Source organism: Oncorhynchus mykiss, chromosome 9 (genome assembly GCF_057628025.1).
Source record: "Oncorhynchus mykiss isolate SJ-2025 chromosome 9, ASM5762802v1, whole genome shotgun sequence".
NCBI classification, from domain to species: domain Eukaryota; kingdom Metazoa; phylum Chordata; class Actinopteri; order Salmoniformes; family Salmonidae; genus Oncorhynchus; species Oncorhynchus mykiss.
In genome coordinates, this window is record NC_143030.1 from 83,180,324 (window position 1) to 83,324,502 (window position 144,179).

The window sequence follows — 144,179 nt, forward strand, 5'->3', positions numbered from 1 at the left end:
GGAGAGACACTGGTATATTACAGAGGACAGAGGACAGGAGAGACACTGGTATATTACAGAGGACAGAGGACAGGAGAGACACTGGTATATTACAGAGACAGAGGACAGGAGAGACACTGGTATATTACAGAGACAGAGGACAGAAGAGACACTGGTATATTACAGAGACAGAGGACAGGAGAGACACTGGTATATTACAGAGACAGAGGACAGGAGAGACACTGGTATATTACAGAGACAGAGAGACAGAGGACGGGAGAGACACTGGTATATTACAGAGACAGAGGACAGAGGACGGGAGAGACACTGGTATATTACAGAGACAGAGGACAGGAGAGACACTGGTATATTACAGAGACAGAGGACGGGAGAGACACTGGTATATTACAGAGACAGAGGACGAGAGAGACACTGGTATATTACAGAGACAGAGGACGGGAGAGACACTGGTATATTACAGAGGACAGAGGACAGGAGAGACACTGGTATATTACAGAGACAGAGGACAGGAGAGACACTGGTATATTACAGAGACAGAGGACAGGAGAGACACTGGTATATTACAGAGACAGAGGACAGGAGAGACACTGGTATATTACAGAGACAGAGGACAGGAGAGACACTGGTATATTACAGAGACAGAGGACAGGAGAGACACTGGTATATTACAGAGACAGAGGACAGGAGAGACACTGGTATATTACAGAGACAGAGGACGGGAGAGACAGTGGTATATTACAGAGACAGAGGACAGGAGAGACACTGGTATATTACAGAGACAGAGAGACAGAGGACAGGAGATACACTTGTATATTACAGGGACAGAGGACAGGAGAGACACTGGTATATTACAGAGACAGAGAACAGGAGAGACACTGGTATATTACAGAGACAGAGGACAGGAGAGACACTGGTATATTACAGAGACAGAGGACAGGAGAGACACTGGTATATTACAGAGACAGAGGACGGGAGAGACACTGGTATATTACAGAGACAGAGGACAGAGGACAGGAGAGACACTGGTATATTACAGAGACAGAGGATAGAGGACAGGAGAGACACTGGTATATTACAGAGACAGAGGACAGAGGACGGGAGAGACACTGGTATATTACAGAGACAGAGGACAGAGGACGGGAGAGACACTGGTATATTACAGAGACAGAGGACAGGAGAGACACTGGTATATTACAGAGACAGAGGACGGGAGAGACACTGGTATATTACAGAGACAGAGGACGAGAGAGACACTGGTATATTACAGAGACAGAGGACGGGAGAGACACTGGTATATTACAGAGGACAGAGGACAGGAGAGACACTGGTATATTACAGAGGACAGAGGACAGGAGAGACACTGGTATATTACAGAGACAGAGGACAGGAGAGACACTGGTATATTACAGAGACAGAGGACAGAAGAGACACTGGTATATTACAGAGACAGAGGACAGGAGAGACACTGGTATATTACAGAGACAGAGGACAGGAGAGACACTGGTATATTACAGAGACAGAGGACAGGAGAGACACTGGTATATTACAGAGACAGAGGACGGGAGAGACACTGGTATATTACAGAGACAGAGGACAGGAGAGACACTGGTATATTACAGAGACAGAGGACAGGAGAGACACTGGTATATTACAGAGACAGAGGACGGGAGAGACAGTAGTATATTACAGAGACAGAGGACGGGAGAGACAGTGGTATATTACAGAGACAGAGGACAGGAGAGACACTGGTATATTACAGAGACAGAGAGACAGAGGACAGGAGAGACACTTGTATATTACAGGGACAGAGGACAGGAGAGACACTGGTATATTACAGAGACAGAGAGACAGAGGACAGGAAAGACACTGGTATATTACAGGGACAGAGGACAGGAGAGACACTGGTATATTACAGAGACAGAGGACGGGAGAGACACTGGTATATTACAGAGACAGAGGACAGGAGAGACACTGGTATATTACAGAGACAGAGAACAGGAGAGACACTGGTATATTACAGAGACAGAGAGACAGAGGACGGGAGAGACACTGGTATATTACAGAGACAGAGGACAGAGGACGGGAGAGACACTGGTATATTACAGAGACAGAGGACAGAGGACGGGAGAGACACTGGTATATTACAGAGACAGAGGACAGGAGAGACACTGGTATATTACAGAGACAGAGGACAGGAGAGACACTGGTATATTACAGAGACAGAGGACAGGAGAGACACTGGTATATTACAGAGACAGAGGACAGGAGAGACACTGGTATATTACAGAGACAGAGGACAGGAGAGACACTGGTATATTACAGAGACAGAGGACAGGAGAGACACTGGTATATTACAGAGACAGAGGACGGGAGAGACAGTAGTATATTACAGAGACAGAGGACAGGAGAGACACTGGTATATTACAGAGACAGAGGACAGGAGAGACACTGGTATATTACAGAGACAGAGGACGGGAGAGACAGTGGTATATTACAGAGACAGAGGACAGGAGAGACACTGGTATATTACAGAGACAGAGAGACAGAGGACAGGAGAGACACTTGTATATTACAGGGACAGAGGACAGGAGAGACACTGGTATATTACAGAGACAGAGAACGGGAGAGACACTGGTATATTACAGAGACAGAGGACAGGAGAGACACTGGTATATTACAGAGACAGAGGACAGGAGAGACACTGGTATATTACAGAGACAGAGGACGGGAGAGACACTGGTATATTACAGAGACAGAGGACAGAGGACAGGAGAGACACTGGTATATTACAGAGACAGAGGATAGAGGACAGGAGAGACACTGGTATATTACAGAGACAGAGGACAGAGGACGGGAGAGACACTGGTATATTACAGAGACAGAGGACAGAGGACGGGAGAGACACTGGTATATTACAGAGACAGAGGACAGGAGAGACACTGGTATATTACAGAGACAGAGGACGGGAGAGACACTGGTATATTACAGAGACAGAGGACGAGAGAGACACTGGTATATTACAGAGACAGAGGACGGGAGAGACACTGGTATATTACAGAGGACAGAGGACAGGAGAGACACTGGTATATTACAGAGGACAGAGGACAGGAGAGACACTGGTATATTACAGAGACAGAGGACAGGAGAGACACTGGTATATTACAGAGACAGAGGACAGAAGAGACACTGGTATATTACAGAGACAGAGGACAGGAGAGACACTGGTATATTACAGAGACAGAGGACAGGAGAGACACTGGTATATTACAGAGACAGAGGACAGGAGAGACACTGGTATATTACAGAGACAGAGGACGGGAGAGACACTGGTATATTACAGAGACAGAGGACAGGAGAGACACTGGTATATTACAGAGACAGAGGACAGGAGAGACACTGGTATATTACAGAGACAGAGGACGGGAGAGACACTGGTATATTACAGAGACAGAGGACAGGAGAGACACTGGTATATTACAGAGACAGAGAACGGGAAAGACACTGGTATATTACAGAGACAGAGGACAGGAGAGACACTGGTATATTACAGAGACAGAGGACAGGAGAGACACTGGTATATTACAGAGACAGAGGACGGGAGAGACACTGGTATATTACAGAGACAGAGGACAGAGGACAGGAGAGACACTGGTATATTACAGAGACAGAGGATAGAGGACAGGAGAGACACTGGTATATTACAGAGACAGAGGACAGAGGACGGGAGAGACACTGGTATATTACAGAGACAGAGGACAGAGGACGGGAGAGACACTGGTATATTACAGAGACAGAGGACAGGAGAGACACTGGTATATTACAGAGACAGAGGACGGGAGAGACACTGGTATATTACAGAGACAGAGGACGAGAGAGACACTGGTATATTACAGAGACAGAGGACGGGAGAGACACTGGTATATTACAGAGGACAGAGGACAGGAGAGACACTGGTATATTACAGAGGACAGAGGACAGGAGAGACACTGGTATATTACAGAGACAGAGGACAGGAGAGACACTGGTATATTACAGAGACAGAGGACAGAAGAGACACTGGTATATTACAGAGACAGAGGACAGGAGAGACACTGGTATATTACAGAGACAGAGGACAGGAGAGACACTGGTATATTACAGAGACAGAGGACAGGAGAGACACTGGTATATTACAGAGACAGAGGACGGGAGAGACACTGGTATATTACAGAGACAGAGGACAGGAGAGACACTGGTATATTACAGAGACAGAGGACAGGAGAGACACTGGTATATTACAGAGGACAGAGGACAGGAGAGACACTGGTATATTACAGAGACAGAGAACAGAGGACAGGAGAGACACTGGTATATTACAGAGACAGAGGACAGGAGAGACACTGGTATATTACAGAGACAGAGGACAGGAGAGACACTGGTATATTACAGAGACAGAGGACAGAGTACAGGAGAGACACTGGTATTTTACAGGGACAGAGGACAGAGGACAGAGGACAGGAGGAAGCGTAACCAAAGAGATTAGATATAGAAAGTTATGTTTCTAACAGCCATCCCAACAGACAGCTCCTATCTTGCTAGCCAACAGTGTCAAGGTCGCTAAGCTAGCTACATAGAAACACATGCCTGCTTAAAGTGCAGTCCAGAACTCTTTCTCATACTGAATGGATTAACAACCTAGGACAGAATACTTAAAGGGGAACTACATCCGCTGATTTGGCCTCATGTTTTGGTTGCTCCTCAAGAAATGTTGGCCGCCATGACAGAAACCAAACGTTAGTCGGCTTGGGGGGCGTGGTTTGATGTGGGTGTGTCCTTGCCACCACCAAGACACACCCCTTGCCTGTAGCTGTCCCCCCCCCCCCCCCCCCCCCGCTTAATAACAACAAATACTGCAGGTGGAGTTCAGTCATTAATTTTATTTGTATTTATTTACCTTTATTTAACCTTTATTTAACTAAGGCAAGTTACATTACAGGTTTTTAAACAGACCGATATTATTGATATAAATTGTGAACAGAACAGGGCCCAACATCGACCCCTGCTGCACACCTTCATTAAGGAAACTAGATTTGATACCATCAGGAAGCACACCTTGCGTCCTGGTATTTTAGATGCCTGTTCTAGGCCTATTTCAGAACAAGTAAGAAATGGTCAACTGTATCAAATGCCTTGGACAGGTCAATAAATAAGGCAGCACAATGATGTTTATGGTCTTAACAATAGAGCATATCAACTAAGAGAAGAGTAAAGCCCTTGAAACAGTACTATTTCCACGTCTAAAACCAGATTGGTGTTCATTAAGGATAGAATGAGAAGATTAAAACCAGGGACTCTAAAACCAGGGACTCTCTTTGTGTCAGGGTTTTCCCTGATCTGAGTCAGTCCCAGTGGATTGTCTTTCATCGATCTACAATAAAGTACTTACATCATAGACATCAAATGGTTGAAATGAAAATGAGGAATGTGTATCTGGGGAAAGAAATGGTTCCCTGAAACCTGGCTCGAGGTAAAGGACTCCCTCTACTGGAGTCGGAGTTTTCAGAAGCTATTTTTAATAGGTGTCCCTTTGAGGCAAAGTGGTTATTAAAAACACCACGAATGTCCATCTTATCTGTTCTTGGACCAGAGACTGTCATAACCTGCCGGGGTAATGAGGTTGGTGGAATTTTCATCTCAGAGATTTGAGAACCTTCCAGAAGGCAGCTGGTTTCCCACCAATCTCAGATGCACAGTATGTCGATTTTGCTTTTCTAACAAGGGATGGGCATCTATTTGTCATCTGAAGGAATGCCAGTGGAATCAGCATCTGAAGGAATGCCAGTGGAATCAGCATCTGAAGGAATGCCAGTGGAATCAGCATCTGAAGGAATGCCAGTGGAATCAGCATCTGAAGGAATGCCAGTGGAATCAGCATCTGAAGGAATGCCAGTGGAATCAGCATCTGAAGGAATGCCAGTGGAATCAGCATCTGAAGGAATGCCAGTGGAATCAGTCAGCTTTAGCCCAAGCTAAATTCTCATGTGTGAACCAGGGATTAGCTTTATCCCTTACCCTTAGTTTATTGAACTGAGAATCCTTATCTGCAATAGAGTTGAGAAAAGAAGTAAAACAGTTTAGGGCTTAAGCCGAGTCAGAGATATCTGATGCAACCCCCCCATCCACACAATCCCAGATCAGAGAAGAAATGTTGCTCATTGAAATTCCTATAATTTCTCTTTGTAATAATGTGAGGGCATGATGTAGGTAGTTTTAGTATCTCTTATGCAGGAAATGGGACAAGAATCACTGAATAAAATTAGCAAAGATTCCATTGGTTGTATACTTATGAGGGGCATTTGTCAAGATATTTCAGGGTGTTGAAAGTTTGGGGCGGGTTGGTTCGTTTATCTGCCGAGTTAGAGTTAACTCAATGCAGCTATCTTTCAGCCTATCAGAAGCTGACATCAACCAATCCAGATTAAGATCACCCTTAATTAATCATTCAGATTTAGCATAGTTAGACAGCAAGTCAGGCTATTGGCTAAGAGCACATGTTGAGGCAGAGGGAGGGCGATAAATCCCCATTAGCGTACGTAGGCATTATTACCAAGGCCCACATTTAGAGTCACTAGACAGTCAAATTGTTTAATGTTTGTTTAAGGTAATGAGAGATACAGAAACATTTCAATTGTCCTTTGTAAATATAGTGACACCTACAACTCTGGCAACTCTGTCAGATCTAAAACATTATAGACAGTCCAGAGACACACATCATTACTCGGCACGGTCTTATGTAGCCAAGTTTCAGATATTACCAGAAAGTCCACGTTGGTCTGAGAGGCCAGAGAAATAATCAAATCCATTTGAGATCAAACGTCTGGCATTTAAATAAATCAGTCCAAAGAATCAGTCCAATGAATCAGCCCGATGAATCAGTCCGATGAATCAGTCCGATGAATCAGCCCGATGAACCAGCCCGATGAATCAGTCCAATGAATCAGTCCAATTCAGCAGCTGTGGGATTTCAGATCAGACAAAGTCTCTAATACAATCATACTATGAAAATACCATAGCTTAAATTGGTATACACACACGATTGTCTAGAACTGTACCAATTGGCAGATGCTTTGAGTGCGAATGTGGATTAAAACAGGAGTCAATGAGGTTACCTGTTGCGGGCATGCAGTATGATAATGCTGATCCTTTATGGTCGGGATGTTGATAAATCAATGTCTCAACGCAGCCTTGAAATGCAAGGGACAGGGTTTTGTCACCAAGATGATTTGGATGGACCCCATCCTCTCTGTAGAGCATCTTCCAGAACTGGGCCTGAAATAATTGGACGCTTGTCAGAGTTCCAATTAGGTCTTTAAAATCCTGTTTCAGCGATTCCTTGCTAGCCATCTTAATGTCAAATAGATCCCACAAAGACTACGACAACGACAACCCCTGTGTTCTGGCATAAAACAGTAGGAAGCAATAATGTCTTGTACCCGAGCCACAGGATAGCAGGGTTTCTTTGCCCCGAGAACCGAGATATTTCTCACCATAGATAATAAGAGATGGTGAGATGACAGAGGAGGTCCGGCAGATGTTTTGTGCATCAGAGACCTTCAAAGTCCAGTGAAAGGAGGAGTGGATCCGAGTCCTGGACAAAGTCCCATCGGGAAGTTAGAGGATACAAATCCGGAGTAGAATCCAAGACAAAATCCCCCTGGGAAGGAGTCTGGATAGGGGACGATGGCGCGGGAATCTCCTAAGCCAGGAGGACAAAACTTTTTGACAAGTGGATTTGGATTAGGCTCCTTAACGCCCACTCGCCAACGGGCTTCTTCCCTTCATGTGGCCTATAGTGAGTGACGTGCTTCCATGGTTTGGAAGCAGGAATGGTGACAGTAACAACTGCCAAATCCATTAGAAGCAACCGTCCTGCTCCATTGCCCAGGGAAGTGGGAGACTTCTTTGAGGAGTGTCCCTGGAAGGCATTGGCGATTCAGTGTTGACATGGCGGTGATACTCTCAACATATCGGATTGGCATCCATCCTGCTGTGTAGAGAAGGAGAAGGTAGCTGTTTACTCTGAATATACCACTAAACTACATCCAGCTGACACAATTTCACATAGCGACAACCCAGCAAACACAAACACTCGGCCCCTCAATTGTCTGAACAAACAAAACACACACACTGCCCCTCAATTGTCTGAACTCACACACACACACACACACACACACACACACACACACACACACACACACACACACACACACACACACACACACACACACACACACACACACACTCGCACACACACACACACATGCACACATACACGCAGACACACACGCAGACACACACACGCAGACACACACACACACACACATACACACACACACACACACACACGCTGTCCAATAGTTATCATTCCTCTACTCACCTGTTAAACATAACCCTTATTGGAGGCCAGATGGTAAATATAAATATCATATAAGGAGTCTGATGTTCTTCAACTCTGTCTGTTTTCCATTTAGAAACGCTTGAACTACTTTAAATTCCACACACACACACACACACACACACACACACACACACACACACACACACACACACACACACACACACACAGACACACACGAACTCGCACACACACACACACACACATGCACACATACACGCAGACACACACGCAGACACACACGCAGACACACACACACACACACACACATACGCAGATACACACTCACACTGGGATTTAGAGAGATGATAGCTTCCTGTTCTTTCCTCTGTAGGATCTGGGGAAGGACTCAGTTTCACATTCCATATTGATAACATCAATACAGCCCTACAGCCCAATACAACACACACAACCTACAGCCCTATACAACACACACAACCTACAGCCCTATACAACACACACACAACCTACAGCCCTATACAACACACACAACCTACAGCCCTATACAACACACACAACCTACAGCCCTATACAAAACACACAACCTACAGCCCTATACAACACACACACAACCTACAGCCCTATACAACACACACAACCTACAGCCCTATACAACACACACAACCTACAGCCCTATACAACACACACAACCTACAGCCCTATACAACACACACAACCTACAGCCATATACAACACACACAACCTACAGCCCTGTACAACACACACAACCTACAGCATCATACAAGACCAAGGTGTCTTTCTCTAGACAGGGAGTCAATGCTGAGACCAAGGTGTCTTTATTCAGACAGGGAGTCAATGCTGAGACCAAGGTGTCTTTATTTAGACAGGGAGTCAATGCTGAGACCAAGGTCTATTTATTTAGACAGGGAGTCAATGCTGAGACCAAGGTGTCTTTATTCAGACAGGGAGTCAATGCTGAGAACAAGGTCTATTTATTTAGACAGGGAGTCAATGCTGAGACCAAGGTGTCTTTATTTAGACAGGGAGTCAATGCTGAGACCAAGGTGTCTTTCTCTAGATAGGGAGTCAATGCTGAGACCAAGGTCTATTTATTTAGACAGGGAGTCAATGCTGAGACCAAGGTGTCTTTATTCAGACAGTGAGTCAATGCTGAGACCAAGGTGTCTTTCTCTAGACAGGGAGTCAATGCTGAGACCAAGGTGTCTTTCTCTAGACAGGGAGTCAATGCTGAGACCAAGGTGTCTTTATTCATACAGTGAGTCAATGCTGAGACCAAGGTGTCTTTCTCTAGACAGGGAGTCAATGCTGAGACCACAGTGTCTTTCTCTAGATAGGGAGTCAATGCTGAGACCACAGTGTCTTTCTCTAGACAGGGAGTCAATGCTGAGACCAAGGTGTCTTTCTCTAGACAGGGAGTCAATGCTGAGACCAAGGTGTCTTTATTTAGACAGGGAGTCAATGCTGAGAACAAGGTGTCTTTCTCTAGATAGAGAGTCAATGCTGAGACCAAGGTGTCTTTATTTAGACAGGGAGTCAATGCTGAGACCAAGGTGTCTTTCTCTAGACAGGGAGTCAATGCTGAGACCAAGGTGTCTTTATTTAGACAGGGAGTCAATGCTGAGACCAAGGTGTCTTTATTCAGACAGGGAGTCAATGCTGAGACCACGGTGTCTTTCTCTAGACAGGGAGTCAATGCTGAGACCAAGGTGTCTTTATTTAGACAAGGAGTCAATGCTGAGACCAAGGTGTCTTTCTCTAGACTGTGAGTCAATGCTGAGACCAAGGTGTCTTTATTCAGACAGGGAGTCAATGCTGAGACCAAGGTGTCTTTATTTAGACAGGGAGTCAATGCTGAGACCAAGGTGTCTTTATTCAGACAGGGAGTCAATGAATGCTGAGTCCAAGGTGTCTTTATTCAGACAAGGAGTCAATGCTGAGACCAAGGTGTCTTTCTCTAGACAGGGAGTCAATGCTGAGACCAAGGTGTCTTTATTTAGACAGGGAGTCAATGCTGAGACCAAGGTGTATTTATTTAGACAGGGAGTCAATGCTGAGACCAAGGTGTATTTATTTAGACAGGGAGTCAATGCTGAGACCAAGGTGTCTTTATTCAGACAGGGAGTCAATGCTGAGACCAAGGTGTCTTTCTCTAGACTGTGAGTCAATGCTGAGACCAAGGTGTCTTTATTCAGACAGGGAGTCAATGCTGAGACCAAGGTGTCTTTATTCAGACAGGGAGTCAATGCTGAGACCAAGGTGTCTTTATTTAGACAGGGAGTCAATGCTGAGACCAAGGTGTCTTTATTCAGACAGGGAGTCAATGAATGCTGAGTCCAAGGTGTCTTTATTCAGACAAGGAGTCAATGCTGAGACCAAGGTGTCTTTCTCTAGACAGGGAGTCAATGCTGAGACCAAGGTGTCTTTATTTAGAGACAGGAAGTCAATGCTGAGACCAAGGTGTCTTTATTCAGACAGGGAGTCAATGCTGAGACCAAGGTGTATTTATTTAGACAGGGAGTCAATGCTGAGACCAAGGTGTCTTTATTCAGACAGGGAGTCAATGCTGAGACCAAGGTGTCTTTCTCTAGACTGTGAGTCAATGCTGAGACCAAGGTGTCTTTATTCAGACAGGGAGTCAATGCTGAGACCAAGGTGTCTTTATTTAGACAGGGAGTCAATGCTGAGACCAAGGTGTCTTTCTCTAGACAGGGAGTCAATGCTGAGACCAAGGTGTCTTTATTTAGAGACAGGGAGTCAATGCTGAGACCAAGGTGTCTTTATTCAGACAGGGAGTCAATGCTGAGACCAAGGTGTCTTTATTCAGACAGGGAGTCAATGCTGAGACCAAGGTGTATTTATTTAGACAGGGAGTCAATGCTGAGACATATGTCTCTTTAGTTTGACATGGGTTCCATGCTGAGAAGAAGGTATCTTTATTTAGACAGGGAGTCAACGCTGAGACTTTCCAGCCATAAACTTAGTCCCGGCATTAACGTGTATAAGCACACATCAGAAACACCTGATCTGGTGCTGTGATTGTGTGCATCCCTAACACGAGGAAAGTAATCAGTTAGATATCTGGGCGCAGGACCATAAATATTCCTGTAAACCAAACCTAGTCTAATCTGGGACACCCTAGCCTCGACAGGCAGCCAGTTTAGTTCCTGAAAGCAGCTCCTGCCTGTGTCAGTACGTGGACTCACCTTCAATACTACCCTGATCAGTTTATTCTGGGCAATCTGGAGCTTCTCCTTCATTAGTTTAGATAAGCCCCCAAATCAGGAAGCACTTAAGCTGTCATTGTAAATGAGAATTTGTTCTTAATTAACTGACTTGCCTAGTTCAATAAAGGTTCAGTAAAAAAAAAATGGATGGCTGTGACCAGGAAGTACTAGCGTAGTTAAAATGGCATTGGATGAGGGCAGTAGCTAGCACTTTCATGGAGTCCTTATCCAGCAGCATGGACATTCTAGCCAAAAACTTTGTTGTGGCATAAAACCTTCCCTAGCACCTTATTTGCCCTGCTCACACCTCCCAAGCTTCCATCAAGGATACATCCCAAGTAGCTAACAGAGGTATTAGTAGTCAGGTCTGGATCCAGACCTAAAATGAGTAGGTCCTCTGAAATCAAAGTGGAGTTAGGGGGTGAGGTGCTGACTTAATTTTTCCCTAAGTGCAGAGATAGCTTATCATCTCCAAGCGATTTGCTAATGTTAGTCAGCTCTGTGCTAAGTATGCTCTCCAACATAGTATTACTGTTGTGAGACACCAGAAGTGTAGAGTCATCCGCATAAAGAAAAAGACGGCAAGAACAAGCTTCTTTCATATCGTTAATATACAGTAGAAACAGCAGAGGCCCAAACACGCTCCCCTGCGGAACGCCAAAACTCATTGGTTTTGCCTGAGACAGTGAACCATTAACCTCTACTACTTGCTCTCTTCCTGATAAATAGGACTTTACCCAGCCTAGAGGGATACTGCTTAACCCCAACCCCAGTTTGGAGAGTAGGAGACAGTGGTTAACTGTATCAAAGGCCTTCTGTAGGTCAAGCAGTACCATTCCACACAGATTTCCCTCGTCAATCTCTTTCCTGATGAAGTCAGTCAAGTAAAGTAGACATGAATCAATGGAGTATGTTTTTCTAAAACCAGACTGAAAATCATACATTAGACCCTGTTTGTTAACATATTCATACATTTGCTCATGTACAACTCTCTCCAGGATCTTTGATGTTACAGAGAGGATATATACAGGCCTATAACTCCCAGGGTCAGACTTTATCCCCTTCTTCTACAGAGGATAGATACAGGCCTATAATTCCCAGTGTCAGACTTTATCCTCTTCTTCTACAGAGGATAGATACAGGCCTATAACTCCCAGGGTCAGACTTTATCCCCTTCTTCTACAGAGGATAGATACAGGCCTGCAACTCCCAGGGTCAGACTTTATCCCCTTCTTATACAGAGGATAGATACAGGCCTGTAACTCCCAGGGTCAGACTTTATCCCCTTCTTATACAGGGGATAGATACAGGCCTATAACTCCCAGGGTCAGACTTTATCCCCTTCTTATACAGAGGTATAACTTTAGCTTGTTTCATGTCTCTGTGGAAGATGCCTTGTTCAAGATTGAGATGAACAATATGCATAATACAAGTGCCAATTTTCTCAGCAGAATGTATTAGAAACCTTGCAGGAATATTATCCAGGACTGTGGCTTTGGAGCATTTAAGCTCTGCCAGCATACTGACTATTTTGGCTGTAGCTGCCTTCGCAAAAGAAAAAGAGCTTGGCTGAACCCCCTAACTCTACATAATACTTCTTGACTTGGTTACTTCCATACAACCAGAACTGGTGGGCAGCTTGCTAACCAGCTTGCTAACCAGCTTGCTAACCAGCTTGCTAACCAGCTTGCTAACCAGCTTGCTAAACCAGCTTGCTAAACCAGCTTGCTACCAGCTTGCTAACCAGCTTGCTAAACCAGCTTGCTACCAGCTTGCTAACCAGCTTGCTAACCAGCTTTCTAACCAGCTTGCTAACCAGCCTGCTACGAGCTTGCTAACCAGCTTGCTAACCAGCTTGCTAACCAGCTTGCTAACCAGCTTGCTGGCAACAGAAGTTTAAAAAAGTTTGAATTCATTGGCAACCTCTGCTTTTTCATATACCATCTCCCCTTTGATGTTCAGTCCAGTACTGTTTAGTTTGTTGTTGGTAGTACTACTACAGCCTAGTTCCTTAAATTATTTCCAAACCATTTTAGGGTCATTTTTTGGTTCTCAATGATTTTCTCAGCAAAGTAACCCCTCTTAGCTTCATCCATCCTGCTCTTAGCTTCATCCATCCTGCGCTGTGCTTCATTTCGGTGATGTTTACGTAGGACAAAATCAGGCTGTTCTTTAGAGTTCTTACATTTCTTAAAGGCCTTATTCCTTGCTTGGATAGATTCTAGAATCTCATGATTAAATCAAGGGCTAGATCTCTGCTTTACCCTGACCCGTCCAATGGGAGCCATCACATTCACCACATCAGGGAATCTACATTTAAAGACTTCCCAGGCACTGTCTACCCCTACACTATCTAGCACAGGTGACCAATCAATTCTACCCACTTGTTCCCTAAACATTTCAACACAGTATTTTTTGAGTCCTATGATTCTAACAGTTTTGTGACACTTAAATATATATTTTTTTAATTATCCTTCTGCAAAATGTAATAAAATGATCACTGATTCCATATACTATTGCTCCACTCTGCCATATTTTAGATTTATCAGACACCAATATTAAGTCAATCGTACATTGCACTGTTTCACATATCCTGGTAGGATCTTTTATCATTTGAGTCAGAGCAAGTGATCTACAAAAGTGCATAAATACATTGTGGGTTGGGCTATCCTTTTTGCAGACATCAGTATTGAAATCCCCTAACAAAATGATTTCCTTCAACAGGGAATCATTACAGTTTGACAACACAATTTCAAGACCATCATAGAATGCATTCTGATTGGGCGGCCTTTAACACACCCCCCCCCCCAACAAAATCGGCTTGGTTTTGGGAAGGCAGATATCCAGCCAGACAATCTCCAGATCAGCGCTTAAATCCGATCTGACGTTAAAAGTAATGTCTGATCTTACAAACACACATATCCCCCCACCACATATCCCCCCACCGTTACGATTCCGATCCTTCCTGACAACAGAGTAATTACCTATCTCAATTTCTGAGTCACATACAGATGAATCCAACCATGTCTCAGTAAAACATAAGACACCCACCTCTGATTTGCAAACCAACAGGCGTGTCTCATCGATCTGCGGTAGTAGGCTTCGGACCTTTAAGTGCACAGAATGTAGACCCTTCGTCCCAAAGGCCGAATTCCCAGTCAATTTGTTACTCTCCTCCCACTGCACTACCATCTTCCCACTGCACTGCCTCCGGTGGCCCCTCTGCCACAATGGAGCACCCCTCCCCAGGAGCACCCCTTCCCAGGAGCACCCCTCCCCAGGAGCACCCCTCCCCAGACTCAATCGTCCTCACCACCGTGTCCTCCGTCACTCACCTCTGGTTGCCTCCGCTCCGCTGTCGACCCCACCTCCTCCGGTGCACTCTCCACCCTCGGTAAGTCCTCTGGTCCCACTCCACCTTCAGTGCTCACACACCCCGTGGGTACAGCACACAGACAGCAACGGTAAGCTTCATTGACCCCATGCCCAAAGCTAGGATCGCTGCATTTTAGATGAATCCACTGCGCTCATTCCAAACATACCAAAGCTTTGCTGTTACTGTTTATCCACCGTTCGCAGGAGGAGCCTGGGTGCATAGGCCGTTTGATGGGGTTGGTGATAAAGTGAGGTCCAGGGTATCGATGGATATCACCTGTTAAGAGAAGGTATAGAGTTATTATAAGATCTCCATCATTATTTTGAGATTTTCAGACTGGTTTTCGATTATCGCTTTGGTTTGTGTCAAGGTGCTATGAAAGTTTGGCACATAACGTTCCTTCCAAATAAGAAGTGCTGGATGCCATCAAAAGTGTTTGCATGACTGAGAAGTTGCTGAGTATTGATCTGTCTTTCATCTAGATTGATGCAATTATTTCCAGTGACATTTAAAACGAAAACATTAAATAAAAGTGCTAAACACCGTGACTCCGAGGGAGTCAATGCTGAGACCACGGTGTCTTTATTTAGACAGGGAGTCAATGCTGAGACCACGGTCTCTTTATTTAGACAGGGAGTCAATGCTGAGACCACGGTCTCTTTATTTAGACAGGGAGTCAATGCTGAGACCACGGTGTCTTTATTTAGACAGGGAGTCAATGCTGAGACCAAGGTGTCTTTATTTAGACAGGGAGTCAATGCTGAGACCACGGTCTCTTTATTTAGACAGGGAGTCAATGCTGAGACCACGGTGTCTTTATTTAGACAGGGAGTCAATGCTGAGACCAAGGTGTCTTTATTTAGACAGGGAGTCAATGCTGAGACCAAGGTGTCTTTATTTAGACAGGGAGTCAATGCTGAGACCACGGTGTCTTTATTTAGACAGGGAGTCAACGCTGAGACCAAGGTGTCTTTATTTAGACAGGGAGTCAATGCTGAGACCAAGGTGTCTTTATTTAGACAGGGAGTCAACGCTGAGACCAAGGTGTCTTTATTTAGACAGGGAGTCAATGCTGAGACCAAGGTGTCTTTATTTAGACAGGGAGTCAATGCTGAGACCACGTTGTCTTTATTTAGACAGGGAGTCAATGCTGAGACCACGGTGTCTTTATTTAGACAGGGAGTCAATGCTGAGACCAAGGTGTCTTTATTTAGACAGGGAGTCAATGCTGAGACCACGGTGTCTTTATTTAGACAGGGAGTCAATGCTGAGACCAAGGTGTCTTTATTTAGACAGGGAGTCAACGCTGAGACCAAGGTGTCTTTATTTAGACAGGGAGTCAATGCTGAGACCAAGGTGTCTTTATTTAGACAGGGAGTCAACGCTGAGACCAAGGTGTCTTTATTTAGACAGGGAGTCAATGCTGAGACCAAGGTGTCTTTATTTAGACAGGGAGTCAATGCTGAGACCAAGGTGTCTTTATTTAGACAGGGAGTCAACGCTGAGACCAAGGTGTCTTTATTTAGACAGGGAGTCAATGCTGAGACCAAGGTGTCTTTATTTAGACAGGGAGTCAACGCTGAGACCAAGGTGTCTTTATTTAGACAGGGAGTCAATGCTGAGACCAAGGTGTCTTTATTCAGACAGGGAGTCAATGCTGAGACCAAGGTGTCTTTATTTAGACAGGGAGTCAACGCTGAGACCAAGGTGTCTTTATTTAGACAGGGAGTCAATGCTGAGACCACGGTGTGTTTATTTAGACAGGGAGTCAATGCTGAGACCACGGTGTCTTTATTTAGACAGGGAGTCAATGCTGAGACCATGGTGTCTTTATTCAGACAGGGAGTCAATGCTGAGACCAAGGTGTCTTTATTTAGACAGGGAGTCAATGCTGAGACCAAGGTGTCTTTATTCAGACAGGGAGTCAATGCTGAGACCAAGGTGTCTTTATTTAGACAGGGAGTCAACGCTGAGACCAAGGTCTCTTTATTTAGACAGGGAGTCAACGCTGAGACCAAGGTGTCTTTATTTAGACAGGGAGTCAATGCTGAGACCACGGTGTCTTTATTTAGACAGGGAGTCAATGCTGAGACCAAGGTGTCTTTATTCAGACAGGGAGTCAATACTGAGACCACGGTGTCTTTATTTAGACAGGGAGTCAATGCTGAGACCACGGTGTCTTTATTTAGACAGGGAGTCAATGCTGAGACCACGGTGTCTTTCTCTAGACAGGGAGTCAATGCTGAGACCACGGTGTCTTTATTTAGACAGGGAGTCAACGCTGAGACCACGGTGTCTTTATTTAGACAGGGAGTCAATGCTGAGACCACGGTGTCTTTATTTAGACAGGGAGTCAATGCTGAGACCAAGGTCTCTTTATTTAGACAGGGAGTCAATGCTGAGACCAAGGTGTCTTTATTCAGACAGGGAGTCAACGCTGAGACCAAGGTCTCTTTATTTAGATAGGGAGTCAACGCTGAGACCAAGGTGTCTTTATTTAGACAGGGAGTCAATGCTGAGACCAAGGTGTCTTTATTTAGACAGGGAGTCAATGCTGAGACCAAGGTGTCTTTATTTAGACATGGAGTCAATGCTGAGACCACGGTGTCTTTATTTAGACAGGGAGTCAATGCTGAGACCACGGTGTCTTTATTTAGACAGGGAGTCAATGCTGAGACCAAGGTGTCTTTCTCTAGACAGGGAGTCAACGCTGAGACCAAGGTGTCTTTCTCTAGACAGGGAGTCAACGCTGAGACCAAGGTGTAATTATTCAGACAGGGAGTCAATGCTGAGACCAAGGTGTCTTTCTCTAGACAGGGAGTCAACGCTGAGACCAAGGTGTCTTTCTCTAGACAGGGAGTCAACGCTGAGACCAAGGTGTCTTTCTCTAGACAGGGAGTCAATGCTGAGACCACGGTGTCTTTATTTAGACAGGGAGTCAATGCCGAGACCACGGTGTCTTTATTTAGACAGGGAGTCAATGCTGAGACCACGGTGTCTTTATTTAGACAGGGAGTCAATGCCGAGACCACGGTGTCTTTATTTAGACAGGGAGTCAATGCCGAGACCACGGTGTCTTTATTTAGACAGGGAGTCAATGCTGAGACCACGGTGTCTTTATTTAGACAGGGAGTCAATGCCGAGACCACGGTGTCTTTATTTAGACAGGGAGTCAATGCTGAGACCAAGGTGTCTTTATTCAGACAGGGAGTCAATGCTGAGACCAAGGTGTCTTTATTTAGACAGGGAGTCAATGCTGAGACCAAGGTGTCTTTCTCTAGACAGGGAGTCAATGCTGAGACCAAGGTCTCTTTATTTAGACAGGGAGTCAATGCTGAGACCAAGGTGTCTTTATTTAGACAGGGAGTCAATGCTGAGACCAAGGTGTCTTTATTCAGACAGGGAGTCAATGCTGAGACCAAGGTGCCTTTATTTAGACAGGGAGTCAATGCTGAGACCAAGGTGCCTTTCTCTAGACAGGGAGTCAATGCTGAGACCAAGGTGTCTTTATTTAGACAGGGAGTCAATGCTGAGACCAAGGTGTCTTTATTTAGACAGGGAGTCAATGCTGAGACCAAGGTGTCTTTATTTAGACAGGGAGTCAATGCTGAGACCACGGTGTCTTTATTTAGACAGGGAGTCAATGCTGAGACCAAGGTGTCTTTATTTAGACAGGGAGTCAATGCTGAGACCAAGGTGTATTTATTCAGACAGGGAGTCAACGCTGAGACCAAGGTGTCTTTATTTAGACAGGGAGTCAATGCTGAGACCAATGTGTCTTTATTTAGACAGGGAGTCAATGCTGAGACCAAGGTGTCTTTATTCAGACAGGGAGTCAATGCTGAGACCAAGGTCTGTTTTCCAGATGAGCCCAGTTTAAATACAGGGCTCATCTCATTCAGTTTAGCACCAAAATATACATCAATACAACGAACACATTATTATATGCAACAATACACGAAAAGCAAAACACAATAATATATTTTTTTTAAATGTCAGTAGGAAGTTCCCCTAACAACTATCTAAAAATGCTCTCGAGGCGCCGATTCCTCAAATTTTTTAAGTTAAATTGTAGATCATTCCACACGTAGGGTGCAAGGAAAATTAAACGGTGACAAGTCTTCAGATTTAACCAACCCTTTGGCCTGTCTGATTTGCCATACACAATGATACCTCAGTTGCTTAAAAGCTTGCCAGTCCGGGCCTTTGTTCCTGGCCTTGACCCAAGCATCGTCTCTTTTAAGAATGACTTCTGATAATTCTCAAGTTTACAAGGCATTCAATCTATGTACCTTTAACCCTTAGTTTTTGGAATTGAGCATGATTATTTTATATAGTATTGAAGACATCTGCAAAGAGGCTGAATGCTAAAGCATGATTCGATCTATGTTGGATCCATCTTGTCTCAAGAGGACCACAATGGAAATAAGTCCCAGACTTTATTGTGTGTTATCCTCCATGATTTTATTATTGTGCATGTATGGCTTTAAAATTGTCGAATTAATAAAAACTAAACTAAATAGCTGAACTACAATCAAGGTCACTAAAATAAAGATCATGCGAAAGCCTGTTCACTGATGTTCCTCTTTGTGATGACACGAGGATTACATTTTTTTTGTATTCTCACATCTCTAACACAAACAACTGGGCAATGGCCACTGATATCTTGGCCGAAGTATAAACATATTTATCTGGTGTATTTGTTCAAATAACATCATTCCGAGTTTACTTTGAAGGATCTTTAGAGTTGGGTCATGTAGGCTTAGCCACCGGCTGGGATAGGTTTAGATCATTACACATGTCGTTTAGATTATCTGAAGCCTGCATGTGTTTATCCTCATTTTGTTCTGTTTAAGAAACGTTTCTCAATGGAATCGACGGAATGAATACACCCCTGATCAGGCGTAAATACAGTTCACTCTCATAACAGCCACGTTGTATTCCTTCTCTTTCCTTCACTTGTGGACTTCAATCCACAACACATCAGCTGTACAATGGTGCTAACCTACAGAGTGAAGTTGTGGCCAATAGTGTGTTTTAATAAGTTATTTGGTGATGTGATTACATTTAGTGTAGTTTTATCTCAAAAGCATAACTTCTTTAATGTTTAACAATACCAAAAAATATGATATGATATTCACTGAGGACGATGGTCCTCCCCTTCCTCCTCTGAGGAACCTCCACTGTTCAGCAAACACTCTTATACAGAGTTACAATTGGTGCATTCATCTTAAAATATATGTGGGACAACCACATATCACAGGCATAGTAAGATGGGTAGGGACGCCATTGTCCTAACTTCAGGGGGAATCTGGTTCCACCATTGGGTGCCAGGACAGAGAAGAGCTTGGACTAGGCTGAGCGGGAGCTGCCCTCCTTTAGGGGTGGGAGGGCCAAGAGGCCAGAGGTGGCAGGATGGCATGCTCGAGTTGGGGTGTAGGGTTTGAGCAGAGCCTGAAGGAAGGGGCAGTTCCTCTTGCTGCTCCGTAGGCAAGAATCATGGTCTTGTAGTGGAGCTTGGACTGAAAGCCAGTGGAGTGTGAGGTAGAGGAGGGTGACATGGGACAACTTGGGAAGTTTGGAAACCAGGTGGCCTGCAGCGTTCTGGATACATCACAGGGGTTTGATGACACAAGCAGGGAGCCCAGCCAACAGAGAGTCCAGACGGGAGATGACAAGTGCCTGGATTAGGACCTGTGCCACTTCCTGTGTGAGGTAGGGTCGTACTCTACAGATGTTGTAGAGATGAACCTGCAGGAGTGAGTCACTGCTTTGATGTTCGCAAAGAATGACAGGATGTTGTCCAGGGTCACACCAAGGTTCTTTGCACTCTGGGAGGGAAACACCATGGAGTTGTGAACCGTGACAGAGAGGTCTTTGAGTGGCAGGCCTTCCCCAGGAGGAAGAGCAGCTCTGTCTTGTTGAGGTTGAGGTGGTGGGCATCCAAACTCAGATATCTTCCAGGCAGGGTTGGGGTAACGTTACATTTTTATTGATATTTTATTTAACTAGCCAAGTCAGTTAAGAACAAATTCTTATTTACGAAGGCCTACCCCGGCCAAACCCTAACCCAGACGACGCTGGGCCAATTGTGTGCCGCCCTATGGGACTCCTGATCACAGCCGGTTGTGACACAGACCAGGATCAAACGAGGGTGTGTAGTGACACCTCTAGTGTCAGGTGCGTGAATGAGGACCCAAAAGCGAATTAACAAAACAGAGTTTCTTTAATGATGAAACACACGTAGGCTCAGATGGACAGGCAGATTCCGACAGGACAGGACAAGGTTGCAGCAAACACGACGATAGTCAGGTTCAGGCATGAGAAACACAAACAAGAATCCGACAAAGACAGAAACAAAAACAGAGAGAGATATAGAGGACTAATCAGAGGGAAAAAGGGAACAGGTGGGAAAAGGGGTGACGAGGTAGTTAGGAGGAGACAAGGAACAGCTGGGGGAAAGAGGGGGAGAAAAGGTAACCTAATAACGACCAGCAGAGGGAGACAGGGTGAAGGGAAAGGACAGAAACAAGACACAACATGACAATACATGACAGTACCCCCCCACTCACCGAGCGCCTCCTGGCGCACTCGAGGAGGAAACCTGGCGGCAACGGAGGAAATCATCGATCAGCGCACGGTCCAGCACGTCCCGAGAGGGAACCCAACTCCTCTCCTCAGGACCGTACCCCTCCCAATCTACTAGGTACTGATGACCACGGCCCCGAGGACGCATGTCCAAAATCCTACGGACCCTGTAGATGGGTGCGCCCTCGACAAGGATGGGGGGGGGGGGGGGAAGACGAGCGGGGGCGCGAAGAACGGGCTTGACACAGGAGACATGGAAGACCGGGTGGACGCGACGAAGATATCGCGGAAGATGAAGTCGAACTGCGACAGGATTAATGATCTGAGAAATACAGAACGGACCAATGAACCGCGGGGTCAACTTGCGAGAAGCGGTCTTAAGGGGAAGGTTCTGAGTGGAGAGCCAAACTCTCTGACCGCGACAATATCTAGGACTCTTAGTTCTACGCTTATTAGCAGCCCTCACAGTCTGCGCCCTATAACGGCAAAGTGCAGACCTGACCCTCTTCCAGGTGCGCTCGCAACGTTGGACAAAAGCCTGAGCGGAGGGGACGCTGGACTCGGGGAACTGAGATGAGAACAGCGGAGGCTGGTACCCGAGGCTACTCTGAAAAGGAGATAGCCCGGTCGCAGACGAAGGAAGCGAGTTGTGGGCGTATTCTGCCCAGGGGAGCTGTTCTGACCAAGACGCAGGGTTGCGAAAAGAAAGACTGCGTAAGATGCGACCAATAGTCTGATTGGCCCGTTCTGCTTGACCGTTAGACTGGGGGTGAAAGCCGGAAGAGAGACTGACGGAAGCCCCAATCAAACGGCAAAACTCCCTCCAAAATTGAGACGTGAATTGCGGACCTCTGTCCGAAACGACGTCTGACGGAAGGCCATGAATTCTGAAAACATTCTCGATGATGATTTGTGCCGTCTCTTTAGCAGAAGGAAGCTTAGCAAGGGGAATAAAATGAGCCGCCTTAGAGAACCTGTCGACAACCGTAAGAATAACAGTCTTCCCCGCTGACGAAGGCAGTCCGGTGACAAAATCTAAGGCGATGTGAGACCACGGTCGAGAGGGAATGGGAAGCGGCCTGAGACGGCCGGCAGGAGGGGAGTTACCGGACTTAGTCTGCGCGCAGACCGAACAAGCAGCCACGAAGCGACGCGTGTCATGCTCCCGGGTGGGCCACCAAAAGCGCTGGCGAATGGAAGCAAGCGTACCCCGAACGCCAGGGTGGCCGGCTAACTTGGCAGAGTGAGCCCACTGAAGAACGGCCAGACGAGTAGGAACGGGAACGAAAAGAAGGTTCCTGGGACAAGCGCGCGGCGACGGAGTTTGAGTGAGTGCTTGCTTTACCTGCCTCTCAATTCCCCAGACAGTCAACCCGACAACACGCCCCTCAGGGAGAATCCCCTCGGGGTCAGTGGAGGCTACTGAAGAACTGAAGAGACGAGATAAAGCATCAGGCTTGGTGTTCTTAGAGCCCGGACGATAAGAAATCACGAACTCGAAACGAGCGAAAAACAGCGCCCAGCGCGCCTGACGCGCATTAAGTCGTTTGGCAGAACGGATGTACTCAAGGTTCCTATGGTCAGTCCAAACGACAAAAGGAACGGTCGCCCCCTCCAACCACTGTCGCCATTCGCCTAGGGCTAAGCGGATGGCGAGCAGTTCGCGGTTTCCCACATCATAGTTACGTTCCGACGGCGACAGGCGATGAGAAAAATACGCGCAAGGGTGGACCTTGTCGTCAGAGAAGGAGCGCTGAGAAAGAATGGCTCCCACGCCCACCTCTGACGCGTCAACCTCGACAATGAACTGTCTAGAGACGTCAGGTGTAACAAGGATAGGTGCGGATGTAAAACGATTCTTGAGGAGATCAAAAGCTCCCTGGGCGGAAACGGACCACTTAAAGCACGTCTTGACAGAAGTAAGGGCTGTGAGAGGAGCTGCCACCTGACCGAAATTACAGATGAAACGACGATAGAAATTCGCGAAGCCGAGAAAGCGCTGCAACTCGACGCGTGACTTAGGGACGGGCCAATCAATGACAGCTTGGACCTTAGCGGGATCCATCTTAATGCCTTCAGCGGAAATAACAGAACCGAGAAATGTGACGGAGGAGGCATGAAAAGAGCACTTCTCAGCCTTCACAAAAAGACAATTCTCTAAAAGGCGCTGGAGGACACGTCGAACGTGCTGAACATGAATCTGGAGTGACGGTGAAAAAATCAGGATATCGTCAAGGTAAACGAAAACAAAGATGTTCAGCATGTCTCTCAGGACATCATTGACTAATGCCTGAAAGACAGCTGGAGCGTTAGCGAGGCCGAAAGGAAGAACCCGGTATTCAAAGTGCCCTAACGGAGTGTTAAACGCCGTCTTCCACTCGTCCCCCTCCCTGATGCGCACGAGATGGTAAGCGTTACGAAGGTCCAACTTAGTGAAAAACCTGGCTCCCTGCAGGATCTCGAAGGCTGAAGACATAAGAGGAAGCGGATAACGATTCTTCACTGTTATGTCATTCAGCCCTCGATAATCTATGCAGGGGCGCAGGGACCCGTCCTTCTTCTTAACAAAAAAAAACCCCGCTCCGGCGGGAGAGGAGGAGGGGACTATGGTACCGGCGGCAAGAGCTACAGACAAATAATCTTCGAGAGCCTTACGTTCGGGAGCCGACAGAGAGTATAGTCTACCCCGGGGGGGAGTGGTTCCCGGAAGGAGATCAATACTACAATCATACGACCGGTGTGGAGGAAGAGAGGTGGCCCTGGACCGACTGAACACCGTGCGCAGATCGTGATATTCCTCCGGCACCCCTGTCAAATCACCAGGCTCCTCCTGTGAAGAAGAGACAGAGGAAACAGGAGGGATAGCAGACATTAAACATTTCACATGACAAGAGACGTTCCAGGAGAGGATAGAATTACTAGACCAATTAATGGAAGGATTATGACAAACTAGCCAGGGATGGCCCAAAACAACAGGTGTAAAAGGTGAACGAAAAATTAAAAAAGAAATGGTTTCGCTATGATTACCAGAAACAGTGAGGGTTAAAGGTAGCGTCTCACGCTGAATCCTGGGGAGAGGACTACCATCCAGGGCGAACAAGGCCGTGGACTCCCTTAACTGTCTGAGAGGAATGTCATGTTCCCGAGCCCAGGTCTCGTCCATAAAACAGCCCTCCGCCCCAGAGTCTATTAAGGCACTGCAGGAAGCTGACGAACCGGTCCAGCGTAGATGGACCGACAAGGTAGTGCAGGATCTTGAAGGAGAGACAGGAGTAGTAGCGCTCACCAGTAGCCCTCCGCTTACTGATGAGCTCTGGCTTTTACTGGACATGAAGTGACAAAATGACCAGCAGAACCGCAATAGAGACAGAGGCGGTTGGTGATTCTTCGTTCCCTCTCCTTAGTCGAGATGCGGATACCTCCCAGCTGCATAGGCTCAGCACCCGAGCCGGCAGAGGAAGATGGTAGTGATGCGGAGAGGGGGGCAACGGAGAACGCGAGCTCCTTTCCACGAGCTCGGTGACGAAGATCAACCCGTCGCTCAATGCGAATAGCGAGTTCAATCAAGGAATCCACGCTGGAAGGAACCTCCCGGGAGAGAATCTCATCCTTTACCTCTGCGCGGAGACCCTCCAGAAAACGAGCGAGCAAAGCCGGCTCGTTCCAGCCACTGGAGGCAGCAAGAGTGCGAAACTCAATAGAGTAGTCTGTTATGGATCGATTACCTTGACATAGGGAAGACAGGGCCCTGGAAACCTCCTCCCCAAAAACAGATCGATCAAAAACCCGTATCATCTCCTCCTTAAAGTCCTGATACTGGTTAGTACACTCAGCCCTTGCCTCCCAGATTGCCGTGCCCCACTCACGAGCCCGTCCAGTAAGGAGAGATATGACGTAGGCGACACGAGCAGTGCTCCTGGAGTAAGTGTTGGGCTGGAGAGAAAACACAATATCACACTGGGTGAGGAACGAGCGGCATTCAGTGGGCTCCCCAGAGTAACACGGCGGGTTATTGATTCTGGGCTCCGGAGATTCGAAAGCCCTGGAAGTGGCCGGTGGATCGAGGCGGAGATGGTGAACCTGTTCTGTGAGGTTGGAGACTTGGGTGGCCAGGGTCTCAACGGCATGTCGAGCAGCAGACAATTCCTGCTTGTGTCTGCCTAGCATCGCTCCCTGGATCTCGACGGCTGAGTGGAGAGGATCCGAAGTCGCTGGGTCCATTCTTGGTCGGATTCTTCTGTCAGGTGCGTGAATGAGGACCCAAAAGCGAATTAACAAAACAGAGTTTCTTTAATGATGAAACACACGTAGGCTCAGATGGACAGGCAGATTCCGACAGGACAGGACAAGGTTGCAGCAAACACGACGATAGTCAGGTTCAGGCATGAGAAACACAAACAAGAATCCGACAAAGACAGAAACAAAAACAGAGAGAGATATAGAGGACTAATCAGAGGGAAAAAGGGAACAGGTGGGAAAAGGGGTGACGAGGTAGTTAGGAGGAGACAAGGAACAGCTGGGGGAAAGAGGGGGAGAAAAGGTAACCTAATAACGACCAGCAGAGGGAGACAGGGTGAAGGGAAAGGACAGAAACAAGACACAACATGACAATACATGACATCTAGCACTGAGATGCTGTGCCTTAGACTGATACAGCACTCGGGAGTCCATACTTTACCAGCTAAAATATTGTAATCAGATTACAGATACTTTTGGAAAACTAGATAATTACCTCGAGGAATACTTTTAAATTCAGATGTCACCTCTCTGGGCCTCTAGGTCACTGGGCTGCTCGTTATGGCGCACACCTGTCACCATCGTTACGCGGACCTGCGTCAGACTCACCTGGACTCCATCACCTCCCTGATTACCTGCCCTGTATATGTCTCCCCCTTTGGTTCCTTCCCCAGGCATCATTGTTTCTGTGCGTTGTTAATGTTTCTTGTTTTGTATGATGTTGTGTTTATTTCTTAAAACATTCCCTGAACTTGCTTCCCGACTCACATCGTTACAGCAGAAAAGATGTTTGCTGAAAAAAATATTTGACAAATTCTCTGTTTTCTCAACGACATTCAAATCAGCATTGAAAAACGACCCACGTTTAAGTTTGTTCCACTTGAGCGAGTCTGACCACAAGTCAGAGACCACTATGATGACACACCAAATGTGTTTGATGGATCGTGAGAAAAGAGCAGGAACAGGCTTTTGTAGGCTACAGTCCAAGCCATGTCTTCCAATGGTGCAACTGCTGTCGACATCCAAAGATTATCCAACTTTAATAAACACTTGGAGGTGAGGATGACGTTAGTGGTGAAGTCCACGGTGATACGTATATCACTTATTATTGATATCTACATAGCACATTGATGTGAATAACACTGCTGCTCTCTCTTTTAGCTATTTGCACCTGTATTTATTGTGGTTGTTGTGGATGGCTGTTCACACATCTAAATGTGTATTTGAACCCAATAATGGTTGAATTCAAGAAGCTTATCAATCATTGTTTTTGAAACTAGTGGACAGACAGTGAAAAATGAGCTCTTGCAACAGCTGCACAAACACGTAGATCCCCTGAACGTAGCTCACTTTCCAGATCCCAATTACCTGAATTCTGATCACCTGTTCACACACCTGCAGGTCATTATCACACACTATTTAGTTCAGTTCTTTACACCCCATCATTGTGAGGTATTGTTTTGTGACACTTCTATTCAGAGCTCTGTTTTTCTTGTTAATTAGTCCTCCCGTGTATGACAGTCTTTGCCTGACTCACTAATTACACCTTTTGCCTATTCCCTGCCTGTAACTTAGCCTATCAGATTTCCTGTTATCAACCTATCGCCTGATCTCCCAGACGACGTTACTACCTTTTCCCTGTCTGTACTGTTGCCTTGAACTGTGTATGACCTTCTGCCTGCCTCCTCCTGTGTATGCCCTTCTGCCCTGCCCCTGGACCCAACTACCTGCCTCCTCCTGTGTATGACGACCTGCCTGCCTCCTCCTGTGTATGACTTTCTGCCTGCCCCTGTACCCAGCTACCTGCCTCCTCCTGTGTATGACCTTCTGCCTGCCCCTGGACCCAGCTACCTGCCTCCTTCTGTGTATGACCTACTGCCTGCCCCTGGACCCAGCTACCTGCCTCCTCCTGTGTGTGACCTACTGCCTGCCCCTGGACCCAGCTACCTGCCTCCTGTGTGTGACCTACTGCCTGCCCCTGGACCCAGCTACCTGCCTCCTCCTGTGTATGACCTTCTGCCTGCCCCTGGACCCAGCTACCTGCCTCCTCCTGTGTATGACCTTCTGCCTGACCCAGCTATATGCCTCCTCCTGTGTATGACCTTCTGCCTGCCCCTGGACCCAGCTACCTGCCTCCTCCTGTGTATGACCTTCTGCCTGACCCAGCTATATGCCTCCTCCTGTGTATGACCTTCTGCCTGCCCCTGGACCCAGCTACCTGCCTCCTCCTGTGTATGACCTTCTGCCTGCCCCTGGACCCAGCTACCTGCCTCCTCCTGTGTGTGACCTACTGCCTGCCCCTGGACCCAGCTACCTGCCTCCTCCTGTGTATGACCTTCTGCCTGCCCCTGGACCCAGCTACCTGCCTCCTCCTGTGTATGACCTTCTGCCTGCCCCTGGACCCAGCTACCTGCCTCCTCCTGTGTATGACCTTCTGCCTGCCCCTGGACCCAGCTACCTGCCTCCTCCTGTGTGTGACCTACTGCCTGCCCCTGGACCCAGCTACCTGCCTCCTCCTGTGTATGACCTTCTGCCTGCCCCTGGACCCAGCTACCTGCCTCCTCCTGTGTGTGACCTACTGCCTGCCCCTGGACCCAGCTACCTGCCTCCTCCTGTGTATGACCTTCTGCCTGCCCCTGGACCCAGCTACCTGCCTCCTCCTGTGTATGACCTTCTGCCTGCCCCTGGACCCAGCTACCTGCCTCCTCCTGTGTATGACCTTCTGCCTGCCCCTGGACCCAGCTACCTGCCTCCTCCTGTGTGTGACCTACTGCCTGCCCCTGGACCCAGCTACCTGCCTCCTCCTGTGTATGACCTTCTGCCTGCCCCTGGACCCAGCTACCTGCCTCCTCCTGTGTGTGACCTACTGCCTGCCCCTGGACCCAGCTACCTGCCTCCTCCTGTGTATGACCTTCTGCCTGCCCCTGGACCCAGCTACCTACCCCCTCCTGTGTGTGACCTTCTGCCTGCCCCTGGACCCAGCTACCTGCCTCCTCCTGTGGTCCTTTACAATAAACACCTGCTGCGCCCTGCGCTTGAAACCAGCTCTCTGTCTCCCCTCGTGTTCATTACAATTGGTAGTAGTTAACAGTGGGTGGGTGGGGGGGGGGGGGGGGGGGGGGGGGAGTACCCAGCTGTCATAGCTGAGTAAAAGTAAAGATACTGTAGCAAGATCAAGGATGTGGGGTTTCCACGTCACCAAGTTCAATAACAACACACCTGTAGCACAAACTAGTAGTAGTCTGACAGTCCAGGTCACAACGGGCAGTCACACAGATTTTGTTCTCGATTCTCTCACTCTTCATACCTCTCTTGTCTCTGCCCCTTTTGTACAGGCTGCTTCCTCCTTTATCCCCAAGCACTCCCTGTCTTAACGAACGACAACCTTTCCACGTTGGGGCAGGAAGTCCATATAAGGCTTGGTAGGTTTGTCTTTGTTGAGAATTGGTTATGATGACATAATCATGTGGTCAAACAAATGACTAGATGACTTTTTGCAAATCCAACATATTCACAAGTAGATTCCATGTCACAATACGTTGACAAATGATGTTGAAACAACGTTGAATCAACCAGTTCGTGCCCACTGGGAGGGCATCATTATTTTTAAAAGATGGATGGAAATAAAGTTAAACAGAGATACAGTGTGATTACATCAGTCACAACTGCAACACCCCGACCCAGTGACTCAGTCATTTAGATCCAGTGAACGTTCCTCAGATCATGACTGTCTGACCCAGTCATTTAGATCCAGTGAATGGTCCTCAGATCCTGACTGTCTGACCCAGTCATTTAGATCCAGTAAATGGTCCTCAGAACCTTACTCTCTGACTCAGTCATTTAAATCCAGTGAATGTTCCTCAGATCCTGACTCTCTGACCCAGTGACTCAGTGTTCACTCTCTCATGAGGCAGGCTACCAGGCAGGAGGAGAGGAGCGTGTCTGAACCTTCGCTCTCTCTCTCTCTCTTCATATGACAGTGACTTAGTGAATACGTTTTAATCCTGTCTCTCTCTCTCTCTCTCTTCATATGACAGTGACTTAGTGAATATGTTTTAATCCTGTCTCTCTCTCTCTCTTCATATGACAGTGATTTAGTGAATAGGTTTTAATCCTGTCTCTCTCTCTCTCTTCATATGACAGTGACTTAGTGAATACGTTTTAATCCTGTCTCTCTCTCTCTCTCTCTTCATATGACAGTGACTTAGTGAATACGTTTTAATCCTGTCTCTCTCTCTCTCTTCATATGACAGTGATTTAGTGAATACGTTTTAATCCTGTCTCTCTCTCTCTCTCTCTCTTCATATGACAGTGACTTAGTGAATACGTTTTAATCCTGTCTCCCTCTCAATTACATTCAATTAAATTAAAAGGGCTTTATTTTATGTTTACATTGCCAAAGCAAGTGAAATAGATAATTTTAAAAAAGGGAAATAATAAATAAAAAAATTTACAGTAAACATTACACTCACAAGTTTCAAAAGATCAGAGACATTTTAAAATGCCATATTATGACTATGTACAGTGTTGTAAAGATGTGAAAATAGTTCAAGTACAAAAGGGAAAATAAATAAACATAATTATGGGTTGTATATATATATATATATATATGTATATATATATATATTTACAATGGTGTTTGTTTGTCAGTGGTTGTCTCTCTCTTTCTTTAACCCTCTAAGGTCGATTGACGCACCGATGTCTGTCAGACCATGAGACATCCCGAAAACCGGTCTTCTCACGAAAAACCTCTGTAGCATCTGAACGGTTCGGCCAACAAACTAATGTGACCCCACTGTGGAAAGGGACGATTCTCACGAACCCCGACCCAGTGACTCAGTGTTCACTCTCTCATGAGGCAGGCTACCAGGCAGGAGGAGAGGAGCGTGTCTGAACCTTCGCTCTCTCTCTTCATATGACAGTGACTTAGTGAATAGGTTTTAATCCTGTCTCTCTCTCTCTTCATATGACAGTGACTTAGTGAATAGGTTTTAATCCTGTCTCTCTCTCTCTCTCTCTCTTCATATGACAGTGACTTAGTGAATAGGTTTTAATCCTGTCTCTCTCTCTCTTCATATGACAGTGACTTAGTTAATAGGTTTTAATCCTGTCTCTCTCTCTCTTCATATGACAGTGACTTAGTGAATAGGTTTTAATCCAGTCTCTCTCTCTCTCTCTTCATATGACAGTGACTCAGTGTTCACTCTGTCATGAGGCAGGCTAGCAGGCAGGAGGGGAGGAGCGCGTCACGGGATGTGTCTGCAGGTAACCAAACAAATTAATGGTAGTATGGAGGTAGTATTTCTGCCCACAAAAAAATAATGACTTAAATATGTGTAAAAAAAAATATATATATATACATATATATATATATATACACATATATATTTCCTGAGCTGTCTTATAACTCCTAGATATCTTGTTTCTTATGATACATATTTTGACTGTCCTTTTTTGCCATTCATGAATGTCTTATTCAAAGTGTTTCTATGGGCTATACCAGTAAAGTCCAAAAACTATGTTTTTTTGGGACACAGAATGCATGTGTCCCAAATTGCACACTTTTCAATTTCCTTATGTAGTACACTATTTTTGACTGGAGCCATATATACACTGCTCCAAAAAAATAAAGGGAACACTAAAATAACACATCCTAGATCTGAATGAATGAAATATTCTTATTAAATACTTTTTTCTTTACATAGTTGAATGTGCTGACAACAAAATCACACAAAAATGATCAATGGAAATCAAATTTATCAACCCATGGAGGTCTGGATTTGGAGTCACACTCAAAATTAAAGTGGAAAACCACACTACAGGCTGATCCAACTTTGATGTAATGACTGACAGACACAGCAAACCTTATTGCCACAGCTCGCATTGATGTGCCATCCTGGATGAGCTGCACTACCTGAGCCACTTGTGTGGGTTGTAGACTCCGTCTCATGCTACCACTAGAGTGAAAGCACCACCAGCATTCAAAAGTGACCAAAACATCAGCCAGGAAGCATAGGAACTGAGAAGTGGTCTGTGGTCACCACCTGCAGAACCACTCCTTTATTGGGGGTGTCTTGCTAATTGCCTATAATTTCCACCTGTTGTCTATTCCACTTGCACTACAGCATGTGAAATTTATTGTCAATCAGTGTTGCTTCCTAAGTGGACAGTTTGATTTCACAGAAGTGTGATTGACTTGGAGTTACATTGTGTTGTTTAAGTGTTCCCTTTATTTTTTTTAGCAGTGTATATATAAAAATATACATATTTATACTTAAATGGGCCTAAAATTGTTAATCAAATAGCTAAATGATCCTTGGTATGACAACCTTAAAACAATTAACAATTTCAGTTTGGATTTAGCATTTTAGGACCCCCCCCCTTCTGTCTTTTCTTGTTTCTGACTAAAACAGTGTCTAGATGAGTTATGACCTGTTTAAGTCATGAGTCCTACATCTTCCTCTGCGACATCACGTTTACTCTAATATCCTCTGGTCTGGCGAGTGTTCTCCTCATGTAGGTCACACACACATTCACGGTTCTGTTAGGTGTGGTACCAAGTCTGGTTTATATCCAGAGAGACAAGGAGAGAGGGGCTGATTGGTGAAGAGAGAGGGCTGAGAAAGAGGGGCTGATTGGTTAAGACAGGGGGCTGAGAGAGGAGCTGACTGGAGAAGAGAGGGGGCTGAGAAAGAGGGGCTGATTGGTTAAGACAGGGGGCTGAGAGATGGAAAAATAAGAGGAGAAAAGGGGTAAATAGAGAGCAGGTGAGAGAAAGAGAAAGGGACCGAGAGAGAATGAGAGAAATCAAAAAAGACAGATGATATCTTGTTTTAGAAACAGAGAGAGAGAGAGAAAGAGAGCGAGAGAGAGTGAGAGGGAGAGAGAGAGAGGGAAAGAGAGGGGAGAGAGTGAGAGGGGAGAGAGAGAGAGGGAAAGAGAGGGGAGAGAGTGAGAGAGAGAAAGAGGGGAGAGAGCGAGAGAGAGAAAGAGAGTGAGAGAGAGAGAGGAGAGAGAGCGGGAGAGAGGAGAGAGAGCGGGAGAGAGGAGAGAGGAGAGAGGAGAGAGGGGAGAGAGAGAGAGGGGAGAGAGAGAGAGGGGGGAGAGCCCAGTAGGAAAGAATAAGATGGCAGCCATTCAAGGAAACCATTTAAAATAGCAGACAATCAGTCTGATGTCATCATAACCACAACAATCTCTGTGGCCAGTCTCCCTGTCTTGCTCTGTAACACACACACACACTGTCAGAATTCTGTGTCCCAAATGGAACACTTTTAAATTTCTTATGTAGTGCACTATTTTTGACTGGAGCCATATGGGGAACATGGTGCCGTTTGGGAATCTGATGTCTGGGATTAGTTTGGTCTGATAAATAGACTCGTTGTGTATCTCTATATGCTGAAAGTCAGTATTGAACCAGTTCTTTAAAAACTACTATTGCATTTGGTCAAACACAATTATCTCTTACTAAAACCAGGCAACAAACGGATTGGGCTGTTGATAGAGCCAGCAAACGGATTGGGCGGCTGTTGATAGAGCCAGCAAACGGATTGGGCGGCTGTTGATAGAGCCAGCAAACGGATTGGGCTGTTGTTAGAGCCAGCAAACAGATTGGGCTGTTGTTAGAGCCAGCAAACAGATTGGGCTGTTGTTAGAGCCAGCAAACGGATTGGGCTGTTGTTAGAGCCAGCAAACGGATTGGGCTGTTGTTAGAGCCAGCAAACGGATTGGGCTCTTGTTAGAGCCAGCAAACGGATTGGGCTGTTGTTAGAGCCAGCAAACGGATTGGGCTGTTGCTCATTCCTTCAGGCTTTGGTTAAAGATATAGCCATTAGGACACACTCCTTCAGGCCTTGGTTAAAGATATAGCCAATAGGACACACTCCTTCAGGCTTTGGTTAAAGGTATAGCCAATAGGACACACTCCTTCAGGCTTTGGTTAAAGATATAGCCAATAGGAATGGTAATACAGTCTGCTACCATTCTCAATAGTTTACCATCTAGGTTGTTGTTACGCACACCTCTATGAAGAGGGAACGCAACACCCTGCTACAACTCAACTCTCCATGAAGCGAAAGAGGTATGGGACTATAGGTGGAGGTAAAGAGGTTTGGGACTGTAGGTGGAGGTAAAGAGGTATGGGACTGTAGGTGGAGGTAAAGAGGTATGGGACTATAGGTGGAGGTATAGAGGTATGGGACTGTAGGTGGAGGTAAAGAGGTATGGGACTGTAGGTGGAGGTAAAGAGGTATGGGACTGTAGGTGGAGGTAAAGAGGTATGGGACTGTAGGTGGAGGTAAAGAGGTATGTGACTGTAGGTGGAGGTAAAGAGGTATGTGACTGTAGGTGGAGGTATAGAGGTATGGGACTGTAGGTGGAGGTAGAGAGGTATGTGACTGTAGGTGGAGGTAAAGAGGTATGGGACTGTAGGTGGAGGTAAAGAGGTATGGGACTGTAGGTGGAGGTAAAGAGGTATGGGACTGTAGGTGGAGGTAAAGAGGTATGGGACTGTAGGTGGAGGTAAAGAGGTATGGGACTGTAGGTGGAGGTAAAGAGGTTTGGGACTGTAGGTGCGAGTAAGGAGGACAAGACAGAGAGAGTGGTACCGTTTACAAGGACTTTATTCCTTCACACGGTAATATGGGGAAAAGGGGCTGGACGGAACCAAAGCAAAGAAAGTAAATCTCAAAGCCCCCCCTCTCCTATCTTACCTGCCTAACCACTTGTACCTAACTTAGCACCACCTGGTGCCCTAACCAAAATACAGGGGGTGGTCCGCCCAGGTCTTACCTAGTGTGTCTAGACAGTGAATATACTACGGGTATATGTATGCCCGCGGGCCTCTTGCCTAACACTCAAGGTGCCTCCCCCTCTGGGAACAAATTAAACAGAATAACAAACAATTTCAATAATCAAAACAGTGCGTCCTATTGGCACAAACCAGACAACCAATCAGCTCTCTCACTCAACCAATACAGGGCACACTGATCATCTCCCTCTGAGAACAACCAACACAGTATATCACCCTCAGCCCCCTGAAAAACGACCAACACAGTATATCACCCTCAGCCCCCTGAGAAACGACCAACACAGTATATCACCCTCAGCCCCCTGAGAAACGACCAACACAGTATATCACCCTCAGCCCCCTGAAAAACGACCAACACAGTATATCACCCTCAGCCCCCTGAGAAACCACCAACACAGTATATCACCCTCATCCCCCTGAGAAACCACCAACACAGTATATCACCCTCATCCCCCTGAGAAACCACCAACACAGTATATCACCCTCAGCCCCCTGAAAAACGACCAACACAGTATATCACCCTCATCCCCCTGAGAAACCACCAACACAGTATATCACCCTCAGCCCCCTGAAAAACGACCAACACAGTATATCACCCTCATCCCCCTGAAAAACGACCAACACAGTATATCACCCTCAGCCCCCTGAAAAACGACCAACACAGTATATCACCCTCAGCCCCCTGAGAAACGGCCAACACAGTATATCACCCTCAGCCCCCTGAAAAACGACCAACACAGTATATCACCCTCAGCCCCCTGAGAAACGGCCAACACAGTATATCACCCTCAGCCCCCTGAAAAACGACCAACACAGTATTTACCCTCAGCCCCCTGAAAAACGACCAACACAGTATATCACCCTCAGCCCCCTGAGAAACGACCAACACAGTATATCACCCTCAGCCCCCTGAAAAACGGCCAACACAGTATATCACCCTCAGCCCCCTGAAAAACGACCAACACAGTATATCACCCTCAGCCCCCTGAGAAACCGCCAACACAGTATATCACCCTCAGCCCCCTGAAAAACGACCAACACAGTATATCACCCTCAGCCCCCTGAGAAACGGCCAACACAGTATATCACCCTCAGCCCCCTGAAAAACGACCAACACAGTATATCACCCTCAGCCCCCTGAAAAACGGCCAACACAGTATATCACCCTCAGCCCCCTGAAAAACGACCAACACAGTATATCACCCTCAGCCCCCTGAGAAACGGCCAACACAGTATATCACCCTCAGCCCCCTGAAAAACGACCAACACAGTATTTACCCTCAGCCCCCTGAAAAACGACCAACACAGTATTTACCCTCAGCCCCCTGAAAAACGACCAACACAGCTCTCAGCAATTGAATCCTCTATATCACAATCACCCTCCCCTGAGCAACAGAACACTGGTTTATATACAGCTGTAAAAAGTGTTGGTAATTGACAACAGCTGCGTTCGGACGAGAGGGCGGGGTCAGCTCTCCTATCAATGGGGCTGATCAATCAGCTGTAGGGGATTTCAGGACACTATCCTGAAACTCACACATAAACCACAACACAGAAACTGGGGAACGTAACAGTTGTCTGTACCTATTGGTAATACAGTCTGCTACCATTCTCAATAGGTTCCCATCTAGGTTGTCTATACAGTCTGCTACCATTATCTTATTATATTAACTACCCCTTTCCCAACTGTATTTAATTTATTTATTTATTTTGCTCCTTTGCACCCCATTATTTTTATTTCTACTTTGCACATTCTTCCATTGCAAAACTACCATTCCAGTGTTTTACTTGCTATATTGTATTTACCTTGCCACCAAGGCCTTTTTTGCCTTTACCTCCCTTATCTCACCTAATTTGCTCACATTGTATATAGACTTGTTTATACTTTATTATTGACTGTATGTTTGTTTTACTCCATGTGTAACTCTGTGTTGTTGTATCTGTCGAACTGCTTTGCTTTATCTTGGCCAGGTCGCAATTGTAAATGAGAACTTGTTCTCAACTTGCCTACCTGGTTAAATAAAGGTAAAATAAATAAATAAATAAAATCTATAGTTTACCATCTAGGTTGTCTATACCTGGTGGTTATACAGTCTGCTACCATTCTCTATAGTTGACCATCTAGGTTGTCTATACAGTCTGCTACCATTCTCAATAGGCTCCCATCTAGGTTGTCTATACAGTCTGCTACCATTATCTATAGTTTACCATCTAGGTTGTCTATACCTGGTGGTAATACAGTCTGCTACCATTATCGATAGTTTACCATCTAGGTTGTCTATATCAGGTGGTAATACAGTCTGCTACCATTCTCTATAGTTTACCATCTAGGATGTCTATAGTTTACCATCTAGGATGTCTATAGTTTACCATCTAGGTTGTCTATACCTGGTGGCTCATCATTATTGATGGATAACAACAGTTTACCATCTAGGATGTCTATACCTGGTGGCTCATCATTATTGATAGATACCAATAGTTTACCATATAGGTTGTCTATACCTGGTGGCTCATCATTATTGATAGATAACAATAGTTTACCATCTAGGATGTCTATAGTTTACCATCTAGGATGTCTATAGTTTACCATCTAGGTTGTCTATACCTGGTGGCTCATCATTATTGATAGATAACAATAGTTTACCATCTAGGTTGTCTATACCTGGTGGCTCATCATTATTGATAGATAACAATAGTTTACCATCTAGGATGTCTATGCCTGGTGGCTCATCATTATTGATAGATAACAATAGTTTACCATCTAGGTTGTCCACACCTGGTGGCTCATCATTATTGATAGATAACAATAGTTGACCATCTAGGTTGTCTATACCTGGTGGCTCATCATTATTGATAGATAACAATAGTTTACCATCTAGGTTGTCTATACCTGGTGGCTCATCATTATTGATAGATAACAATAGTTTACCATCTAGGTGGTATATACCTGGTGGCTCATCATTATTGATAGATAACAATAGTTTACCATCTAGGTTGTCTATACCTGGTGGCTCATCATTATTGATAGATAACAATAGTTTACCATCTAGGTTGTCTATACCTGGTGGCTCATCATTATTGATAGATAACAATAGTTTACCATCTAGGTTGTCTATACCTGGTGGCTCATCATTATTGATAGATAACAATAGTTTACCATCTAGGTTGTCTATACCTGGTGGCTCATCATTATTGATAGATAACAATAGTTTACCATCTAGGTTGTCTATACCTGGTGGCTCATCATTATTGATAGATAACAATAGTTTACCATCTAGGTTGTCTATACCTGGTGGCTCATCATTATTGATAGATAACTATAGTGTACCATCTAGGTTGTCTATACCTGGTGGCTCATCATTATTGATGGATAACAATAGTTTACCATCTAGGTTGTCTATACCTGGTGGCTCATCATTATTGATAGATAACAATAGTTTACCATCTAGGTTGTCTATACCTGGTGGCTCATCATTATTGATAGATAACAATAGTTTACCATCTAGGATGTCTATGCCTGGTGGCTCATCATTATTGATAGATAACAATAGTTTACCATCTAGGTTGTCTATACCTGGTGGCTCATCATTATTGATAGATAACAATAGTTTACCATCTAGGATGTCTATGCCTGGTGGCTCATCATTATTGATAGATAACAATAGTTTACCATCTAGGTTGTCTATACCTGGTGGCTCATCATTATTGATAGATAACAATAGTTTACCATCTAGGATGTCTATGCCTGGTGGCTCATCATTATTGATAGATAACAATAGTTTACCATCTAGGTTGTCTATACCTGGTGGCTCATCATTATTGATAGATAACAATAGTTTACCATCTAGGATGTCTATGCCTGGTGGCTCATCATTATTGATAGATAACAATAGTTTACCATCTAGGTTGTCTATACCTGGTGGTAATACAGTCTGCTACCATTATCGATAGTTTACCATCTAGGTTGTCTATATCAGGTGGTAATACAGTCTGCTACCATTCTCTATAGTTTACCATCTAGGATGTCTATAGTTTACCATCTAGGATGTCTATAGTTTACCATCTAGGTTGTCTATACCTGGTGCCTCATCATTATTGATGGATAACAACAGTTTACCATCTAGGATGTCTATACCTGGTGGCTCATCATTATTGATAGATACCAATAGTTTACCATATAGGTTGTCTATACCTGGTGGCTCATCATTATTGATAGATAACAATAGTTTACCATCTAGGATGTCTATAGTTTACCATCTAGGATGTCTATAGTTTACCATCTAGGTTGTCTATACCTGGTGGCTCATCATTATTGATAGATAACAATATTTTACCATCTAGGTTGTCTATACCTGGTGGCTCATCATTATTGATAGATAACAATAGTTTACCATCTAGGATGTCTATGCCTGGTGGCTCATCATTATTGATAGATAACAATAGTTTACCATCTAGGTTGTCTATACCTGGTGGCTCATCATTATTGATAGATAACAATAGTTTACCATCTAGGTGGTATATACCTGGTGGCTCATCATTATTGATAGATAACAATAGTTTACCATCTAGGTTGTCTATACCTGGTGGCTCATCATTATTGATAGATAACAATAGTTTACCATCTAGGTTGTCTATACCTGGTGGCTCATCATTATTGATAGATAACAATAGTTTACCATCTAGGATGTCTATGCCTGGTGGCTCATCATTATTGATAGATAACAATAGTTTACCATCTAGGTTGTCTATACCTGGTGGCTCATCATTATTGATAGATAACAATAGTTTACCATCTAGGATGTCTATGCCTGGTGGCTCATCATTATTGATAGATAACAATAGTTTACCATCTAGGTTGTCTATACCTGGTGGCTCATCATTATTGATAGATAACAATAGTTTACCATCTAGGATGTCTATGCCTGGTGGCTCATCATTATTGATAGATAACAATAGTTTACCATCTAGGTTGTCTATACCTGGTGGCTCATCATTATTGATAGATAACAATAGTTTACCATCTAGGATGTCTATGCCTGGTGGCTCATCATTATTGATAGATAACAATAGTTTACCATCTAGGTTGTCTATACCTGGTGGTAATACAGTCTGCTACCATTATCGATAGTTTACCATCTAGGTTGTCTATATCAGGTGGTAATACAGTCTGCTACCATTCTCTATAGTTTACCATCTAGGATGTCTATAGTTTACCATCTAGGATGTCTATAGTTTACCATCTAGGTTGTCTATACCTGGTGCCTCATCATTATTGATGGATAACAACAGTTTACCATCTAGGATGTCTATACCTGGTGGCTCATCATTATTGATAGATACCAATAGTTTACCATATAGGTTGTCTATACCTGGTGGCTCATCATTATTGATAGATAACAATAGTTTACCATCTAGGATGTCTATAGTTTACCATCTAGGATGTCTATAGTTTACCATCTAGGTTGTCTATACCTGGTGGCTCATCATTATTGATAGATAACAATAGTTTACCATCTAGGTTGTCTATACCTGGTGGCTCATCATTATTGATAGATAACAATAGTTTACCATCTAGGATGTCTATGCCTGGTGGCTCATCATTATTGATAGATAACAATAGTTTACCATCTAGGTTGTCTATACCTGGTGGCTCATCATTATTGATAGATAACAATAGTTTACCATCTAGGTGGTATATACCTGGTGGCTCATCATTATTGATAGATAACAATAGTTTACCATCTAGGTTGTCTATACCTGGTGGCTCATCATTATTGATAGATAACAATAGTTTACCATCTAGGTTGTCTATACCTGGTGGCTCATCATTATTGATAGATAACAATAGTTTACCATCTAGGTTGTCTATACCTGGTGGCTCATCATTATTGATAGATAACAATAGTTTACCATCTAGGTTGTCTATACCTGGTGGCTCATCATTATTGATAGATAACAATAGTTTACCATCTAGGTTGTCTATACCTGGTGGCTCATCATTATTGATAGATAACAATAGTTTACCATCTAGGTTGTCTATACCTGGTGGCTCATCATTATTGATAGATAACAATAGTGTACCATCTAGGTTGTCTATACCTGGTGGCTCATCATTATTGATGGATAACAATAGTTTACCATCTAGGTTGTCTATACCTGGTGGCTCATCATTATTGATAGATAACAATAGTTTACCATCTAGGTTGTCTATACCTGGTGGCTCATCATTATTGATAGATAACAATAGTTTACCATCTAGGATGTCTATGCCTGGTGGCTCATCATTATTGATAGATAACAATAGCTTACCATCTAGGTTGTCTATACCTGGTGGCTCATCATTATTGATAGATAACAATAGTTTACCATCTAGGATGTCTATGCCTGGTGGCTCATCATTATTGATAGATAACAATAGTTTACCATCTAGGTTGTCTATACCTGGTGGCTCATCATTATTGATAGATAACAATAGTTTACCATCTAGGATGTCTATGCCTGGTGGCTCATCATTATTGATAGATAACAATAGTTTACCATCTAGGTTGTCTATACCTGGTGGCTCATCATTATTGATAGATAACAATAGTTTACCATCTAGGATGTCTATGCCTGGTGGCTCATCATTATTGATAGATAACAATAGTTTACCATCTAGGTTGTCTATACCTGGTGGCTCATCATTATTGATAGATAACAATAGTTTACCATCTAGGATGTCTATACCTGGTGGCTCGTCATTATTGATAGATAACAATAGTTTACCATCTAGGTTGTCTATACCTGGTGGCTCATCATTATTGATAGATAACAATAGTTTACCATCTAGGATGTCTATACCTGGTGGCTCATCATTATTGATAGATAACAATAGTTTACCATCTAGGTTGTCTATACCTGGTGGCTCATCATTATTGATGGATAACAATAGTTTACCATCTAGGTTGTCTATACCTGGTGGCTCATCATTATTGATAGATAACAATAGTTTACCATCTAGGTTGTCTATACCTGGTGGCTCATCATTATTGATAGATAACAATAGTTTACCATCTAGGTTGTCTATACCTGGTGGCTCATCATTATTGATAGATAACAATAGTTTACCATCTAGGTTGTCTATACCTGGTGGCTCATCATTATTGATAGATAACAATAGTTTACCATCTAGGTTGTCTATACCTGGTGGCTCATCATTATTGATAGATAACAATAGTTTACCATCTAGGATGTCTATACCTGGTGGCTCATCATTATTGATAGATAACAATAGTTTACCATCTAGGTTGTCTATACCTGGTGGCTCATCATTATTGATGGATAACAATAGTTTACCATCTAGGTTGTCTATACCTGGTGGCTCATCATTATTGATAGATAACAATAGTTTACCATCTAGGATGTCTATGCCTGGTGGCTCATCATTATTGATAGATAACAATAGTTTACCATCTAGGTTGTCTATACCTGGTGGCTCATCATTATTGATAGATAACAATAGTTTACCATCTAGGATGTCTATACCTGGTGGCTCGTCATTATTGATAGATAACAATAGTTTACCATCTAGGTTGTCTATACCTGGTGGCTCATCATTATTGATAGATAACAATAGTTTACCATCTAGGATGTCTATACCTGGTGGCTCATCATTATTGATAGATAACAATAGTTTACCATCTAGGTTGTCTATACCTGGTGGCTCATCATTATTGATGGATAACAATAGTTTACCATCTAGGTTGTCTATACCTGGTGGCTCATCATTATTGATAGATAACAATAGTTTACCATCTAGGTTGTCTATACCTGGTGGCTCATCATTATTGATAGATAACAATAGTTTACCATCTAGGTTGTCTATACCTGGTGGCTCATCATTATTGATAGATAACAATAGTTTACCATCTAGGTTGTCTATACCTGGTGGCTCATCATTATTGATAGATAACAATAGTTTACCATCTAGGTTGTCTATACCTGGTGGCTCATCATTATTGATAGATAACAATAGTTTACCATCTAGGATGTCTATACCTGGTGGCTCATCATTATTGATAGATAACAATAGTTTACCATCTAGGTTGTCTATACCTGGTGGCTCATCATTATTGATGGATAACAATAGTTTACCATCTAGGTTGTCTATACCTGGTGGCTCATCATTATTGATAGATAACAATAGTTTACCATCTAGGTTGTCTATACCTGGTGGCTCATCATTATTGATAGATAACAATAGTTTACCATCTAGGTTGTCTATACCTGGTGGCTCATCATTATTGATAGATAACAATAGTTTACCATCTAGGTTGTCTATACCTGGTGGCTCATCATTATTGATAGATAACAATAGTTTACCATCTAGGTTGTCTATACCTGGTGGCTCATCATTATTGATAGATAACAATAGTGTACCATCTAGGTTGTCTATACCTGGTGGCTCGTCATTATTGATAGATAACAATAGTTTCCCATCTACGATGTCTATGCCTGGTGGCTCATCATTATTGATAGATAACAATAGCTTACCATCTAGGTTGTCTATACCTGGTGGCTCATCATTATTGATAGATAACAATAGTTTACCATCTAGGTTGTCTATACCTGGTGGCTCATCATTATTGATAGATAACAATAGTTTACCATCTAGGTTGTCTATACCTGGTGGCTCATCATTATTGATAGATAACAATAGTTTACCATCTAGGTTGTCTATACCTGGTGGCTCATCATTATTGATAGATAACAATAGTTTACCATCTAGGTTGTCTATACCTGGTGGCTCATCATTATTGATGGATAACAATAGTTTACCATCTAGGTTGTCTATACCTGGTGGCTCATCATTACTGATAGATAACAATAGTTTACCATCTAGGTTGTCTATACCTGGTGGCTCATCATTATTGATAGATAACAATAGTTTACCATCTAGGTTGTCTATACCTGGTGGCTCATCATTATTGATGGATAACAATAGTTTACCATCTAGGTTGTCTACACCTGGTGGCTCATCATTATTGATAGATAACAATAGTTTACCATCTAGGATGTCTATACCTGGTGGCTCATCATTATTGATAGATAACAATAGTTTACCATCTAGGTTGTCTATACCTGGTGGCTCATCATTATTGATAGATAACAATAGTTTACCATCTAGGTTGTCTATACCTGGTGGCTCATCATTATTGATAGATAACAATAGTTTACCATCTAGGTTGTCTATACCTGGTGGCTCACCATTATTGATAGATAACAATAGTTTACCATCTAGGTTGTCTATACCTGGTGGCTCACCATTATTGATGGATAACAATAGTTGACCATCTAGGTTGTCTATACCTGGTGGCTCGTCATTATTGATAGATAACAATAGTTTACCATCTAGGTTGTCTATACCTGGTGGCTCATCATTACTGATAGATAACAATAGTTTACCATCTAGGTTGTCTATACCTGGTGGCTCATCATTATTGATAGATAACAATAGTTTACCATCTAGGTTGTCTATACCTGGTGGCTCATCATTATTGATGGATAACAATAGTTTACCATCTAGGTTGTCTACACCTGGTGGCTCATCATTATTGATAGATAACAATAGTTTACCATCTAGGATGTCTATACCTGGTGGCTCATCATTATTGATAGATAACAATAGTTTACCATCTAGGTTGTCTATACCTGGTGGCTCATCATTATTGATAGATAACAATAGTTTACCATCTAGGTTGTCTATACCTGGTGGCTCATCAGTATTGATAGATAACAATAGTTGACCATCTAGGTTGTCTATACCTGGTGGCTCATCAGTATTGATGGATAACAATAGTTTACCATCTAGGTTGTCTATACCTGGTGGCTCATCATTATTGATAGATAACAATAGTGTACCATCTAGGTTGTCTATACCTGGTGGCTCATCATTATTGATAGATAACAATAGTTTACCATCTAGGTTGTCTATACCTGGTGGCTCATCAGTATTGATAGATAACAATAGTTGACCATCTAGGTTGTCTATACCTGGTGGCTCATCATTATTGATGGATAACAATAGTTTACCATCTAGGTTGTCTATACCTGGTGGCTCATCATTATTGATAGATAACAATAGTTTACCATCTAGGTTGTCTATACCTGGTGGCTCATCATTATTGATAGATAACAATAGTTTACCATCTAGGTTGTCTATACCTGGTGGCTCACCATTATTGATGGATAACAATAGTTGACCATCTAGGTTGTCTATACCTGGTGGCTCGTCATTATTGATAGATAACAATAGTTTACCATCTAGGTTGTCTATACCTGGTGGCTCATCATTACTGATAGATAACAATAGTTTACCATCTAGGTTGTCTATACCTGGTGGCTCATCATTATTGATAGATAACAATAGTTTACCATCTAGGTTGTCTATACCTGGTGGCTCATCATTATTGATGGATAACAATAGTTTACCATCTAGGTTGTCTACACCTGGTGGCTCATCATTATTGATAGATAACAATAGTTTACCATCTAGGATGTCTATACCTGGTGGCTCATCATTATTGATAGATAACAATAGTTTACCATCTAGGTTGTCTATACCTGGTGGCTCATCATTATTGATAGATAACAATAGTTTACCATCTAGGTTGTCTATACCTGGTGGCTCATCAGTATTGATAGATAACAATAGTTGACCATCTAGGTTGTCTATACCTGGTGGCTCATCAGTATTGATGGATAACAATAGTTTACCATCTAGGTTGTCTATACCTGGTGGCTCATCATTATTGATAGATAACAATAGTGTACCATCTAGGTTGTCTATACCTGGTGGCTCATCATTATTGATAGATAACAATAGTTTACCATCTAGGTTGTCTATACCTGGTGGCTCATCAGTATTGATAGATAACAATAGTTGACCATCTAGGTTGTCTATACCTGGTGGCTCATCATTATTGATGGATAACAATAGTTTACCATCTAGGTTGTCTATACCTGGTGGCTCATCATTATTGATAGATAACAATAGTTTACCATCTAGGTTGTCTATACCTGGTGGCTCATCATTATTGATAGATAACAATAGTGTACCATCTAGGTTGTCTATACCTGGTGGCTCATCATTATTGATAGATAACAATAGTTTACCATCTAGGTTGTCTATACCTGGTGGCTCATCATTACTGATAGATAACAATAGTTTACCATCTAGGTTGTCTATACCTGGTGGCTCATCATTATTGATAGATAACAATAGTTGACCATCTAGGATGTCTATACCTGGTGGCTCATCATTATTGATAGATAACAATAGTGTACCATCTAGGTTGTCTATACCTGGTGGCTCATCATTATTGATAGATAACAATAGTTTACCATCTAGGTTGTCTATACCTGGTGGCTCATCATTATTGATAGGTAACAATAGTTTACCATCTAGGTTGTCTATACCTGGTGGCTCATCATTATTGATAGATAACAATAGTTTACCATCTAGGTTGTCTATACCTGGTGGCTCATCATTATTGATAGATAACAATAGTTTACCATCTAGGTTGTCTATACCTGGTGGCTCATCATTATTGATGGATAACAATAGTTTACCATCTAGGTTGTCTATACCTGGTGGCTCATCATTATTGATAGATAACAATAGTTTACCATCTAGGTTGTCTATACCTGGTGGCTCATCATTATTGATAGGTAACAATAGTTTACCATCTAGGTTGTCTATACCTGGTGGCTCATCATTATTGATAGATAACAATAGTTTACCATCTAGGTTGTCTATACCTGGTGGCTCATCATTATTGATAGATAACAATAGTTTACCATCTAGGTTGTCTATACCTGGTGGCTCATCATTATTGATAGATAACAATAGTTTACCATCTAGGTTGTCTATACCTGGTGGCTCATCATTATTGATAGATAACAATAGTTTACCATCTAGGTTGTCTATACCTGGTGGCTCATCATTATTGATAGATAACAATAGTTTACCATCTAGGTTGTCTATACCTGGTGGCTCATCAGTATTGATAGATAACAATAGTTGACCATCTAGGTTGTCTATACCTGGTGGCTCATCATTATTGATGGATAACAATAGTTTACCATCTAGGTTGTCTATACCTGGTGGCTCATCATTATTGATAGATAACAATAGTTTACCATCTAGGTTGTCTATACCTGGTGGCTCATCATTATTGATAGATAACAATAGTGTACCATCTAGGTTGTCTATACCTGGTGGCTCATCATTATTGATAGATAACAATAGTTTACCATCTAGGTTGTCTATACCTGGTGGCTCATCATTACTGATAGATAACAATAGTTTACCATCTAGGTTGTCTATACCTGGTGGCTCATCATTATTGATAGATAACAATAGTTGACCATCTAGGATGTCTATACCTGGTGGCTCATCATTATTGATAGATAACAATAGTGTACCATCTAGGTTGTCTATACCTGGTGGCTCATCATTATTGATAGATAACAATAGTTTACCATCTAGGTTGTCTATACCTGGTGGCTCATCATTATTGATAGGTAACAATAGTTTACCATCTAGGTTGTCTATACCTGGTGGCTCATCATTATTGATAGATAACAATAGTTTACCATCTAGGTTGTCTATACCTGGTGGCTCATCATTATTGATAGATAACAATAGTTTACCATCTAGGTTGTCTATACCTGGTGGCTCATCATTATTGATGGATAACAATAGTTTACCATCTAGGTTGTCTATACCTGGTGGCTCATCATTATTGATAGATAACAATAGTTTACCATCTAGGTTGTCTATACCTGGTGGCTCATCATTATTGATAGGTAACAATAGTTTACCATCTAGGTTGTCTATACCTGGTGGCTCATCATTATTGATAGATAACAATAGTTTACCATCTAGGTTGTCTATACCTGGTGGCTCATCATTATTGATAGATAACAATAGTTTACCATCTAGGTTGTCTATACCTGGTGGCTCATCATTATTGATAGATAACAATAGTTTACCATCTAGGTTGTCTATACCTGGTGGCTCATCATTATTGATAGATAACAATAGTTTACCATCTAGGTTGTCTATACCTGGTGGCTCATCATTATTGATAGATAACAATAGTTTACCATCTAGGTTGTCTATACCTGGTGGCTCATCATTATTGATAGATAACAATAGTCTCCCACACTATTTTGATCAAATTTAAAAACAGTATCCTTCTCTTTCATTTGTTGTCATTCCACTTCTGAGTTTTTCAACTCTAATAGTGAAATAGTTATATTGAAATGATTGGCAATATTTAAAAGCGTTGTTATAAATGAGGATGCAGTAGCCGTACCAGGCAGTGATTCAATCAATGCTCTCGATGGTGCAGCTGTAGAACCTTTTGAGGATCTCAGGACCCATGTCAAATATTTTTAGTTTCCTGAGGGGGGAATAGGTTTTGTCATTCCCTCTTCACGACTGTCTTAGTGTGTTTGGACCATGATAGTTTATTGGTGATGTGGAAACCAAAGAACTTGAATCTCACGATCTGCTCCACTACAGCCCTGTTGATGAGAATGGGGATGTGCTTGGTCCTCCTTTTCCTATAGTCCACAATCAACTCCTTTGTCTTGCTCACATTGAGGGAGAGGTTGTTATCCTGGCACCACACTGCCAGGTCTCTGACCTCCTCCCTATAGGCTGTCTCATCATTGAGGGAGAGGTTGTTGTCCTGGCACCACACTGCCAGGTCTCTGACCTCCTCCCTATAGGCAGTCTCGTCATTGTCAGTGATCAGACCTACCAATGTTGTGTCCTCAGCAAACGTAATGATGGTGTTGGAGTCGTGCTTGGCCACGCAGTCATGGGTGAACAGGGAGTACAGGAGGGGACTGAGCACGCATCCCTCAGGGGCCCCCGTGTTGAGGCAGATGTGTTGTTACCTACCCCTACCACCTGGGGGAGGTCCGTCAGGAAGTCCAGGATCCAGTTGCAGAGGGAGGTGTTTAGTCCCAAGGTCCTTAGCTTAGTGATGAGCTTTGAGGGCACTATGGTGTTGAACGCTGAGCTGTAGTCAATGAATAGCATCCTCACATAGGTGTTCCTTTTGTCCAGGTGATAAAGGGCGGTGTGTAGTGCGATTGAGATTGCATCATCTGTGGATCTGTTGGGGCGGTATGCGATTTGGAGTGTGTTTAGTGTTTCCGGGATGATGGTGTTGATGTGAGACTTGACCAGCCTTTCAAAGCACTTCATGGCTACCGATGTGAGTTTTATGGGGCGGAAGTCATTTAGGCAGGTTACCTGGGGAACAAGTATTTGATAAACTGCTGATTTTGCAGGTTTTCCTACTTAGAAAGCATGTAGAGGTCTGTAATTTTTATCATAGGTACACTTCAACTGTGAGAGACGGAATCTAAAACGTAAATCCAGAAAATCACATTGTATGATTTTTAAGTAATTAATTAGCATTTTATTGTATGACATAAGTATTTGATCACCTACCAACCAGTAACAATTCCGGCTCTCACAGACAATTCCGGCTCTCGTTTTTCTTTAAGAAGCCCTCCTGTTCTCCACTCATTACCTGTATGAAAGACTCCTGTCCACACACTCAATCAAACAGACTCCAACCTCTTCACACGCCAAGGCCACAAAGTGCTATACAGAAACCCAGCCTAAAACCCCAAACAGCAAGCAATGCAGATGTAGAAGCACGGTGGCTAGGTAAAACTCCCTAGAAAGGCCAAAACCTAGGAAGAAACCTAGAGAGGAACCAGGCTCTGAGGGGTGGCCAGTCCTCTTCTGGCTGTGTCGGGTAGAGATTTTAACAGAACATGACCAAGATGTTCAAACGTTCATAGATGACCAGCTGGGTCAAATAATAATAATCACAGTGGTTGTAGAGGGTGCAACAGGTCAGCACATCAGGAGTAAATGTCAGTTGGCTTTTCATAGCCGATCATTCAGAGTTAGAGACAGCAGGTGCGGTAGAGAGAGAGAGTTGAAAACAGCAGGTCTGGGACAGGTAGCACGTCCGGTGAACAGGTCAGGGTTCCATAGTCGCAGGCAGAACAGTTGAAACTGGAGCAGCAGCATGGCCAGGTGGACTGGATACAGCAAGGAGTCATCCGGCCTGGTAGTCCTGAGGCATGGTCCTAGGGCTCAGGTCCTCCGGGAGGAGAGGGAGAGAATTAGAGAGAGCGAACTTAAATTCACACAGGACACCGGATAAGACAGAAGAAATACTCCATATATAACTAGCCCCGTCCGACGATACACCAGGACAGGGCCAACCAGGCAGGATATAAACAACCCCCCACTTTGCCAAAGCACAGCCACCACATCACTAGAGGGATATCTTCAAACCACCAACTGACTGAGACATGGCTGAGTACAGCCCACAAAGATTTCCCCCAAGGCACAAACCCGACGCCAACCCAGACAAGAAAATCACATCAGTGACTCACTCAAGTGACGCACCCCTCCTAGGGACGGCATGGAAGAGCACCAGTAAGCCAGTGACTCAGCCCCTGTAATAGGGTTAGAGGCAGAGAATCCCAGTGGAGAGAGGGGAACCAGCCATCATTGCTCCAGAGCCTTTCCGTTCACCATCACATTCCTGGGTCAGACTACACTCAATCATTTGACCTGCTGAAGAGATGAGTCTTCAGACTACACTCAATCATATGACCTACTGAAGAGATGAGTCTTCAATAAAGCCTGAAAGGTCGAGACCGAGTCTCCGTCTCTGACATGGGTAGGCAGACCATTCCATAGGAATGGAGCTCCATAGGAGAAAGTCCTGACTCCAGCTGTTTGCTTCGAAATTCTAGGGACAATTAGGAGGCCTGCTTCTTGTGACCGTAGCATACGTGTAGGTGTGTACAGCAGGACCAAATCAGAGAGATAGGTAGGAGCAAGCCCATGTAATGCTTTGAGTGTTAGCAGTAAAACCTTGAAATCAGTCCTAGCCTTGACAGGAAGCCAGTGTAGAGAGGCTAGCACTGGAGTAATATGATCACATTTTTGGGTTCTAGTCAGGATTCTAGCAGCCGTATTTAGCACTAACTGAAGTTTATTTAGTGCTTTATCCGAAAGTAGCCGAAAGTAGAGCATTGCAGTAGTCTAACCTAGAAGTGACAAAAGCATGGACCAACTTTTCTGCATCATTTTTGGACAGAAAGTTTCTGATTTTTGCAATGTTACGTAGATGGAAAAAAGCTGTCCTTGAAATGGTCTTGATATGTTCTTCAAAAAAGAGATCACGGTCCAGAGCAACGCCGAGGTCCTTCAGTTTTATTTGAGACGACTGTACAACCATCAAGATTAATTGTCAGATCCAACAGAAAATCTCTTTGTTTCTTGGGACCTGGAACCAGCATCTCTGTTTTGAGTTTAAAAGTAGAAAGTTTGCAGCCATCCACTTCCTTAAGTCTGAAACACAGGCTTCTAGCGAGGGCAATTTTGGGGCTTCACCATGTTTCATTGAAATGTACAGCTGTGTGTCGTCCACATAGCAGTGAAAGTTAACATTATGTTTTCGAATTACTACAGAAAAAAGGAGGACTGAGCACTCCCCCATTCTCATCAACAGGGCTGTAGTGGAGCAGGTTGAAAGCTTCAAGTTCCTTGGAGTTCATATCACCAACAAACTATCATGGTCCAAGCACATCAAGACAGTCGTGAAGTGGGCATGACAAAACCTATTCCCCCTCAGGAGACTGAAAAGATACAGCTGCACCATCAAGAGCATCCTGACGGGTTGCATCACTGCCTGATATGGCAACTGCTCAGCCTCCGACCACAAGGCTCTACAGAGGAAGGCCCTAAAAACTGTCAAAGACTCCAGCCAGTTCTCTCTGCTGCCGCACGGCAAGCAGCAGTAGCGTTCTAAGACTCCTGAGCAGCGAATCAAATGGCCAGACTTTGCACCCCCCCCCCCCCACGCTGTTGCTACTCTCTATTATTATCTACTCCCACCTTTAATAACCTGCAGGTACATAATTACCTCAATTACCTCGACACCAGTGCCCCCTGCACATTAGATTGAAGATATGGCACATATGAGTGGCAATATTGTCTGATATTATTCACAATAATTTTCCATCCAAGTTGTCAGACCCCAGGTGGCTTGTCATTGTGGATAGAAAACAAAGATTACACAATTCAAAATTACAATGCTTGTCTTCCATAATTTGGTCAGTTATACTTCATCTGTAGGCGTTTGTTGCTGACATGTCAGTTTACTAATCTTGCCAATTAAAACAATTATTAAAGTAGTTTGCATTATCAGTGGTGTTTTGTGATGAATGAGCCATCTGATTCAATGACGGAGCTGAGTTTGCCTTTGTGCCCAAAGGTCCAAAGCTTTTCACTATCATTCTTTATATTATTTATGTTTCAGAGTATAGTTTTTTTATTCAGTTTAGTCACATGATTTACAGTGCCTTGCGAAAGTATTCGGCCCCCTTGAACTTTGCGACCTTTTGCCACATTTCAGGCTTCAAACATAAAGATATAAAACTCTATTTTTTTGTGAAGAATCAACAATAAGTGGGACACAATCATGAAGTGGATTTTATTTATAACATTTATTGGATATTTCAAACTTTTTTAACAAATCAAAAACTGAAAAATTGGGCGTGCAAAATTATTCAGCCCCCTTAAGTTAATACTTTGTAGTGCCACCTTTTGCTGTGATTACAGCTGTAAGTCGCTTGGGTATGTCTCTATCAGTTTTGCACATCGAAAGACTGACATTTTTTCCCATTCCTCCTTGCAAAACAGCTCGAGCTCAGTGAGGTTGGATGGAGAGCATTTGTGAACAGCAGTTTTCAGTTCTTTCCACAGATTCTCGATTGGATTCAGGTCTGGACTTTGACTTGGCCATTCTAACACCTAGATATGTTTATTTTTGCACCATTCCATTGTAGATTATGCTTTATGTTTTGGATCATTGTCTTGTTGGAGACAAATCTCCGTCCCAGTCTCAGGTCTTTTGCAGACTCCATCAGGTTTTCTTCCAGAATGGTCCTGTATTTGGCTCCATCCATCTTCCCATCAATTTTAACCATCTTCCCTGTCCCTGCTGAAGAAAAGCAGGCCCAAACCATGATGCTGCCACCACCATGTTTGACAGTGGGGGTGGTGTGTTCAGGGTGATGAGCTGTGTTGCTTTTACGCCAAACATAACGTTTTGCATTGTTGCCAAAAAGTTCAATTTTGGTTTCATCTGACCAGGGCACCTTCTTCCACATGTTTGGTGTGTCTCCCAGGTGGCTTGTGGCAAACTTTAAACAACACTTTTTATGGATATCTTTAAGAAATGGCTTTCTTGCCACTCTTCCATAAAGGCCAGATTTGTGCAATATACGACTGATTGCTGTCCTATGGACAGAGTCTCCCACCTCAGCTGTAGATCTCTGCAGTTCATCCAGAGTGATCATGGGCCTCTTGGCTGCATCTCTGATCAGTCTTCTCCTTGTATGAGCTGAAAGTTTAGAGGGACGGCCAGGTCTTGGTAGATTTGCAGTGGTCTGATACTCCTTCCATTTCAATATTATCGCTTGCACAGTGCTCCTTGGGATGTTTAAAGCTTGGGAAATCTTTTTGTATCCAAATCCGGCTTTAAACATCTTCACAACAGTATCTCGGACCTGCCTGGTGTGTTCCTTGTTCTTCATGATGCTCTCTGCGCTTTTAAGGACCTCTGAGACTATCACAGTGCAGGTGCATTTATACGGAGACTTAATTACACACAGGTGGATTGTATTTATCATCATTAGTCATTTAGGTCAACATTGGATCATTCAGAGATCCTCACTGAACTTCTGGAGAGAGTTTGCTGCACTGAAAGTAAAGGGGCTGAATAATTTTGCACGCCCAATTTTTCAGTTTTTGATTTGTTAAAAAAGTTTGAAATATCCAGTAAATGTCGTTCCACTTCATGATTGTGTCCCACTCGTTGTTGATTCTTCACAAAAAAATACAGTTTTATATCTTTATGTTTGAAGCCTGAAATGTGGCAAAAGGTCGCAAAGTTCAAGGGGGCCGAATACTTTTCGCAAGGCACTGTAGCAATACATTACATAGCAATACATAGCAATACATTACATAGCAATACAATAGATGGCAATACATTACAATACATAGGAATTCATAGCAATACAATACAATATAATATAATACAATTCATTTTCAGCTTCCAGGAATTGTGTACAGATCAATCCTTGCGACATTCATGCTGAAACGTGGTGATGACAGTAGATTAATTTCACAACAATGGGCCTCAAGATCTCGTCACTGTATCTTGGTGCATTCAATCTGCCATTGATAAAATGCAATTGTGTTCATTGTCCGTAGCTTATACACGATGCCATACACATGGTTTGTGATGCCTGTTGGACATACTGCCAAATGTTCTAGCATGACGTTGGAAAGAAAGAAAAATGTAATTCTCTGGCAACCGCTCTGGACGACATTCCTGCTGTCATGCATGCCAATTGCAGGCTCTCTCAAAACTCTCTCATTGTGTTTAGTGGCCTTTTATTGTCCCCAGCACAAGGTGCACCTGTGTGATGATCATGCTGTTTAAATTAGCTTCTTGATATGCCACACCTGTCAGGTGGAGGGATTATCTTGGCAAAGGAGAATTGCTCACTAACAGGGATGGAAACAGATTGGTCGACAAAATGTTTCAGAGAAATAAGCTTTTTGTGCAGTTTCTGGAGAGTTTTTCAGCTCATAAAACCTGGGACCAACACTTTAGTTTACCGATGCGTTTATATATTTTGTGCTGTGTAATAACTGGAAAAAGAAATGTCATAAATGTGTCAAGTGTTTGGTTGCTCCTCATTACACACCACAGACCAGGAGCGTCTGGTGGCTCCTCATTACACACCACAGACCAGCAGCGTCTGGTGGCTCCTCATTACACACCACAGACCAGCAGCGTCTGGTGGCTCCTCATTACACACCACAGCCCAGGAAAATATCCTTAACATTATCAAAACAGGAATCACTACAAAACTTATTGAATGACGTTTTATACGCTATATTAGGCACATCCTATGGATCTTTGGCTTTCCTACATGTCTACTTAAATTCTTGTTCATCTAACTGCAGTGTCTATTACAGCAAACAAAAACAAAAAAACATGCTATTGTTTGAGAGTACACAATAAAACACTTACCACGGCAACTGGTTTGATACATTCACCTCTGAAGGTAAATAATGTACTTACATTCAGTAATCTGGCTCTGATCTGTCATCCTGACGGTCCCAGAGATAAAAATGTAGCGTAGTTTCGTTTGATAAAATCAGATTTTATATTCAAATGTAGTAACTGGGTTCTACAGTTTGAACCCCTGCTGTCTCTGGCTCCACACCCACCCTGCCCAGCCATCTAGATGTGGGAAAGTTAGTGTATAAGCTAATGATTCATCATGTATGATATTCCTGGGACTGTAAACTTTAATGTTTTATTACAATATCATTTTTTTGTATGTTCTCTATAGTTATGTACTTGAAAATGTATCAATTGACCAAATCAGCACATTTGGGCAGACTTGATACAAAATATTGTGTAGTGATAGAAATTCAATAGATCAGTTTGAAACTTGGCACACACTGCTGCCATCTTGTGGACAACCTCTAAATTACTTGCATTTCAAGGAAAACGCATGTTTTGTGGTTTTGTATTATCTTTGACCCGATCTGTGTTATATTCTCCTACATTAATTTCACATTTCCACAAACTTCAAAGTGTTGCCTTTCAAATGGTATCAAGAATATGCATATCCTTGTTTCACATCCTGAGCTACAGGCAGTTAGATTTGGGTATGTCATTTTAGGAGAACAATTTAAAAAACGGGTCTGATCCTGAAGAGGTTTGAAGCTTTTTCTTCAGCTTGATGAAAGACAGTCAATATTTAGGTCACCCAGAAAATAAACCTCTTTGTTGACATCACATACATTTAACAAGCATTTCACACATTATCTAGAGGGAAATAAAGGAGGTCGCTTACATTGTGAGCAACCACTACACCATTACATTGCCAACAACCACTGCGATAATGTACATTTGCTGCGACACAACGGTAGGGATTATTTGAGCTGGTCTTGGGTCATTGATGAGTCATTGTTTTAACACAGCCTTGAAATGCGTAGACAAGAGTCCAGGAGCCAAGATGATTTGGATGGACTCCGTCGTTCCTGTAGAGTATCTTCTGTTTCCAGAAGGTGTCAAAGTTTATGTATAAAGTTATTTCAACAGAGCAACAGTAAAGATTTTGCCAGGTGTGTAATGTCAGCTGAATCTTTCACACTCTCGGCCCAGCGATTGGTACTGGACCAGAAACAGGCCGCTTTCTGGATGTCACATCCAGAACTATTGGTATCCACTCCACTTGGTGCTAACCAGTCAATGTTCAGGTCAAAAAAAATAAAATAAAACACACTATCAAGCATTGCACCCATATTATCCAAATACTGACTGTTAGCACGTGTTGGTCTATAGCAGCACCCCAAAAGGAGAGGCTTTAGATGAGGCCGGTGAACTTGCAACCACAACACTTCAACATGAGATGCTCTCTAAGATTCATAGGAATAAACATATGACTCTGAATATACAGCAACACCTCCCACATAGGCATTCCTGCCTCTTCTGTAGATGTTATACCCTTATATTGTTACTGCTGTATCAAAGGAATTATCTCTGAGTTTCAGAGATGGGAAGTATATGAATGTTATCTGATGTTAGCAAGTTATTAATTTCATGAATCTTATTTCTAAGGATATACATATATATATATTTTTATTTTTAATATGGGCTATTTTCATCCCTTTCCTGGGTAGCTTATCAGCGATAGGCTTGATATGGAGAATAATACCAGTCAGCTCTACCTCTGAGCAACAACCAACACAGGACATACCAGTCAGCTTCCTCTGAGCAACAACCAACACAGGACATAAGCGTCAGCTCCCTCTGAGCAACAACCAACACAGGACATAAGAGTCAGCTCCCTCTGAGCAACAACCAACACAGGACATACCAGTCAGCTCTCCCTCTGAGCAACAACCAACACAGGACATACCAGTCAGCTTCCTCTGAGCAACAATCAACACAGGACATAAGCGTCAGCTCCCTCTGAGCAACAACCAACACAGGACATAAGAGTCAGCTCCCTCAGAGCAAAGTAACACTGGCTTATATACAACTGCAGAAGGAGTCTGTAATTGAAGACAGCTGTATCACCTGACGAGAGGGCGGGTTCAGCTCCAATCTGCAATGGGGCAGACCAATCAGCTGCTTGGGGGAATCCAGGAAGCCATTTCCTGAAATACATACACATACATACATACATACAAACCCACAACAACACAGAAACTAGGGAACGTAACAATATTGTTTGGCTGATAGAGTCAGTCAATAAGGCACTTGTGAGTGTCCGTTGGTATGTTTGAGTGTGTGATGTTGGGCTAAAGCTACTGACCAGGAAGCTTGTCTCTCACTCCTCACAGTCGCCTGGGAGGGAGAGAGGACAATGAGCCTGTCATAGTGGATGTAATCAATGTCCTCATACTCTCTGACAGATTTCATACCTGGGATAAGTTCTATCCGGTTCAGAGAAGTCCTCGTTGAACAAGACGTTAGTTCCTGTATCTCCCCAGAACAGCCATCTTGTCTTTGAACCTTAGGAAGTTGACCACTATCAGCCTATGGTCTGTCACCAGGGTTACAGGGTTTTCTAGGGATGTCTCCATCTGCAGCTTTTCACTGATCCTTTCCCTCGCTTTCTCCCCAGACTCCGTCCAGGTCTCATGTGGAGTTTCTGGCCGTCCACAACAGTGCTATTCCTCCAGTCCCTCTGGTCTTTCTTCCCCAGTCGTCTGTAACAATTATCCAAAGACAGCGCTGGCGTCGCGTGGACTTAGTTTGTTATCATCTTGCTGCGAGTCTCTTTCAGGTTTTGCCTATAAAACTATTATGTAAGATGAACACCGTTGTGTTCGTGAGAGTCTCTCCATTTTTGGTCTCGTCTTGGGGACTCGTCTGAAGTCGGTGCAGCCGATCTGCCAACTTGTCTGTAGCTTCAGAACAGTTTGGGCTACATACTAATATGATCCCTCTGTGGAAAGGTGAGACATTCACGAACACATACATGTCGCCAACAGGTGTCATGCGTCAGTGTGCAGCGGTGAGGACGGAGTCAGGCGCAGGACACAGAACGGAGTAAAAAAACGTACTTTACTCGAAGAGAACCAACCATAATATCCACGCAGGGAGAAAAACACACCAGCAACACAGAAGTCGAGAACACTAAACAAAGAACAAACACGCACAACACATAATGGGAACCAGAGGGTTAAATTATGGAAATAATTATAACGTAATGGGAAACAGGTTTGTACAATCAAGACAAAACAAATGGAAAAAGAAACGTAGATCGATGGCAGCTAGAAAGCCGGTGACGCCGAACGCCGCCCGAACAAGGAGAGGCACTAACTTCCGCCGAAGTCGTGACAACAGGCCTCACAAGACTCGTCTGAATGTCCCCAGTAGCTGTTGAAAAAATGAATGGAAGTTTATATGGAGACTGTTCAGTGCCCAAAATAAGGGGTTAAATACCTGTCCTTTTTGTTTGTTTCCTTATCTTTCTTACATCTCTTAGATATACTAGGACAGACAGTTCAGAACAAATGTCCTTTTGATGGGATTTTTTGGGACTATCGGTTGTTCCATGTGTTTCTATTGGCTAATAGCAGTAAGGACTATCTGTTATTCACTGTGTTTCTATTGGCTAATAGCAGTAAGGACTATCTGTTATTCACTGTGTTTCTATTGGCTAATAGCAGTAAGGTCTGTCTGTTATTCAATGTGTTTCTATTGGCTAATAGCAGTAAGGACTATCTGTTATTCAATGTGTTTCTATTGGCTAATAGCAGTAAGGACTGTCTGTTATTCAATGTGTTTCTATGGGCTAATAGCAGTAAGGACTATCTGTTATTCAATGTGTTTCTATGGGCTAATAGCAGTAAGGACTATCTGTTATTCAATGTGTTTCTATGGGCTAATAGCAGTAAGGACTATCTGTTATTCAATGTGTTTCTATTGGCTATTAGCAGTAAGGACTGTCTGTTATTCAATGTGTTTCTATGGGATAATAGCAGTAAGGACTATCTGTTATTCAATGTGTTTCTATGGGCTAATAGCAGTAAGGACTATCTGTTATTCAATGTGTTTCTATGGGCTAATAGCAGTAAGGACTATCTGTTATTCAATGTGTTTCTATGGGCTAATAGCAGTAAGGACTATCTGTTATTCAATGTGTTTCTATGGGCTAATAGCAGTAAGGACTATCTGTTATTCAATGTGTTTCTATTGGCTATTAGCAGTAAGGACTGTCTGTTATTCAATGTGTTTCTATGGGATAATAGCAGTAAGGTCTGTCTGTTATTCAATGTGTTTCTATGGGCTAATAGCAGTAAGGACTGTCTGTTATTCAATGTGTTTCTATGGGATAATAGCAGTAAGGTCTGTCTGTTATTCAATGTGTTTCTATGGGCTAATAGCAGTAAGGACTGTCTGTTATTCAATGTGTTTCTATGGGCTAATAGCAGTAAGGACTATCTGTTATTCAATGTGTTTCTATGGGCTAATAGCAGTAAGGACCATCTGTTATTCAATGTGTTTCTATTGGCTAATAGCAGTAAGGACCATCTGTTATTCAATGTGTTTCTATTGGCTAATAGCAGTAAGGTCTGTCTGTTATTCAATGTGTTTCTATTGGCTAATAGCAGTAAGGACCATCTGTTATTCAATGTGTTTCTATGGGCTAATAGCAGTAAGGACTATCTGTTATTCAATGTGTTTCTATGGGCTAATAGCAGTAAGGACCATCTGTTATTCAATGTGTTTCTATTGGCTAATAGCAGTAAGGTCTGTCTGTTATTCAATGTGTTTCTATTGGCTAATAGCAGTAAGGACTGTCTGTTATTCAATGTGTTTCTATTGGCTAATAGCAGTAAGGACTGTCTGTTATTCAATGTGTTTCTATTGGCTAATAGCAGTAAGGTCTGTCTGTTATTCAATGTGTTTCTATTGGCTAATAGCAGTAAGGTCTGTCTGTTATTCAATGTGTTTCTATTGGCTAATAGCAGTAAGGTCTGTCTGTTATTCAATGTGTTTCTATTGGCTAATAGCAGTAAGGTCTGTCTGTTATTCAATGTGTTTCTATGGGCTAATAGCAGTAAGGTCTGTCTGTTATTCAATGTGTTTCTATGGGCTAATAGCAGTAAGGACTGTCTGTTATTCACTGTGTTTCTATGGGCTAATAGCAGTAAGGTCTGTCTGTTATTCAATGTGTTTCTATGGGCTAATAGCAGTAAGGACTGTCTGTTATTCAATGTGTTTCTATTGGCTAATAGCAGTAAGGACTATCTGTTATTCAATGTGTTTCTATTGGCTAATAAAGGTTTTCATCAAATATTTTTTTAGATATATTTATTTGATACTTTAAGGGGTCTTCAAAAATTCTAAATCAACTAGCTAAATGATCTTTAGTATGACCTTCTTAAAACAATTCCATATAGATTAGTAGAACCCCCCTGCCCCCAACTTAGACGGTTTAGTGCCCCTCCCCTCCCCCGGCTTAGACTGGTTAGTGCCCTTCCCCTCCCCCGGCTTAGACTGGTTAGTGCCCTTCCCCTCCCCCGGCTTAGACAGGGCTTAGACGGGTTAGTGCCCTTCCCCTCCCCCGGTTTAGACAGGGCTTAGACTGGTTAGTACCCTTCCCCTCCCCCGGTTTAGACAGGGCTTAGACTGGTTAGTGCCCTTCCCCTCCCCCGGTTTAGACAGGGCTTAGACTGGTTAGTGCCCCTCCCCTGGTTTAGATAGGGCTTAGACTGGTTAGTGCCCCTCCCCTGGTTTAGATAGGGCTTAGACTGGTTAGTGCCCTTCCCCTCCCCCGGTTTAGACAAGGCTTAGACTGGTTAGCGCCCCTCCCCTGGTTTAGACAGGGCTTAGACTGGTTAGTGCCCTTCCCCCCCTGGTTAGTGCCCTTCCCCCCCTAGTTAGTGCCCTTCCCCCCTCTGGTTAGTGCCCTTCCCCCCCTGGTTAGTGCCCTTCCCCCCCTGGTTAGTGCCCTTCTCCCCCTGGTTAATGAACTTCCCCCCCCTGGTTAGTGCCCTTCCCCCTCAGGTTAGTGCACTTCCCCCCCTGGTTAGTGCACTTCCCCCCCTGGTTAGTGCACTTCCCCCCTCTGGTTAGTGCACTTCCCCCCCTGGTTAGTGCCCTTCCCCCCCTGGTTAGTGCCCTTCCCCCCCTGGTTAGTGCACTTCCCCCCTCTGGTTAGTGCCCTTCCCCCCCCCTGGTTAGTGCCCTTCCCCCCCTGGTTAGTGCCCTTCCCCCCCTGGTCAGTGCCCTTCCCCCCCTGGTTAGTGCCCTTCCCCCCCTGGTTAGTGCCCTTCCCTTCCCCCGGTTTAGACTGGTTAGTACCTTTCCCCCCCTGGGTAGGGCCCTTCCCCCCCTGGTGAGTGCCCTTCCCCCCCGGTTAGTGCCCTCCCCCCCTGGTTAGGGCCCTTCCCCCCCTGGTTAGTGCCCTTCCCCCCCTGGTTAGTGCCCTTCCCCCCCTGGTTAGGGCCCTTCCCCCCCTGGTTAGGGCCCTTCCCCCCCTGGTTAGTGCCCTTCCCTTCCCCCGGTTTAGACTGGTTAGTGCCCTTCCCCCCCTGGTTAGGGCCCTTCCCCCCCTGGTTAGTGCCCTTCCCCCCCCCTGGTTAGTGCCCGTCCCACCCTGGTTAGTGCCCTTCCCCCCCTGGTTAGGGCCCTTCCCCCCCTGGTTAGTGCCCTTCCCCCCCTGGTTAGTGCACTTCCCCCCTCTGGTTAGTGCACTTCCTCCCCTGGTTAGTGCCCTTCCCCCCTCTGGTTAGTGCACTTCCCCCCCTGGTTAGTGCCCTTCCCCCCCTGGTTAGTGCCCTTCCCCCCCGGTTTAGACTGGTTAGTGCCCTTCCCCCCCTGGTTAGGGCCCTTCCCCCCCTGGTTAGTGCCCTTCCCCCCCCCCTGGTTAGTGCCCTTCCCACCCTGGTTAGTGCCCTTCCCCCCTGGTTAGTGCCCTTCCCCCCCTGGTTAGTGCCCTTCCCCCCCGGTTTAGACTCTTATAGGTTAAAGGCACCATCGTCCTATTTCCCAAGTAAAAATTGGCCTTTGAATGACCAAAAACATCAGCCACAATATGTTTACTCTATTACAATGCTCAGAATGGAAGAAATGTTACCTTTCGTCTCATCTCTAAATGGCAGGAAGCCTGAAAGAACAGGCTGAGTGCAGGGGGGGAGGGGAGGGGGCTTGCCTTGACTGACAGCTCTCTGAAACACTCTTATGGTCGTTGCCAGGTAACAATGTAAACAAAGGACCACATGTCATTCCGAGCCTAAATAGTAGGCCTTAACCCATTTTCTATGCAAAATGTTCTCATGGTCACCAGCGGCTGGTCATAGACTGTTGAATATCAGACAGACAAGCAGCAACACACAACTGTATTTGTTATGTAACTAATTACAGAACACAGTTGACTGATACACTTCCTCGGCAGGATGAGTAGAGCCTGAGTTCCAGCGGTGGCCTTCTCCTTGTCAGACCCCTCACACTGGGCAGACAGGGCTCAGGCCCCTTACACTGGGCAGACAGGGCTCAGGCCCCTCACACTGGGCAGGCAGGGCTCAGACCCCTCACACTGGGCAGACAGGGCTCAGACCCCTCACACTGGGCAGACAGGGGTCCTGGGATGGACAGCTCAGACCCCTCACACTGGGCAGCAGGGATCCTGGGATGGACAGCTCAGACCCCTCACACTGGGCAGACAGGGCTCAGGCCCCTCACACTGGACAGACAGGGCTCAGACTCCTCACATTGGGCAGACAGGGGTCCTGGGATGGACAGCTCAGACTCCACACACTGGGCAGATAGGGGTCCTGGGATGGACAGCTCAGGCCCCTCACACTGGGGAGACAGGGGTCCTGGGATGGACAGATCAGACCCTCACACTGGGCAGACAGGGGTCCTGGGATGGACAGATCAGGCCCCTCACACTGGGCAGACAGGGGTCCTGGGATGGACAGCTCAGGCCCCTCACACTGGGCAGGTCAGGCCCCTCACACTGGGCAGACAGGGGTCCTGGGATGGACAGATCAGACCCCTCACACTGGGCAGACAGGGGTCCTGGGATGGACAGCTCAGTTCATCCCTCCGTCTCTGGTCTGTCTTCACAGCATATCCCCCTTCTCTGGTCTGTCTTCACAGATTTCACAGCATATCCCTCCTTCTCTGGTCTCTCTTCACAGATTTCACAGCGTATCCCTCCTTCTCTGGTCTGTCTTCACAACTTATCCCTCCTTCTCTGGTCTGTCTTCACAACTTATCCCTCCTTCTCTGGTCTGTCTTAACATGTTTCACAGCATATCCCTCCTTCTCTGGTCTGTCTTCACAGCACATCCCTCCTTCTCTGGTCTGTCTTCACAGCATATCCCTCCTTCTCTGGTCTGTCTTCACAGCATATCCCTTGTTCTCTGGTCTGTCTTAACAGGTTTCACAGCATATCCCTCCTTCTCTGGTCTGTCTTCACAGCATATCCCTCATTCTCTGGTCTGTCTTCACAGATTTCAAAGCATATCCCTCCTTCTCTGGTCTGTCTTCACAGCATATCCCTCATTCTCTGGTCTGTCGTCACAGATTTCACAGCGTATCCCTCCTTCTCTGGTCTGTCTTCACAGCTTATCCCTCCTTCTCTGGTCTGTCTTCACAGCATATCCCTTGTTCTCTGGTCTGTATTAACAGGTTTCACAGCATATCCCTCCTTCTCTGGTCTGTCTTCACAGCATATCCCTCATTCTCTGGTCTGTCTTCACAGATTTCAAAGCATATCCCTCCTTCTCTGGTCTGTCTTCACAGCATATCCCTCATTCTCTGGTCTGTCGTCACAGATTTCACAGCGTATCCCTCCTTCTCTGGTCTGCCTTCACAGCATATCCCTCCTTCTCTGGTCTGTCTTCACAGCATACCCCTCCTTCTCTGGTCTGTCTTCACAGCATATCCCTCCTTCTCTGGTCTGTCTTCACAGGTTTCACAGGATATCCCTCCTTCTCTGGTCTGCCTTCACAGCATATCCCTCCTTCTCTGGTCTGTCTTCACAGCATATCCCTCCTTCTCTGGTCTTTCTTCACAGCATATCCCTCCTTCTCTGGTCTGTATTCACAGCATATCCCTCCTTCTCTGGTCTGTCTTCACAGCATACCCCTCCTTCTCTGGTCTGTCTTCACAGCATATCCCCCTTCTCTGGTCTGTCATCACAGGTTTCACAGCATACCCCTCCTTCTCTGGTCTGTCGTCACAGCTTATCCCCCCTTCGCTGGTCTGTCTTCACATATTTCACAGTTTATCCCTCCTTCTCTGGTCTGTCTTCACAGCTTATTCCCCCTTCTCAGGTCTGTCTTCACAGATTTCACAGTTTATCCCTCCTTCTCTGGTCTGTCTTCACAGCTTATCCCCCCTTCTCTGGTCTGTCTTCACAGATTTCACAGTTTATCCCTCCTTCTCTGGTCTGTCTTCACAGCTTATCCCCCCTTCTCTGGTCTGTCTTCACAGGTTTCACAGGATATCCCTCCTTCTCAGGTCTGCCTTCACAGCATATCCCTCCTTCTCTGGTCTGTCTTCACAGCATATTCCGTTTTTCTCTGGTCTGTCTTCACAGCATATCCGTTCTTCTCTGGTCTGTCTTCACAGCTTATCCCTCCTTCTCTGGTCTGTCTTCACAGCATATCCCTCCTTCTCTGGTCTGTCTTCACAGCATATTCCGTTTTTCTCTGGTCTGTCTTCACAGCATATCCGTTCTTCTCTGGTCTGTCTTCACAGCTTATCCCTCCTTCTCTGGTCTGTCTTCACAGCATATCCCTCCTTCTCTGGTCTGTCTTCACAGCATATTCCGTTTTTCTCTGGTCTGTCTTCACAGCATATCCGTTCTTCTCTGGTCTGTCTTCACAGCTTATCCCTCCTTCTCTGGTCTGTCTTCACAGCATATTCCGTTTTTCTCTGGTCTGTCTTCACAGCATATCCGTTCTTCTCTGGTCTGTCTTCACAGCTTATCCCTCCTTCTCTGGTCTGTCTTCACAGCTTATCCCTCCTTCTCTGGTCTGTCTTCACAGCATATCCCTCCTTCTCTGGTCTGTCTTCACAGCATACCCCTCCTTCTCTGGTCTGTCTTCACAGCATATCCCCCTTCTCTGGTCTGTCTTCACAGGTTTCACAGCATACCCCTCCTTCTCTGGTCTGTCGTCACAGCTTATCCCTCCTTCTCTGGTCTGTCTTCACAGCTTATCCCCCTTCTCTGATCTGTCTTCACAGGTTTCACAGGATATCCCTCCTTCTCTGTTCTGCCTTCACAGCATATCCCTCCTTCTCTGGTCTGTCTTCACAGCATATCCCTCCTTCTCTGGTCTGTCTTCACAGCATACCCCTCCTTTTCTGGTCTGTCTTCACAGCATATTCCCATGTTCTCTGGTCTGTCTTCACAGGTTTCACAGCATACCCCTCCTTCTCTGGTCTGTCGTCACAGCTTATCCCCCCTTCTCTGGTCTGTCTTCACATATTTCACAGTTTATCCCTCCTTCTCTGGTCTGTCTTCACAGCTTAACCCCCCTTCTCTGGTCTGTCTTCACAGATTTCACAGTTTATCCCTCCTTCTCTGGTATGTCTTCACAGCTTATCCCCCCTTCTCTGGTCTGTCTTCACATATTTCACAGTTTATCCCTCCTTCTCTGGTCTGTCTTCACAGCTTATCCCCCCTTCTCTGGTCTGTCTTCACAGCTTATCCCCCCTTCTCTGGTCTGTCTTCACATATTTCACAGTTTATCCCCCCTTCTCTGGTCTGTCTTCACATATTTCACAGTTTATCCCTCCTTCTCTTGTCTGTCTTCACAGCTTAACCCCCCTTCTCTGGTCTGTCTTCACAGATTTCACAGTTTATCCCTCCTTTTCTGGTCTGTCTTCACAGCTTATCCCCCCTTCTCTGGTCTGTCTTCACAGATTTCACAGTTTATCCCCCCTTCTCTGGTCTGTCTTCACAGCTTATCCCCCCTTTTCTGGTCTTTCTTCACAGATTTCACAGTTTATCCCCCCTTCTCTGGTCTGTCTTCACAGCTTATCCTCTCCTTCTCTGGTCTGGGAAGGCTGATATTGTGTCACAGCATTCCTGCTGCGGTGGTTGCCCGGGAAGCTGTGCAGACAGAGTAGATGTTGACAAGCCCCAATGACACAGGCTACATCAACTGTAAGACAACATCCCACACAATGGAACGGTAACATGATTTTTAGGGGTAAAAATGACAAAATACTAAACACACCTTTTGTGGCCAACATTCCTTCGTGTCAGCTGTGTGCTGGCAGTTCTCAGACACAACGTAGAGGGCTGAGGGATGGACGAACAAAAACCTTATGTGTTACAGAAAATATACCATTCACAAGTCAAAGCAGCTACAGTTACAGCCACAATTATTTGGACAATTTTCTAAGGCCCTCCCCTGACACCGCCTGGTATAGAGGTCCTGGATGGCAGGAAGCTTGGCTTCCCTCTGTAGTGCCTTACAGACGTAGCCCCCCCCCCCCCCTCTTCTACGCTACTGCTACTCTCTGTTTAATATCTAAACATAGTCACTTAAATAACTCTACCTACATGTACACATTACCTCAATTACCTCGACTAACCGGTGCCCCCGCACATTGACTCTGTACAGGTACCCCCTGTATATAACCTCCACATTGACTCTGTACCGGTACCCCCTGTATATAGCCTCCACATTGACTCTGTACCGGTACCCCCTGTATATAGCCTCCACATTGACTCTGTACCGGTACCCCCTGTATATAACCTCCACATTGACTCTGTACCGGTACCCCCTGTGTATAACCTCCACATTGACTCTGTACCGGTACCCCCTGTATATAGCCTCCACATTGACTCTGTACCGGTACCCCCTGTATATAGCCTCCACATTGACTCTGTACCAGTACCCCCTGTATATAGCCTCCACATTGACTCTGTACCAGTACCCCCTGTATATAGCCTCCACATTGACTCTGTACCGGTACCCCCTGTATATAGCCTCCACATTGACTCTGTACCAGTACCCCCTGTATATAGCCTCCACATTGACTCTGTACCGGTACCCCCTGTATATAGCCTCCACATTGACTCTGTACCGGTACCCCCTGTATATAGCCTCCACATTGACTCTGTACAGGTACGACCTGTATATAGCCTCCACATTGACTCTGTACAGGTACGACCTGTATATAGCCTCCACATTGACTCTGTACCATAATACCCTGTATATAGCCTCCACATTGACTCTGTACAGGTACGACCTGTATATAGCCTCCACATTGACTCTGTACAGGTACGACCTGTATATAGCCTCCACATTGACTCTGTACAGGTACGACCTGTATATAGCCTCCACATTGACTCTGTACAGGTACGACCTGTATATAGCCTCCACATTGACTCTGTACCGGTACCCCCTGTATATAGCCTCCACATTGACTCTGTACCGGTACCCCTTGTATATAGCCTCCACATTGACTCTGTACCGGTACCCCCTGTATATAGCCTCCACATTGACTCTGTACAGGTACCCCCTGTATATAGCCTCCACATTGACTCTGTACAGGTACGACCTGTATATAGCCTCCACATTGACTCTGTACAGGTACGACCTGTATATAGCCTCCGCATTGACTCTGTACAGGTACGACCTGTATATAGCCTCCACATTGACTCTGTACCGGTACCCCCTGTATATAGCCTCCACATTGACTCTGTACAGGTACGACCTGTATATAGCCTTGATATTTTATTGTAATTTTACTGCTGCTCTTAAAATATTTGTTACTTTTATTTGATTTTCCTATGTTTTTTAAATTTATTTCTTATTTTTCTTAACTGCATCGCTGATTAAGGGCTCGTAAGTAAGTATTTCACTGTGAGGTCTACTACACCTGTTGTATTCAGTATTTCACTGTAAGGTCTACTACACCTGTTGTATTCAGCATTTCACTGTAAGGTCTACTACACCTGTTGCTATGTATTGCTATGTATTGTATTGTATGGTATTGCTATGTATTGTATTGCTATGTATTGTATTGGTATGTATTGTATTGCTATGTATTGCTATGCATTTTATTGCTATGTATTGTATTGCTATGTATTGTATTGCTATGTATTGCTATGTAATGTATTGCTATGTATTGTATTGCTATTATTGTATTGCTATGTATTGTATTGCTATGTAATGTATTGCTATGTATTGTATTGCTATGTAATCTATTGCTATGTATTGCTATGTATTGTATTGCTATGTATTGTATTGCTATGTATTGCTATCTATTGTATTGCTATGTATTGCTATGTAATGTATTGCTATGTATTGTATTTCTATGTATTGTATTGCTATGTATTGCTATGTATTGTATTGCTATGTAATGTATTGCTATGCATTGTATTGCTATGTATTGCTATGTATTGTATTGCTATGTATTGTATTGCTATGTAATGTATTGCTATGCATTGTATTGCTATGCATTGTATTGCTATGTATTGTATTACTATGTATTGCTATGTATTGTATTGCTATGTATTGCTATGTAATGTATTGCTATGTATCGCTATGAATTCCTATGTATTGTAATGTATTTTCATGTATTGTATTGCTATGTAATGTATTGCTATGTATTGCTATGTAATGTATTGCTATGTATTGTATTGCTATGTAATGTATTGCTATGTATTGCTATGAATTCCTATGTATTGTATTGCTATGTATTGCTATGTAATGTATTGTTATGCATTGTATTCCTATGTATTGTATTATAATGTATTGTTATGCATTGTATTGCTATGCATTGCTATGAATTCCTATGTATTGTATTGCTATGTATTGCTATGTAATGTATTGCTATGTATTGCTATGTATTGTATTGCTATGAATTCCTATGTATTGTAATGTATTGCCATCTATTGTATTGCTATGTAATGTATTGCTATGTATTGCTATGTAATGTATTGCTACAGTGCCTTGCGAAAGTATTCGGCCCCCTTGAACTTTGCGACCTTTTGCCACATTTCAGGCTTCAAACATAAAGATATAAAACTGTATTTTTTTGTGAAGAATCAACAACAAGTGGGACACAATCATGAAGTGGAACGACATTTATTGGATATTTCAAACTTTTTTAACAAATCAAAAACTGAAAAATTGGGCGTGCAGAATTATTCAGCCCCCTTAAGTTAATACTTTGTAGCGCCACCTTTTGCTGCGATTACAGCTGTAAGTCGCTTGAGGTATGTCTCTATCAGTTTTGCACATCGAGAGACTGAAATTTTTTCCCATTCCTCCTTGCAAAACAGCTCGAGCTCAGTGAGGTTGGATGGAGAGCATTTGTGAACAGCAGTTTTCAGTTCTTTCCACAGATTCTCGATTGGATTCAGGTATGGACTTTGACTTGGCCATTCTAACACCTGGATATGTTTATTTTTGAACCATTCCATTGTAGATGTTGCTTTATGTTTTGGATCATTGTCTTGTTGGAAGACAAATCTCCGTCCCAGTCTCAGGTCTTTTGCAGACTCCATCAGGTTTTCTTCCAGAATGGTCCTGTATTTGGCTCCATCCATCTTCCCATCAATTTTAACCATCTTCCCTGTCCCTGCTGAAGAAAAGCAGGCCCAAACCATGATGCTGCCACCACCATGTTTGATAGTGGGGATGGTGTGTTCAGCTGTGTTGCTCTTACGCCAAACATAACGTTTTGCATTGTTGCCAAAAAGTTCAATTTTGGTTTCATCTGACCAGAGCACCTTCTTCCACATGTTTGGTGTGTCATGTACTGTCATGTTGTGTCTTGTCTCTGTCCTTTCCCTTCACCCTGTCTCCCTCTGCTGGTCGTTGTTAGGTTACCTTTTCTCCCCCGCTTTCCCCCAGCTGTTCCTTGTCTCCTCTAACTACCCATTCACCCCATTTCCCACCTGTTCCCTTTTTCCCTCTGATTAGGTCCCTATATCTCTCTCTGTTTCTGTTCCTGTCCTTGTCGGATTCTTGTTTGTTGTGTTTCATGCCTGAGCCAGACTATCGTCATGTTTGCTGTAACCTTGTCCTGTCCTGTCGGAATCTGCCGGTCTATCTGAGCCTACCTATGTTTGGTTATTAAAGAAGCTCTGTTTAAGTTAGTTCGCTTTTGGGTCCTCATTCACTCACCATAACATGGTGTGTCTCCCAGGTGGCTTGTGGCAAACTTTAAACAACACTTTTTATGGATATCTTTAAGAAATGGCTTTCTTCTTGCCACTCTTCCATAAAGGCCAGATTTGTGCAATATACGACTGATTGTTGTCCTATGGACAGAGTCTCCCACCTTAGCTGTAGATCTCTGCAGTTCATCCAGAGTGATCATGGGCCTCTTGGCTGCATATCTGATCAGTCTTCTCCTTGTATGAGCTGAAAGTTTAGAGGGACGGCCAGGTCTTGGTAGATTTGCAGTGGTCTGATACTCCTTCCATTTCAATATTATCGCTTGCACAGTGCTCCTTGGGATGTTTAAAGCTTGGGAAATCTTTTTGTATCCAAATCCGGCTTTAAACTTCTTCACAACAATATCTCGGACCTGCCTGGTGTGTTCCTTGTTCTTCATGATGCTCTCTGCGCTTTTAACGGACCTCTGAGACTATCACAGTGCAGGTGCATTTATACGGAGACTTGATTACACACAGGTGGATTGTATTTATCATCATTAGTCATTTAGGTCAACATTGGATCATTCAGAGATCCTCACTGAACTTCTGGAGAGAGTTTGCTGCACTGAAAGTAAAGGGGCTGAATAATTTTGCACGCCCAATTTTTCAGTTTTTGATTTGTTAAAAAAGTTTGAAATATCCAATAAATGTCGTTCCACTTCATGATTGTGTCCCACTTGTTGTTGATTCTTCACAAAAAAATACAGTTTTATATCTTTATGTTTGAAGCCTGAAATGTGGCAAAAGGTCGCAAAGTTCAAGGGGGCCGAATACTTTCGCAAGGCACTGTATGTAATGTATTGCTATGTAATGTATTGCTATTATTGTATTGCTATGTATTGTATTGTTATGTAATGTATTGCTATGTATTGCTATGTAATGTATTGCTATGTATTGTATTGCTATGTATTGCTATGTATTGCTATGTAATGTATTGCTATGTATTGTATTGCTATGTATTGCTATGTAATGCATTGCTATGTATTGTATTGCTATTATTGTATTGCTATGTATTGCTATGTATTGCTATGTATTGCTATGTAATGTATTGCTATGTAATGCATTGCTATGTAATGCATTGCTATGTATTGTATTGCTATGTATGTCATGTACTGTCATGTTGTGTCTTGTCTCTGTCCTTTCCCTTCACCCTGTCTCCCTCTGCTGGTCGTTGTTAGGTTACCTTTTCTCCCCCGCTTTCCCCCAGCTGTTCCTTGTCTCCTCTGACTACCCATTCACCCCGTTTCCCACCTGTTCCTTTTTTCCCTCTGATTAGGTCCCTATATCTCTCTCTGTTTCTGTTCCTGTCCTTGTCGGATTCTTGTTTGTTGTGTTTCATGCCTGAGCCAGACTATCGTCATGTTTGCTGTAACCTTGTCCTGTCCTGTCGGAATCTGCCGGTCTATCTGAGCCTACCTATGTTTGGTTATTAAAGAAGCTCTGTTTAAGTTAGTTCGCTTTTGGGTCCTCATTCACTCACCATAACAATGTATTGCTATGTAATGCATTGCTATGTATTGTATTGCTATTATTGTATTGCTATGTATTGTATTGCTATGTATTGCTATGTATTGCTATGTAATGTATTGCTATGTAATGCATTGCTATGTATTGTATTGCTATGTATTGTATTGCTATGTGTTGTTATGTAATGTTTTGATTTGTATTGCTATGTATTGCTATGTATTGTATTGCTATGTATTGATATGTATTGTATTGCTATGTATTGTATTGCTATGTATTGCTATGTATTGTATTGCTATGTATTGCTATGTAATGTATTGCTATGTATTGCTATGTAATGTATTGCTATGTAATGTATTGCTATGTGTTGTATTGCTATGTGTTGCTATGTAATGTTTTGATTTGTATTGCTATGTATTGCTATGTATTGTATTGTATTGTATTGCTATGTATTGTATTGTATTGCTATGTATTGCTATGTATTGTATTGTATGGTATTACTATGTATTGTATTGCTATGTATTGTATTGGTATGTATTGTATTGCTATGTATTGCTATGCATTTTATTGCTATGTATTGTATTGCTATGTAATGTATTGCTATGTATTGCTATGTAATGTATTGCTCTGTAATGTATTGCTATCTATTGTATTGCTATGTATTGTATTGCTATGTATTGCTATGTAATGTATTGCTATGTATTGTATTGCTATTATTGTATTGCTATGTATTGTATTGCTATGTAATGTATTGCTATGTATTGTATTGCTATGTAATGTATTGCTATGTATTGCTATGTATTGTATTGCTATGTATTGTATTGCTATGTATTGTATTGGTATGTATTGTATTGCTATGTATTGCTATGCATTTTATTGCTATGTATTGTATTGCTATGTAATGTATTGCTATGTATTGCTATGTAATGTATTGCTCTGTAATGTATTGCTATCTATTGTATTGCTATGTAATGTATTGCTATTATTGTATTGCTATGTATTGTATTGCTATGTAATGTATTGCTATGTATTGTATTGCTATGTATTGTATTGCTATGTATTGCTATGTAATGTATTGCTATGTATTGTATTTCTATGTATTGTATTGCTATGTATTGCTATGTATTGTATTGCTATGTAATGTATTGCTATGCATTGTATTGCTATGTATTGCTATGTAATGTATTGCTATGCATTGTATTGCTATGCATTGTATTGCTATGTATTGTATTACTATGTATTGCTATGTATTGTATTGCTATGTATTGCTATGTAATGTATTGCTATGTATTGCTATGAATTCCTATGTATTGTAATGTATTGCCATGTATTGTATTGCTATGTAATGTATTGCTATGTATTGCTATGTAATGTATTGCTATGTATTGTATTGCTATGTAATGTATTGCTATGTATTGCTATGTAATGTATTGCTATGTATTGCTATGAATTCCTATGTATTGTATTGCTATGTATTGCTATGTAATGTATTGTTATGCATTGTATTGCTATGCATTGCTATGAATTCCTATGTATTGTATTGCTATGTATTGCTATGTAATGTATTGCTATGTATTGCTATGTATTGAATTGCTATGAATTCCTATGTATTGTAATGTATTGCCATCTATTGTATTGCTATGTAATGTATTGCTATGTAATGTATTGCTATGTATTGTATTGCTATGTATTGCTATGTATTGTAATGTATTGTTATGCATTGTATTGCTATGCATTGTATTGCTATGTAATGTATTGCTATGCATTGTATTGCTATGTATTGTATTGCTATGTATTGCTATGTATTGTATTGCTTTGTATTATATTGCTATGTATTGAATTGCTATGTATTGCTATGTAATATATTGTATTGCTATGTATTGCTATTTATTGTATTGCTATGTAATGTATTGCTATGCATTGTATTGCTATGTATTGTATTGCTATGTATTGCTATGTAATGTATTGCTATGTATTCTATTGCTATGTATTGCTATGTAATGTATTGCTATGTATTGTATTGCTATGAATTGCTATGTATTGTATTGTAATGTATTACCATCTATTGTATTGTATTGCTATGTATTGTATTGCTATGTAATGTATTGCTATGTATTGTATTGTAATGTATTGCTACACATTGTATTGCCACGTATTGTATTGCTATGTATTGTATTGCTATGTATTGTATTGCTATGTATTGTATTGCTACGTATTGTATTGCTACGTATTGTATTGCTATGTATTGCTAAGTATTGTATTGCTATGTAATGTATTGCTATGTAATGTATTGTATTGCTATGTACTGTATTGCTATGTATTGTATTGCTATGTAATGTATTTCTATGTATTGTATTGCTATGTATTGTATTGTATTGCATTGTATTGTATTGCTATGTATTGTATTGCTATGTATTGCTATGTATTGTATTGCTATGTATTGTATTGCTATGTATTGTATTGTATTTCTATGTAATGTATTAATATGTATTGTATTGCTATGAATTGTATTGCTATGTACTGTATTGTATTGCTATGTATTGTATTGCTATGTATTGTATTGCTATGTATTGCTATGTATTGTATTGCTATGTAATGTATTTCTATGTATTGTATTGCTATGTATTGTATTACTATGTATTGTATTGCTATGTAATGTATTTCTATGTATTGTATTGCTATGTATTGTATTGCTATGTATTGTATTGTATTGTATTGCTATGTATTGTATTGTATTGCTATGTATTGTATTGCTATGTATTGTATTGCTATTTATTGCTATGTATTGTATTGCTATGTATTGTATTGCTATGTATTGTATTGCTATGTATTGTATTGCTATGTATTGCTATGAATTGTATTGCTATGTATTGTATTGCTATGTATTGTATTGCTATGTATTGTTATGTAATGTATTGATATGTATTGTATTGCTATGTATTGCTATGCATTGTATTGCTATGTATTGCTATGTATTGTGTTGCTATGTATTGTATTGCTATGTATTGCTATGTAATGTATTGATATGTATTGTATTGCTATGTAATGTATTGCTATGTAATGTATTGTATTGCTATGTACTGTATTGCTATGTATTGTATTGCTATGTAATGTATTTCTATGTATTGTATTGCTATGTATTGTATTGTATTGCATTGTATTGTATTGCTATGTATTGTATTGCTATGTATTGCTATGTATTGTATTGCTATGTATTGTATTGCTATGTATTGTATTGTATTTCTATGTAATGTATTAATATGTATTGTATTGCTATGAATTGTATTGCTATGTACTGTATTGTATTGCTATGTATTGTATTGCTATGTATTGTATTGCTATGTATTGCTATGTATTGTATTGCTATGTAATGTATTTCTATGTATTGTATTGCTATGTATTGTATTACTATGTATTGTATTGCTATGTAATGTATTTCTATGTATTGTATTGCTATGTATTGTATTGCTATGTATTGTATTGTATTGTATTGCTATGTATTGTATTGTATTGCATTGTATTGTATTGCTATGTATTGTATTGCTATGTATTGCTATGTATTGTATTGCTATGTATTGTATTGCTATGTATTGTATTGTATTTCTATGTAATGTATTAATATGTATTGTATTGCTATGAATTGTATTGCTATGTACTGTATTGTATTGCTATGTATTGTATTGCTATGTATTGTATTGCTATGTATTGCTATGTATTGTATTGCTATGTAATGTATTTCTATGTATTGTATTGCTATGTATTGTATTACTATGTATTGTATTGCTATGTAATGTATTTCTATGTATTGTATTGCTATGTATTGTATTGCTATGTATTGTATTGTATTGTATTGCTATGTATTGTATTGTATTGCATTGTATTGTATTGCTATGTATTGTATTGCTATGTATTGCTATGTATTGTATTGCTATGTATTGTATTGCTATGTATTGTATTGTATTTCTATGTAATGTATTAATATGTATTGTATTGCTATGAATTGTATTGCTATGTACTGTATTGTATTGCTATGTATTGTATTGCTATGTATTGTATTGCTATGTATTGCTATGTATTGTATTGCTATGTAATGTATTTCTATGTATTGTATTGCTATGTATTGTATTACTATGTATTGTATTGCTATGTAATGTATTTCTATGTATTGTATTGCTATGTATTGTATTGCTATGTATTGTATTGTATTGTATTGCTATGTATTGTATTGTATTGCTATGTATTGTATTGCTATGTATTGTATTGCTATTTATTGCTATGTATTGTATTGCTATGTATTGTATTGCTATGTATTGTATTGCTATGTATTGTATTGCTATGTATTGCTATGAATTGTATTGCTATGTATTGTATTGCTATGTATTGTATTGCTATGTATTGTTATGTAATGTATTGATATGTATTGTATTGCTATGTATTGCTATGCATTGTATTGCTATGTATTGCTATGTATTGTGTTGCTATGTATTGTATTGCTATGTATTGCTATGTAATGTATTGATATGTATTGTATTGCTATGCATTGTATTGCTATGTATTGTATTGCTATGTATTGTATTGCTATGTATTGTATTGCTATGTATTGCTATGAATTGTATTGCTAAGTATTGTATTGCTATGTAATGTATTGCTATGTAATGTATTGTATTGCTATGTACTGTATTGCTATGTATTGTATTGCTATGTAATGTATTTCTATGTATTGTATTGCTATGTATTGTATTGTATTGCATTGTATTGTATTGCTATGTATTGTATTGCTATGTATTGCTATGTATTGTATTGCTATGTATTGTATTGCTATGTATTGTATTGTATTTCTATGTAATGTATTAATATGTATTGTATTGCTATGAATTGTATTGCTATGTACTGTATTGTATTGCTATGTATTGTATTGCTATGTATTGTATTGCTATGTATTGCTATGTATTGTATTGCTATGTAATGTATTTCTATGTATTGTATTGCTATGTATTGTATTACTATGTATTGTATTGCTATGTAATGTATTTCTATGTATTGTATTGCTATGTATTGTATTGCTATGTATTGTATTGTATTGTATTGCTATGTATTGTATTGTATTGCTATGCATTGTATTGCTATGTATTGTATTGCTATTTATTGCTATGTATTGTATTGCTATGTATTGTATTGCTATGTATTTCTATGTATTGTATTTCTATGTATTGTATTGCTATGTATTGTATTGCTATGTATTGTATTGCTATGTATTGTATTGCTATGTATTGTATTGCTATGTATTGCTATGAATTGTATTGCTATGTATTGTATTGCTATGTATTGTATTGCTATGTATTGTTATGTAATGTATTGATATGTATTGTATTGCTATGCATTGTATTGCTATGTATTGTATTGCTATGTAATGTTTTGCTATGTATTGCTATGTATTGCTATGTAATGTATTGCTATGTATTGCTATGTAATGTATTGCTATGTATTGTATTGCTATGAATTCCTATGTATTGTATTGTAATGTATTGCCATCTATTGTATTGTATTGCTATGTATTGTATTGCTATGTAATGTATTGCTATGTATTGTATTGTAATGTATTGCTACGTATTGTATTGCCACGTATTGTATTGCTATGTATTGTATTGCTATGTATTGTATTGCTATGTATTGTATTGCTACGTATTGTATTGCTACGTATTGTATTGCTATGTATTGCTAAGTATTGTATTGCTATGTAATGTATTGCTATGTAATGTATTGTATTGCTATGTACTGTATTGCTATGTATTGTATTGCTATGTAATGTATTTATATGTATTGTATTGCTATGTATTGTATTGTATTGCATTGTATTGTATTGCTATGTATTGTATTGCTATGTATTGCTATGTATTGTATTGCTATGTATTGTATTGCTATGTATTGTATTGTATTTCTATGTAATGTATTAATATGTATTGTATTGCTATGAATTGTATTGCTATGTACTGTATTGTATTGCTAAGTATTGTATTGCTATGTATTGTATTGCTATGTATTGCTATGTATTGTATTGCTATGTAATGTATTTCTATGTATTGTATTGCTATGTATTGTATTACTATGTATTGTATTGCTATGTAATGTATTTCTATGTATTGTATTGCTATGTATTGTATTGCTATGTATTGTATTGTATTGTATTGCTATGTATTGTATTGTATTGCTATGTATTGTATTGCTATGTATTGTATTGCTATTTATTGCTATGTATTGTATTGCTATGTATTGTATTGCTATGTATTGTATTGCTATGTATTGTATTGCTATGTATTGCTATGAATTGTATTGCTATGTATTGTATTGCTATGTATTGTATTGCTATGTATTGTTATGTAATGTATTGATATGTATTGTATTGCTATGTATTGCTATGCATTGTATTGCTATGTATTGCTATGTATTGTGTTGCTATGTATTGTATTGCTATGTATTGCTATGTAATGTATTGATATGTATTGTATTGCTATGCATTGTATTGCTATGTATTGTATTGCTATGTATTGTATTGCTATGTATTGTATTGCTATGTATTGCTATGAATTGTATTGCTAAGTATTGTATTGCTATGTAATGTATTGCTATGTAATGTATTGTATTGCTATGTACTGTATTGCTATGTATTGTATTGCTATGTAATGTATTTCTATGTATTGTATTGCTATGTATTGTATTGTATTGCATTGTATTGTATTGCTATGTATTGTATTGCTATGTATTGCTATGTATTGTATTGCTATGTATTGTATTGCTATGTATTGTATTGTATTTCTATGTAATGTATTAATATGTATTGTATTGCTATGAATTGTATTGCTATGTACTGTATTGTATTGCTATGTATTGTATTGCTATGTATTGTATTGCTATGTATTGCTATGTATTGTATTGCTATGTAATGTATTTCTATGTATTGTATTGCTATGTATTGTATTACTATGTATTGTATTGCTATGTAATGTATTTCTATGTATTGTATTGCTATGTATTGTATTGCTATGTATTGTATTGTATTGTATTGCTATGTATTGTATTGTATTGCATTGTATTGTATTGCTATGTATTGTATTGCTATGTATTGCTATGTATTGTATTGCTATGTATTGTATTGCTATGTATTGTATTGTATTTCTATGTAATGTATTAATATGTATTGTATTGCTATGAATTGTATTGCTATGTACTGTATTGTATTGCTATGTATTGTATTGCTATGTATTGTATTGCTATGTATTGCTATGTATTGTATTGCTATGTAATGTATTTCTATGTATTGTATTGCTATGTATTGTATTACTATGTATTGTATTGCTATGTAATGTATTTCTATGTATTGTATTGCTATGTATTGTATTGCTATGTATTGTATTGTATTGTATTGCTATGTATTGTATTGTATTGCTATGTATTGTATTGCTATGTATTGTATTGCTATTTATTGCTATGTATTGTATTGCTATGTATTGTATTGCTATGTATTGTATTGCTATGTATTGTATTGCTATGTATTGCTATGAATTGTATTGCTATGTATTGTATTGCTATGTATTGTATTGCTATGTATTGTTATGTAATGTATTGATATGTATTGTATTGCTATGTATTGCTATGCATTGTATTGCTATGTATTGCTATGTATTGTGTTGCTATGTATTGTATTGCTATGTATTGCTATGTAATGTATTGATATGTATTGTATTGCTATGCATTGTATTGCTATGTATTGTATTGCTATGTATTGTATTGCTATGTATTGTATTGCTATGTATTGCTATGAATTGTATTGCTAAGTATTGTATTGCTATGTAATGTATTGCTATGTAATGTATTGTATTGCTATGTACTGTATTGCTATGTATTGTATTGCTATGTAATGTATTTCTATGTATTGTATTGCTATGTATTGTATTGTATTGCATTGTATTGTATTGCTATGTATTGTATTGCTATGTATTGCTATGTATTGTATTGCTATGTATTGTATTGCTATGTATTGTATTGTATTTCTATGTAATGTATTAATATGTATTGTATTGCTATGAATTGTATTGCTATGTACTGTATTGTATTGCTATGTATTGTATTGCTATGTATTGTATTGCTATGTATTGCTATGTATTGTATTGCTATGTAATGTATTTCTATGTATTGTATTGCTATGTATTGTATTACTATGTATTGTATTGCTATGTAATGTATTTCTATGTATTGTATTGCTATGTATTGTATTGCTATGTATTGTATTGCTATGTATTGTATTGTATTGCTATGTATTGTATTGCTATGTATTGTATTGCTATTTATTGCTATGTATTGTATTGCTATGTATTGTATTGCTATGTATTTCTATGTATTGTATTTCTATGTATTGTATTGCTATGTATTGTATTGCTATGTATTGTATTGCTATGTATTGTATTGCTATGTATTGTATTGCTATGTATTGCTATGAATTGTATTGCTATGTATTGTATTGCTATGTATTGTATTGCTATGTATTGTTATGTAATGTATTGATATGTATTGTATTGCTATGTATTGCTATGCATTGTATTGCTATGTATTGCTATGTATTGTGTTGCTATGTATTGTATTGCTATGTATTGCTATGTAATGTATTGATATGTATTGTATTGCTATGCATTGTATTGCTATGTATTGTATTGCTATGTAATGTTTTGCTATGTATTGCTATGTATTGCTATGTAATGTATTGCTATGTATTGCTATGTAATGTATTGCTATTTATTGTGTTGCTATGTAATGTATTGCTACGTATTGCTATGCATTGTATTGCTATGTATTGTATTGCTATGTAATGTTTTGCTATGTATTGCTATGTATTGCTATGTAATGTATTGCTATGTATTGCTATGTAATGTATTGCTATGTAATGTATTGCTATTAGTGTATTGCTATGTATTGTATTGTATTGCTATGTAATGTTTTGCTATGTATTGTATTGTTATGTAATGTATTGCTATGTATTGTATTGCTATGTATTGTATTGCTATTATTGTATTGCTATGTATTGTATTGCTATGTATTGTATTGCTATGTATTGCTATGTATTGCTATGTAATGTATTGCTATGTATTGTATTGCTATGTATTGCTATGTATTGCTATGTAATGTATTGCTATGTAATGCATTGCTATGTATTGTATTGCTATGTATTGATATGTATTGTATTGCTATGTATTGTATTGCTATGTATTGCTATGTATTGTATTGCTATGTATTGCTATGTATTGTATTGCTATGTATTGCTATGTATTGTATTGCTATGTATTGCTATGTATTGTATTGCTATGTATTGTATTGGTATGTATTGTATTGCTATGTATTGCTATGCATTTTATTGCTATGTATTGTATTGCTATGTAATGTATTGCTATGTATTGTATTGCTATGTAATCTATTGCTATGTATTGCTATGTATTGTATTGCTATGTATTGTATTGCTATGTATTGTATTGCTATGTATTGCTATATAATGTATTGCTATGTATTGTATTTCTATGTATTGTATTGCTATGTATTGCTATGTATTGTATTGCTATGTAATGTATTGCTATGCATTGTATTGCTATGTATTGCTATGTATTGTATTGCTATGTATTGTATTGCTATGTAATGTATTGCTATGCATTGTATTGCTATGTATTGTATTGCTATGTATTGTATTACTATGTATTGCTATGTATTGTATTGCTATGTATTGCTATGTAATGTATTGCTATGTATTGCTATGAATTCCTATGTATTGTAATGTATTGCCATGTATTGTATTGCTATGTAATGTATTGCTATGTATTGCTATGTAATGTATTGCTATGTATTGTATTGCTATGTATTGCTATGAATTCCTATGTATTGTATTGCTATGTATTGCTATGTAATGTATTGTTATGCATTGTATTCCTATGTATTGTATTATAATGTATTGTTATGCATTGTATTGCTATGCATTGCTATGAATTCCTATGTATTGTATTGCTATGTATTGCTATGTAATGTATTGCTATGTATTGCTATGTATTGTATTGCTATGAATTCCTATGTATTGTAATGTATTGCCATCTATTGTATTGCTATGTAATGTATTGCTATGTATTGCTATGTAATGTATTGCTATGTAATGTATTGCTATGTAATGTATTGCTATTATTGTATTGCTATGTATTGTATTGTATTGCTATGTAATATTTTGCTATGTATTGTATTGTTATGTAATGTGTTGCTATGTATTGCTATGTAATGTATTGCTATGTATGGTATTGCTATTATTGTATTGCTATGTATTGTATTGCTATTATTGTATTGCTATGTATTGTATTGCTATGTATTGTATTGCTATGTATTGCTATGTAATGTTTTGATTTGTATTGCTATGTATTGCAATGTATTGTATTGCTATGTATTGATATGTATTGTATTGCTATGTATTGTATTGCTATGTATTGCTACGTATTGTATTGCTATGTATTGCTATGTAATGTATTGCTATGTATTGCTATTTAATGTATTGCTATGTAATGTATTGCTATGTGTTGTATTGCTATGTGTTGCTATGTAATGTTTTGATTTGTATTGCTATGTATTGCTATGTATTGTATTGTATTGTATTGCTATGTATTGTATTGTATTGCTATGTATTGCTATGTATTGTATTGTATGGTATTGCTATGTATTGTATTGCTATGTATTGTATTGGTATGTATTGTATTGCTATGTATTGCTATGCATTTTATTGCTATGTATTGTATTGCTATGTATTGTATTGCTATGTATTGCTATGTAATGTATTGCTATGTATTGTATTGCTATTATTGTATTGCTATGTATTGTATTGCTATGTAATGTATTGCTATGTATTGTATTGCTATGTAATGTATTGCTATGTATTGCTATGTATTGTATTGCTATGTATTGTATTGCTATGTATTGCTATGTATTGTATTGCTATGTATTGCTATGTAATGTATTGCTATGTATTGTATTTCTATGTATTGTATTGCTATGTATTGCTATGTATTGTATTGCTATGTAATGTATTGCTATGCATTGTATTGCTATGTATTGCTATGTATTGTATTGCTATGTATTGCTATTTAATGTATTGCTATGTATTGCTATGAATTCCTATGTATTGTAATGTATTGCCATGTATTGTATTGCTATGTAATGTATTGCTATGTATTGCTATGTAATGTATTGCTATGTATTGTATTGCTATGTAATGTATTGCTATGTATTGCTATGAATTCCTATGTATTGTATTGCTATGTATTGCTATGTAATGTATTGTTATGCATTGTATTGCTATGCATTGCTATGAATTCCTATGTATTGTATTGCTATGTATTGCTATGTAATGTATTGCTATGTATTGCTATGTATTGTATTGCTATGAATTCCTATGTATTGTAATGTATTGCCATCTATTGTATTGCTATGTAATGTATTGCTATGTAATGTATTGCTATGTATTGTATTGCTATGTATTGCTATGTATTGTAATGTATTGTTATGCATTGTATTGCTATGCATTGTATTGCTATGTATTGTATTGCTATGTAATGTATTGCTATGCATTGTATTGCTATGTATTGTATTGCTATGTATTGCTATGTATTGTATTGCTATGTATTATATTGCTATGTATTGAATTGCTATGTATTGCTATGTAATGTATTGTATTGCTATGTATTGCTATTTATTGTATTGCTATGTAATGTATTGCTATGCATTGTATTGCTATGTATTGTATTGCTATGTATTATATTGCTATGTATTGAATTGCTATGTATTGCTATGTAATGTATTGTATTGCTATGTATTGCTATGTATTGTATTGCTATGTAATGTATTGCTATGTATTGTATTGCTATGTATTGTATTGCTATGTAATGTATTGCTATGCATTGTATTGCTATGTATTGTATTGCTATGTATTGTATTACTATGTATTGCTATGTATTGTATTGCTATGTATTGCTATGTAATGTATTGCTATGTATTGCTATGAATTCCTATGTATTGTAATGTATTGCCATGTATTGTATTGCTATGTAATGTATTGCTATGTATTGCTATGTAATGTATTGCTATGTATTGTATTGCTATGTATTGCTATGAATTCCTATGTATTGTATTGCTATGTATTGCTATGTAATGTATTGTTATGCATTGTATTCCTATGTATTGTATTATAATGTATTGTTATGCATTGTATTGCTATGCATTGCTATGAATTCCTATGTATTGTATTGCTATGTATTGCTATGTAATGTATTGCTATGTATTGCTATGTATTGTATTGCTATGAATTCCTATGTATTGTAATGTATTGCCATCTATTGTATTGCTATGTAATGTATTGCTATGTATTGCTATGTAATGTATTGCTATGTAATGTATTGCTATGTAATGTATTGCTATTATTGTATTGCTATGTATTGTATTGTATTGCTATGTAATATTTTGCTATGTATTGTATTGTTATGTAATGTGTTGCTATGTATTGCTATGTAATGTATTGCTATGTATGGTATTGCTATTATTGTATTGCTATGTATTGTATTGCTATTATTGTATTGCTATGTATTGTATTGCTATGTATTGTATTGCTATGTATTGCTATGTAATGTTTTGATTTGTATTGCTATGTATTGCAATGTATTGTATTGCTATGTATTGATATGTATTGTATTGCTATGTATTGTATTGCTATGTATTGCTACGTATTGTATTGCTATGTATTGCTATGTAATGTATTGCTATGTATTGCTATTTAATGTATTGCTATGTAATGTATTGCTATGTGTTGTATTGCTATGTGTTGCTATGTAATGTTTTGATTTGTATTGCTATGTATTGCTATGTATTGTATTGTATTGTATTGCTATGTATTGTATTGTATTGCTATGTATTGCTATGTATTGTATTGTATGGTATTGCTATGTATTGTATTGCTATGTATTGTATTGGTATGTATTGTATTGCTATGTATTGCTATGCATTTTATTGCTATGTATTGTATTGCTATGTAATGTATTGCTATGTATTGCTATGTAATGTATTGCTCTGTAATGTATTGCTATCTATTGTATTGCTATGTATTGTATTGCTATGTATTGCTATGTAATGTATTGCTATGTATTGTATTGCTATTATTGTATTGCTATGTATTGTATTGCTATGTAATGTATTGCTATGTATTGTATTGCTATGTAATGTATTGCTATGTATTGCTATGTATTGTATTGCTATGTATTGTATTGCTATGTATTGCTATGTATTGTATTGCTATGTATTGCTATGTAATGTATTGCTATGTATTGTATTTCTATGTATTGTATTGCTATGTATTGCTATGTATTGTATTGCTATGTAATGTATTGCTATGCATTGTATTGCTATGTATTGCTATGTATTGTATTGCTATGTATTGTATTGCTATGTAATGTATTGCTATGCATTGTATTGCTATGCATTGTATTGCTATGTATTGTATTACTATGTATTGCTATGTATTGTATTGCTATGTATTGCTATTTAATGTATTGCTATGTATTGCTATGAATTCCTATGTATTGTAATGTATTGCCATGTATTGTATTGCTATGTAATGTATTGCTATGTATTGCTATGTAATGTATTGCTATGTATTGTATTGCTATGTAATGTATTGCTATGTATTGCTATGAATTCCTATGTATTGTATTGCTATGTATTGCTATGTAATGTATTGTTATGCATTGTATTGCTATGCATTGCTATGAATTCCTATGTATTGTATTGCTATGTATTGCTATGTAATGTATTGCTATGTATTGCTATGTATTGTATTGCTATGAATTCCTATGTATTGTAATGTATTGCCATCTATTGTATTGCTATGTAATGTATTGCTATGTAATGTATTGCTATGTATTGTATTGCTATGTATTGCTATGTATTGTAATGTATTGTTATGCATTGTATTGCTATGCATTGTATTGCTATGTATTGTATTGCTATGTATTGAATTGCTATGTATTGCTATGTAATGTATTGTATTGCTATGTATTGCTATTTATTGTATTGCTATGTAATGTATTGCTATGCATTGTATTGCTATGTATTGTATTGCTATGTATTATATTGCTATGTATTGAATTGCTATGTATTGCTATGTAATGTATTGTATTGCTATGTATTGTATTGCTATGTATTGCTATGTATTGTATTGCTATGTATTATATTGCTATGTATTGAATTGCTACGTATTGCTATGTAATGTATTGTATTGCTATGTATTGCTATTTATTGTATTGCTATGTAATGTATTGCTATGCATTGTATTGCTATGTATTGTATTGCTATGTATTATATTGCTATGTATTGAATTGCTATGTATTGCTATGTAATGTATTGTATTGCTATGTATTGCTATGTATTGTATTGCTATGTAATGTATTGCTATGTATTCTATTGCTATGTATTGCTATGTAATGTATTGCTATGTATTGTATTGCTATGAATTCCTATGTATTGTATTGTAATGTATTGCCATCTATTGTATTGTATTGCTATGTATTGTGTTTCTATGTATTGTATTGCTATGTATTGTATTGTAATGTATTGCTACGTATTGTATTGCTACGTATTGTATTGCTATGTATTGTATTGATATGTATTGTATTGCTATGTATTGTGTTGCTATGTATTGTATTGCTATGTATTGTATTGTAATGTATTGCTACGTATTGTATTGCTACGTATTGTATTGCTACTTATTGTATTGCTATGTATTGCTAAGTATTGTATTGCTATGTAATGTATTGCTATGTAATGTATTGTATTGCTATGTACTGTATTGCTATGTATTGTATTGCTATGTAATGTATTTCTATGTATTGTATTGCTATGTATTGTATTGTATTGCATTGTATTGTATTGCTATGTATTGTATTGCTATGTATTGCTATGTATTGTATTGCTATGTATTGTATTGCTATGTATTGTATTGTATTTCTATGTAATGTATTAATATGTATTGTATTGCTATGAATTGTATTGCTATGTACTGTATTGTATTGCTATGTATTGTATTGCTATGTATTGTATTGCTATGTATTGCTATGTATTGTATTGCTATGTAATGTATTTCTATGTATTGTATTGCTATGTATTGTATTACTATGTATTGTATTGCTATGTAATGTATTTCTATGTATTGTATTGCTATGTATTGTATTGCTATGTATTGTATTGTATTGCTATGTATTGTATTGCTATGTATTGTATTGCTATTTATTGCTATGTATTGTATTGCTATGTATTGTATTGCTATGTATTTCTATGTATTGTATTGCTATGTATTGTATTGCTATGTATTGTATTGCTATGTATTGTATTGCTATGTATTTCTATGTATTGTATTGCTATGTATTGTATTGCTATGTATTGTATTGCTATGTATTGTATTGCTATGTATTGCTATGAATTGTATTGCTATGTATTGTATTGCTATGTATTGTATTGCTATGTATTGTATTGTATTGCTATGTATTGTATTGCTATGTATTGTATTGCTATGTATTGCTATGTAATGTATTGCTATGTAATGTATTGCTATGCAATGTATTGCTATGTATTGTAAGTCTATGTATGAGCTATAATATGGGTATGGGTGTTTTGTGTTTATCCTCTCTCCCTGTGTTTATCCTCTCTCCTCTCTCCTTGTGTTTATCCTCTCTCCTCGTGTCTATCCTCTCTCCTCTCTCCCTGTGTCTATACTCTCTCCTCTCTCCATGTGTTTATCCTCTCTCCCTTCTCTTCGTGTCTATCCTCTCTCCTCTCTCCCTGTGTCTATCCTCTCTCCTCTCTCCCTGTGTTTATCCTCTCTCCTCGTGTCTATCCTCTCTCCTCTCTCCCTGTGTCTATCCTCTCTCCTTTCTCCCTGTATTTATCCTCTCTCCCTTCTCCTCGTGTCTATCCTCTCTCCTCTCTCCCTGTATTTATCCTCTCTCCTCTCTCCCTGTATTTATCCTCTCTCCCTGTGTCTATCCTCTCTCCTCTCTCCCTGTATTTATCCTCTCACCTCTCTCCCTGTATTTATCCTCTCTGCCTGTGTCTATCCTCTCTCCTCTCTCCCTGTATTTATCCTCTCTCCTCTCTCCCTGTGTCTATCCTCTCTCCTTTCTCCCTGTATTTATCCTCTCTCCTCTCTCCCTGTATTTATCCTCTCTCCCTGTGTCTATCCTCTCTCCTCTCTCCCTGTATTTATCCTCTCTCCTCTCTCCCTGTGTCTATCCTCTCTCCCCATATTTATCCTCTCTCCCTGCATTTATCCTCTCTCCCTGTGTCTATCCTCTCTCCTTTCTCCCTGTATTTATCCTCTCTCCTCTCTCCCTGTATTTATCCTCTCTCCTCTCTCCCTGCATTTATCCTCTCTCCCTGTGTCTATCCTCTCTCCTTTCTCCCTGTATTTATCCTCTCTCCTCTCTCCCTGTATTTATCCTCTCTCCTCTCTCCCACCCCTATGACCACTCCACCACTGTGAAAACACAATGATTTTAACCCATGGCCCTCTGACTGATCACATCCAGGTGGTCCCCATCATTAGGTCCTGGGGCTGGAGAGATGTGTGTGTTACGGTGATGACTCACAGAGGCCTTCTTCCCACACATTCTCTCTCAGGCAGGTCCAGATGTGTGTGTTGGAGTGAAAGGGGCCCCAGAGTAAAGTATTCACAGGTGTCCTCATCCAATTGCATGTGTTTATATCACTGAGACACACACACACACACACACACACACGCACACGCACACACACACAGAATTTGGCACCGTAAAACCAAGATGGCGCTGCGCTGTATGTTTTCTGTCTTGTGAGCTTCACTTTTTCTGTGCACGGAATGTACGCTCTCTTATTTCTCTTATGATCGACAAGATCTTTTGAACATCAGACGTGTTCCTCCGACCCAATCTACGACCTACCCAAGAGGAAACGCTGATGGGAAAAAAAGAGGCTGGAGGCGTCCTTGTGAAGGCAAAGGGAAAACCACTTCCCTCCAGTCTCTTGATAATAAGATGGATGACCTCTGATCGCAGATTTGCTGTCAACGGGACTCTCGTAGCTGCAACATGTTTTTCTGAAACATATCGGGGTCTTTTCATTAACAACAGATGGTGTGTAGACGCCAGTGTAGTGGAAGTCTCGACCCATTGTTCACCTGTTTTGGAATACCTGATGGTCAAATGCTGACCCGTCTACCTTTTCATCTGTTATCGTGACTGTTGTATACATTCCACCTCAGGACAACAACAAGCTGTCACTCAACGAACTGTACGAGGTTATAAACAAGCAAGAAACCATGTACGCGGAGGCTGCTTTTCTTGTTCCCAGTGATTTTTATTCTGCGTCACTAAGACACGTGATGCCCAACTTCTATCAAAACGTGCCATTCACCACTAGGGGGCGATACATTCACAGACCACTGTTAATCAACCCACAAGCAAGCATACAAAGCCCTCCCTCGTCCCCCCTTTGGAAAATCAGATCATAACTCTATACTACCGGTGGAATCCATTTACACGGGGTGTCAGGGTAGCCTAGTGGTTAGAGCGTTGGACTAGTAACCGGAAAGTTGCAAGTTCAAATCCCCGAGCTGACAAGGTACAAATCCCCCTTACAAATTACAAATGAAGTCCCAGCCATGCCTAACGATGCCTCTCTACCAGATGAACTCAATGCATTCTATGCATCCTTTGGTAAAAACCACACTGATTCATTCACGAGGGCACTCGCTGGCTGGACGATATTCCAGGGCGCGTTCTCAGAGCATATGCAGACCAGATGGCAGACCTCTTCATGGTCATTTTCAGCGTCTCCTTGGTAATCCCAATGTTTCAAGATGACCACCATCATTCCTGTTCCCAAGAACTCTAAGGCTTCATGCCACAATGACTACCACCATGTACCACTCACATCTGTAAACATGAAGTGCTTTGAAAAGCTGGTCATGGTACACATCACCTCCCATCATTCCAGACACACTAGAACCACTCCAATTTGCATACCGCCCCAACCGCCCCCACAGACGATGCGCTCTACACTTCCATTCCCACCTGGACAAGAGGAAGACCTGTGAGAAGGCTGTTCATCGACTCAGTATTCAACACCATAGTGCCCTCTAAGCTCGTCACCAAGCTCAGGACCCTGGGACTTAACACCTCCCTCTGCAACTGGATCCTGGACTTCGACGGGACCTGTACTCAGAGCATGAGCTGACCAACTGGCAAGTGTCTTCACTGACATGTTCAACCTCTCCCTGACCAAGTCTGTAATACCTACATGTTTCAAGCAGACCACCATAGTCCCTGTGCCCAAGGAAGCGAAGGTAACCCACCTAAATGATTACTTCCCTGTAGCACTCACGTCAGTAGCCATGAAGTGCTTTGAAAGGCTGGTCATGGCTCACATCAACACCATTATCCCAGAAACCCTAGACCCTCTCCAATTTGCATACCGCCACAACAGATTCACAGATGATCTCTATTGCACTCCACACTGGCCTTTCCCACCTGGACAAAATAACACCTATATGAGAATGCTATTCATTGACTATAGCTCAGCGTTCAACACTATAGTGCACCTCAAAGCTCATCGCTAAGCTAAGGACCCTGGGACTAAACACCTCCCTCTGCAACTGGATCCGGGTCTTCCTGACGGGCCGCCCCAGGTGGTGGGGGTAGGTCAGCAACACATCTGCCATGCTGATCCTCAACACGGGGGCCCTCAGGGGTGCGTGCTCAGTCCCCTCTTGTACTCCCTGTTCACCCACGACTGCATGGCCAGGCACGACTCCAACACCATCATTAAGTTTGAACATTTTCACACTGAAAATGGAAGAAAGACAGATTGAAATGTGGACAGACTCGATGATCGTGCTGCATTGGATATGCAGCTCAGCTCAGAAACAGAAACAGTTTGTTGCGAACAGAGTGACGGAGATCCAGTCCTTGACCAATCCAGAGTCATGGTCACATATTGAAGGGAAAACTAATCCAGCTGACCTCCCTACAAGAGGACAAACTGTTCGAAATTTGACACAGAGCGAGCTATGGTGGAATGGACCCAGAATTGTGACATCACCCAATCAGTCCGAAGAGACTGATGATAACAAGGTTCCGGAAGAGGTGAATACAGAACTCAAGTCCAGTTGCCAGGTTACTGTACAACTCACAGCAAAAAACACAGACATTACTGAACCTGTGTTGGAGCTTGAAATGTACAGCAAACTGAAAAGAGTGTTCAGTCACCGCCTGGATAAAGAGATTCATAGCCAATGCTCGTACAAACATAAAGATGCAAGGTGAACTGACTGCTGACGAACTGAAATGAAAGATTATTTTTAGTAATAATACTTGTTCACGTTACATTTAACAACTTTAGATTCTACAGAGCAATGCAGATAAGATGCTAGCGAAAAGTCACTTGCACATAACTGGTGCGTTCTCTCTCTACTTCCTGTCGCAAGGCATTCTGGAACTTGCAGTCAAAAGCTTCAATACTAACCAATACAACAGAATATGTATGTAGTTCTCTCAATCTCCAACACATTGTAATACAATTACATATGTAAATAACTGTAAAGAAAATATCTTTAGATACAGCTCAATGAGTTAACTTAAACATTAATATCTTTAGATACAGCTCAATGAGTTAACTTAAACATTAATATCTTTAGATACAGCTCGATGAGTTAACTTAAACATTAATATCTTTAGATACAGCTCGATGAGTTAACTTAAACATTAATATCTTTAGATACAGCTCAATGAGTTAACTTAAACGTTAATATATTTAGATACAGCTCAATGAGTTAACTTAAACATTAATATCTTTAGATACAGCTCAATTAGTTAATTTAAACATTAATATCTTTAGATACAGGTCAATGAGTTAACTTAAACATTAATATCTTTAGATACAGCTCAATGAGTTAACTTAAACATTAATATCTTTAGATACAGCTCAATGAGTTAACTTAAACGTTAATATATTTAGATACAGCTCAATGAGTTAACTTAAACATTAATATCTTTAGATACAGCTCAATGAGTTAACTTAAACATTAACCTTTCTGATCTCCCCATCCCGGATCCGGGTTCGTGAATACAGACTCAAGCTCATTACCATAACGCAACGTTAACTATTCATGAAAATCGCAAATGAAATGAAATAAATATGCTAGCTCTCAAGCTTAGCCTTTTGTTAACAACACTGTCATCTCAGATTTTCAAAATATGCTTCTCAACCATTGCAAAACAAGCATTTGTGTAACAGTATTGATGGCTAACGTAGCATTTAGCATTAGCATTCAGCTGGCAACATTTACACAAAAAAACAGAAAAGCATTCAAAAAAATAATTTACCTTTGAAGAACTTCAGATGTTTTCAATGAGGAGACTCTCAGATAGCAAATGTTCAGTTTTTCCTGAAAGATTATTTGTTTAGGACAAATCGCTCCGTTTTCTGCGTCACGTTTAGCTATGAAAAAACCCCTGTATCCAGGATTGTGTAAATCTATCAGCAAGCTCATTAGCATAACACAACGTTAACTATTTATGAAAATCGCAAATGAAATGAAATAAATATGCCATCTCTCAAGCTTAGCCTTTTGTAAACAACACTGTCATCTCAGATTTTCAAAATATGCTTCTCAACCATAGGAAAACAATCATTTGTGTAAAAGTAGCTAGCTAGAGTTAGCATTTCGCGTTAGCATTTAGCGTTAGCATTAGCGTTAGCATCCAGCACGCAACATTAACAAAAACATAAAAGCCTTCAAATAAAATAATTTACCTTTGAAGAACTTCTGATGTTTTCAATGAGGATACTCTCAGTTAGATAGCAGATGCTCAGTTTTTCCAAAAAGATTCCTTGTGTATTAGAAATAGCTGCGTTTTATACATCACATTTGGCTACCAAAAAAAATCCATAAATTCAGTCCTCAAAACGCAAACTTTTTTCCAAATTAACTCCATAATATCGACTGAAAACATGGCAAACGTTGTTTAGAATCAATCCTCAAGGTGTTTTTCACATATCTCTTCATTGATACATCGTTCTTGGAAACATGCTTTCTCTCCTGAATCCCAGGAGAAAATGCCTGCACCTGAAGATTACGCACAAATTTAGACAAAGGACACCGGGCGGACCTCTGGAAAATGTAGTCTCTTATGGCCAATCTTCCAATGATATGCCTACAAATACGTCACAATGCTGCGAAGACCTTGGGCGAACGACAGAAAGTGTAGGCTCATTCCTTGCGCAATCACAGCCATATAAGGAGAGAATGGAAAACAGAGCTTCAGAAATTCTGCTAATTCCTGGGTGATGCATCATCTTGGTTTCGCCTGTAGAATGAGTTCTGGGGCACTTACAGACAAAATCTTTGCAGATTCTGAAACTTCAGAGTGTTTTCTTTCCAAAACTGTCAAGAATATGCATAGTCGAGCATCTTTTCGTGACAAAATATCGCGCTTAAAACGGGAACGTTTTTTATCCAAAAATGAAATAGCGCCCCTAGAGCTCTAAGAGGTTAACCTATCTTTAGATACAGCTCAATGAGTTAACTTAAACGTTAATATCTTTAGATACAGCTCAATGAGTTAACTTAAACATTAATATCTTTAGATACAGCTCAATGAGTTAACTTAAACATTAATATCTTTAGATACAGCTCGATGAGTTAACGTAAACATTAATATCTTTAGATACAGCTCAATGAGTTAACTTAGACATTAATATCTTTAGATACAGCTCAATGAGTTAACTTAGACATTAATATCTTTAGATACAGCTCAATGAGTTTACTTAGACATTAATATCTTTAGATACAGCTCAATGAGTTAACTTTAACCTTTTACGGCTGCTGTCCCTGTACAGGGATCAACATCAGCGGAAATTCAGAGTGACAACTAATAGTACTCGATAAAACTCAAACTTTCATTAAAACACACATGCAGAGTACTGAATTAAAAGCTACATTTGTTGTGAATCTAGCCAACATGTCAGATTTGTAAAAGAAGCTATTATCTGATAGCATGCAACCCCCGAAATACCCAAACGGGACGTAAACAGAATAATTTGCGTAGCCGGCGCTACACAAAACGCAGAAATAAAATATAAAACATTCATTACCTTTGACGAGCTTCTTTGTTGGCACTCCTATATGTCCCATAAACATCACAATTGGGTATTTTTTCCGATTAAATCCGTCCATGTATACCCAAAATGTCCATTTATATAGCCCGTCTGATCCATGGAAAAGCGCCATTCAAAAACGCTACGTCATTTTTTTAAATTAAAAAAGTTGTATATAACTACTGACCCTGTATATAACTACTGACCCTGTATATAGCTACTGACCCTGTATATAACTACTGACCCTCTATATAACTACTGACCCTGTATATAGCTACTGACCCTGTATATAACTAATGACCCTGTATATAACTACTGACCCTGTATATAACTACTGACCCTGTATATAACTACTGACCCTGTATATAACTACTGACCCTGTATATAACTACAGACCCTGGAACTGACCCTGTATATAGCTACTGACTCTGTATATAACTACTGACCCTGTATATAACTACTGACCCTGTATATAACTACTGACCATGTATATAACTACTGACCCTGTATATAACTACTGACCCTGTATATAACTACTGACCCTGTATATAACTACAGACCCTGGAACTGACCCTGTATATAGCTACTGACCCTGTATATAACTACTGACCCTGTATATAACTACTGACCCTGTATATAACTACTGACCCTGTATATAACTACTGACCCTGTATATAACTACTGACCCTGTATATAACTACTGACCCTGTATATAACTACAGACCCTGGAACTGACCCTGTATATAGCTACTGACCCTGTATATAACTACTGACCCTGTATATAACTACTGACCCTGTATATAACTACTGACCCTGTATATAACTACTGACCCTGTATATAACTACTGACCCTGTATATAGCTACTGACCCTGTATATAACTACTGACCCTGTATATAACTACTGACCCTGTATATAGCTACTGACCCTGTATATAACTACTGACCCTGTATATAACTACTGACCCTGTATATAACTACTGACCCTGTATATAACTACTGACCCTGTATATAACTACAGACCCTGGAACTGACCCTGTATATAGCTACTGACCCTGTATATAACTACTGACCCTGTATATAACTACTGACCCTGTATATAACTACTGACCCTGTATATAACTACTGACCCTGTATATAACTACTGACCCTGTATATAACTACAGACCCTGGAACTGACCCTGTATATAGCTACTGACCCTGTATATAACTACTGACCCTGTATATAACTACTGACCCTGTATATAACTACTGACCCTGTATATAACTACTGACCCTGTATATAACTACTGACCCTGGAACTGACCCTGTATATAGCTACTGACCCTGTATATAACTACTGACCCTGTATATAACTACTGACCCTGTATATAACTACTGACCCTGTATATAACTACTGACCCTGTATATAACTACTGACTCCGTATATAACTACTGGCCCTGTATATAACTACTGGCCCTGTATATAACTACTGACCCTGTATATAACTACTGACCCTGTATATAACTACTGACTCCGTATATAACTACTGACCCTGTATATAGCTACTGACCCATTATATAGTTACTGACCCTGTATATAACTACTGACCCTGTATATAACTACTGACCCTGTATATAACTACTGACCCTGTATATAACTACTGACCCTGTATATAGCTACTGACCCTGTATATAACTACTGACCCTGTATATAACTACTGACCCTGTATATAACTACTGACCCTGTATATAACTACTGACCCTGTATATAACTACTGACCCTGTATATAACTACTGACCCTGTATATAACTACTGACCCTGTATATAACTACAGACCCTGGAACTGACCCTGTATATAGCTACTGACCCTGTATATAACTACTGACCCTGTATATAACTACTGACCCTGTATATAACTACTGACCCTGTATATAGCTACTGACCCTGTATATAACTACTGACCCTGTATATAGCTACTGACCCTGTATATAACTACTGACCCTGTATATAACTACTGACCCTGTATATAACTACTGACCCTGTATATAACTACTGACCCTGTATATAACTACAGACCCTGGAACTGACCCTGTATATAGCTACTGACCCTGTATATAACTACTGACCCTGTATATAACTACTGACCCTGTATATAACTACAGACCCTGGAACTGACCCTGTATATAGCTACTGACCCTGTATATAACTACTGACCCTGTATATAACTACTGACCCTGTATATAACTACTGACCCTGTATATAACTACTGACCCTGTATATAACTACTGACCCTGTATATAACTACTGACCCTGGAACTGACCCTGTATATAGCTACTGACCCTGTATATAACTACTGACCCTGTATATAACTACTGACCCTGTATATAACTACTGACCCTGTATATAACTACTGACCCTGTATATAACTACTGACCATGTATATAACTACTGACCCTGTATATAACTACTGACCCTGTATATAACTACTGACCCTGTATATAACTACTGACTCCGTATATAACTACTGGCCCTGTATATAACTACTGACCCTGTATATAACTACTGACCCTGTATATAACTACTGACCCTGTATATAACTACTGACTCCGTATATAACTACTGACCCTGTATATAGCTACTGACCCTGTATATAGTTACTGACCCTGTATATAACTACTGACCCTGTATATAGCTACTGACCCTGTATATAGCTACTGACCCTGTATATAACTACTGACCCTGTATATAACTACTGACCATGTATATAGCTACTGACCCTGTATATAACTACTGACCCTGTATATAACTACTGACCCTGTATATAACTACTGACCCTGTATATAACTACTGACCATGTATATAACTACTGACCCTGTATATAACTACTGACCCTGTATATAACTACTGACCATGTATATAGCTACTGACCCTGTATATAACTACTGACCCTGTATATAGTTACTGACCCTGTATATAGTTACTGACCCTGTATATAGCTACTGACCCTGTATATAGCTACTGACCCTGTATATAACTACTGACCCTGTATATAACTACTGACTCCGTATATAACTACTGACCCTGTATATAACTACTGACCCTGTACATAACTACTGACCCTGGAGCTGACCCTGTATATAGCTACTGACCCTGTATATAACTACTGACCCTGTATATAACTACTGACCCTGTATATAACTACTGCCCCTGTATATAGTTACTGACCCTGTATATAACTACTGACCCTGTATATAACTACTGACCCTGTATATAGCTACTGACCCTGTACATAACTACTGACCGTGGAACTGCCCCTGTATATAGCTACTGACCCTGTATATAACTACTGACCCTGTATATAACTACTGACCCTGTATATATCTACTGACCCTGTACATAACTACTGAACCTGGAACGGACCCTGTATATAGCTACTGACCCTGTATATAACTACTGACACTGTATATAACTACTGACACTGTATATAACTACTGGCCCTGTATATAACTACTGACCCTGTATATAACTACTGACCCTGTATATAACTACTGACCCTGTATATAGCTACTGACCCTGTACATAACTACTGACCCTGGAACTTACCCTGTATATGACTACTGACCCTGTATATAACTACTGTATATAGTTACTGACCCTGTATATAACTACTGACCCTGTATATAACTACTGACCCTGTATATAACTACTGACCCTCTATATAATTACTGACCCTGTATATAACTACTGACCCTGTACATAACTACTGACCGTGGAACTGCCCCTGTATATAGCTACTGACCCTGTATATAACTACTGACCCTGTATATAACTACTGACCCTGTATATATCTACTGACCCTGTACATAACTACTGAACCTGGAACGGACCCTGTATATAGCTACTGACCCTGTATATATCTACTGACACTGTATATAACTACTGACACTGTATATAACTACTGGCCCTGTATATAACTACTGACCCTGTATATAACTACTGACCCTGTATATAACTACTGACCCTGTATATAGCTACTGACCCTGTACATAACTACTGACCCTGGAACTTACCGTGTATATGACTACTGACCCTGTATATAACTACTGTATATAGTTACTGACCTTGTATATAACTACTGACCCTGTATATTACTACTGACCCTGTATATAACTACTGACCCTGTATATAACTACTGACCCTGTATATAACTACTGACCCTCTATATAGCTACTGACCCTGTATATAACTACTGACCCTGTATATAACTATTGAGCCTGTGTATAAATACTGACCCTGGAACTGACCCTGTATATAACTATTGACCCTGTATATAACTACTGACCCTGTATATAACTACTGACCCTGTATATAACTACTGACCCTGTATATAACTACTGACCCTGTATATAACTACTGACCCTGTATATAACTACTGACCATGTATATAACTACTGACCCTGTATATAACTACTGACCCTGTATATAACTACTGACCATGTATATAGCTACTGACCCTGTATATAACTACTGACCCTGTATATAGTTACTGACCCTGTATATAGTTACTGACCCTGTATATAGCTACTGACCCTGTATATAGCTACTGACCCTGTATATAACTACTGACCCTGTATATAACTACTGACTCCGTATATAACTACTGACCCTGTATATAACTACTGACCCTGTACATAACTACTGACCCTGGAGCTGACCCTGTATATAGCTACTGACCCTGTATATAACTACTGACCCTGTATATAACTACTGACCCTGTATATAACTACTGACCCTGTATATAACTACTGCCCCTGTATATAGTTACTGACCCTGTATATAACTACTGACCCTGTATATAACTACTGACCCTGTATATAGCTACTGACCCTGTACATAACTACTGACCGTGGAACTGCCCCTGTATATAGCTACTGACCCTGTATATAACTACTGACCCTGTATATAACTACTGACCCTGTACATATCTACTGACCCTGTACATAACTACTGAACCTGGAACGGACCCTGTATATAGCTACTGACCCTGTATATAACTACTGACACTGTATATAACTACTGACACTGTATATAACTACTGGCCCTGTATATAACTACTGACCCTGTATATAACTACTGACCCTGTATATAACTACTGACCCTGTATATAGCTACTGACCCTGTACATAACTACTGACCCTGGAACTTACCCTGTATATGACTACTGACCCTGTATATAACTACTGTATATAGTTACTGACCCTGTATATAACTACTGACCCTGTATATAACTACTGACCCTGTATATAACTACTGACCCTGTATATAGCTACTGACCCTGTATATAACTACTGACCCTGTATATAACTACTGACCCTGTATATAACTACTGACCCTGTATATAACTACTGACCCTGTATATAGCTACTGACCCTGTATATAACTACTGACCCTGTATATAACTACTGACCCTGTATATAACTACTGACCCTGTATATAACTACTGACCCTGTATATAACTACTGACCCTGTATATAACTACAGACCCTGGAACTGACCCTGTATATAGCTACTGACCCTGTATATAACTACTGACCCTGTATATAACTACTGACCCTGTATATAACTACTGACCCTGTATATAACTACTGACCCTGTATATAACTACTGACCCTGTATATAACTACTGACCCTGTATATAACTACAGACCCTGGAACTGACCCTGTATATAGCTACTGACCCTGTATATAACTACTGACCCTGTATATAACTACTGACCCTGTATATAACTACTGACCCTGTATATAACTACTGACCCTGGAACTGACCCTGTATATAGCTACTGACCCTGTATATAACTACTGACCCTGTATATAACTACTGACCCTGTATATAACTACTGACCCTGTATATAACTACTGACCCTGTATATAACTACTGACCCTGTATATAACTACTGACCCTGTATATAACTACTGACTCCGTATATAACTACTGGCCCTGTATATAACTACTGACCCTGTATATAACTACTGACCCTGTATATAACTACTGACTCCGTATATAACTACTGACCCTGTATATAGCTACTGACCCTGTATATAGTTACTGACCCTGTATATAACTACTGACCCTGTATATAGCTACTGACCCTGTATATAGCTACTGACCCTGTATATAACTACTGACCCTGTATATAACTACTGACCATGTATATAGCTACTGACCCTGTATATAACTACTCACCCTGTATATAACTACTGACCCTGTATATAACTACTGACCCTGTATATAACTACTGACCCTGTATATAACTACTGACCATGTATATAACTACTGACCCTGTATATAACTACTGACCCTGTATATAACTACTGACCATGTATATAGCTACTGACCCTGTATATAACTACTGACCCTGTATATAGTTACTGACCCTGTATATAGTTACTGACCCTGTATATAGCTACTGACCCTGTATATAGCTACTGACCCTGTATATAACTACTGACCCTGTATATAACTACTGACTCCGTATATAACTACTGACCCTGTATATAACTACTGACCCTGTACATAACTACTGACCCTGGAGCTGACCCTGTATATAGCTACTGACCCTGTATATAACTACTGACCCTGTATATAACTACTGACCCTGTATATAACTACTGACCCTGTATATAACTACTGCCCCTGTATATAGTTACTGACCCTGTATATAACTACTGACCCTGTATATAACTACTGACCCTGTATATAGCTACTGACCCTGTACATAACTACTGACCGTGGAACTGCCCCTGTATATAGCTACTGACCCTGTATATAACTACTGACCCTGTATATATCTACTGACCCTGTACATAACTACTGAACCTGGAACGGACCCTGTATATAGCTACTGACCCTGTATATAACTACTGACACTGTATATAACTACTGACACTGTATATAACTACTGGCCCTGTATATAACTACTGACCCTGTATATAACTACTGACCCTGTATATAACTACTGACCCTGTATATAGCTACTGACCCTGTACATAACTACTGACCCTGGAACTTACCCTGTATATGACTACTGACCCTGTATATAACTACTGTATATAGTTACTGACCCTGTATATAACTACTGACCCTGTATATAACTACTGACCCTGTATATAACTACTGACCCTGTATATAACTACTGACCCTCTATATAACTACTGACCCTGTATATAACTACTGACCCTGTACATAACTACTGACCGTGGAACTGCCCCTGTATATAGCTACTGACCCTGTATATAACTACTGACCCTGTATATAACTACTGACCCTGTATATATCTACTGACCCTGTACATAACTACTGAACCTGGAACGGACCCTGTATATAGCTACTGACCCTGTATATATCTACTGACACTGTATATAACTACTGACTCTGTATATAACTACTGGCCCTGTATATAACTACTGACCCTGTATATAACTACTGACCCTGTATATAACTACTGACCCTGTATATAGCTACTGACCCTGTACATAACTACTGACCCTGGAACTTACCCTGTATATGACTACTGACCCTGTATATAACTACTGTATATAGTTACTGACCTTGTATATAACTACTGACCCTGTATATAACTACTGACCTTGTATATAACTACTGACCCTGTATATAACTACTGACCCTGTATATAACTACTGACCCTGGAACTGACCCTGTATATAACTATTGACCCTGTATATAACTACTGACCCTGTATATAACTACTGACTCCGTATATAACTACTGACCCTGTATATAACTACTGACCCTGTACATAACTACTGACCCTGGAGCTGACCCTGTATATAGCTACTGACCCTGTATATAACTACTGACCCTGTATATAACTACTGACCCTGTATATAACTACTGACCCTGTATATAACTACTGCCCCTGTATATAGTTACTGACCCTGTATATAACTACTGACCCTGTATATAACTACTGACCCTGTATATAGCTACTGACCCTGTACATAACTACTGACCGTGGAACTGCCCCTGTATATAGCTACTGACCCTGTATATAACTACTGACCCTGTATATAACTACTGACCCTGTACATATCTACTGACCCTGTACATAACTACTGAACCTGGAACGGACCCTGTATATAGCTACTGACCCTGTATATAACTACTGACACTGTATATAACTACTGACACTGTATATAACTACTGGCCCTGTATATAACTACTGACCCTGTATATAACTACTGACCCTGTATATAGCTACTGACCCTGTACATAACTACTGACCCTGGAACTTACCCTGTATATGACTACTGACCCTGTATATAACTACTGTATATAGTTACTGACCCTGTATATAACTACTGACCCTGTATATAACTACTGACCCTGTATATAACTACTGACCCTGTATATAGCTACTGACCCTGTATATAACTACTGACCCTGTATATAACTACTGACCCTGTATATAACTACTGACCCTGTATATAACTACTGACCCTGTATATAACTACTGACCCTGTATATAGCTACTGACCCTGTATATAACTACTGACCCTGTATATAACTACTAACCCTGTATATACCTACTGACCCTGTATATAACTACTGACCCTGTATATAACTACTGACCCTGTATATAACTACAGACCCTGGAACTGACCCTGTATATAGCTACTGACCCTGTATATAACTACTGACCCTGTATATAACTACTGACCCTGTATATAACTACTGACCCTGTATATAACTACTGACCCTGTATATAACTACTGACCCTGTATATAACTACTGACCCTGTATATAACTACTGACCCTGTATATAACTACTGACCCTGTATATAACTACTGACTCCGTATATAACTACTGGCCCTGTATATAACTACTGACCCTGTATATAACTACTGACCCTGTATATAACTACTGACTCCGTATATAACTACTGACCCTGTATATAGCTACTGACCCTGTATATAGTTACTGACCCTGTATATAACTACTGACCCTGTATATAGCTACTGACCCTGTATATAGCTACTGACCCTGTATATAACTACTGACCCTGTATATAACTACTGACCATGTATATAGCTACTGACCCTGTATATAACTACTCACCCTGTATATAACTACTGACCCTGTATATAACTACTGACCCTGTATATAACTACTGACCCTGTATATAACTACTGACCATGTATATAACTACTGACCCTGTATATAACTACTGACCCTGTATATAACTACTGACCATGTATATAGCTACTGACCCTGTATATAACTACTGACCCTGTATATAGTTACTGACCCTGTATATAGTTACTGACCCTGTATATAGCTACTGACCCTGTATATAGCTACTGACCCTGTATATAACTACTGACCCTGTATATAACTACTGACTCCGTATATAACTACTGACCCTGTATATAACTACTGACCCTGTACATAACTACTGACCCTGGAGCTGACCCTGTATATAGCTACTGACCCTGTATATAACTACTGACCCTGTATATAACTACTGACCCTGTATATAACTACTGACCCTGTATATAACTACTGCCCCTGTATATAGTTACTGACCCTGTATATAACTACTGACCCTGTATATAACTACTGACCCTGTATATAGCTACTGACCCTGTACATAACTACTGACCGTGGAACTGCCCCTGTATATAGCTACTGACCCTGTATATAACTACTGACCCTGTATATAACTACTGACCCTGTATATATCTACTGACCCTGTACATAACTACTGAACCTGGAACGGACCCTGTATATAGCTACTGACCCTGTATATAACTACTGACACTGTATATAACTACTGACACTGTATATAACTACTGGCCCTGTATATAACTACTGACCCTGTATATAACTACTGACCCTGTATATAACTACTGACCCTGTATATAGCTACTGACCCTGTACATAACTACTGACCCTGGAACTTACCCTGTATATGACTACTGACCCTGTATATAACTACTGTATATAGTTACTGACCCTGTATATAACTACTGACCCTGTATATAACTACTGACCCTGTATATAACTACTGACCCTGTATATAACTACTGACCCTCTATATAACTACTGACCCTGTATATAACTACTGACCCTGTACATAACTACTGACCGTGGAACTGCCCCTGTATATAGCTACTGACCCTGTATATAACTACTGACCCTGTATATAACTACTGACCCTGTATATATCTACTGACCCTGTACATAACTACTGAACCTGGAACGGACCCTGTATATAGCTACTGACCCTGTATATATCTACTGACACTGTATATAACTACTGACTCTGTATATAACTACTGGCCCTGTATATAACTACTGACCCTGTATATAACTACTGACCCTGTATATAGCTACTGACCCTGTACATAACTACTGACCCTGGAACTTACCCTGTATATGACTACTGACCCTGTATATAACTACTGTATATAGTTACTGACCTTGTATATAACTACTGACCCTGTATATAACTACTGACCTTGTATATAACTACTGACCCTGTATATAACTACTGACCCTGTATATACCTACTGACCCTCTATATAGCTACTGACCCTGTATATAACTACTGACCCTGTATATAACTATTGAGCCTGTGTATAAATACTGACCCTGGAACTGACCCTGTAAATAACTATTGACCCTGTATATAACTACTGACCCTGTATATAACTACTGACCCTGTATATAACTACTGACCCTGTATATAACTACTGACCCTGTATATAACTACTGACCCTGTATATAACTACTGACCATGTATATAACTACTGACCCTGTATATAACTACTGACCCTGGAACTGACCCTGTATATAACTATTGACCCTGTATATAACTACTGACCCTGTATATAACTACTGACCCTGTATATAACTACTGACCCTGTATATAACTACTGACCCTGTATATAACTACTGACCCTGTATATAACTACTGACCATGTATATAACTACTGACCCTGTATATAACTACTGACCCTGTATATAACTACTGACCCTGTATATAACTACTGACCCTGTATATAACTACTGACCCTGTATATAACTACTGACCCTGTATATAACTACTGACCATGTATATAACTACTGACCCTGTATATAACTACTGACCCTGTATATAACTACTGACCATGTATATAGCTACTGACCCTGTATATAACTACTGACCCTGTATATAACTACTGACTCCGTATATAACTACTGACCCTGTATATAACTACTGACCCTGTACATAACTACTGACCCTGGAGCTGACCCTGTATATAGCTACTGACCCTGTATATAACTACTGACCCTGTATATAACTACTGACCCTGTATATAACTACTGACCCTGTATATAACTACTGCCCCTGTATATAACTACTGACCCTGTATATAACTACTGACCCTGTATATAACTACTGACCCTGTATATAACTACTGACCCTGTATATAACTACTGACCCTGTATATAACTACTGACTCCGTATATAACTACTGGCCCTGTATATAACTACTGACCCTGTATATAACTACTGACCCTGTATATAACTACTGACTCCGTATATAACTACTGACCCTGTATATAGCTACTGACCCTGTATATAGTTACTGACCCTGTATATAACTACTGACCCTGTATATAGCTACTGACCCTGTATATAGCTACTGACCCTGTATATAACTACTGACCCTGTATATAACTACTGACCATGTATATAGCTACTGACCCTGTATATAACTACTCACCCTGTATATAACTACTGACCCTGTATATAACTACTGACCCTGTATATAACTACTGACCCTGTATATAACTACTGACCATGTATATAACTACTGACCCTGTATATAACTACTGACCCTGTATATAACTACTGACCATGTATATAGCTACTGACCCTGTATATAACTACTGACCCTGTATATAGTTACTGACCCTGTATATAGTTACTGACCCTGTATATAGCTACTGACCCTGTATATAGCTACTGACCCTGTATATAACTACTGACCCTGTATATAACTACTGACTCCGTATATAACTACTGACCCTGTATATAACTACTGACCCTGTACATAACTACTGACCCTGGAGCTGACCCTGTATATAGCTACTGACCCTGTATATAACTACTGACCCTGTATATAACTACTGACCCTGTATATAACTACTGACCCTGTATATAACTACTGCCCCTGTATATAGTTACTGACCCTGTATATAACTACTGACCCTGTATATAACTACTGACCCTGTATATAGCTACTGACCCTGTACATAACTACTGACCGTGGAACTGCCCCTGTATATAGCTACTGACCCTGTATATAACTACTGACCCTGTATATAACTACTGACCCTGTATATATCTACTGACCCTGTACATAACTACTGAACCTGGAACGGACCCTGTATATAGCTACTGACCCTGTATATAACTACTGACACTGTATATAACTACTGACACTGTATATAACTACTGGCCCTGTATATAACTACTGACCCTGTATATAACTACTGACCCTGTATATAACTACTGACCCTGTATATAGCTACTGACCCTGTACATAACTACTGACCCTGGAACTTACCCTGTATATGACTACTGACCCTGTATATAACTACTGTATATAGTTACTGACCCTGTATATAACTACTGACCCTGTATATAACTACTGACCCTGTATATAACTACTGACCCTGTATATAACTACTGACCCTCTATATAACTACTGACCCTGTATATAACTACTGACCCTGTACATAACTACTGACCGTGGAACTGCCCCTGTATATAGCTACTGACCCTGTATATAACTACTGACCCTGTATATAACTACTGACCCTGTATATATCTACTGACCCTGTACATAACTACTGAACCTGGAACGGACCCTGTATATAGCTACTGACCCTGTATATATCTACTGACACTGTATATAACTACTGACTCTGTATATAACTACTGGCCCTGTATATAACTACTGACCCTGTATATAACTACTGACCCTGTATATAGCTACTGACCCTGTACATAACTACTGACCCTGGAACTTACCCTGTATATGACTACTGACCCTGTATATAACTACTGTATATAGTTACTGACCTTGTATATAACTACTGACCCTGTATATAACTACTGACCTTGTATATAACTACTGACCCTGTATATAACTACTGACCCTGTATATACCTACTGACCCTCTATATAGCTACTGACCCTGTATATAACTACTGACCCTGTATATAACTATTGAGCCTGTGTATAAATACTGACCCTGGAACTGACCCTTTAAATAACTATTGACCCTGTATATAACTACTGACCCTGTATATAACTACTGACCCTGTATATAACTACTGACCCTGTATATAACTACTGACCCTGTATATAACTACTGACCCTGTATATAACTACTGACCATGTATATAACTACTGACCCTGTATATAACTACTGACCCTGGAACTGACCCTGTATATAACTATTGACCCTGTATATAACTACTGACCCTGTATATAACTACTGACCCTGTATATAACTACTGACCCTGTATATAACTACTGACCCTGTATATAACTACTGACCCTGTATATAACTACTGACCATGTATATAACTACTGACCCTGTATATAACTACTGACCCTGTATATAACTACTGACCCTGTATATAACTACTGACCCTGTATATAACTACTGACCCTGTATATAACTACTGACCCTGTATATAACTACTGACCATGTATATAACTACTGACCCTGTATATAACTACTGACCCTGTATATAACTACTGACCATGTATATAGCTACTGACCCTGTATATAACTACTGACCCTGTATATAACTACTGACTCCGTATATAACTACTGACCCTGTATATAACTACTGACCCTGTACATAACTACTGACCCTGGAGCTGACCCTGTATATAGCTACTGACCCTGTATATAACTACTGACCCTGTATATAACTACTGACCCTGTATATAACTACTGACCCTGTATATAACTACTGCCCCTGTATATAGTTACTGACCCTGTATATAACTACTGACCCTGTATATAACTACTGACCCTGTATATAGCTACTGACCCTGTACATAACTACTGACCGTGGAACTGCCCCTGTATATAGCTACTGACCCTGTATATAACTACTGACCCTGTATATAACTACTGACCCTGTACATATCTACTGACCCTGTACATAACTACTGAACCTGGAACGGACCCTGTATATAGCTACTGACCCTGTATATAACTACTGACACTGTATATAACTACTGACACTGTATATAACTACTGGCCCTGTATATAACTACTGACCTTGTACATAACTACTGACCCTGTATATAACTACTGACCCTGTATATAACTACTGACCCTGTATATAACTACTGACCCTCTATATAACTACTGACCCTGTATATAACTACTGACCCTGTACATAACTACTGACCGTGGAACTGCCCCTGTATATAACTACTGACCCTGTATATAACTACTGACCCTGTATATAACTACTGACCCTGTATATATCTACTGACCCTGTACATAACTACTGAACCTGGAACGGACCCTGTATATAGCTACTGACCCTGTATATATCTACTGACACTGTATATAACTACTGACACTGTATATAACTACTGGCCCTGTATATAACTACTGACCCTGTATATAACTACTGACCCTGTATATAACTACTGACCCTGTATATAGCTACTGACCCTGTACATAACTACTGACCCTGGAACTTACCCTGTATATGACTACTGACCCTGTATATAACTACTGTATATAGTTACTGACCTTGTATATAACTACTGACCCTGTATATAACTACTGACCCTGTATATAACTACTGACCCTGTATATAACTACTGACCCTGTATATAACTACTGACCCTCTATATAGCTACTGACCCTGTATATAACTACTGACCCTGTATATAACTATTGAGCCTGTGTATAAATACTGACCCTGGAACTGACCCTGTATATAACTATTGACCCTGTATATAACTACTGACCCTGTATATAACTACTGACCCTGTATATAACTACTGACCCTGTATATAACTACTGACCCTGTATATAACTACTGACCATGTATATAACTACTGACCCTGTATATAACTACTGACCCTGTATATAACTACTGACCATGTATATAGCTACTGACCCTGTATATAACTACTGACCCTGTATATAGTTACTGACCCTGTATATAGTTACTGACCCTGTATATAGCTACTGACCCTGTATATAGCTACTGACCCTGTATATAACTACTGACCCTGTATATAACTACTGACTCCGTATATAACTACTGACCCTGTATATAACTAATGACCCTGTACATAACTACTGACCCTGGAGCTGACCCTGTATATAGCTACTGACCCTGTATATAACTACTGACCCTGTATATAACTACTGACCCTGTATATAACTACTGACCCTGTATATAACTACTGCCCCTGTATATAGTTACTGACCCTGTATATAACTACTGACCCTGTATATAACTACTGACCCTGTATATAGCTACTGACCCTGTACATAACTACTGACCGTGGAACTGCCCCTGTATATAGCTACTGACCCTGTATATAACTACTGACCCTGTATATAACTACTGACCCTGTACATATCTACTGACCCTGTACATAACTACTGAACCTGGAACGGACCCTGTATATAGCTACTGACCCTGTATATAGCTACTGACCCTGTATATAACTACTGACCCTGTATATAACTACTGACCCTGTATATAACTACTGACCATGTATATAACTACTGACCCTGTATATAACTACTGACCCTGTATATAACTACTGACCATGTATATAGCTACTGACCCTGTATATAACTACTGACCCTGTATATAGTTACTGACCCTGTATATAGTTACTGACCCTGTATATAGCTACTGACCCTGTATATAGCTACTGATCCTGTATATAACTACTGACCCTGTATATAACTACTGACTCCGTATATAACTACTGACCCTGTATATAACTACTGACCCTGTACATAACTACTGACCCTGGAGCTGACCCTGTATATAGCTACTGACCCTGTATATAACTACTGACCCTGTATATAACTACTGACCCTGTATATAACTACTGACCCTGTATATAACTACTGCCCCTGTATATAGTTACTGACCCTGTATATAACTACTGACCCTGTATATAACTACTGACCCTGTATATAGCTACTGACCCTGTACATAACTACTGAACCTGGAACGGACCCTGTATATAGTTACTGACCCTGTATATAGTTACTGACCCTGTACATAACTACTGAACCTGGAACGGACCCTGTATATAGCTACTGACCCTGTATATAACTACTGACCCTGTATATAACTACTGACCCTGTATATAGCTACTGACCCTGTACATAACTACTGAACCTGGAACGGACCCTGTATATAGCTACTGACCCTGTATATAACTACTGCCCCTGTATATAGTTACTGACCCTGTATATAACTACTGACCCTCTATATAACTACTGACCCTGTATATAACTACTGACCCTGTACATAACTACTGACCGTGGAACTGCCCCTGTATATAGCTACTGACCCTGTATATAACTACTGACCCTGTATATAACTACAGACCCTGTATATATCTACTGACCCTGTACATAACTACTGAACCTGGAACGGACCCTGTATATAGCTACTGACCCTGTATATATCTACTGACACTGTATATAACTACTGACACTGTATATAACTACTGGCCCTGTATATAACTACTGACCCTGTATATAACTACTGACCCTGTATATAACTACTGACACTGTATATAGCTACTGACCCTGTACATAACTACTGACCCTGGAACTTACCCTGTATATGACTACTGACCCTGTATATAACTACTGTATATAGTTACTGACCTTGTATATAACTACTGACCCTGTATATAACTACTGACCCTGTATATAACTACTGACCCTGTATATAACTACTGACCCTCTATATAGCTACTGACCCTGTATATAACTACTGACCCTGTATATAACTATTGAGCCTGTGTATAAATACTGACCCTGGAACTGACCCTGTATATAACTATTGACCCTGTATATAACTACTGACCCTGTATATAACTACTGACCTTGGAACTGACCCTGTATATAGCTACTGACCCTGTATATAACTACTGACCTTGGAACTGACCCTGTATATAACTACTGACCCTGGAACTGACCCTGTATATAGCTACTGACCCTGTATATAACTACTGACCCTGTATATAACTATTGACCCTGTATATAACTACTGACCCTCTATATAGCTACTGACCCTGTATATAACTACTGACCCTGGAACTGACCCTGTATATAGTTACTAACCCTGTATATAACTACTGACCCTGTATATAACTACTGACCCTCTATATAGCTACTGACCCTGTATATAACTACTGACCCTGGAACTGACCCTGTATATAACTACTGACCCTGTATATAGTTACTGACCCTGTATATAACTACTGACCCTGTATATAACTACTGACCCTGTACATAACTACTGACCCTGGAACTGCCCCTGTATATAGCTACTGACCCTGTATATAACTACTGACCCTGTATATAACTACTGACCCTGTATATAACTACTGACCCTGTATATATCTACTGACCCTGTACATAACTACTGACCCTGGAACGGACCCTGTATATAGCTACTGACCCTGTATATAACTACTGACACTGTATATAACTACTGACACTGTATATAACTACTGACCCTGTATATAACTACTGACCCTGTATATAACTACTGACCCTGTATATACCTACTGACCCTGTACATAACTACTGACCCTAGAACTTACCCTGTATATGACTACTGACCCTGTATATAACTACTGTATATAGTTACTGACCCTGTATATAACTACTGATCCTGTATATAACTACTGACCCTGGAACTGGCCCTGTATATAGCTACTGACCCTGTATATAGCTACTGACCCGCCCTCAACCGTAAGGCTCTCCAGAGGGTGGTGAAGTCTGCACTACGCATCACCGGGGGCAAACTACCTGCCCTCCAGGACACCTATACCACCCGATGTCACAGGAAGGCCATAAAGATCATCAAGGACATCAACCACCCGAGCCACTGCCTGTTCACCCCGCTATCATCCAGAAGGCGAGGTCAGTACAGGTGCATCAAAGCTGGGACCGAGAGACTGAAAAACAGCTTCTATCTCAAGGCCATCAGACTGTTAAACAGCCACCACTAACATTGAGTGGCTGCTGCCAACACACTGACACTGACTCAACTCCAGCCACTTTAATAATGGGAATTGATGGGAAATGATGTAAATATATCACTAGCCACTTTAAACAATGCTACCTTATATAATGTTACTTACCCTACATTATTCATCTCATATGCATACGTAAATACTGTACTCTATATCATCGACTGTATCCTTATGTAATACATGTATCACTAGCCACTTTAACTATGCCACTTTGTTTACATACTCATCTCATATGTATATACTGCACTCGATACCATCTACTGTATCTTGCCTATGCTGCTCTGTACCATCACTCATTCATATATCCTTATGTACATATTCTTTATCCCCTTACACTGTGTACAAGACAGTAGTTTTGGAATTGTTAGTTAGATTACTTGTTGGTTATTACTGCATTGTCGGAACTAGAAGCACAAGCATTTCGCTACACTCGCATTAACATCTGCTAACCATGTGTATGTGACAAATAAAATTTGATTTGATTTGATTTGATTTGACCCTGTATATAACTATTGACCCTGTATATAACTACTGACCCTGTATATAGCTACTGACCCTGTATATAACTATTGACCCTCTATACAGCTACTAACCCTATATATAGTTACTGACCCTGTATATATTGCAAATGCCATATGGCAATTGCCAATTGTAACACTTCAAAAATCCAACAGGGGGCGAGTGCGCTCCACCTGGGTTTTTCATATTGGAAATGCAACCCAAAAAGGATTTTTTTTTCAAAAACTTTCCACCCCTTAAAAAAGTGCTTTCTGGGCCTTTTTTCGAAATTCTTTCGATTTCTTTGTCAATTACACATGTGTAAGAGCTGTATGAATATACTTTTGTCCAATTTTGTTATCATATTTTTTTTTTTTTAATTACATGCGCATAAGGCATATGTTTTGTCCATTTGCAATATGATTTCATAGGAAGTCAAAAGTCAAAAGTCAAAAATGTAAAAATTTGGTAAAAAACTTCACACATCCTTAAAAAAGTGCTTTCTGGACCGTTTTTCAAAATTCTTTCGAATTTTGTGTCAATTACACACGTATAAGAACTGTATCAACATACTTTATTCGTATTTTATTATCATAATTTTTTTTTACTTGTGCATAAGGCACATGTTTTGTCCATTTGCAATATGATTTAATAGGATGTCAAAAGTCGAAAATTTGTTTTTTTTTTTAAACTTTAAAAACTAAAAAAAGTGCTTTCTGGACTGTTTTTCGAAATTGTTTCGATTTTAAGACAATTAATCATGTGTAAGAAGTGTATGAATATACTTTTGTAAAATGTTATTATCATAATTTTTTTTTTTTTACTTGTGCATAAGGAACATGATTTGTCCATTTGCAATATGATTTCATAGGAAGTCAAAAGTCAAAGTCAAAAGTCAATTTTTTGGGGGGCCAAAATTTACTGAACTGATGAACTCGGGACGGCCGGGCAGTGATAGTTGTTCATTTCCATCACTCGTTGTGTTGATTTCATCATGTCCATTTGGTGATGTTTTTTCACTATAGAATCATATTGCAAATGCGCGTGCAACTGGTAACCGGAAAAAAATGATGATTTCATTATGTCCATTTGTTTATGTTTCCTTACTTTTTCAAAGTCACTGTGCATTTGCAATATGTTTTAATGGGCAGGTACCATCACGAATTTGTCATGCTCCAAATTCAAACTATACTTTGCTCAAACTATACCTTTGTCAACTTGTATTGTCATAATTTTTTTTTGTTTTACTTGTGCATAAGGCACATGTTTTGTCCATTTGCAATATGATGTCATAGGAAGTCAAAAGTCAAAGTCAAAAGTAACGATTTTCCTCCGTGCAACTGGTGATCTGAAATGTGCAACTGGTGATCTGAAATGTGCAACTGGTAACCCCCCCCAAAAAAATTTTTGTTTATGTTTCCTTACTTTTTCAAAGTCACTGTGCATTTGCAATATGTTTCAATCGGCAGGTACCATCACGAATTTGTCATGCTATAAAAATCCTGCAGGAATGTGAAATTGACTGGCCCGATGAACTCGGGATGGCTTTGCAGTGATTCTGGGTCATCTCAATCGCTCGTTTGGGTTGATTTCAGAATGTCGCTTTTGGTGATGTTTTTTCACTATAGAATCATATTGCAAATGCACGAGCAACTGGTCACCCAAAAATAAAAAAAATGTTGATTTCATTATGTCCATTTGTTTATGTTTCCTTACTTTTTCAAAGTCACTGTGCATTTGCAATATGTTTTAATGGGCAGGTACCATCACGAATTGGTCATGCTATAAAAATCCTGCAGGAATGTGAAATTGACTGGCCCGATGAACTCGGGATGGCTTTGCAGTGATTCTGGGTCATCTCAATCGCTCGTTTGGGTTGATTTCAGAATGTCGCTTTTGGTGATGTTTTTTCACTATAGAATCATATTGCAAATGCACGTGCAACTGGTCACCCAAAAATAAAAAAAATGTTGATTTCATTATGTCCATTTGTTTATGTTTCCTTACTTTTTCAAAGTCACTGTGCATTTGCAATATGTTTTAATGGGCAGGTACCATCACGAATTGATCATGCTATAAAAATCCTGCAGGAATGTGAAATTGACTGGCCCGATGAACTCGGTATGGCTTTGCAGTGATTCTGGTTCATCTCAATCGCTCGTTAGGGTAGATTTCAGAATGTCGCTTTTGGTGATGTTTTTTCACTATAGAATCATATTGCAAATGCACGTGCAACTGGTCACCCAAAAATAAAAAAAAATTTGATTTCATTATGTCCATTTGTTTATGTTTCCTTACTTTTTCAAAGTCACTGTGCATTTGCAATATGTTTCAATGGGCAGGTACCATCACGAATTTGTCATGCTATAAAAATCCTGCAGGAATGTGAAATTGACTGGCCCGATGAACTCGGGATGGCTTTGCAGTGATTCTGGTTCATCTCAATCGCTCGTTAGGGTAGATTTCAGAATGTCGCTTTTGGTGATGGTACCTCACTGTTTAAACATATTGCAAATGTACAAGAGTCAAGTGGACAAGAGTCCATCAGTCATTTAGATATCATTCTGACACCAAACTGATACAAACTGACACCAAACCCACTTTTTCCAACTAGTTTAGTAGCCAACTATTACATACTTCAGAGATGGCCCAAAATTCACAACGCCTTCGGTTCAAACCATAAAAAAACCATAAAACACGTAGTTACGTTCTAGCTGCGGGTCCATTTCTTATGTTATGTGTTGGCCTAGCTGAGGCGACCCCGAATCCCGAGTTTCGGCTCGATAGGTCATTTGGTGTCCGAGAAAAACCCTAATTGGTGACTTGCTACGGGGTCCTTGAACGAGCTATCGGACAGAAACGTTGGGGTCCGTCTCTATGGGCCGAGCCGGTTTCAATGCACCTAGCCTTGCGTCTCTGAGACTTTTCTAAACGTCGTCATTTTCGTGATGGTCAAAATGAATTGAAGGTATTGCAAATGTACGAGGCTGTTTCTCGATCCGAGAACCGTCTAGAGCCACGTAACTCATCACACACCATCGACCGGAGGTCTAGAACAGGTTTCTAAAGTTTCGGAACTCTAGGTCTGACGGTTCTTTTTTAGCTCCAACAAAGCTAACTATTGCAGCCACTGTCTGTCTCTACGCACCCCAATACGTCCCTCCTTCCAAGTTGTGTTTTAGTGTGATTTTTTTTTCCTTTGAATTTTTTTGGGGAAAAATGACTGATTTACAGTTCATGGGGGTTGCCTAATCACATATATGAAGTTTTGGACAGATCTGACTTTTTTAACCCTTCGAAACAGCCCCTGAGACACCAATTTTGGCACTTCCGGTTGGCACAGGAAGCTATAAATCAACACATATCCTCATTATATCCTCATTATGCCGGTTATGCTGTTACAGAATCCTGAGTTTTACGTCCTTACGTTAAGAACTGACTGATTTACACAGGGTTGAATGCACTATGTCTGTCAAACTGCAGGCAGGGTATGGGTAAACACTTTTAGGGTGATTTTAACCACTTCCGGTTGGTCCAGGAAGCTTAGAATCAACACAGGTAGACCTCATAGTGGCCTGATGGACTGGTACCGAAGACAGGTTCATACGGCATTCATAACCCATATAGACTTCAGGTTGAAATTAGGGGTGCAGGCAATGTATTCCTATGGGGAGAGATGACACTGTAATCTGTGAGATCAAAAAACACTGTTTTACTGTTAAGGGTTAATGCCACACGGTCAAGGTTAGGCTTGCACGGATCGGGAGGACCTTAGGAACATTCCTGTGGTGGAATTTTTCTTCTCACCCTAACGGTTCTCTCACTCTCACCCAAAATCAAATGACGTTGTGGGGCAGGCTTCATTTTGGGCCTACTATTCTAATGGTCGCTGCGCCTAGACCGAGCGAGCTACGGTCAAGCGGGATATCTCGTTGAACTCGGCACAGCCTAGGGATTATGGTAATGCCATTTCCTGCTCTCTGTGTCTTTAAGCACCGCACTTTATCACTCCATCCTTCCTGTGTGTGTGTGAGGGAGCTTTTCTTTGACATCTGTTGGGGGAAATGACTGATTTACAGTTCAGAAGGGTTACCTAGTCACACATAGGACATTTTGGAGAGATCAGACTTTTTTAACCCCTCGAAACAGCCCCTGAGACACCAATTATGGCACTTCCGGTTGGCACAGGAAGCTATAAGTCAACACATATCTTGATTGACATAGCCACTTACAGAATCCTGAGTTTTAAGTCTTTACGTTAAGAATTGACTGATCTACACAGGGTTGAATGCACTATGTCCATCAAACTGCAGGCAGTGTATGGGTATACACTTTTAGGGTGATTTTAACCACTTCCGGTTGCTCCAGGAAGCTTAGATTCGACACAGGTAGACCTCATGGTGGCCTGATGGACTGTCATAGAAGACAGGTTCATAAGGCATTCATAACCCACATAGGCTTCAGGTTGAATTTAGAGGTGCAGGTAATGTATTCCTATGGGGAGAGAAGTCAAAGCAGGCTGTTTCAAGTAAACACCTTCTTTTTACTGTGAAGGGTTAATGCCACACGGTCAAGGTTAGGCTTGCACGGATCGGGAGGACCTCAGGAACGTACCTGAGGTCGAATTGTGCTTCTCACCCTAACGGTTCTCTCACTGCCACCCAAAATCAAATGACATTGTGGGGCAGGCTTCATTTTGGGCCTTCTTTTTTTCAAGTTCGCTGCACTCAGAACGAGCTACGGTCAAGCGGGATAGCTCGTTGAACTCAGCACAGTCTGGAGACTATGGTGATGCCATTTTTTGTGTTGATTTCAGAATGCCATTTTGGTGATGGTCCCTCTCCGTTTAAACATATTGCAAATGCAAAAAAGTCAACTAGCAAGTCAGTGTCCATCAGTCAATTAGATGTCATTATGACACCAAACCCACTTTTTCCTACTCATTTAGAAGCCAACTATCACATATGTCAGAGCAGTCCCATAATTCACAGCGCCTTTAGTTTAAAACATAATAAAAAGGTAAAACACATAGTTACGTTCTAGCTGCGGGTCCAGTTCGGACATTATGTGAAGTCCTATGTGAGGCGACCCCGAATCCCGAGTTTCGGCTCGATAGGTCATTTGGTTTCCGAGAAAAACCCTAATTGGTGCGGAAAATCCACTTTTTTCCATGCCTTGCTACGGGGTCCTCGAACGAGCTATCGGACAGAAACGTTGGGGTCCGTCTCTATGGGCCGAGCCGGTTTCAATGCACCTAGCCTTGCGTCTCTGAGACTTTTCTAAACGTCGTCATTTTCGTAATGGTCAAAATGAATTGAAGGTATTGCAAATGTACAAGGCTGTTTCTCGGTCCGAGAACCGTCTAGAGCCACGTAACTCACCACGCACCATCGACCAGAGGTCTAGAACAGGTTTCTAAAGTTTCAGAACTCTAGGTCTGACGGTTCTTTTTTAGCTCCAACAAAGCTAACTATTGCAGCCACTGTCTGTCTCTACGCACCCCAATACGTCCCTCCATCCAAGTTGTGTTTTAGTGTGATTGATTTTTTTTGGGAAAAATAACTGATTTACAGTTCATGGGGGTTGCCTAATCACACATATGAAATTTTGGAGAGATCAGACCTTTTTAACCCTTCGAAACAGCCACTGAGACACCAATTATGGCACTTCCGGTTGGCACAGGAAGCTATAAGTCACCACATATCCTCATTGGGGTATGCTTTTACATAATCCTGAGTTTTAAGTCTTTACGTTGAACTGAGTTATTTACGGAGGGTTTAGTATGTGTGTGTTATTTCAGAAAATCATAGAAAATCACAGAAATCTCGCAGAGCTCCGCAGCACACTTTAAAAAGATTCGTATGAACACCCTGCAACTGGATCTGTAACCGTTGGAAGAAAAAAAACGCCTATTTGTGAACATCACCAAGTTGTCATTGTTCCGTTTCTCTTAAATGACGATAGATAAATGGCTGGTTCTTTTTTTATTGACACCGGAGGCTCCTTGACTTTGACCTGAAGTGGAAAAATAATTTCTCTATTTCCATTTTGGACCTTTAATCCCAGAAAAACGGCCATAACTCAAAAACCGTCGAGGCCTAGACGCCATCTTGTTCGGGGCCAACTGCCCATTATGCCAAACCTACGCTCACCAAGTTTCGGCTTCGAAATATTTTCCGTTTTCGAGATAAGGCCCCGTCGTGATTCGTGATGTTTTGCCAAATTGCCATATGATTCCGTATGCCCTCTTGTGGGAATTTCCGGGATAGCGGAAAAACGGTCAAAAACGTGTTTATTTTATAAAACGGAAACCGAATGTCCGACAAAGTTCATTTGATGACTTCCCGGTAGGTCCGGCCCTACCGCACGGCCCGACGCCGACCGCAAATTTTACAAACGATTTCGGACTTCTAGTAAGGGACCGTACATTTGCAATATGGACTTTTTCACTGATCATACACGAAATGCCGAAATGTTCCCTTAAGGTATGCTACTGACCCTGTATATAACTACTGACCCTATATATAACAACTGACCCTGTATATAACTACTGACCCTGTATATAGCTACTGACCCTGTATATAACCACTGACCCTGGAACTGACCCTGTATATAACTACTGACCCTGTATATAGCTACTGACACTGTATATAACTATTGACCCTGTATATAACTACTGACCCTGTATATGACCACTGACCCTGGAACTGACCCTGTATATAACTACTGACCCTGTATATAGCTACTGACCCTGTATATAGCTACTGACCCTGTATATAGCTACTGACCCTGTATACAACTATTGACCCTGTATATAACAACTGACGCTGTATATAACTACTGATCCTGGAACTGACCCTGTAAATAGCTATTGATCCTGGAACTGACCCTGTATATAACTACTGACCCTGTATGTAGCTACTTACCCTGTATATAGCTACTGACCCTGTATATAGCTACTGACCCTGAAAATAGCTACTGACCCTGTATATAGCTACTGACCCTGTATATAACTACTGACCCTGTATATAACAACTGACCCTGTATATGACCACTGACCCTGGAACTGACCCTGTATATAACTACTGACCCTGTATATAACTATTGACCCTGTATATAGCTTCTGACCCTGTATATAACAACATACCCTGTATATAACTACTGACCCTGTATATAACTACTGATCCTGTATATAACAACAGAGAATGTATATAACCACTGACCCTGGAACTGACCCTGTATATAGCTACTGACCCTGTATATAACTATTGACCCTGTGTATAATTACTGACCCTGTATATAACCACTGACCCTGGAACTGACCCTGTATATAACTACTGACCCTGTATATAGTTACTGACCCTGTATATAACTACTGACCCTGTATATAACTACTGACCCTGTATATAACAATTGACCATGTATACAACTACTGACCCTGTATATAACAACTGCCCTGGAACTGACCCTGTATATAACAACTGACCCTGTATATAGTTACTGACCCTGTATATAACTACTGACCCTGTATATAACTACTGACCCTGTATATAACTACTGACCCTGTATATAACTGCTGACCCTGTATATAGCTACTGACCCTGTATATAACTACTGACCCTGTAAATAACTATTGAGCCTGTATATAACTACTGACCCTGGAACTGACCCTGTATATAACTACTGACCCTGTATATAGTTACTGACCCTGTATATAACTATTGACCCTGTATATAACTATTGACCCTGTATATAACTACTGACCCTGTATATAACTACTGACCCTGTATATAACTACTGACCCTGTATATAACTACTGACCCTGTATATAGCTACTGACCCTGTATATAACTACTGACCCTGTATATAGCTACTGACCCTGGAACTGACCCTGTATATAGCTACTGACCCTGGAACTGACCCTGTATATAACTACTGACCCTGTATATAGTTACTGACCCTGTATATAACTACTGACCCTGTATATAACTATTTACCCTGTATATAGCTACTGACCCTGGAACTGACCCTGTATATAGCTACTGACCCTGGAACTGATCCTGTATATAACTACTGACCCTGTATATAACTACTGACCCTGTATATAGCTACTGACCCTGTATATAACTACTGACCCTGGAACTGACCCTGTATATAGCTACTGACCCTGTATATAGCTACTGACCCTGGAACTGACCCTGTATATAACTACTGACCCTGGAACTGACCCTGTATATAACTACTGACCCTGTATATAACTACTGACCCTGTATATAGCTACTGACACTGTACATAACTACTGACCCTGTATATAACTACTGACCCTGTATATAGCTACTGACCCTGTATATAGCTACTGACCCTGTATATAGCTGTCATGTACTGTCATGTTGTCTTGTCTCTGTCCTTTCCCTTCACCCTGTCTCCCTCTGCTGGTCGTGTTAGGTTACCTTTTCTCCCCCGCTTTCCCCCAGCTGTCCCTTGTCTCCTCTAACTACCCATTCACCCCGTTCCCCACCTGTTCCCTTTTTCCCTCTGATTAGGTCCCTATATCTCTCTCTGTTTCTGTTCCTGTCCTTGTCGGATTCTTGTTTGTTTGTGTCATTCATGCCTGAACCAGACTGTCATCATGTTTGCTGTAACCTTGTCCTGTCCTGTCAGAATCTGCCGGTCCATCTGAGCCTACCTATGTTTGGTAATTAAAGAAGCTCTGTTTAAGTTGATTCGCTTTTGGGTCCTCATTCACGCACCGTAACAGAAGAATCCGACCAAGAATGGACCCAGCGACTTCGGATCCTCTCCACTCAGCCGTCGAGATCCAGGGAGCGATGCTAGGCAGACACAAGCAGGAATTGTCTGCTGCTCGACATGCCGTTGAGACCCTGGCCACCCAAGTCTCCAACCTCACAGAACAGGTTCACCATCTCCGCCTCGATCCACCGGCCACTTCCAGGGCTTTCGAATCTCCGGAGCCCAGAATCAATAACCCGCCGTGTTACTCTGGGGAGCCCACTGAATGCCGCTCGTTCCTCACCCAGTGTGATATTGTGTTTTCTCTCCAGCCCAACACTTACTCCAGGAGCACTGCTCGTGTCGCCTACGTCATATCTCTCCTTATTGGACGGGCTCGTGAGTGGGGCACGGCAATCTGGGAGGCAAGGGCTGAGTGTATTAACCAGTATCAAGACTTTAAGGAGGAGATGATACGGGTTTTTGATCGATCTGTTTTTGGGGAGGAGGCTTCCAGGGCCCTGTCTTCCCTATGTCAAGGCAATCGATCCATAACAGACTACTCTATTGAGTTTCGCACTCTTGCTGTCTCCAGTGGCTGGAACGAGCCGGCCTTGCTCGCTCGTCTTCTGGAGGGTTTCCGCGCAGAGGTAAAGGATGAGATTCTCTCCCGGGAGGTTCCTTCCAGCGTGGATTCCTTGATTGAACTCGCTATTCGCATTGAGCGACGGGTTGATCTTCGTCACCGAGCTCGTGGAAAGGAGCTCGCGCTCTCCGTCGCCTCCCTCTCCGCATCACTACCATCTTCCTCTGCCGGCTCGGGTGCTGAGCCCATGCAGCTGGGAGGTATCCGCATCTCGACTAAGGAGAGGGAACGGAGAATCACCAACCGCCTCTGTCTCTATTGCGGTTCCGCTGGTCATTTTGTCACTTCATGTCCAGTAAAAGGCCAGAGCTCGTCAGTAAGCGGAGGGCTACTGGTGAGCGCTACTACTCCTGTCTCTCCTTCAAGATCCTGCACTACCTTGTCGGTCCATCTACGCTGGACCGGTTCGTCAGCTTCCTGCAGTGCCTTAATAGACTCTGGGGCGGAGGGCTGTTTTATGGACGAGACCTGGGCTCGGGAACATGACATTCCTCTCAGACAGTTAAAGGAGCCCACGGCCTTGTTCGCCCTGGATGGTAGTCCTCTCCCCAGGATTCAGCGTGAGACGCTACCTTTAACCCTCACTGTTTCTGGTAATCATAGTGAAACCATTTCTTTTTTAATTTTTCGTTCACCTTTTACACCTGTTGTTTTGGGCCATCCCTGGCTAGTTTGTCATAATCCTTCCATTAATTGGTCTAGTAATTCTATCCTCTCCTGGAACGTCTCTTGTCATGTGAAATGTTTAATGTCTGCTATCCCTCCTGTTTCCTCTGTCTCTTCTTCACAGGAGGAGCCTGGTGATTTGACAGGGGTGCCGGAGGAATATCACGATCTGCGCACGGTGTTCAGTCGGTCCAGGGCCACCTCTCTTCCTCCACACCGGTCGTATGATTGTAGTATTGATCTCCTTCCGGGAACCACCCCCCCCCCCGGGGTAGACTATACTCTCTGTCGGCTCCCGAACGTAAGGCTCTCGAAGATTATTTGTCTGTAGCTCTTGACGCCGGTACCATAGTCCCCTCCTCCTCTCCCGCCGGAGCGGGGTTTTTTTTTTTTGTCAAGAAGAAGGACGGGTCTCTGCGCCCCTGCATAGATTATCGAGGGCTCAATGACATAACAGTGAAGAATCGTTATCCGCTTCCTCTTATGTCTTCAGCCTTCGAGATCCTGCAGGGAGCCAGGTTTTTCACTAAGTTGGACCTTCGTAACGCTTACCATCTCGTGCGCATCAGGGAGGGGGACGAGTGGAAGACGGCGTTTAACACTCCGTTAGGGCACTTTGAATACCGGGTTCTTCCTTTCGGCCTCGCTAACGCTCCAGCTGTCTTTCAGGCATTAGTCAATGATGTCCTGAGAGACATGCTGAACATCTTTGTTTTCGTTTACCTTGACGATATCCTGATTTTTTCACCGTCACTCCAGATTCATGTTCAGCACGTTCGACGTGTCCTCCAGCGCCTTTTAGAGAATTGTCTTTTTGTGAAGGCTGAGAAGTGCACGTTTCATGCCTCCTCCGTCACATTTCTCGGTTCTGTTATTTCCGCTGAAGGCATTAAGATGGATCCCGCTAAGGTCCAAGCTGTCATTGATTGGCCCGTCCCTAAGTCACGCGTCGAGCTGCAGCGCTTTCTCGGCTTCGCGAACTTCTATCGTTGTTTCATCCGTAATTTCGGTCAGGTGGCAGCTCCTCTCACAGCCCTTACTTCTGTCAAGACGTGCTTTAAGTGGTCCGTTTCCGCCCAGGGAGCTTTTGATCTCCTCAAGAATCGTTTTACATCCGCTCCTATCCTTGTTACACCTGACGTCTCTAGACAGTTCGTTGTCGAGGTTGACGCGTCAGAGGTGGGAGTGGGAGCCATCCTTTCTCAGCGCTCCCTCTCTGACGACAAGGTCCACCCATGCGCGTATTTTTCTCATCGCCTGTCGCCGTCGGAACGTAACTATGATGTGGGTAACCGCGAACTGCTCGCCATCCGGTTAGCCCTAGGCGAATGGCGACAGTGGTTGGAGGGGGCGACCGTTCCTTTTGTCGTTTGGACTGACCATAGGAACCTTGAGTACATCCGTTCTGCCAAACGACTTAATGCGCGTCAGGCGCGTTGGGCGCTGTTTTTCGCTCGTTTCGAGTTCGTGATTTCTTATCGTCCGGGCTCTAAGAACACCAAGCCTGATGCTTTGTCTCGTCTCTTCAGTTCTTCAGTAGCCTCCACTGACCCCGAGGGGATTCTCCCTGAGGGGCGTGTTGTCGGGTTGACTGTCTGGGGAATTGAGAGGCAGGTAAAGCAAGCACTCACTCAAACTCCGTCGCCGCGCGCTTGTCCTAGGAACCTTCTTTTCGTTCCCGTTCCTACTCGTCTGGCCGTTCTTCAGTGGGCTCACTCTGCCAAGTTAGCCGGCCACCCTGGCGTTCGGGGTACGCTTGCTTCCATTCGCCAGCGTTTCTGGTGGCCCACCCGGGAGCATGACACGCGTCGTTTCGTGGCTGCTTGTTCGGTCTGCGCGCAGACTAAGTCCGGTAACTCTCCTCCTGCCGGCCGTCTCAGGCCGCTTCCTATTCCCTCTCGACCGTGGTCTCACATCGCCTTAGATTTTGTCACCGGACTGCCTTCGTCAGCGGGGAAGACTGTTATTCTTACGGTTGTCGATAGGTTCTCTAAGGCGGCTCATTTCATTCCCCTTGCTAAGCTTCCTTCTGCTAAAGAGACGGCACAAATCATCATCGAGAATGTTTTCAGAATTCATGGCCTTCCGTCAGACGTCGTTTCGGACAGAGGTCCGCAATTCACGTCTCAATTTTGGAGGGAGTTTTGCCGTTTGATTGGGGCTTCCGTCAGTCTCTCTTCCGGCTTTCACCCCCAGTCTAACGGTCAAGCAGAACGGGCCAATCAGACTATTGGTCGCATCTTACGCAGTCTTTCTTTTCGCAACCCTGCGTCTTGGTCAGAACAGCTCCCCTGGGCAGAATACGCCCACAACTCGCTTCCTTCGTCTGCGACCGGGCTATCTCCTTTTCAGAGTAGCCTCGGGTACCAGCCTCCGTTGTTCTCATCTCAGTTCGCCGAGTCCAGCGTCCCCTCCGCTCAGGCTTTTGTCCAACGTTGCGAGCGCACCTGGAAGAGGGTCAGGTCTGCACTTTGCCGTTATAGGGCGCAGACTGTGAGAGCTGCTAATAAGCGTAGAACGAAGAGCCCTAGATATTGTCGCGGTCAGAGAGTTTGGCTCTCCACTCAGAACCTTCCCCTTAAGACGGCTTCTCGCAAGTTGACCCCGCGGTTCATTGGTCCATTCCGTATCTCTCAGGTCATTAATCCTGTCGCAGTGCGACTTCTTCTTCCGCGATATCTTCGTCGCGTCCACCCGGTCTTCCATGTCTCCTGTGTTAAGCCCGTTCTTCGCGCCCCCGCTCGTCTTCCCCCCCCCCCCCATCCTTGTCGAGGGCGCACCTATCTACAGGGTCCGTAAAATCTTGGACATGCGTCCTCGGGGCCGTGGTCATCAGTACCTAGTTGACTGGGAGGGGTACGGTCCTGAGGAGAGGAGTTGGGTTCCCTCTCGGGACGTGCTGGACCGTGCGCTGATTGATGATTTCCTCCGTTGCCGCCAGGTTTCCTCCTCGAGTGCGCCAGGAGGCGCTCGGTGAGTGGGGGGGTACTGTCATGTACTGTCATGTTGTCTTGTCTCTGTCCTTTCCCTTCACCCTGTCTCCCTCTGCTGGTCGTGTTAGGTTACCTTTTCTCCCCCGCTTTCCCCAAACTGTCCCTTGTCTCCTCTAACTACCCATTCACCCCGTTCCCCACCTGTTCCCTTTTTCCCTCTGATTAGGTCCCTATATCTCTCTCTGTTTCTGTTCCTGTCCTTGTCGGATTCTTGTTTGTTTGTGTCATTCATGCCTGAACCAGACTGTCATCATGTTTGCTGTAACCTTGTCCTGTCCTGTCAGAATCTGCCGGTCCATCTGAGCCTACCTATGTTTGGTAATTAAAGAAGCTCTGTTTAAGTTGATTCGCTTTTGGGTCCTCATTCACGCACCGTAACAATAGCTACTGACCCCGTATACAACTATTGACCCTGTATATAACAACTGACCCTGTATATAACTACTGGCCCTGGAACTGACCCTGTACATAGTTACTGACCCTGTATATAACTACTGACCCTGTATATAACTACTGACCCTGTATATAACTACTGATCCTCTATATAGCTACTGACCCTGTATATAACTACTGACCCTGTATATAACTACTGACCCTGTATATAACTATTGACCCTGTACATAGCTACTGACGCTTTATATAACCACTGACCCTGGAACTGACCCTGTATATAACTACTGACCCTGTATATAGTTACTGACCCTGTATATAACTACTGACCCTGTATATAACTACTGACCCTGTATATAACTACTGACCCTGTATATAACTACTGACCCTGTATATAACAATTGAGCCTGTATATAACTACTGACCCTGGAACTGGCTCTGTATATAGCTACTGACCCTGTATATAACTACTGACCCTGTATATAGCTACTGACCCTGTATATAACTACTGACCCTGGAACTGACCCTGTATATAACTACTGACCCTGGAACTGACCCTGTATATAACTACTGACCCTGGAACTGACCCTGTATATAACTACTGACCCTGGAACTGACCCTGTATATAACTACTGACCCTGTATATAACTACTGACCCTGTATATAGCTACTGACACTGTACATAACTATTGACCCTGTATATAACTACTGACCCTGTATATAACCACTGACCCTGTATATAACTACTGACCCTGGAACTGACCCTGTATATAACTACTGACACTGTACATAACTATTGACCCTGTATATAACTACTGACCTTGTATATAACTACTGACCCTGTATATAGCTACTGACCCTGTATATATTACTACTGACCCTGTATATAGCTACTGACCCTGTATATAACTACTGACCCTGTATATAACTACTGACCCTGTATATAACTACTGACCCTGTATATAGCTACTGACCCTGTATATAGCTGCTGACCCTGTATATAACTACTGACCCTGTATATAGCTACTGACCCTGTATATAACTACTGACCTTGGAACTGACCCTGTATATAACTACTGACCCTGTATATAACTACTGACCCTGGAACTGACCCTGTATATAACTACTGTCCCTGTATATAACTACTGACCCTGTATATAACTACTGACCCTGTATATAACTACTGACCCTGTATATAGCTACTGACCCTGGAACTGACCCTGTATATAACTACTGACCCTGTATATAACTACTGACCCTGTATATAACTACTGACCCTGTATATAGCTACTGACCCTGTATATATTACTACTGACCCTGTATATAGCTACTGACCATGTATATAACTACTGACCCTGTATATAACTACTGACCCTGTATATAACTACTGACCCTTTTTGTAGCTACTGACCCTGTATATAGCTACTGACACTGTGTATAACTACTGACCCTGTATATAACTACTGACCCTGTATATAGCTACTAACCCTGTATATAACTACTGACCCTGGAACTGACCCTGTATATAACTACTGACCCTGGAACTGACCCTGTATATAACTACTGACCCTGTATATAACTACTGACCCTGTATATAGCTACTGACACTGTACATAACTATTGACCCTGTATATAACTACTGACCCTGTATATAACCACTGACCCTGGAACTGACCCTGTATATAACTACTGACCCTGGAACTGACCCTGTATATAACTACTGACACTGTACATAACTATTGACCCTGTATATAACTACTGACCTTGTATATAACTACTGACCCTGTATATAGCTACTGACCCTGTATATATTACTACCGACCCTGTATATAGCTACTGACCCTGTATATAACTACTGACCCTGTATATAACTACTGACCCTGTATATAACTACTGACCCTGTATATAGCTACTGACCCTGTATATAGCTGCTGACCCTGTATATAACTACTGACCCTGTATATAGCTACTGACCCTGTATATAACTACTGACCTTGGAACTGACCCTGTATATAACTACTGACCCTGTATATAACTACTGACCCTGGAACTGACCCTGTATATAACTACTGTCCCTGTATATAACTACTGACCCTGTATATAACTACTGACCCTGTATATAACTACTGACCCTGTATATAGCTACTGACCCTGGAACTGACCCTGTATATAACTACTGACCCTGTATATAACTACTGACCCTGTATATAACTACTGACCCTGTATATAGCTACTGACCCTGTATATATTACTACTGACCCTGTATATAGCTACTGACCCTGTATATAACTACTGACCCTGTATATAACTACTGACCCTGTATATAACTACTGACCCTTTTTGTAGCTACTGACCCTGTATATAGCTACTGACACTGTGTATAACTACTGACCCTGTATATAACTACTGACCCTGTATATAACTACTGACCCTGTATATAACAATTGACCATGTATACAACTACTGACCCTGTATATAACAACTGCCCTGGAACTGACCCTGTATATAACAACTGACCCTGTATATAGTTACTGACCCTGTATATAACTACTGACCCTGTATATAACTACTGACCCTGTATATAACTACTGACCCTGTATATAGCTACTGACCCTGTATATAACTACTGACCCTGTAAATAACTATTGAGCCTGTATATAACTACTGACCCTGGAACTGACCCTGTATATAACTACTGACCCTGTATATAGTTACTGACCCTGTATATAACTATTGACCCTGTATATAACTATTGACCCTGTATATAACTACTGACCCTGTATATAACTACTGACCCTGTATATAACTACTGACCCTGTATATAACTACTGACCCTGTATATAGCTACTGACCCTGTATATAACTACTGACCCTGTATATAGCTACTGACCCTGGAACTGACCCTGTATATAGCTACTGACCCTGGAACTGACCCTGTATATAACTACTGACCCTGTATATAGTTACTGACCCTGTATATAACTACTGACCCTGTATATAACTATTTACCCTGTATATAGCTACTGACCCTGGAACTGACCCTGTATATAGCTACTGACCCTGGAACTGATCCTGTATATAACTACTGACCCTGTATATAACTACTGACCCTGTATATAGCTACTGACCCTGTATATAACTACTGACCCTGGAACTGACCCTGTATATAGCTACTGACCCTGTATATAGCTACTGACCCTGGAACTGACCCTGTACATAACTACTGACCCTGGAACTGACCCTGTATATAACTACTGACCCTGTATATAACTACTGACCCTGTATATAGCTACTGACACTGTACATAACTACTGACCCTGTATATAACTACTGACCCTGTATATAGCTACTGACCCTGTATATAGCTACTGACCCTGTATATAGCTACTGACCCTGTATATAACTACTGACCCTGTATATAACTACTGACCCTGTATATAACTACTGATACTCTATATAGCTACTGACCCTGTATATAACTACTGACCCTGCATATAACTACTGACCCTGTATATAACTATTGACCCTGTATATAGCTACTGACGCTTTATATAACCACTGGCCCTGGAACTGACCCTGTACATAGTTACTGACCCTGTATATAACTACTGACCCTGTATATAACTACTGACCCTGTATATAACTACTGATACTCTATATAGCTACTGACCCTGTATATAACTACTGACCCTGTATATAACTACTGACCCTGTATATAACTATTGACCCTGTATATAGCTACTGACGCTTTATATAACCACTGACCCTGGAACTGACCCTGTATATAACTACTGACCCTGTATATAGTTACTGACCCTGTATATAACTACTGACCCTGTATATAACTACTGACCCTGTATATAACTACTGACCCTGTATATAACAATTGAGCCTGTATATAACTACTGACCCTGGAACTGGCTCTGTATATAGCTACTGACCCTGTATATAACTACTGACCCTGTATATAGCTACTGACCCTGTATATAACTACTGACCCTGGAACTGACCCTGTATATAACTACTGACCCTGGAACTGACCCTGTATATAACTACTGACCCTGGAACTGACCCTGTATATAACTACTGACCCTGGAACTGACCCTGTATATAACTACTGACCCTGTATATAACTACTGACCCTGTATATAGCTACTGACACTGTACATAACTATTGACCCTGTATATAACTACTGACCCTGTATATAACCACTGACCCTGGAACTGACCCTGTATATAACTACTGACCCTGGAACTGACCCTGTATATAACTACTGACACTGTACATAACTATTGACCCTGTATATAACTACTGACCTTGTATATAACTACTGACCCTGTATATAGCTACTGACCCTGTATATATTACTACTGACCCTGTATATAGCTACTGACCCTGTATATAACTACTGACCCTGTATATAACTACTGACCCTGTATATAACTACTGACACTGTATATAGCTACTGACCCTGTATATAGCTGCTGACCCTGTATATAACTACTGACCCTGTATATAGCTACTGACCCTGTATATAACTACTGACCTTGGAACTGACCCTGTATATAACTACTGACCCTGTATATAACTACTGACCCTGGAACTGACCCTGTATATAACTACTGTCCCTGTATATAACTACTGACCCTGTATATAACTACTGACCCTGTATATAACTACTGACCCTGTATATAGCTACTGACCCTGGAACTGACCCTGTATATAACTACTGACCCTGTATATAACTACTGACCCTGTATATAACTACTGACCCTGTATATAGCTACTGACCCTGTATATATTACTACTGACCCTGTATATAGCTACTGACCCTGTATATAACTACTGACCCTGTATATAACTACTGACCCTGTATATAACTACTGACCCTTTTTGTAGCTACTGACCCTGTATATAGCTACTGACACTGTGTATAACTACTGACCCTGTATATAACTACTGACCCTGTATATAGCTACTGACCCTGTATATAACTACTGACCCTGGAACTGACCCTGTATATAACTACTGACCCTGGAACTGACCCTGTATATAACTACTGACCCTGTATATAACTACTGACCCTGTATATAGCTACTGACACTGTACATAACTATTGACCCTGTATATAACTACTGACCCTGTATATAACCACTGACCCTGGAACTGACCCTGTATATAACTACTGACCCTGGAACTGACCCTGTATATAACTACTGACACTGTACATAACTATTGACCCTGTATATAACTACTGACCTTGTATATAACTACTGACCCTGTATATAGCTACTGACCCTGTATATATTACTACTGACCCTGTATATAGCTACTGACCCTGTATATAACTACTGACCCTGTATATAACTACTGACCCTGTATATAACTACTGACCCTGTATATAGCTACTGACCCTGTATATAACTACTGACCCTGTATATAACTACTGACCCTGTATATAACTACTGACCCTGTATATAGCTACTGACCCTGGAACTGACCCTGTATATCACTACTGACCCTGTATATAACTACTGACCCTGTATATAACTACTGACCCTGTATATAACTACTGACCCTGTATATAGCTACTGACCCTGTATATAACTACTGACCTTGGAACTGACCCTGTATATAACTACTGACCCTGTATATAACTACTGACCCTGGAACTGACCCTGTATATAACTACTGTCCCTGTATATAACTACTGACCCTGTATATAACTACTGACCCTGTATATAACTACTGACCCTGTATATAGCTACTGACCCTGGAACTGACCCTGTATATAACTACTGACCCTGTATATAACTACTGACCCTGTATATAACTACTGACCCTGTATATAGCTACTGACCCTGTATATATTACTACTGACCCTGTATATAGCTACTGACCCTGTATATAACTACTGACCCTGTATATAACTACTGACCCTGTATATAACTACTGACCCTTTTTGTAGCTACTGACCCTGTATATAGCTACTGACACTGTGTATAACTACTGACCCTGTATATAACTACTGACCCTGTATATAGCCACTGACCCTGTATATAACTACTGATCCTGGAACTGACCCTGTAAATAGCTACTGATCCTGGAACTGGCCCTGTATGTAACTACTGACCCTGTATATAGTTACTGACCCTGTATATAACTACTGACCCTGTATATAACTACTGACCCTGTATATAACTACTGACCCTGGAACTGACCCTGTATATAACTACTGTCCCTGTATATAACTACTGACCCTGTATATAACTACTGACCCTGTATATAACTACTGACCCTGTATATAACTACTGACCCTGTATATAACTACTGACCTTGTATATAGCTACTGACCCTGTATATAACTACTGACCCTGTATATAACTACTGACCCTGTATATAACTACTGACCCTGTATATAACTACTGACCCTGTATATAACTACTGACCCTGTATATAGCTACTGACCCTGTATATAACTACTGACCCTGTATATAGCTACTGACCCTGTATATAACTACTGACCCTGTACATAACTACTGACCCTGTATATAACTACTTACCCTTTTTGTAGCTACTGACCCTGTATATAGCTACTGACCCTGTATATAGCTACTGACCCTGTATATAGCTACTGACCCTGTATATAGCTACTGACCCTGTATATAACTACTGACCCTGTATATAACTACTGACCCTGTATATAACTACTTACCCTTTTTGTAGCTACTGACCCTGTATATAGCCACTGACCCTGTATATAGCTACTGACCCTGTATATAGCTACTGACCCGGTATATAGCTACCGACCCTGTATATAGTTACTGACCCTGTATATAACTACTGACCCTTTTTGTAGTTACTGACCCTGTATATAACTACTTACCCTTTTTGTAGCTACTGACCCTGTATATAGCTACTGACCCTGTATATAGCTACTGACCCTGTATATAGCTACTGACCCTGTATATAGCTACTGACCCTGTATATAGCTACCGACCCTGTATATAGCTACCGACCCTGTATATAGTTACTGACCCTGTATATAACTACTGACCCTGTATATAACTACTGACCCTGTATATAGCTACTGACCCTGTATATAACTGCTGACCCTGTATATAGCTACTGACTCTGTATATAGCTTCTGACCCTGTTTTCTAGCCACTGACCCTGGAACTGACCCTGTACATAGCTACTGACCTTGGAACTGACCCTGTATATAGCTACTGACCCTGGTACTGACCCTGTATATAGCTACTGACCCTGTATATAGCTGCTGACCCTGTATATAACTACTGACCCTGTATATAGCTACTGACCCTGTATATAACTACTGACCTTGGAACTGACCCTGTATATAACTACTGACCCTGTATATAACTACTGACCCTGGAACTGACCCTGTATATAACTACTGTCCCTGTATATAACTACTGACCCTGTATATAACTACTGACCCTGTATATAACTACTGACCCTGTATATAGCTACTGACCCTGGAACTGACCCTGTATATAACTACTGACCCTGTATATAACTACTGACCCTGTATATAACTACTGACCCTGTATATAGCTACTGACCCTGTATATAACTACTGACCCTGTATATAACTACTGACCCTGTATATAACTACTGACCCTGTATATAGCTACTGACCCTGTATATAACTACTGACCTTGGAACTGACCCTGTATATAACTACTGACCCTGTATATAACTACTGACCCTGGAACTGACCCTGTATATAACTACTGTCCCTGTATATAACTACTGACCCTGTATATAACTACTGACCCTGTATATAACTACTGACCCTGTATATAGCTACTGACCCTGGAACTGACCCTGTATATAACTACTGACCCTGTATATAACTACTGACCCTGTATATAACTACTGACCCTGTATATAGCTACTGACCCTGTATATAACTACTGACCATGTATATAACTACTGACCCTGTATATAACTACTGACCATTTTTGTAGCTACTGACCCTGTATATAGCTACTGACACTGTGTATAACTACTGACCCTGTATATAACTACTGACCCTGTATATAGCTACTGACCCTGTATATAACTACTGACCCTGGAACTGACCCTGTAAATAGCTACTGATCCTGGAACTGGCCCTGTATGTAACTACTGACCCTGTATATAGTTACTGACCCTGTATATAACTACTGACCCTGTATATAACTACTGACCCTGTATATAACTACTGACCCTGGAACTGACCCTGTATATAACTACTGTCCCTGTATATAACTACTGACCCTGTATATAACTACTGACCCTGTATATAACTACTGACCCTGTATATAACTACTGACCCTGTATATAACTACTGACCCTGTATATAGCTACTGACCCTGTGTATAACTACTGACCCTGTATATAACTACTGACCCTGTATATAACTACTGACCCTGTATATAGCTACTGACCCTGTATATAACTACTGACCCTGTATATAGCTACTGACCCTGTATATAACTACTGACCCTGTATATAACTACTGACCCTGTATATAACTACTTACCCTTTTTGTAGCTACTGACCCTGTATATAGCTACTGACCCTGTATATAGCCACTGACCCTGTATATAGCTACTGACCCTGTATATAGCTACTGACCCTGTATATAGCTACCGACCCTGTATATAGTTACTGACCCTGTATATAGCTACTGACCCTGTATATAACTACTGACCCTTTTTGTAGTTACTGACCCTGTATATAACTACTTACCCTTTTTGTAGCTACTGACCCTGTATATAACTACTGACCCTGTATATAGCTACTGACCCTGTATATAGCTACTGACCCTGTATATAGCTACTGACCCTGTATATAGCTACTGACCCTGTATATAGCTACCGACCCTGTATATAGCTACCGACCCTGTATATAGTTACTGACCCTGTATATAACTACTGACCCTGTATATAACTACTGACCCTGTATATAGCTACTGACCCTGTATATAGCTTCTGACCCTGTTTTCTAGCCACTGATCCTGGAACTGACCCTGTACATAGCTACTGACCTTGGAACTGACCCTGTATATAGCTACTGACCCTGGTACTGACCCTGTATATAGCTACTGACCCTGTATTTTACTACTGACCCTGTATATAGCTACTGACTCTTTATATACAGTGGGGCAAAAAAGTATTTTGTCAGCCACCAATTGTGCAAGTTCTCCCACTTAAAAAGATGAGAGGCCTGTAATTTTCATCATAGGTACACTTCAACTATGACAGACAATGAGAAGAAAAAAATCCAGAAAATCACATTGTAGGATTTTTAATGAATTTATTTGCAAATTATGGTGGAAAATAAGTATTTGGTCAACAACAAGAGTTTATCTCAATACTTTGTTTTATACCCTTTGTTGGCAATGACAGAGGTAAAACGTTTTCTGTAAGTCTTCACAAGGTTTTCACACACTGTTGCTGGTATTTTGGCCCATTCCTCCATGCAGATCTCCTCTAGAGCAATGATGCTTTGGGGCTGTTGCTGGGCAACACAGACTTTCAACTCCCTCCAAAGATGTTCTTTGGGGTTGAGATCTAGAGACTGGCTATGCCTCTCCAGGACCTTGAAATGCTTCTTACGAAGCCACTCCTTCGTTGCCCGGGCGGTGTGTTTGGGATCATTGTCATGCTGAAAGACCCAGCCACGTTTCATCTTCAATGCCCTTGCTGATGGAAGGAGGTTTTCACTCAAAATCTCACGATGCATGGCCCCATTCATTCTTTCCTTTACACGGATCATTCGTCCTGGTCCCTTTGCAGAAAGAAAGCCCCAAAACATGATGTTTCTACCCCCATGCTTCACAGTAGGTATGGTATTCTTTGGATGCAACTCAGCATTCTTTGTCCTCCAAACATGACGAGTTGAGTTACCAAAAAGTTATGTTTTGGTTTCATCTGACCATATGATATTCTCCCAATCTTCTTCTGGATCATCCAAATGCTCTCTAGCCAACTTCAGACGGGCCTGGACATGTACTGGCTTAAGCAGGGGGACACGTCTGGCACTGCAGGATTTGAGTCCCTGGCGGCGTAGTGTGTTACTGATGGTAGGCTTTGTTACTTTGGTCCCAGCTCTCTGCAGGTCATTCACTAGGTCCCCCCGTGTGGTTCTGGGATTTTTGCTCACCGTTCTTGTGATAATTTTGACCCCACAGGGTGAGATCTTGCGTGGAACCCCAGATCGAAGGAGATTATCAGTGGTCTTGTATGTCTTCCATTTCCTAATAATTGCTCCCACAGTTGATTTCTTCAAACCAAGCTGCTTACCTATTGCAGATTCAGTCTTCCCAGCCTGGTGCAGGTCTACAATTTTGTTTATGGTGTCCTTTGACAGCTCTTTGGTCTTGGCCATAGTGGAGTTTGGAGTGTGACTGTTTGAGGTTGTGGACAGGTGTCTTTTATACTGATAACAAGTTCAAACAGGTGCCATTAATACAGGTAACAAGTGGAGGACAGAGGAGCCTCTTAAAGAAGAAGTTACAGGTCTGTGAGAGCCAGAAATATTGCTTGTTTGTAGGTGACCAAATACTTATTTTCCACCATAATTTGCAAATACATTTTTTTAAAATCCTACAATGTGATATTCTGGATTTTTTTTCTCATTGTCTGTCATAGTTGAAGTGTACATATGATGAAAATTACAGGCCTCTCTCATCTTTTTAAGTGGGAGAACTTGCACAATTGGTGGCTGACTAAACTTTTTTGCCCCACTGCAGCTACTGACCCTGGAACTGACCCTGTAGATACAGTTGAAGTCTGAAGTTTACATACACCTTCACCAAATACATTTAAACTCAGTTTCTCACAATTCCTGACATTTATTCCTAGTAAAAATGCCCTGTCTTAGCTCAGTTAGGATCACCACTTTATTTTAAGAATGTGAAATGTCAGAATAATAGTAGAGAGAATTATTTATTTCAGCTTCTATTTCTTTCATCACATTCCCAGTGGGTCAGAAGTTTACATACACTCAATTAGTATTTGGTAGCATTGCCTTTAAATTGTTTAATTTGGGTCAAACGTTTCAGGAAGCCTTCCACAAGCTTCCCACAATAAGTTGGGTGAATGTTGGCCCATTCCTCCTGACAGAGCTGGTGTTACTGAGTCAAGTTTTTAGGCCTCCTGCCATCTATTTTGTGAAGTGCACCAGTCCCTCCTGCAGCAAAGCACCCCCACAACATGATGCTACCTCCCTGTGCTTCACGTTGGGATGGTGTTCTACATCTTGGAAGCCTCCCCCTTTTTCCTCCAAACATAGCGATGGTCATTATTGGTCAAACAGTTCTGTTTTTGTTTTGTCAGACCTGAGCACATTTCTCCAAAAAGTACGATCTTTGTCCCCATTTGCAGCTGCAAACCGTAGCCAGGATTTTTATTGCGGGTTTTGGAGCAGTGGCTTCCTCCTTGTTGAGTCGATATAGGACTCGTTTTATCAAATGTATTTATAAAGCCCTTCTTACATCAGCTGATATCTCAAAGTGCTGTACAGAAATCCAGCCTAAACCCCAAACAGCGCAGGTGTAGAAGCACGGTGGCTAGGAAAAACTCCTAGAAAGGCCAGAACCTAGGAAGAAACCTAGAGATGAACCAGGCTATGAGGGGTGCCCAGTTCTCTTCTGGCTGTGCCGGGTGGAGATTATAACAGAACCTGTTCAAGATGTTCAAATGTTCATAGATGACCAGTAGGGTCAAATAATTATGATTACAGTGGTTGTAGAGGTTGCAACAGGTCAGCACCTCAGGAGTAAATGTCAATTGGCCGATCATTCAGAGTATCTCTAACGCTCCTGCTGTCTCTAGAGAGTTGATAACAGCAGGTCTGGGACAGGTAGCACGTCCGGTGAACAGGTCAGGGTTCCATAGCCGCAGGCAGAACAGTTGAAACTGGAGCAGCACGACTAGGTGGACTGGGGACAGCAAGGAGTCATCAGGCCAGGTAGTCCTGAGGCATGGTCCTAGGGCTGAGAGAGAGAGAGAGAGATAGAGAGACTTAAACTCGCACAGGACACCGGATAAGACAGGAGAAATACTCCAGATATAACAGACTGACACAAACTATTGCAGCATAAATACTGAGGGTTGAGTCAAGGATGGGTCGGGAGACACTGTGGCCCCGTCCGACGATACCCCCGGACAGGGCCAACCAGGCAGGATATAACCCCACCCACTTTGCCAAAGCACAGCCCCCACACCACTAGAGGGATATCTTCAACTTACCATCCTGAGACAAGGCTGAGAAAAGCCCACAAAGATCTTCCCCACGGCACAACGCAAGGGGGGGCGCCAACCCAGACAGGAAATTCATGTCAGTGACTCAACCCACTCAAGTGACACACCCTTCCTAGGGACGGCATGGAAGAGCGCCAGATACTCAGCCCCTGTAATAGGGTTAGAGGCAGAGAATCCCAGTGGAAAGAAGGGAACCGGCCAGGCAGAGACAGCAAGGGTGGTTCGTTGCTCCCGTGCCTTTCCATTCACCTTCCCACTCCTGGGTCGACTACACTCAATCAAATGACCCACTGAAGAGAAGAGTCTTTCCCAAGGTTGCTGTTGATGCACATCCCATTGTAGTTATTGGGGTCAAATCTGTCTGCACTTTCTCTCACTCTCTCCCCCCTCTGTCTCTCGCACATCTGTAGATTCTCCACATTAATGACATTCCTCCGGCCAGCCCAGAGAGAATTGTTGCGAGTAACAAAACATACAGGTTATGTTGGAAGTTTACATACACTTAGGTTGGAGTCATTAAAACTCGTTTTTCAACCACTCCACAAATGTCTTGTTAACAAACTATAGTTTTGGCAAGTCGGTTAGGACATATACTTTGTGCATGACACAAGTCATTTTTCCAACAATTGTTTACAAACAGATTATTTTACTTATATTTCACTGTATCACAATTCCAGTGGGTCAGAAGTTTACATACACTAAGTTGACTGTGGCTTTAAACTGCTTGGAAAATTTAAGTAAATGATGTCATGGCTTAAAAGGCTTTTGATAGGCTAATGACATCATTTGAGTCAATTGGGGTGTACCTGTGGAAGTATTTCAAGGCCTACCTTCAAACTCAGTGCCTCTTTGCTTGACATCACAGGAAAATCAAAAGAAATCAGCCAAGACGTAAATTTCAAATGCCTGAAATGCCACGTTCATCTGTACAAACAATAGTACGCAAGTATAAACACCATGGGACCACGCAGCAGGATTGCAAATCAATCCCAAAACAACAGCAAAGGATCTTGTGAAAATGCTGGAGGAGACAGGTACAAAAGTATCTATATCCACAGTAAAACGAGTCCTATATCAACATAACCTGAAAGGCCGCTCATCAAGGAAGAAGCCACTGCTCCTAAACTGCCATCAAAAAGCCAGACTACGGTTTGCAACTGCACATGGGGACAAAGATCGTACTTTTTGGAGAAATGTCTTCTGGTCTGATGAAACAAAAATAGAACTGTTTGTCCATAATGACCATTGTTATGATTGGAGGAAAAAGGGGGAGGCTTGCAATCCAAAGAACACCATCCCAACCGTGAAGCACGGGGGTGGCAGCATCATGTTGTGGGGGTGCTTTTCTGCAGGAGGGACTGGTGCACTTCACAAAATAGATGGCATCATGAGGTAGGAAAATGATCTGGATTTATTGGAGCAACATCTCAAGACATCAGTCAGGAAGTTAAAGCTTGGTCACAAATGGGTCTTCCAAGTGGACAATGACCCCAAGCATACTTCCAAAGTTGTGGCAAAATGGCTTAAGGACAACAAAGTCAAGGTTTTGGAGTGGCCATCACAAAGCCCTGACCTCAATCCTATAGAATATTTGTGGGCAGAACTGAAAAAGCATGTGCGAACAAGGATCCTACAAACCTGACTCAGTTCCACCAGCTCTGTCAGGAGGAATGGGCCAAAATTCACCCAACTTATTGTGTGAAGCTTGTGGAAGGCTACCCGAAACGTTTGACCCAAGTTAAACAATTTAAAGGCAATGCTACCAAATACTAATTCAGTGTATGTAAACTTCTGACCCACTGGGAATGTGATGAAAGAAATAAAAGCTGAAATAAATCATTGTCTCTACTATTATTCTGACATTTCACATTCTTAAAATAAAGTGGGGATCCTAACTGACCCAAAACAGGGAATTTTTATTAGGATTAAATGTCAGGAGTTTAAATGTATTTCTCTGAGTGTATGTAAACTTCCGACTTCAACTGTATATGATGTATTTGTGCTCTGGGAAAGAAGTCAGCAGGAACTAAGTTAATTCTAAACTCTACTAAACGAGAGCTCTGAATACCTCAAATTCACTATGCAGACAGACTGAGGAGAGAAATAAACTACCTGGACTTATGGATTATCAAAGAGAATGATGCATTACACACAGACTTATACACAAAGCCCACAGACCGCAATCCCCTGCTGCGTGTGGATAGTTTCCATCCCCTTCCCCTCATGAATGGTCCACCCTATAGCCAGTTATGCAAGGTTAAACAAATCTGTGGCCACCAGACAGTTTTTGACAGCAAAGCAATAATACTTTTTTACAGATCAATTCAAAATGAGGACAAAACCCTTGATGCTGCAACGATTAAAATATCTCAAAAAACAAGAGTGGAATTACTAAAAACTAAAACCAAAGAAGAAAAACAACACAACCGTCTTTTGCACTAAGTGTTCATGTGGGAAAGCCCACGTAGGACAAACAAAAAGGCCATTAAAACACATAGCTGACCACCGCAGCTCAATCAGGTGTAAGAACATTGACTATCCAATAGCAGCTCACTTTGTTTGAAGCTAACCAATCCTTTCACCTCTCTCAAATATACGGGCGTTGAGCATGTTGCTCTACCAAGGAGAGGAGGTAACATGGAGATCCTACCACTACAAAGGGAGACAGGATATCCTGTCTAAAAACATTGACCCCTAGTGGTCTGAATATTGACTTTGATCTCAGGCCCTTATGAACAATTCTATATTTTATGAACAAGTCTTATAAATGTATCTATTCTTTCTACAGCTCATTAGACGACACCCACTATGTTCCCCCTGTTGATCACGCTGCATTAAGGTTGAACCAAAAGATTACATGTCTCTAAAATAAAAACAAGATCATATTTGAAATATTATTAAATAATGTGCATTGAGGCATATATTATGTACAATATTAAATTGTTTGCATATGAGAATAGCCTACTATTTAATATGCCATAAGCTTCTGTACCATTTTCACTCCATTCGTTCTAAATAACTTAATAATTATGACACAAACAATCACTATTGTCATTGGTTGAACTAAATGCACTGTTTATCTACATAACCTGGTTCAAGTAGTCAAGACATCACCCTGAAGAAGACACAGTGATGCTGAAACGTCACCCTGAAGAAGACACAGTGATGCTGAAACGTCACCCTGAAGAAGACACAGTGATGCTGAAACGTCACCCTGAAGAAGACACAGTGATGCTGAAACGTCACCCTGAAGAAGACACAGTGATACTGAAACGTCACCCTGAAGAAGACACAGTGATGCTGAAACGTCACCCTGAAGAAGACACAGTGATGCTGAAACGTCACCCTGAAGAAGACACAGTGATGCTGAAACGTCACCCTGAAGAAGACACAGTGATGCTGAAACGTCACCCTGAAGAAGACACAGTGATGCTGAAACGTCACCCTGAAGAAGACACAGTGATGCTGAAACGTCACCCTGAAGAAGACACAGTGATGCTGAAACGTCACCCTGAAGAAGACACAGTGATGCTGAAACGTCACCCTGAAGAAGACACAGTGATGCTGAAACGTCACCCTGAAGAAGACACAGTGATGCTGAAACGTCACCCTGAAGAAGACACAGTGATGCTGAAACGTCACCCTGAAGAAGACACAGTGATGCTGAAACGTCAGGTTAATATGTGGAGTGCGCGACTCTTTATTTTTATTTTTATGAACCAAAACATGTTTCTCACAAGTGTAGCAGGTTGTGATCTCTGCAAACAATGTTTCCACTCCGAGAACTGTAAAATCCCTAATTAATACATGCATAAACAGAAATGTAACCAAATGACAGCGATTAAAGGCACAAGTAATGGGGAAATTGATTAACAAAAATTCTCAGGTTAAACAATTCATGCAAACGGCTGAGCCAGTCTGGAGAGAGAGACTCTCCTATATCTTCACCACACACCCCTGCCCTGCTGAGCCATTCTGGAGAGAGAGACTCTCCTATATCTTCACCACACACCCCTGCCCTGCTGAGCCAGTCTGGAGAGAGAGACTGGCCTATATCTTCACCACACACCCCTGCCCTGCTGAGCCAGTCTGGAGAGAGAGACTCTCCTATATCTTCACCACACACCCCTGCCCCACTGAGCCATTCTGGAGAGAGAGACTCTCCTATATCTTCACCACACACCCCTGCCCTACTGAGCCATTCTGGAGAGAGAGACTCTCCTATATCTTCACCACACCCCTGCCCCACTGAGCCATTTTGGAGAGAGAGACTCTCCTATATCTTCACCACACACCCCTGCCCCACTGAGCCATTTTGGAGAGAGAGACTCTCCTATATCTTCACCACACACCCTTGCCCTGCTGAGCCAGTCTGGAGAGAGAGACTCTCCTATATCTTCACCACACACCCCTGCCCTGCTGAGCCATTCTGGAGAGAGAGACTCTCCTATATCTTCACCACACACCCCTGCCCTACTGAGCCATTCTGGAGAGAGAGACTCTCCTATATCTTCACCACACACCCCTGCCCCACTGAGCCATTCTGGAGAGAGAGACTCTCCTATATCTTCACCACACACCCCTGCCCCACTGAGCCATTCTGGAGAGAGAGACTCTCCTATATCTCCTGTGTGAACATTTTTTATTATACTCAAGACACGACTTCACATATTCTAGATGTTTTTCACAACTCGGTAATCAGCTTGGCATATTGCCACGCTGCCCTAACAGGCAGAGGCCAACGAGCTTTGTGATATGAAACAATCCACAGCTATTTATTTAAAAAAGCAAGTGATCCTCGATTCCTGAATGACAAATGATGGTGTGTGTGTTCATCACTTATCAGCAGTAGCGTAAATGGCCTGGTAGGTGATGTGTCTGTGTTGATGATCCTCCATTGTGACCTGGTTAAACCCAGAGGCTCTCAGAGCTGCCATGTAGGCCTCGGGTTGCCAGTTCAGTCCAGGGAACTCCCTCCTGGACGCAAAGCTGACCACTCTGCTCAGTCTCAGAGTGGTCACCATCACACCTCCTATAGTAGAATGATACAGTAGAGACATTGAGTGGTCACCATCACACCAACCCCCCACAACAACAGTTCCCACACCAACCCCCCACAACAACAGTTCCCACACCAACCCCCCACACCAACAGTTCACACACCAACCCCCCACACCAACAGTTCCCACACCAACCCCCCACAACAACAGTTCACACACCAACCCCCCACACCAACAGTTCACACACCAACCCCCCACACCCCAGTTCCCACACCAACCCCCCACAACAACAGTTCCCACACCAACCCCCCACACCAAACCCCCACAACAACAGTTCCCACACCAACCCTCCCCAGTCCCCACACCAACCCTCCCCACACCCCTCACCTGGTTTCATGACTCTGTGTATCTCTGCAGCTCCCTTCCTCAGGTCTGGCCAGTAGTAGTAACAATTACAGTGGAACACCTTGTCTACCATATTGTCTGCTAGAGGCATGGCTGCCACATCACACTGATACAGAGACACCTTCCCATTGGACACCAACTCCTTCAGAAGATCACCTGCCATCTAGATGGGTGAGGAGAGGGGAGGGGAGGAGGGGAGGAGAGGGGAGAGGGGAGGGTAGGGGAAGAGAGGGGAGGAGGGGAGAATAAGGGATAGGTGGGGAGGAGGAGAGGGGAGAAGGAGAGATTATGTGAAGAGAGGGTAGGGGGAGAGGTGGGGAGAAGGGAGAGGGGAGGGAGAGAGGAGGAGGGGGAGAAGGGAGAGGGGAGGGAGAGAGGAGGAGGGGGGAGAAGGGAGAGAGGAGGAGAGGGGAGAAGGGAGAGGAGAGGAGGAGGGGGGAGAAGGGAGAGGAGAGGAGGAGGGGGAGAAGGGAGAGGAGAGGAGGGGAGAGAGGAGGAGGGGGGAGAAGGGAAAGGAGAGGGAGAG

General features: G+C 41.3%; 1 protein-coding gene and 1 long non-coding RNA gene across 4 annotated transcripts in view; both read right to left on the reverse strand.

Annotated features, from left to right (window-relative positions):
• Positions 1 to 6,620: 6,620 nt before the first annotated feature.
• Positions 6,621 to 92,675, reverse strand: LOC149981360 (uncharacterized). Of its 2 annotated transcripts, XR_016483546.1 has the most exons (4): positions 92,361 to 92,675; positions 91,931 to 91,992; positions 14,976 to 15,292; positions 6,621 to 8,026 (listed from the first exon to the last, which is right to left on the reverse strand). It is a non-coding gene; the product is annotated as an uncharacterized LOC149981360 (long non-coding RNA). The 2 variants fall into 2 exon arrangements; XR_016483547.1 differs by lacking the exon at positions 91,931 to 91,992 and having other exon boundaries at positions 92,361 to 92,669.
• Positions 92,676 to 136,873: 44,198 nt separating this feature from the next.
• The window catches only part of LOC118966192 (uncharacterized), a 13,024-nt gene continuing 5,718 nt past the window's right edge, over positions 136,874 to 144,179 (reverse strand). Inside the window, exons 3-4 of one of the 2 annotated variants that reach the window (XM_090185775.1) lie at positions 143,636 to 143,816; positions 136,874 to 137,980 (exon numbers count right to left, since the gene is read on the reverse strand). In XM_090185775.1, coding sequence (XP_090041901.1) covers positions 137,787 to 137,980; positions 143,636 to 143,816 — 375 coding nt within the window. In that variant the 3' untranslated portion in view covers positions 136,874 to 137,786. Of the gene's footprint in view, positions 137,981 to 141,921; positions 143,281 to 143,635; positions 143,817 to 144,179 lie in introns of those variants that run through there. The other variant, XM_036989289.2, reaches the window with a different exon arrangement.